Below are 134,678 nucleotides of genomic sequence, written 5' to 3' on the forward strand. Positions count from 1 at the left end.
GAGTCTGCACTTGGTGTTCATGCCAGAAACCCAGTGTCCAGGGCCGGACCCAAGCTGCTGTAGGGAGCTGGTGCTTTCTGAGCCGGCAGCTGGGGACCGGGGGTGGGGGGGCGGGGGGGGCGGCTGTGGCCCCTGCTGGGTCAGACCAGGGGATGAATCTGTAAACGGTTACTGGCAATAACTCGTCCTGGTTTGCCTCCAAACTGGGGCCGTTGACCAACCCCAAGTCCACTGTCAGCCTTGAAAATCAAAGTTAACATCGCCCAGCTGTTCCATTTCACATCCGATTCAGCCTGGTTTTGTTTCTCTGTGCTTTCTGCAGCCTTCCTGGGTTGGATGGAGAGTAAGAATAAGCTGCCAAAGGTCTCTGTCCACCAGCCACCGCCCTCCCCGAGCCCTCCCCCTGAAATCTCTGCCACCTTCCCAGGACCTCTGGCACCTCTGGGACCTGAGGCAGCTCCTCAGGAAGCACCTCCTGCTGTCCATCAGATTCCCAGGCCCGGCCCCCGGCCCACGTCGCCGGTGCTTTCTGTTGGCGGCGCTGACGATTGGCCCGATTGGCCCGCGCTGACCGTAGCAGTAGAACCCGAACCCCAGACCTCCGGCAGGGTGCACGCTTCCAAACCTTTTGATTTGCCTCTGACTTCTAATGATTGTATCGTATATTTTCCCACAGCCTTTTGGTGACCTAGTTTCCACTTTTCTGCTTGGTCATTAAAAAAAACAAAAAATTATTTGTACGCCACCGCAGGGACCTAAGTTAGGCTAACTGACGGCTCGAGCAGCGGCTCTGAGAGGGTTCTGTGGCACTCCACCGGGAGAGAAGCCTTGTCCGTGGGTTGGGGCCACCTCATTACCATGTACTGTTCCGTTTCCAGTGACTTGCTCTGGGGGGGGGGGCGGGCGCTCGACCAGCTGGTTCCCGTGTTGTACAGTAGATGGGTAGTTTTGTATATTAGTGTGTTTTAAGTTATTGATTTGTTTTATATAAAATAATTTATTTTTCAGGTACCATTTTTCATTTTAACTTTGTTTTTACATGGGTTTGTTTTCAATAAAGTCTGACACTGCTGTCCAAAAGTCAACAATAAAATGAATCCCATCGTGTTCTTTTGAGGATGCTTATGTAACTAGCTCTTTTTTATTATTTTCAGGGAAAAAAAAAAAAAAGCCCTTCTCAGTTTTCCGTCTCCCCATTTGCCTTTTTATCCTTGTGAATAAATGTTCTTTAGTGTCTTAGGAGGAAAAAAGCAAACCTAGATTTTGATAATCCAGAAGATTTCAGATTAATAAAGAAGCTTTGAAAGAAGACCATTTTTCAAAATTTTAGTGAAGTGTGAATATTTTTTGTCAATGGCTTTCTCAAAGAGAATGAAACTTTTGCACCATTTTCAGAGTTTTTATAGAGATGCCAAATTGATATATTTACATGTAATGGAAACATGAAAAAGTTTTATTAAACAATTGTTCATAGCTGTGTAGACATTTTAATTCAGTTTCCAAAGCTCTCAAAGCGTATTTTTGGAGTACGGAGTGATATCGGTTCGGGGTGTTACTTACGGTTCCAAATGACTCAATTGTCCAAATACTTAGATCTTTCCACAAGGATCAGGTTTGTGTTAAATGCTGTATGTTAACTCTGACTGGAATTGTGTGATATTTTGGTAATAAATGAAGTGGGCTCATCGAGATGTGGTGGTGTAGGGCTGATGGTGTGTGATTATAAGCAGCCCCGCTGAGCACAGCGCCGCCCACGGCCGCAGGTGACTCCCTCCTGGCTAGGTGAGCGACAGCTGCCTTCTGCCCGGCTGTCCCCTGTGTGCCCAGCCACAGAGTGCACTGGGACAGCCCAGTCCCGGGGTGTAGGGGGAAGGCCCCCTCCCACCCCGCCCACTGCCTCTGCCCAGATGTGCCCCTCATCTGGACGTCCACACAAGCCAGCCCCCTCCCCTGGGAGACCCAGAGGCCTCTCTTCTCCAGAGATTCTCTGAGAGGTTTGTGGGCTTCCTGCGTTGCCCCTGGGCCTTGCCTCTCCATCTGTTCCCCACACCAGAGCCCCGTGGCCGTGGCCATACTGAGTATCTTCTGATGCTAACCTCCTTTGGTGATGGGAGAGTGAGTTCTCATGTGGAGGCACAACAGAGCACAGGGGTCCGTAACACCCACCCATCTCCCTCGTTTCCAGATGTGGCTAAACGGTCCCATGGGTTCCCTGTAGAGAGGGTCAGTCTGGTGCCACCTGGGGAAGCAGGTTGGCATTCCAGCAAGAAGGGGCTCTGAGGGTGTCCCTCGGGTCCTCGGACCCAGGGCCAGCTTGGGGCCTCCAGCCGGGGCTCCTGGGGCCCCGGGACCCCTGGGCAGCCTCTCAGGTGCCGGTAGTCCTAGGCATCAAGGAGAAAAAGGATCTGGGTGTCAGTCCTTCTCCGTGTGTTAGACAGCAGGGCTTCCTGGACCAGAGCGCGGTCCACCTCCTCCAGGAGCCTCGTTTAGAAGCAGACTCGGTGTCGGCAGGTCCGGGGTGAACCAGAGTCTGCATGTCCAACCAGCGCCCCTGGTGAGGCCAGAAGTGTGCTTCAACGAAGCCTACCAGCCCCCTATCTCCACCTAATGGCTGCCGATTCCCCCTCACCCCAGAATGTGGAGGCCCGAGAGACAGCCCCGTGTGCAAGGTGGTTGGGGGCGGGGAGCTCTCTTCACCAGATGGTCTCCTGAGCTGCTTCCGTGTTTCCGTTCAAGGTTACGCTTTCGAGGACCTGCCTCCCTTTATCTCTGAATTTTGTTTTTTTGTTTAACCTCAGTAATATCTTAGCCCGATTTGAAAGGATTTCCAGGAGAGAAGGGAGAAAATCACAGGCACCATTGTCATCTGGGAAACTGGCTTGTGTTTAATAATAAGATCCAAGTGGTGACATGAGAGTGCGGGCCGTGGGGGCACCGTGAACTGACCCCTTATGCTCTGAGGCTCAAGAAAGATGGTGGTGGCCGAGGGCTTAGAGTCTCTGACCCCTGGCAGAGCCCTGGGCTTTCCACCCCCCAGCTCTGGGCAGCCCCACGGCCGTCCTGCACCACAGAGAAAGCTGGCTTGGGAGCACTTGTCCCAAGCGAACACCTGCTTTCCTCCACGTGCTGGGGCCTGGCAGTGGTCGGAAAGGACCAGCCTGAAGACCCCCAGCCCGTGCGGGCGAGCCGAGAGCCAGGTGGGTGCAGCCACGTGGGGCCGGCGGCACAGAGAAGAGTGGGCGGTGGCTGGAAGACAGGCAGGCGTGGCTGCTGTTGGTGACCAGTCGTGCCGTTTGCTTTGCCGAGTGCTTGGCAGCCCTTGACGGGCTCATCCCTGTGAGGGAGAGGTTAGTGCGAGCGCTGCGCAGGTGCCCATTTTACAGATGGTGCAAATAAAGCTCGGCCGGTCGGAGAGGAGACGGCATTCGGTGCTTTGCTTTTTGTTTTTTGTTTTTTTCCTTTTTAACCAGTCTGATGTAGAGCATTCCAGGTTTCACTTGCCTCTTAGTTTTGTGAGAGTGTCACAGACACGATCAGATACAGTCTGTGCTGGGCCAGGAGCTCCAGAGCCACCAGGGGCCGCACAGGAAAGATCCTGGAGTCCAGGGCGGGAGGACGTGCGGCCTCCGTGAAAGCCAGTTCTCTACAAGTGGATGCAAGCGTCCTTCGTCCTCGTAAATAAAATTGCCACGTCCCAGGGAAACCACCGTGTGGGTTGTCACCAGATGCGGACGGCGTGACGGGGACCGTCTGAGTGGACACACGGAACTCGTGGCAACTGGCAACTTCCCACAGGGGCCCCTCCGATGGCCGGGCTGCCGAACCCGGGGCCACAGGACTCCTGAGGAGGGTCACACGTGCTTGAACTGGAGGCTCAGGGGCAGACGCTCCGGTGGCAGGTGGAGGTGAGCGCGCTGCCTTTCCCCAGGGCGGGGCCAGCGTGGCGCGTGTGTCTCCGCAGGTTCACAGGTCTCCCCGGCAAGCTGGCGGCGGAGGCTTCCAGGGCTGAGGCCACCCCCGCGGTGTACCTCCGTCCCTCCGCTGCCTCCTCGCCACCAGTGTTGGGCCGGGACGAGGCAGGTCCACTGCGAGTCCCCACAGGGCATCCGCGGTGTGTGAGCTCACGGGGGACAGGAAAACAGCCCGCAGCACAGCGGTTCCAGGTGAAAAATGGAAGTGACCAAGTATAGGGACTCTTGGCCAGGGATGTGTGCAAGGCGGAGGTGTCGGAGTCCCGCACGGACCGCTGACGGCCGAGGGGGCCGTCCCGAGAGACCTGGCTGGTGGTGGAAGACGTCCGCCGTGGAGGCGTCTGGGGCCTGGACCCACAGAGGCACAGAAGCACGAGCCTTAAATGTGCTTCGGCAAAAGGCGTCCAGATTTATTATGATCTTTTCTGATCATGTTTAAAACATTCCACTCATCTGTTTTTGTGACCCAAGGAAAAAGATGTGTTTGGTAAGTTATTTTTAAACCTTTCAGCCACGTGAAGATGCCGTCTTAAATGTTTGAATTTAAAGAGGTTGTGCGTCAAGCACCCCGTGTTCTTCCCTCTCTTTCCCCCTTGTTCGGGTCCTTTTAATCCCCCCCTGCCCGACGCAGGTTATATCCCTGAAAAGGCCAGGAATCAGACTGGAAGGTGTGGCAGCTTGTCGGTGAGGACGGGGTCGGCAGGGGACAGAGGGAAGGAGGAGTCAGGGCCCTCCCAGCCACCCCTGGCGACATCCTGCAGGCTGGCGTGAGTCTTAGAGGCAGGGGGACATTCCTGGGCTTGTAGACATGTCACCCAGTCACACGGCCGTCTCCTGTCTCTGCGTGTCCGTCTGTCCAAACTGCCCCTTTCTATGACCTCAGTCCATTGGGTCAGGGCCCACCCTACTGATCTCAGCTTTCAACTTACCACCTCCTTGAAGACCCCGTCTCCAAATAAGGTCACATGCGGAGGTCCTCCGGGTTAGGACGCCAACACGTATTTTTCAGGCAACACAATTCAGCCCATACCTGGCCTTCTCCAAGGTTTGCCAGCAGGTCTTCTCCGAGCTCCCCCAAAGCAGTGCGGTGGGGGTCCACTGCGTGCCCCACACTGAGCTCCCCTCCGTGTGTTTCGGGAAGGAGACTGAGCGTGCTTCCCGCTGCCTGGAAGTGTTTCTCCTGCTGGATTCCACGTGACAGTGGCTGGCAGGACAGGCTACACGATTTGTGAGGCGCAGTGCAGAATGAAAACGGGCTTTGTTCAGAAATTTCAGACAAGGGGTGCCTGGCTGGCTCAGTCGGTGGAGCATACGACTCTTGATCTCAGGGTTGTGAGTTCCGGCCCCATGTTCTTAAAAAAGAAGAAAATATTTCAGATAAAATGTGGTCCATACGTTGGAATATATGCAGCCTTATAAAGGGAGGACATCCTGACCCCTGCCATGGTGTGGAGGGACCCCGAGGACACAGGGCTCAGCGAGAGCAGCCAGACCCAGAAGGACCCGTCCCGCAGGACCCCGCTCCCAGGAGGGCCCCAGGGGAGTCCCGTCCACACAGACAGGAGAGGAGAGGGTGGGAGCCGGGGCTGGGTCAGGGGCTGGGGAGTCCGTGCTTCGTGGGGACGGAGTCTCTGTTTGGGGAGATGGAAGGTTCTGGAAACAGAAGGTGGGGATGACGGCAGGACGGTGTGAGTGCGCCTCATGTCACTGAGCTGGATGCTTAATGGTTACGATGGCAAATCTCATGTCATACGAATTTTACCACGATTAAAAATAAAGTTTAAGGGGCGCCTGGGTGGCTCAGTGGTTGGGCCGCTGCCTTTGGCTCAGGTCATGATCTCAGGGTCCTGGGATCGAGCCCCACATCAGGCTCTCTGCTCAGCAGGAAGCCTGCTTCCTGCTCTCTCTCTGCCTGCCTCTCTGCCTGTTTGTCATCTCTCTCTGTCAAATAAATAAATAAAATCTAAAAAAATGAAAAAAATAAAGTTTAAAAAATGTACTGAGAATGTTAAAATGGCCACAGCAGAGCGCGACACGGAGCACGGGGCTGCGTGGGTCTGCAGAGGGTCACTCAGCCCCCCAAAGCCGCCCACCTGGCTGCGGCTCGCGCCACCTGCTGCATGAGCCTGCAGGCCTCCAGGTGTGGCCGAGTCTCCCTTGCCCTTGGTGCCCAGGTCAGCGGGGGAGGTACCCGCTCCCCTTGCTGGTGCTGACCGCAGCCCAACACACCCAGTCCCGGCCAGTCCCCGTGAGAATCCACACTGGGGTTGCTGGCGGAGAGTACTCAGCGCCAAAAGAAGCAAGGTGGGCAGTGACGGGGTGGCAGGGGCCTGGGTGTTTGGGGCGCGGCCCCTCCTGGGCTCCCGGCCCACCCCGAGGGCTTCTGCCTCCGCAGGCAGCCTGAGGTCGGGGAGCCCGTCAGCCCTGGCCCCGAGCCCCTGGGGGCCGGTAGCCCACAGAGGACAGCAGCCTGCTGTCCCCTGCCACCGGCCGCCGGTGCACTGTCCTCCGCACGTGCTCGCCCTGCCTTCCCTCCGTCACTGCCCACGTCCCTCCCCACCCACACTCCCCACGGGTTCCTGGTCCCGCCAGCCTGGGCCGCCGAGTCCCCTATGGCCTCTGTCCTTCCAGCCGTTCTGGCACTCTGTCTGCACGTAATCACGGGGTCAAACACTCGAGAGCGCGTGGTCCGTGGGTGAGCAAATCGTGGTCCATCCGTACAGCCGCGTAGGACTCAGCCGAAAGAAGGAGCAAAGCTCTGACAGGCTACCGTGTGGATGAACCTAGAAAACGTGCTGAGCCAAGGAAGCCAAGACACAAAAGGTCCCATATTGGGGCGCCCGGGTGGCTCAGTCGGTTCGGCGTCTGCCTTTGACTCAGGTCATGACCCTGGGGTCCTGGGATTAAGCCCCGCATCTGGCTTCCTGCATGGTGGGGAGTCCGCTTGTCCCTCTCCCGGCACCCCCAACTTGTGTTTTCTCTCTCTCCCTCTCAAATAAATAAAATCTTAGCCCCCCCCAAAAAAAGTCGCATATTCTTATTTCATTGCTAAGAAATGTCTAGAACAGGTAAATCCATAGAAAGTAAATCAGTCACTGCCTGGGGCTGAGGGAGGAGGGCTGGGAGCAGCTGCTTCGTGGGGACAGGGGTTCCCTTTTAGGGTGATGGAAATGTTCTAGAACTACAGACTGTGACGTTTGCACAACTTCTATGCGCTAAATGCCGCGGAATTGCTCACTTGAAGAGGGCGAATTTTCTGTTACATGTGTTTCACCTCAGTCAAAAGACAAAAATCATCATAGGTGTTCCAACTGCCAAGAATCCGATGCCAGTGAGTGCGACCAGCTGACTCACCCACGGGGGCTCGGCCCTGGCGGTGCCAACCTGGAAGGCTCCAAATGGGTCTGTTCCCACAGGAACAGGGAGTCGGGAGAGCTAGGTATCTGTTGGCAAGGGGGGCTTGAATAACAGAAGTGTATCGTGTCACAGTCCAGGAGGCCAGAAGTCAGAGATGCGGCTGAGGGCAGGCTGGTTTCTTCTGGGGGGGCAGGGGGAGCCCATTCCAGGCCTTCTCTGGCGTCAGGGGCCTGCTGGCCATCTCTGGCGTCCCCTGGCTTCTGGGAGCCTCACCACCATCTCTGCCTCCGTCTTCATACGGGTGTCCCTGTGTGCGTACCTGTGTCCAAATGTCGCTTTTATAGCGACGCAGTCCTGTCGGATTTGGGGCCCCCCGCCTCCAGGATGACATCATCATCTTCACTAACCGTCCCTGCAGTGAACCTGTCTCCCAATCAGGTCCCATCCGGCAGTGTCCTGAGGGTCAGGACTGCAACATACGAATTTGTGGGGAACAGCCTATTGCTTCACGACAGATTGGAAATTATAAAGATTTATTTATTTTATTTTATTTTATTTTTTTTTTTTTTTTTAAGATTTTATTTATTTATTTGACAGAGAGAAATCACAAGTAGATGGAGAGGCAGGCAGAGAGAGAGAGAGAGGGAAGCAGGCTCCCTGCTGAGCAGAGAGCCCGACGCGGGACTCGATCCCAGGACCCCGAGATCATGACCCGAGCCGAAGGCAGCGGCTTAACCCACTGAGCCACCCAGGCGCCCGATTTATTTATTTTAGATGGAGAGAGAGAACATGAGTGGGAGGAGCAGAGGCAGAGGGAGAGAGAATCCCAAGCCGGCTCTGCCCTGAGCACAGAGCCCGATGCGGGGCTCGATCTCACGACCGTGAGATCACAACCCGAGCCGGAACCAGGAGTTGGGTGCTCAACTGGCGGCACCACCCAGGTGCCCCCAGACTGGAAGTTTTAAGCCAAAGTCAAAACCGGAGCCTTCACTGCAGCTCGTTAGGGACTGTAGGCTGCCTGGGAAAGCGCCCTTCCACTAGACAACCACGCGCATGAGCCCTCCCAGGCCAGCCCGAGAGGCCAAGTCTGGATGGGGGTCGAGGAACTGGGGAGGTTTTGTGGAACCAGGAGGGGCCAGAGGAGGGAGGAGGAGGGAGAAGCCCCTGGCGGAACAGGACAGGGGGATTCTGAGAGCAGTGGGGCAGGGCTCCCGGGACAACTCCATCCGCAAATATGGCAGAATGTGCCAGAACCCAGGAGGGCAAGCCTGGGGAATACGGGGCCCCCAAAATGCTGGCACCATCAGCTTGGACCCTGATCTCTACCCTGGCAGTTCCCTCAACCCCCCACTCCGGAGAAGTCTCAACGGCAGAGGGCAGGGGAGGGTAGAAGAAGACGGGGCTTGATCCCAGGACCCAGCAGGGACGACCCCATCTTCCCACTTCATCCGGATGCTGGGATGTGACATTTCCCAGTGGGCCGGTGGCTCCCAGCCCCCAGTCCTGCGCCAGCTCTGCCCTTGACGCTGCTGCTCCCTCTTGCATCTTAGCCACCGTGGAGCCCTCTGTGAGGCTCGAACCCAAGACCTGAGCTGAGATCAAGAGTCAGGCGCTCGACAGGCTGACCCACCCCAGGCGCATTCCCCCCCCCTTTTTTTTTTCATTTCATGGTATTTATTGATACTTAGGTGACCATGTGAATGCCTTTTATAAGTCATTAAGTGCTGTACATACCCGAGGAGTTACTAGTGTACGAACTTCCCACACCACCTGTATCCGGTATGTCCTCCCCTCTGAGAACACGGGGGTCCACAGAGACGGGAAATTGGTCAGAGCTTGCTGGGGGAAGGGAGGAATAGGCACAGGTTTTCTCTTGGGAGGGGGCGATAAAAATATCCTAAAATTAGACATTGCGATAGTCGTACAACTCTGGGAATATACTAAAAACCGCTGAATTGTATACATTTTAAAAGGATGAGTTTCGGGGTGCCTGGGTGGCTCAGTGGGTTAAAGCCTCTGCCTCCAGCCCAGGTCATGATCCCAGGGTCCTGGGATCGAGCCCTGCATCGGGCTCTCTGCTCAGCAGGGAGCCTGTTTCCCTCCTCTCTCTCTCTCTGCCTGCCTCTCTGCCTACTTGTGATCTCTATAAAATAAATAAATAAAAACTTTAAAAAAAAAAGAAAAGGATGAGTTTTGTAGTATGTGAATCCTGCCTCAAAGCTGTTATTAATAACACGAATCCCTCCCACTGCACTCAGACGCTCGCCACCGGTCTCAGGGACTTCACAGACATTCCTCCTCATGTGCTAGATGCCCCCCCTCCCCGCTTGTCCCCAGGACACCAGGACACGTGATAAACTGTAGAATCTTTCCTAAACTTCTTTTTTAGATTTTTTTTTTTTTTTGACAGATCCCAAGTAGGCAGAGAGGCAGGCGGGGGCCGGGGAGCAGGCTCCCTGCTGAGCAGAGAGCCCTGATGTGGGACTCGATCCCAGGACCCTGGGATCATGACCTGAGCCGAAGGCAGAGGCTTTAACCCACTGAGCAACCCAGGCACCCCCACCAAACTTCTTTTTTAAATAGTATTTGAAACTGGGGGCTCCCAGCTGGCTCAGTCAGTAGGACGTGCAACTCTTGATCTCCGAGAGGTGAGTTCAAGCCCCGCGTGGGGTGTGGAGTCTATTTAAAATAAACAAACAAATGGTATTTGAAATTGATCTGGGGGAAGTAAAGTCAGAACAGTAACATATACCCACCTTCTTACAACTATTTTATTCATCATCTCAGGAAATACTAGGTATGAAAAAACCTGAAAATAAAAAAATGAGAGAGGAAAGTCCCTGGAATACAGATGTGGGTAGATTTCTTTTTTTACTCTCCATTTTGGTTGAATTGAAAAACAGATGACGATTTCTTTAAAATCACGAAAACTCTCAAGATACAAAGTGTATTTATTACTGTGTAGCCTCAGTTTCCCCAGATTGTGCTACAAAACTCTCCAGTGTGCCCAGAAGATCACTATAGTTCTTATACACTATGAGCAGGTCTCCTGGCACAAGGTCAAAGGCACCACTTGCTTCTGCCAACCAAGTCTACTGTGCCTTTTATCCCGGAGGGAGCGCAAGCATAGCTCCTTCACGTGTTCCCTCCGAGCGACTTTTGATGTGGAATGTGGCCAGTGGATGTGTTTCTAGCTGCCTAGAACTCAAAGGTCCGGAAGTAAAATTAATGTTGGCAGCTGTGCGTGTTTATTCCCACAGAATTTCAATACCGGCGACTCAAGACTTTCTCACCCTGTCCTTTTTAACGCCCTGAGCAAGGGGATATAGGAGGAATGGAGCTAATCTAGCCACTTCTCACCTCCCTGGAATCGAGTCCCGCATCAGGCTCCCTGCTGGGCAGGGAGCCTGCTTCTCTCTCTCTCTTTCAAATAAATCAATTAAATCTTTTAAGAAAAAATAAAGAAGTTTCTCTGGTGATTCTTATTTTTTAAAAAAGACTCTTTTTACATTAGAAGAAAGCAGGGGTATCGCCCTCCTTGCTCAGAGGAAAGAACGGATCCAGAACACATCTAAATGTGCTGGATAGAATGAAATCTTGGAAGAAACACAAGCCGTCGGTAGTGACAGATTAGAGCATGAGACTTGATAAGCGATGTGGCAGATTATGAATTTGATGATCCGGAAATGTTTTTATCTGTTTTGCCTTCTGCACACAACCGCTCTTCCTAGAAAGAGGCTTTCTGGATCTGACACCAGGAAGATCGTGAGGTCTAGAAAACTTAACAATTACAGCTGTAACAATTGTAGCCGTATTTGTGTAAGACGTTCTCCCGTCCTCAGATTTCTGTTATTTTGTCATAATGAGGAAAAACTCAAAGATGCCCAAATCTTTCATCTTTTGTTTAGGCGGGGAGGAGCAGAGGGCGACGGTTCGAGAGAGAGAGAGAGAGAGAGAGAGAGAGAGAGAGAGAGAGACTCCCAAGCAGGCCCCACGCTTCCCTTAGCACGTGTTTCCGGTCCATTCCTGTTGCAACAGTGCAGAGCGTTATCCCCTTTTTGGGCTGAGAACCGTTCCTGCGCGTGGATGCGCCGCGTGACGTTTTTATCATTCATCTGTCAGTAGATGCTGGGGTCACTTCCCCCCTCTGGCTGTTATGAGCAAGGCTGTGTGAATCTGGGCATGTGCAGGCCACTTCCATGCCAGCCGTTTTTCTGTTTTGTTTTTTGTTTTTTCTCTTCTCCCCTCCCCATCTTCCCTTTCTGGATTACGGTCACAGAAGCGGGGTTGATAATTGTACCAAGACTGCAAAGACAGACCCTAAGATGATAAGTCCCCCAAAATACACTCAAAGCACGCCCCACTGCGATTTGCCTGCGCCCCGGGTGCTTTGGCCTTCATGGGTCCCCCAGGCCATAAGGAAAAAATGCATATATATATTAAAAGTTAAAATTTGCAACTGGGGCGGGGGGCATAAAGATGGATATAATCCAGACTAGATTATAGGTGCTTTTCTTTCTGATTGTAAAAGAAACGGAAACATTTGCAAGGCTCCCCAGAGTACTGGGGGCCCTAGGCATTTACTAGATAAGTCAGCTCTGCTAACAGGTCCGACCCGGCTCTTGGGAGGGCCCGACTCACTGACTACCCCACCCACAACCTACCCAGGCTCTGATGAGCGCAAATGATTTCGACAAGAGAGATCAGCGCGGTGGTTACTAATGGCCTGCGTTGCCCACCTGATACCCGAACAGGCAGGTGTGGCCATTCCACCGTCACCGAGCCCCGTCCAGCCCGTCTCCTGGTTTCTCAGCAGAGCCCCCCCTGCCAGGCCCCCCGGTTTGGGACACTATGGTGGCTCCTAGTGACCTCCAGTGGCCTCCTCACTGCAACCAGAGGGATCTTTCTGCAAAACAGAAAGAACAGTTAGGGCTCGCAGGACACCCACCGCGTCCTTCTGCACCCGGGATATTTGCATAGGTCATCCCCTCCCAGGGCGTCCTGACCTCTCCCCTGCCTGCCATCCCTCCCCACAGCAGCCTTCGAGAATCGAGAATCGCTTTTGGCCCATCACAGACCTCCCCGCTCGCTGCCCTTTGCTTCTTGGCCTAGAAAATGGGGGGATGCTTGCTGTCAACTTCCCAGACTTGAAGGAGAAGTCAGTGTCTGCCTATGCATGGCTCTTGCTTCTTCGTCACCCTGCCCCCACCCTGCCCCGGGGCCAGGAGTGCCCCCTGCTCTGACCTGGGACGACAGCCCTGCCCTTTCTTTCCAAGGTCACATTCTCTCCGAGGCTCCCAGCGGCTGTGGGCAGCTTCCTTCCCCTGGGCAACTTTAGGCGCCCATCTGTACCCAAGAGCTTATGCTAGCATCCGCCTCAAAGGTGTGGGGGGGCCGCGGTGGGGGGGCTGCTAAAGGAGCCGGCACTTGGGGGGGGGGGCAGGCGGGCTGGAGCAGAGGAGGGAGCTCCAGTGCCAGTAGCTATTATGGTACCTGGAGGAGGCGAGAGCAGGAGATGGAGGAGAGAGCCAGCCGGTAGGGGAGGGAGCAGGGGCGGGAAGGAAGCCAGGCAGAAGGCAGACAGAACACGGAGGCCTCTGGGCAGCAGCAGCTGGGCGTGGGCAGGGGCTCTGGGCCCGAGGCAGGACTCCCAGAAGCTGTTGGAGGAGTTTGCAAGCGCGGCCCTAACAAAATACCACAGGCTGGGGGGAGGGGCTTACACGTCAGAGGGCTCCCCTGCCCCCACACCCCTCCTCACCCCTCCCCCCCCACCCCCCCACCCCACCCCCCGCAGGTGGCAGGGCCTCTGTCCTTGGCTGGCAGGTGGCCGTCTCTGCACCCATGTCCCGTGTCCCGTGTCCCGTGTCCGCCTCCTCTTCCTCTAAAGGCACCAGTCACACTGGACCGGGATCCATCCGAATGACCTCATTCAAACTTGCTTATTATCACTTTTAAGGCCTTATCTCCAAATCATCGCATTCTGCTGGGCTGGGTGGGGGGTAAGGAGGTTCACAGATGAACTTGGGGGGGAAGCGGGGATGATGGTCAGCCCAGAGCGGCCAGCGAGGGGCTTGGTGGAAGAGGGGCTTGTTGGACGACGGGACGCGGGAGGAGCCATCGGTTGCAAAGAGGCAGACTTCTCTTGCTAAGGATGTGTCTGGGGCCCCAGCCGGTCTCCCCGAAACCAGAGGGCTGTCCGGGGCGGCCCGCGGGGGAGCCTAGCTACGTGGTGAGATGCCGGACTCTCTCATTCGGGTTCTTCACGGCTACAAAGGGCCTGATGAAGCCAGTATGCGAAGCTCTTGGCACACTGCCTGGCCTCGAGAGCTTAATAAATCACAGCTATCATTCTTAATTAAGATGATTTGGCCGGCAATATTAATCTAGGAAAACCACCATTTGGGCCAAAAGGAAAAAAAAAAAAAAAGAGCCTGATTACATAATGATAAACATCACGAAAAGTTGGAGACATGGCATTATTAAAACTCTGTGCCACATAGAATATAATCACACCACATGGAAAAAATGTTCGAAATAGAATAAACTGCCAGAAACGTAACTGCAGTGAGAATTTAAGAGACTCCGTGGCAAAGCGAGGTATGAGAACAGAAATCCTCTATCCCACAGTCACACTCCTCGGTATTATCCAAACTTACAACCGCACCCCCAAACCGGCACGCACAGGTGTCTAAGGTTGATTGACTCATCAGCACCCAAACCCGGAAGCAGCCCAGACAGAGGCTTCAGCGGGGGCGAAGGGACAAACTGCGGGACATCCCGCCAAGGGGGTGATATCCAGGGTGAGAAAGAGATGAGCTCCCCAGCCCTGAAAAGACACAACAGGGGAACTTCAAATGCAGATGAGTAAGCAAGAGAAGCCAGTCTAAAAAGGCTACTTACCCGCTGTAGGAGTCCAGCCCCGTGACATTCTGGAAAAGGCAAAGGCACGCAGACCATGCAAGGATCAGTGGCTGTCAGGGGCGGGGGCGGGGGGGGGGCGGGGTCAGATGAAGGAGCCCAGCCCAGGGGAGTTTTAGGGCAGTGAAACACTCGGTATGTCACCCCAACGATGGGTGCATTCATTAGCCATTTGTCCCAACCCGTGGAGTGAACCCCAGTGTCAGCCCTGGCTCTGGTCGATAACGATGTCGGTGTGGGTTCACTGATGGTGACAAAGCCGCCCCTTTGGTGCCATGTTGACGGTCGGGGAGGCTGGGCATCCGGAAGGGCAGAGGTTTGTGATGTGAGGTCAATGGGAGCTTCCTTCACTTTCCACTCACTTTTTTTTTTTTTTTAAAGATTTATTTATTTATTTGACAGACTGAGATCACAAGTAGGCAGAGAGGCAGGCAGAGAGAGAGGAGGAAGTAGGCTCCCCGCCAAGCAGAGAGCCCAATGTGGGGCTCGATCCCAGGACCCCGGGATCATGACCTGAGTTGAAGGCAGAGGCTTTAACCCACTGAGCCACCCAGGTGCCCCACTTTCCACTCAATTTTGCTGTGAACCTAAAACTGCTCTAAAATGCAAGTTGTATTTTAATTTTTTAAAAGAGGCCCTTGTTTGTTTGTTTGTTTTTAAAGATTTTGTGTGTTTGTTAGAGAGAGAGCACAAGCAGGGGGCATGGCAGGCAGAGGGAGAGGGAGAAGTAGGCTCCCCGCCAAGCAGGGAGTCTGATGGGAGGCTCGATCCCAAGGGGCCCTTGTTTTTTACATTAATGCCTTTATTGAGAATACAGTACCCTTCAGGGAGATAAATATATTAAATGTATGCATTCATAAAAAGTAATGACACAGAGGGGTGCCTGGGTGGCTCAGTGGAGTAAGCACCAGCCTTCGGCTCAGGTCATGATCCCAGGGTCCTGGGATCGAGCCCCGCATCGGGCTCTCTGCTCAGCGGGAAGCTTGCTTTTCCCTCTTCCTCTATCTACGTATTCCTTCTCAAATAAATAAATAAAATATTTAATTTTTAAAAATATTTTATTTATTCGACAGAGAGATCACAAGTAGGCAGAGAGGCAGGTAGAGAGAGAGGAGGGGGGAAGCAGGCTCCCTGCTGAGCAGAGAGCCCGATGCGGGGCTCAATCCCAGGACCCTGAGATCATGACCTGACCCGAAGGCAGAGGCTTTAACCCACTGAGTCACCCAGGCGCCCCTGAAAAATTTTTTTTAAACTTTCTATTTTAGAAGATTTACAGAAAAATTCCAAAGATGGTACAGAGTTGGGGTGCCTTCGTGGCTCAATGGGTTTAAGCCTCTGCCTTTGCTCAGGTCATGATCTCAGGGTCCTGGGATCGAGCACCGCGTCGGGCTCTCTGCTCGACGGGGAGCCTGTCCCCCTCTCTCTGTCTCTGCCTCTCTGCCTACTTGTGATCTCTGCCTGTCAAATAAATAAATAAAATCTTTAAAAATAAAAAAAATTACAGTTCCCATGTACCTTACAATCTTTCCCCTAGTTTTAAGATCTTAGAATAAAGTCTTTGTTATGATTAATGAACTAACACTGACACATTATAATTAACTAAAGTCCATATTTTATTCAGATTTTTTCAACTTTTCCATGATGTCCTTTTCCCTAAAATCACCTAGCTGTCATGTCTCCTTAGCCTCCTCCTGGCTGGGCCAGCTTCTCAGACTTTCCTGGTTCGTTATGACCTTCCTTGACAATTCAGAGAGGAACCAATCAGGAATTTTATAGAATCTCCATCAGCTGGGACCTGTCTGATGCTTTTCTCACAGACAGACTGGGGTGGGGGGTTTTGGAGGAAAACCCCAGAAGGGAAGGCCCCCTCCCATCATATCACATCCTATCCAGACAGAGTACATGCTGTCCGCAGGACTAATCTCAGGTGTGTGTTCAAGGAACAGTAACAAAGACTGACAACATACATAGGCCAAGAAGAAAATCTCTAAGCACAAAAAGTAGACACTGCCCAGGCCTCAGGTTCTGTTACAGTACAACTACAGAAAATGCAGGGGGCGCTACCCCGGAGCCCTGAGTCTCAGCCTCTCCAGGCTGCACAATCAAAACACCCTAACACTGATGGCGGCGGGTGGGGGGCTCTAAACTGGCCCCCATGGTTCCCATCTCCTATATTCGTGCTCCTGTCTGATCCTCTCTCCTTGAGGACAGACAGGATCTAGCGAGTCCATTTCGACTAAAAGAATACGATCCCTGGGATCGGAGATTAGGTTACAGAAAACCGTGACTTCTGTCTTGCTGGCCCTCTCGTACACCCGTGCACGTCCGCTGGCTGTCGTGTTGGAAGCTGCGGGATGCCCACTTGGCAAACCCTGCAGAAGGCCGCCAGCCGGCGGTCCGTGAGAGACGGAGGCCCTCCGTCCGACAGCCGGCCAGGGACTGAATCCTGCCAACAGCCGCAGGAGTGATCCTGGAGCAGAACCTCCGCACCGTCAGGCCTTGAGAAGATGGCTCGCAGACCCGTGAGACGCTCTGAACCAGGGGACCAGCTGGGCCATGCCAAGATGCCCGACCCCCAGAAACGGTGAGAGCATCCAAACTGATCTTAAGCCATGACATGGTGGAAAGATAAAAACAGCTTAATTGGGGCACCTGGGAGGCTCAGTCGCTAGGCATCTGCCTTTGGCTCGGGTCATGATCCCAGGGTCCTGGGATCGAGCCCCGCATTGGGCTCCCTGCTCAGCGGGAAGCCTGCTTCTCCCTCTCCCACTCCCCCTGCTTTGTGTTCCTGCTGCTCTTGCTGTCTCTCTCTCTCCGTCAAGTAAATAAATAGAATCTTAAAAAAAATATAAATAGGGGCCTGGGTGGCTCATTGGGTTAAAGCCTCTGCCTTCGGCTCGGGTCATGATCTCAGAGTCCTGGGATCGAACCCTGCATCGGGGCTCTCCGCTCAGCGGGGAGCCTGCTTCCTCCTATCTCTCTGCCTGTCTCTCTGGCTGCTTGTGCTCTCTCTGTGTGTCAAATAAATAAATAAAATCTTTAGAAAATAATAAATAAAGTAAAATAAAAAAATAAAAATAAAAATAAATAAATAAATACAGCTTTATTGAGGTAAAACGGATATGCAAAATCTGCAAATCCTTAGCGGATATAATGTGACAAGTGTGAACCTACGCGCACACCGATGACACCATCGCCACAATCCGGTAACCTAACCCTCGCCTCCAAGGTTTTCTTGTATCCTTTGTTTTGGGGGTGTGGGGTGGAAGAACACCCAACATGAGTTTCTTAAAACTGAAAAGAATTTTTTAAAGATTTTATTTCTTGGGGCACCTGGGTGGCTCAGTGGGTGAAGCCTCTGCCTTCCGCTCAGGTCATGATCCCAGGGTCCTGGGATCGAACCCGGCATCGGGCTCTCTGCTCAGTGGGGAGCCTGCTTCCCCCCTCTCTCTCTGCCTGCCTCTCTGCCTACTTGTGATCTCTGTCAAATAAATAAAGAAATAATCTTTTTAAAAAATAAAGATTTTATTTCTTTATTTGATGATGGGGCGGGGGGGGGGGGCAGGAGAGCCCAAGCAGGGGGAGTGGGAGAGGGAGAAGCAGACTCCCCGCTGAGCAGGGAGCTGGATGCGGGGCTCGATCCCAGGACTCCAGGATCATGACCTGAGCCGAAGGGAGACACTTAACTGACTGAGCCACCCAGATGCCCCTAAAACTGAAAATTTTTAAAGTGCACAATATAGCATAGAGAACTGGAGGTCCTGTGTGCACAGCACAACTCTAACACTCACCTTGCTTAACTGAAACTTGCACGCACTGAGCAGCACCTGCCCATTCCCCCACCCCCTAGTCACCCGGAACCACCACTCTGCTGTCATTCTGTTTTGGAAGAATCTGTTCCATGGCCATGGTGAAATAATAGTGTTTCTGTGATAATCCCAGCCCCAAATCTTGACCTTCGTCGATGAACACTGCATGCACACACACTCCCAAGGACAGGCTTTCTGGATGCTTCTCCAGAGGGCAGCTCCCTGAGTGCCTTGGTCCTTGTCCTGCTCTTGGTCTTGCCATGGCCTTGCCCAGTGCACACTCAACCACACAGCGCTGGGAAGGTTGCCTGCATCCTGCCACCACACCAGGCATCCTGGAGCACACACACGGCTTGGTCTACTGATCAGGGGAAGGTCTTCTTCGTCAGCTGCACTGGGGGAGTGCGGGGCGCTAAACCACACACAATGATGTCTCACAGCCTGGAGTCTTAAAAGTCCAAGATCAAGGTGGTGGCAGAATTTGGTCGTTGGTGCAGGCTCTCTTCCTGACTTAGAGAGTGAGCGAGTGAGCGAGCGCGCGAGAGAGATCTTAACCAATTCTTTTTTTTTTTTTTAAAAAGATTTCATTTATTTATTTGACAGACAGAGATCACAAGTAGGCAGAGAGGCAGGCCGGGGGAGAGGTGGGGAGCAGGCTCCCTGCTGAGCCCCCCCCCATGCAAGGCTCCATCCCAGGACCCTGAGATCATGACCTGAGCCGAAGGCAGAGGCTTTAACCCACTGAGTCACCCAGGCGCCCCAGATCTTAACCAATTCTTGAGTGTACAGGACAGGATTGTCAACTACAGAGCCCACTATTGTAAAAATTTGGGGATGTTTCCCAAATCTGGGTGTCCCCCTGAGGCAGGGGCTGTGCTATCTCTGTGTTCCTCCAGGCTCCTTCCGATGTTGGTGTACACAGTGCCGCAGCGAGCGCCCAGCCAGACTGCTGCTTACAGAACTAGGAGCTAAGGAACGGGTGTGTTTTAAGCCACGAACTTGATGGTGAGTTGTGGTGCAGAAATGGAAAAATAACATCTCACCACATAAGGTCGTTGGAGAACTTAAACGAGACACAGCACGCACAGCACGTCCTACGGCGCGTCCGGGTCAGGAAATCAGCGACTATTGGTATCACTGACCACCCACTGCGTGCCCAGTACAAACCAGCTGGAGCACGTCGCTGGCCAGGAAACCTCAACTATTTCCCCATAGGGGACCAGGGTGATGAATGCAGAGCAAGGTTCTCTGCCCACACCTGCCGGGCTGGAATAATGCCTGGATGGATGGACACACCTACCATGTCCCCTGGGCCCAGCATGACATTTGCCAGCGGCTGCCCTCCCTTCCCCATCTCCTCCCCACCCTCCCTCAAGCTCTTGCAGCCCAGCAGCTCAGCATGTAAATACACTCCTCCCTCTCCCATCACAGACATCATAAAAGATGGAACCTTTGACCAAGCCAGCAAATGGAGTGTCCCCCGATTACATCATGAGCCTCCTGTTGGCGCGCAGTCGAAAACACGCATCACCTATGGGACCTCTTGACAACACAGGAACTAATCATGCTCAAATTAGTCACCTTCAGAATGTGGGGCATGTTTACAAGACAACAGCCCTTCCAAATGCTCGGTCATAAATGATCCCTCCCCGCCAAAACAAGGGGACTTGTATAGGTTTTTTTTTTTTTTTTTAAAGATTTTATTTATTTGTTTGACAGATAGAGATCTCAAGTAGGCAGAGAGGCAGGCAGAGAGAGAGGAGGAAGCAGGCTCCCTGATGAGCAGAGAGCCCAATGCAGGGCTCGATCCCAGGATGACCCGATCTGAAGGCAGAGGCTTTAGCCCCCTGAGCCACTCAGGCACCCCAGGGACTTGTTTAGATTAAAGAAAACTGAAGGAGGCATGACAACCAAAGTGACACTTGATGGAACCTTGGATTTTTCTTTTTTGAAAAGCTACAAAGCAGGACACCTGGGTGGCTCAGGGGGTTAAGCCTCTGCCTTTGGCTTGGGTCATGATCCCAGGGCCCTCGGATTGAGCCCAGCATCGCGTCGGGCTCTCTGCTCAGCCTACTTCCCCCTCTCTCTCTGCCTGCCTCTCTGCCTACTTATGATCTCTGCCAAATAAATAAATAAAATCTTAAAAAAAAAAAAAAGCTACGAAGAGAAAATTGGGGAAGGAATACTGGAGAGTTTTATTTGATTGATTTAATTGCCAATAATGACTGTCTCAGGTTGATAAGGGCATTGTGGTCTGGTAGAGAATGCCCTTATCAGAAATGTGCTTAGGTATTTTTTTGTTAAGATTTTTTATTTACTGGTGCACCTGGGTGGCTCAGTCATTCAGTGTCTGCCTTCAGGTCAGGTCATGGTCCCAGGGTCCTGGGATGGAGCCCCTACCGGGGGCTCCCCGATCAGCAGGAAGCCTGCTTCTCCCTCTCCCACTTTTCCTGTTTGTGTTCCCTCCCTTGCTGTGTCTTTCTCTGTCAAGTAAATAAAATATTTTTTTAAAAAGAGATTTTTTACTTATTTATTTGAAACAGAGAGAGAGAGAGAGGGAGCAATGCAGGGCTTGATCCCAGGACCTGGGGATCGAGACCTGAGCTAAAGGCAGACGCTAAACGACTGTGCCATCCAGGCGCCCCAAAAGAGGTATTGAAGGGGAAGTGTCCTGATGTCTGCAACTCTCTTTCAAAGGTTTAGCAAAACAAACAAATCTGCTTGTATACATTTGTGTCGATACATATAAGAGATGGCAAGGGTCAAAATGAATCTAGAGGAAGCGTCTATGAGTGTTCATTATACTGTTCTTGCAACTTTTTTGGTGGCTTTTAAATGTCTCAAAATGAAAAGGTGGAGAAACACAGCACCCTCAGGCCTCCCCATATGTTCCTCCAGCTGCCATCATTTCTCCCGCTACACACAGCAAAGATTCCTCAGCGGTGTCCATGCCTGCTCTACGGGCCGGCTGAGTGTTTACTAATGGGCCCTCTAAACGAGCCAAAGCTCAAGATCTGTAGTGTCTGCCAATTCCCGTGGTATAAATACTCCCACCGTGGCTGATTTTCAAGCCTTGGATGTAGCGTCACGGAACACGGAGTTGATAGAGGATGCAAAAGTGCACAGGACAGCATTCCCAGCATCCAGATGTGACTTACGTAAATACCTCCAGTAGCACAGCTAGCGACACGTGGAAAAATAACGAGAAAGCGCTGCGTTTTGAGTATTTATTACCTTTGCCTCAATACGATCCATGTGATGGGGAAGTTTACACATGAACTTTTCAACAACGGCTGTTTGACAACTAGCTCCCAGATTCCTAAAAACTTGACAATTAGCTCTCGCCGGCCAGTACAAGTTGACTCCGGCTTACCTCTGTTAAAAAAAAAAAAAAAGGAATCTCAACCCACTGAAATCTGGCTTCCACCATCACCGTTCGACCAGAATGCCCTTGCTTCTCACCAGGGACCTCCGTATTGCAAAGTGCCAAGAATGACGGATCCGGCCTGGCTATGCCTACCTTGCCCGAGTGCCCGAGTCCCCGGCAGCATCCGACACTCTGCGCGCCACCTGCCTTCTCTGAGGTCCTCCAGGTGCTCTCCCTACCTGTTGACCAGTCCTGCCCAGTCTCCTTCCAGGGCTCTTCTCTCCACTTTACCCTCGGCCTTAGAGATGCACATTTGACACACTCCCGGGTGCCCTGATCCGATCTCATGGTTTCAGCTACTATGAAGAAGCCCTGACCTTCTTCTCAGCAACAAACCTATATATCCCAACCACTTAACTAGTTGGCTCTTCTTGGAGTCAAGATATTTCAGACAAATCCAGAGTGGATCGCAGACTCCCACCTGGAGGTGGAGCTTCTGAGAGACAGAGAACTGTCCAGCCCTGAAGCTAGAGGGAGTGTGTGTTGCCTCCCTTTCAAGTCCCACAGACCTTATCACAGTTTAAAACCTCAACAGGCTACAAGAGGGCAAAGGCAACACGCGCGGACTTCCCCACCGTCCCCATCCCTCCCAGACTCAGACTGCGCGGCCACGTCAAGGTACCGCCACTTGGTGGCGGCATTCTCTAAATGGCAAATAGTGTCCAGGAGCTAAAAAGACAAAAGGCCTGATCTTCTTCAGGGCCAAGTGTGTCAAGTCACACGGAATCCGTGGAGGAGTGGCGTCCACCCGGCCTGGTCTCAGCTTCACCTTCCTGTTCTGGACTAAAACCAACAGGCGCTTTCTCAACGTTTTGCACAAAGTGGGCTCCTGGGCTCTCGCTTTGGAGCAACTCACTTGCCCTTCTGTCGGTCCCTCTAGGCCACTGTCAGTGAGACCCAGGGTCAGTCACTACAGGGCCGGCCCGCGGGCCCATCGGTCAGAATCCAACGGAATCCGTCCTTGCAGTCAGCCGCTGCCCTCGTCCTTCCAGCCGCGGCAACCCCGCGTGATCTGCCGGAGAGCTCACCGCTCGCGACGCAGCACCCCCTCACGACCCGCCCCTTCGCAGTCTTATCCAACCATAGGTCTCCGCTTCAAAAAAAGTGCCCGCCCCCCGGGTGACATCCAGTACCAGGCCCCGCCTTCCAAAATCCTGCCCTATCAGAGGCCTAGCTGTCTAGGAATTTCCCCCCTCATTACGCTCCGCCCTATGCCACACCGCTCTCCAAGGCTCCGCCCTCCCCGGGAATGCTGTCTAGTCATAGGCTGTTTCTTCTCCGAAACCCCGCCCCCAGAGCCGGCTTTTCCCAGGCCCACGCCGCGCCACATCGACGCGGCGGGTGACGCCATCGGGCCGCGTCGCAAGAAGGTCACACGGGATCCTGCAACATGGCGGCGGCGGCGCTGTGGGGAGGCTGGTGCGGCTGCCCGCGGGTAAGTGGACGTGCGGGGTTAGGGTGGAGATGGGGGGCGGGTCCAGGGAGCTCCAGGCCTGCGACCTCCAGGGCCTTTTTGTCCTCAGGCCTTTGGCCCCCTCCGCCCTCCCTTGGGCTCGGCGAGAACCTTGGGGTTGGGGCATTGGGTCGGCGGAGGCCGGGCCCGGGATCCCGGAGCGAAGCTCGTGGGCCGGGGCAGAGCGTGCCGGGTCGGAGGCCGCCATGGGCGGAGCCGGGCGGGGGGCGAATCGCCCCTCACTTCCCGATCAGACTCCACGTGCATCGGGGAGTGAATGGTGGCCTGGGCACCCAGTGGAGAAACAGCGAGAAGTCAGAACACCGTGACAGTCACGGCTCGCGTTTATATGCCAGGTCCTCTACCAAGAGCATTTCCTGCCTCGCTCCTCCTAACCCTCCGTGTGAAAGTGCGGCTGGTAGTTCTCGCCCTGGCTGAGAGCTTGGGTTCACAGGGGCGGTGGGAGTTGAGGTGTGTATAGCTCGCTCAGAAAACAGTAGTGCTTCATGTTGTTGGGACTGGGGGAGGAAACCGCGGCTCAAAAAGGTTAAGCAACCTGTAGCTGACCTGGCCAGCACCCTGGGTCAGACTGACGGACAGAGCTGGAATGCAGGGAGGAAATGTCTCATAGGGATCCTAGTGTGGGGAGAAAGAAGCTCTCTGATTCAACGCTGGTTTTTTTTGGGGGGGGGGGCTGCTTGTCTTTTGAGTCAGGGCTGAGAGATTGAATCTCTACATGTTTGGATTTGGGCACAAAAACTGGTGGGGAACCAACCTCAGGTTTGGGCATACTGTGGGATTTCTTTCCTAAGTTAGACAGACCATTTCAGACTGTTGCTGAAGTCAGTGGCTCCAGGATCAAAAATGTAGGCAGAGAAGAAGAACTTCCTTAAACTCTTGGGAGTTGCTCTCTCTCTCTCTCTTAAAGATTTTATTTTATTATCTGGCAGAGAGAGAGAGAACAAGCATGGGGAGCAGCAGGCAGAGGGATCGGGGAAAAAAGCAGGGAGCCTGATTCAAGGCTTGGTCCTAAGACCCTGGGATCATGACCTGAGCCAAAGACAGATGCTTACCGACAAAGCCATCCAGGCATCTCAGGAGTTACTGTTTTTAAAAAACAATTTTTTTGGTAAGTTTATTTATTTAAGTCATCCCTATCCCCAGCATGGGGTTCGAACTTACCACCCTAAGATCAAGAGTCTCAATCTGTTCCAACTGACCCAGCCAGGCATCTCAGGAATTACTCTTGAGCTATAGGAGATGGTGACATTTGAGATGTTGCTTAAAGTTCCTGGAGAATGGAGGAGTGACACAGAAAGGGCCAGAGAGTGGAAATGGAAGCGTGATTCTGCGGGGTCACTGACATCAGCATACCTGGCTTAGCTTTGAGTGCTAGGGTTCAACATTGAACAAGACCTGCACAGGCCCTTCTCTTATGGGGCTTAAGTTCTTCATTTGGCGGGAGCAGAAATGCCTTTTATATGACATTAAGAGTATCTTTGCTCAGGTGGGTCCCCTCAGTTGTCCCGCTGGCAGCCCAGCCCTGGACCAGGACATGGTAGGTTTGTCCCAGGGTTGTGCCTGGACCAAGAAGTTCTCCGTGTTTTACCTCTGAAAGCCCAGGTCTCTGCTCTTCCAGGGCTGGCAGAAAGGGGGTAGGCTGTGAGAGAAGACTGCTTACTGCCAGCGTCGAGGCTCTGGGTGCCCATTTCAGGCTCCGGGATCAAATCAGACTGGCATGATTCGCCTTCTTCCACTGTAGGTTGGCCTTTCCCAGGACTCCTCTGGTTTCCCCCAGGTTCAGAGGCAGGAAAGTAGACATGGACTCTGGAGGTGCAGATCCAGTGTCGTCTTTTCCGCAAGATTCCACTGGCTTCTCAGAATTTAGCAAGATTGCCGAGCGACTAGCATGCGGCACAGGCATGCGGTAAAAATTGGCAAATCAGTCTTGGGCGACCCCCCTGCTTTTTAGTGTGGCCTACCTGCTTCCCTGTCAGTCTCTTACCTGTATTGGGTCTTTTCTCTCTTCTCGCCCAATTAGAGATGCCTCGGCAGTGGGGTCCAGTTCCTGTCCAGCCACAGCCTGCTGCCGCTACGCCACCGTACCTCTCAGACGCACTGGCCCGGGAGAGAGCTGCCCGTGGTGAGTGACTCAGAATGCCGGCAAGCTGAGGGCAGGGGAACGTCTTCTGAAAGATTAGGTCTACGTGACAGGAGAGAGGGCCTCAAGTGTTGCTCACACTGCCCGGGGCCGCTGATAGGCTGACATTCCACAGCTAAGCCCTTCGAGGTTGCGGAGCCCAGTGTGCTGGTCCTCTCGGGAGGAGCTCCAGCCTGATGGAGGGGATGACGTGTCGGCTCTGATGGCTGGGAAGGCGTCCCTGGACTCTGCTGAAACCCACCTCCCTGCAACTCTTCCCTTTTCTCTGTGACAGCCCTCCAGGCATTGGAGCAGAGTCACCCACAACGGGAGCTTGGTTTCCTGTTTCTGTTGTTCCTCACGACCACATTTTCTAGAGCTTTTGCCCTTCCCTTCATACCTCTTCAACCGTGCTTCTTTCTGTGGGTGCCTCGCCGCTGTTGGGAGGAAAGCCCAGAAGCTGACCTACCTCCCCAGACCCACACGGAGTGGCGGGGGGCAGCCCACACCCTACCGTTCCCTCTGGGTTTCCTCTCAGCACTAGACTCTCTCACATAGACCGTGGTGCAGTCCCAGACAGTCTTAGAACCTGGACCACCCCCACCCCAACCACCACCAGAAAGCCTGGCCAGGCTGGCCCTGCGGCTTGATGGGGGCTCGGGAGTCGGTCACCCTGAAAGTGGGAAGGCGGGCCGTGTCCACGGCGGTGCACTGGCACACTGTGAAAGTGCCCATGGTCCCATGGCATGACTCCCTCGCGTCGCTGTTCAAGCATTCCCTTTTCGGAGCCTACTCTCATGCTTGCGGCAGAGCGGAGATCCGAACCTGGCCTAGTCTGACCTTGAAGCCTGTGTCTTGGGCAGTGGACTGACTCTTGTTCTTGGAGTGGGGCCTTGGCCTTTCTTGTGGCCTCCCTAGGCTCTGGCTTCTGGGTTTGTCGGGTTTTCCTACAAGAGAGACCCCTGAGCTTCAGTTCTTGGTGACAGTGATCCTGTGGGTCGATGAGGGAGGTTTGTGCCAAGCCCTGGGGTGACACGTGAGTCCCAACTTTGGACTTGAGAGTGACCCCCAAAGGAAGCAGTTGTTCCGGCCCCAGAAGCCCAGGGAGCAGGGTCCCATGCCAGCTTCTTTGGGATAAGGGGCCACGGAGTCCTTTGAACTCCAGTCCTAGGACAAGGGCCCCTTTGGCTGTTGACCTTCACCTGAGGTGAGCACATTTGAGTCCCTCTGAGGATTCTCACCTGTGCCTCTTTCTTGTCCAGGGTTTCCTCTGTTGGAGAAGGAGCCTGGTAGTTTGTTTTGTTTTAGAATAGACTTTATTCTTTTTTTTTGAGATCTTATTTATTGATTTGACAGACAGAGATCACAAGTAGGCAGGGAGGCAGGCAGAGAGAGAGGGGGAAGTAGGCTCCCCGCTGAGCAGAGAGCCCGATGTGGGGCTCCATCCCAGGACCCTGGGATCATGACCTGAGCCGAAGGCGGAGGCTTAACCCACTGAGCCACCCAGGCGCCCCAGAATAGACTTTATTTTTTTGTGCACTTTTAGATGTACAGAAAAGCTGAGCAGGAAGTACAGAGAGTTCCCATCAGCTCCCCCTCCCCCTCTCCTCCCACCTGGGCACAGTGTCCCTGTGAGGCGTCTCTCCATGAGGCGCGTTTGCGTTAGTGGAGCGCGGTAGCTACGGCTGATGAGCCAGTATTGATCTGTAATCATTACCTGACGTCCGCGGTTTACCTCAGGGTTCGCTCTGCACATTCCTGGGCTGAGAACAGACGTCTGCTGCGTGTCCACTGTCATCATGTCCCAGAGAGTAGTCTTGGTGCCCAGAAACTCCCGTGGGCTCTGCCCATTCATCTCCCCCGCCAACCCCCACCAACGGGCCCCTGATAACCACTGATCCTTTTACTGTCTGCATGGTTTCACCTTTTCCAGAAGGTCCTAGAGCGGGATCATACCGTTTGGAGTCTTTTCAGATCCGCTTCTCTTACTTGGCGGTATGCAGCCAAGGTTTCCCTGGGTCTTTTTTATTTTTTTTATTTTTTTAAAGATTTTATTTATTTATTTGACAGACAGAATCACAAGTAGGCGGAGAGGCAGGCAGAGAGAGGAGGAAGCAGGCTCCGTGCTGAGCAGAGAGCCCGATGCGGGACTCGATCCCAGGACCCTGGGATCATGACCTGAGCCGAAGGCCGAGGCTTTAACCCACTGAGCCACCCAGGCGCCCCTCCCTGGGTCTTTTTTAAATTGAGATGTCATTGAGATATGACGTTGTGGCAAGCCACTGCATCTTTTCATGGCTTGCTAACGCATTTCTTTTTATTATTGGATAATATTTTATTGTCCGGACATTTCACAACTTACCACCTGATGCTTTTTTATTTTTTTATATATATGTTTTCTAAAGATTTTATTTATTTAGGAGAGAGGGAGTGACAGAGTGTAAATGGGGTTGGGGGCAGAGGGGGAGGGAGAGGCAGACTCCCCACTGAGCGGGGAGCCCAACTTGGGGCTCCATCCCAAGACACAGGAATCATGACCTGAGTCAAAGACAGATGTTTAATTGAATGAGCCCCCCCCACAGGCACCCAACCCGATGCTTTTTTGATTTGACTTTTGTCACTCAGGAAAGAGGTAGCTGTTCATTGTGAAACCCGTATCGGTGCAGAGGAGAAAGTACAAACCCTTTGGTTTTTTTCCCATTTTTTTCTAGTCCAGATCTTATTCTTCTGGAAACAGGAAAGGCTTTCTCTCTGGCTTGTTGGATAACATCAAACAAGAATTAGCCAAAAACAAGGAAATGAAAGAAAGTATAAAGAAATTCCGAGATGAGGCCCGCAGGTTGGAAGAGTCGGACGCGCTCCAGGAAGCCAGGAGGAAATACGTGAGTCCCTCTGCTGCGCGTGTCCCCCGCTGGGACACTCGCTTCCCGCGCGGTGCCCGTGTGGCAGGGGCAGGCGAGGTCACTGTGCTGGCACTGGGGGGCGAGGGGACAGGAGTCCGCCACCAGCCCTCCGTTTCCGTGGTGAGACAGAGCGCGGCCTGTGCACACCGGCAGCGCCATCCTCTCCCGGGAGCTCGTGAGCAATGCTGGGTCTCGGAGCCCCCCAGCTGCAGGATCCGAGTGTGAATCCGCTGGGCGCCCCTGGTGACCGTGGGAGCAGTAGGCTTGAGACGCGCTCTCCTGAGAGGCGCTCGTGGCTCTCTGAGTGAAGTGGGTAGAAAGCGGGTCACCGCACTGCGGGTGTCGTCATTGATGAGCAGCTGCGAGACGCCTGCCACGGCGAGCGGGCTGCACCGCCTCTGCCACCCAAGGCCTGGGAGGTGGGGCAGCCCCCCACCCCGTCTCAGCAGTGGGCACCCGCTCTGGGTCTCTGGGCTGTTTGTTCTCTCGGCGCCCTCCCGAGCCATGCGCAAGGTCTGCTCCATCTGTGGCGGATCACCCTTCCTCTCCATTAAGGAAGGGAAGGGGGCTGAGGGGTGTTTTGGGAGCAGGGCCAGGTGGGACCGTGGCTGTGGGGGATCCGGCAGGGGCTGGCAGCTGCAGGGGTGCCGAGTGAGGCAGGACCATGTCAGTTAATGTCAGATATGGGGGAGGGGTGGGGGAGGGGATGGCTCTCCCTTGCACCTAGCGAGAGAGTGGAGGGTCTCCACGGGTCAGCCTTCCGGCTGCTGAGCCCGCTGGAGAGGCTGTGGGGCAGTGAGAGGCCCCCGGGGCGGGGGAAGGAGCCTCTGAGAAAACACTTCTTTGGACCCTCCCCTGTAAGAGAACTGTGGCGTCGTAACCAAAAGAAACACCATCCCTACCGTAGAGAACCATCGAATCGGAAACCATGCGGACGAGCGAGGTGATAAAGAAGAAGCTGGGGGAGATCTCGGGCACAGTGAAGGAGGTAATGGTCTCGGGGCCCCCACGCTCCGCTGGCCTCGCTCCGGGGCCATCTGCTGGCGCCTCTGGGAGGAGCGCGGAGCGGGAAGCCGCAGGGACTCGCCAGGGCGGGACTTGGCCCAGGCGATCAGTGGCCGTGGGCGGCGAGAAGGGAAGAGCGTGCCTGGTTGGCGGCTTCCGGAGTTCGGCTGCAGGGCGCCCCCGGGAAGGAGGGTGAAGTCAGACTAGCCCACGTGCCCCGCAGTTTACCACTTGGGTGAGAAGCTTGCTTGCCGCTGGCAAAGACCGAAGGCGAGAGGAGGATTTTTTTCTTCCTGTCGAAAAACTGGGAAGCGCTGCTTGGCCCCGCAGGCCAGGGTAGAGACGGGAGGGAGATGCTGCGGCCTTCCTTTCCGGGGCTTGTTTTGCTTTTCTCTGTTCTGGGCAGGAGAGAGGGTCAGGCCAGTGCCGTGCTGGACGCAGGCTCCTCCCCTGTGTTCCCAGGCTGCCACTCCTGCCCGTTCTGGGGGGAGCCCAGCAGACCTGGTGTCTAGCCCGGAGCCCAAGGGCCCAGCACCCTGGACATCATACACGGGGGACCTGAGTCTCGGGGCCCCGCGGGCCAGATGCTCACCTGTTCCTGCCCTTGGGAGGGCTAGACCGGCCTAAGTCTGGGGGAGCTCGTGCGGGCCCCAAGGGGCGCTATGCTGACATCCCCCTCCCTCTGTCTCAGTAGAGTCTTGACGAAGTCAGTAAAAGCGACCTTGGCCGAAAAATCAAGGAGAGCGTGGAAGAAGCAGCCAAGACTGCCAAGCAGTCCGCCGAGTCAGTGTCCAAGGGCGGGGAGAAGCTGGGGAAGACCGCCGCCTTCAGAGCCCTCTCGCAGGTGGGTCAGGCCTTGCGGCCGGGGTGCCCTTGCCTCCCTCGGCCTGCTCTGAATCCAGGAGCCAGAGCTCCCAACTCGGAGCGCCGCCCTGGAAGGGGGAGCCCCTGCCCGAGGCACCGGGTCTGTGCTCCACTCGAGGCCGGGCAGCCTTGGGCGAGCGAGATGCTCTGAGCTGCTGGCTGTCTTTGCTTATGGCCCTAAACCGGGGACCTGTTGCACTCCGGGTGACTGGAAGTCCTGAATTCGTTCCCCATCACCTGTCGAATCTTCCCTTGGCTGGGTCCTCTCTGGCCATGGGGGTCCCAAGATAGAAAGCCCATGTTTCTGCTCTCAAGGGGCCTGGGGGACCGGCAGGGATGAGCAGTTCCTGAGCGACAAGTGAGGGAGGACTATATAGGGAAGAGGCCACCGGTGGTGGGGGGGGCAGGCTCTCCAGAGGGGGCGCGCATAGCCCCCTGCACGCAGCCAGAGCCCCTGCCTGGGGCTTTGAGACGGAGGCCGAAGAAAAGCAGGTTCCATCTAGAACAGTCCTGCTGTCCATGCAGGGAAGTCAGGCAGGTTACTCTGGGCCACACGACCTCAAAATTGGGGGAGGCCAAGGCCCTGGGTTGCCATCAGGCCCTACACTGGGGTTCCCAGTGCACATGCACAGGCCCGCCGTGGTGGTCCGCAGTGTCGGGAAGGTCCTGGGTGCCCACTGCGTGGTGGGCTGCTTTCCTCCAGGGGGTGGAGTCCGTGAAGAAGGAGCTCGACCAGAGTGTGCTGGGGCAGACTGGGCCCTATCGGAGGCCAGAGCGGCTCAGGAAGAGGAAGGAGTTTGCGGGAGAGAAGTTCAAGGAAGAGAAGGTGTTCGAGCCCAACGAGTAGGTTTGGCGCCCCGGTCCCCTTCGAGCCCAACGAGTAGGTAGCAGACCTGTTGGCGCCCCGGTCCCCCCCGACCCCCCGCGCCGTTCGTTCCCCAACTGCTTTACTGCTCTGGAGTTCCTGCTCCCTAGTGCATCTGGGGGAGAGGGTGGGGAGGGGGGAGGCAGGAGGCTGAGAGCTGTCCGGCTCCACCCTCCCCTCCGGGCCGGGCGGGAGGGAGGGCGGGCTCGGGTGCTCCCCCGCTCACCGCTGGCCCCGTCTTCCCTAGAGAGGCCCTGGGAGTCGTGCTGCACAAGGACTCCAAGTGGTACCAGCAGTGGAAAGATTTCAGGGACAACAACGTGGTCTTTAATCGTGAGTGTTCACATCTCCAAGGCTCAGCTGACAGCGTGGCCGCGACAGCAGACGCTTCCTGAGTGTCCCCCTGGGCTGGGCACAAGCCAGATCCCCCCACTTTACAGAGGAGGAGACCAGGGTCCGAGGGGACCAGCCACTCCCACAGGCTCACCCAGCCAGTGAGCAGCAGAGCCCTGGCCGAGCACAGGCCAACAGTGGCCAGCCCCGCTCACGCGGGCAGCCCGGGACATCTTGGGCCGGTGGGCCAGGGACCCTGCCGTGGGGGCCGTCACCCGCCACTGTCATTGCCAGAGCTGTTGCCAGCAGCAGGGCGGCCAGGCACACCCGCCTCGCTGGGGCCACGGCTGTGGATTCCACCATGAGATACTCCCCGCTTGGGAGAGCGCTGGTGCGGCGCAGCTGGCCAGCTCGCGGGCCCGGCTTGCTCTGCTCTCCTCTGGGGTGGGGGGCCTCCCAGGGGCTGCACACCCTTGTCCCTTGTCCTGTGAGGCTTGCTAGAGGCCTGTTTCCTGTGGAGGGAGAGCGCCAGGCAGCGGGGCGGCCCCTCACTGTTCACATAGCCCCCTCGGCCCACTGCTGGGGACACAGGCTTGGAGAGGGCGCCCCATTTACCTTTTCTGCTCCGAGAGTGGATCTCACAGGGGCCCCAAAGAGCCCTCGGAAGTCGTGGAATAGAGGCATCATTTTGGAAGGGCCCCTGACCCTGGCCCACGTCCCCACAGGGTTCTTCGAGATGAAGATGAAGTATGATGAAAGCGACAACGCACTTATCCGGGCGTCCCGTGCGCTGACGGACAAGGTCACGGACTTGCTGGGTGAGTGGCTTGCCCGTCCTTGCCACTGGGGCCGGCCTCGGGAGGGCCGTGGGCCCTCGACCCACTCCTGGCTCGGCTGCCTCCAGGGGGCCTGTTCTCCAAGACCGAGATGTCGGAGGTGCTCACGGAGATCCTGCGAGTCGACCCTGCCTTTGACAAGGAGCGGTTCCTGCAGCAGTGTGAGAACGACATCATCCCCAACGTCCTGGAGGTGGGTCGCCCCTCAGTGGGCCCTCCCTGTTCTGCCCTGCTTCGGTCACCCAGGGCTACGCACAGCACACAGGCTGCGGCCTGATGGGGCACTGTGCCAGGGGCAGACGGCTGTCCCGGCTTCAGAGGTCTGAGTCCCCCACGCCTGGCCTTTGTTTGTCACGCACCTCTGGGAAGGCACCCGGGGCCGCCCGTGGGCCCTGCTGGTTCCCACGATGGCAGCTGCTCTCTGTCTTGCCTTGCCTGTGGGGTGCGTCTGCTCCCGGGACTGAGTTCCCCATCACGATGTCCGGCAGCAACTCCTACCTCCCTTGCAAGCTGGCCTGGAGCCTCCTGCCCGGCTCCGTCGTGCTCACTGCTGGAGGCGGTTCCCTCAAAGCTGCCTCGAGTGGCCGCCTGGGGCCTTTCAGGAGTTGGGGACACGGTGGCACGGGGGCCAAGCCACAAGGAGGACCCTGAGGGGGCTTCCCTCCGAGGTGTCCTCTCTGTGGGAATCCTGGTCCCATCTCCTAGCCCCTCTTTCTGGCTCAGAAGCGAGGAGAGAGCAGTTGGCTCAGGGTCCTGCCACAGTGCACCCTCCCCAAGGCCCGTGCCCGAGGTTGGTGGCCTTTTCCCTGCCATGTTGGTTCCTTTAGCCCCAACGATGTGGCCGGACCCGGGGAAGGTCCTGATGAGACCACAGAGGGGCCCTGCACTCCCTGATGGGTCCCTATCCCGCCGCCTTCCTCCTCCATCCCAGTGACCTTCCCAGGGTCCCCTCCCCCTCCGATTTCCCAGGTCCCTCAGGCCAGTCTGGGCGGGGCCGGGAGGCTGTCGACATGGAGCAATCCCCAAAAGCAGCGGTCCGAACACAGATGAAAGGTTTCTTCCACGGGAGCCTGCCTGTGTTTACCCTCGGGTCCTGGGCTCCGGGTCCTGGGCTCCTTCATCGCCTTCTGTGGGTGTGGCCCTGCCTGTCAGTTCCTGCCGAGGCCTCCCCCATGCCACCTGGAGGCCACGCCCGCGTCCCTGCCTCTGGGCCTGTGAGGACCCAGCGGGGCAGAGCTCCAGTGCGAGAAGGCGGCTGCTGTCCTCCTTGGCTTAGTTTCCCGGCCGGGGTGAGCCCGCCACGATGCCACCTTCCTCTGCCTCTTGCATGAGGCCTTTGGGACCACCCTGGGCTTCTGGGGGTCAACACACAAGGCCCTTGGTCCCTGGGGCCTGACGGGGCACCTGCTGCCACCGCCCAACCTGAGGGCCCCTTCTCCCCAGCTAGAGTCTTTAGTGGAGGGCCCCCCCACCTGGATCGTCCCTTCTGAGACTCAAGCTAACTTTTTTTGGTGTCCCCTTTTAGGCCATGATTTCTGGAGAGCTTGACATTCTCAAAGATTGGTGCTATGAAGCTGTGAGTACTTCTTTCTTTTTATTTTTTCTAGTTAGGCCTAAAAAGGATCACAGCCTGGAGATCTGCTTGGGCAGGACAGTCAGAGAAGGGCACGACAGGGTCTGGTGTCCTGATTGTGGGGAGACCCCGGGGGCCGGGGCTGGGCGGAGAGGGGCTGCGAATAGCCCTGGGTGTGTGTGACCTTCCTGTCCCTGGGCCAGAGTCCATCATCACGCGCATGTCACAGGCGTCATGAGGAAACAGCACGAACACAGATGCAGCATTTGCAGGACACGAAGCTCTGATGGGACTCATTAGCTGTTCTCACTTCAAGTTCCCGAAACACAGATCAAAACAGACGGTGATAGATTTCCCGCACGGGGAGGAGCCGCGTGTCCTGACAGGGCCTGATTAGGCTGCCTGGAGTCGGGGCTCCGGGTCCCGGGGCTGCACGGCGCCGGGCTGTGGACGGCGGGCCAGCCCTCCTCGGGAGCACACTGTGTCTGCCCCGGGCCTGGCAGCCTCTGCGTCCCCGCAGGGCTCTGGCCGGCCACCTCGGCTCACCCTGCTCACTCCCTGACCTGTGTCTTCATGGGGCTTTTTTTTTTCCCGAGCTTATTTGTATTAAGCAATCCAGAGCCTTTTTTGGCTGATTCTATTCTGCTTCCAGCTCACAAACAACTTGGAGAAAGCAGAGGAGAAGATGTCAGGTTTTTTTTTTTTTTTTTAAGTACTCCTCTGCATGGTGACTAATCCAGCAGACATTTCTGAGAGTGGGGGTGGCGGGTTTTTTTTTTTTTTTTTTTTTTTTAAATACTTTGGGTCCATTAGGATGTGGTTGATTATCTTTGCCAGAGAGCTGCTGGTGCCCCAGGAAATGCACTTGAAATTGCAGGTGCTCTTAGAGAGGGTGTTTTTTAAATGTCATTTTTTTTAAAGAATCACACCAGAAATGGGAGTGGCAGCGTTTTGGTTTTTTTCTTGGTAGATCATTTATTTCCATAAAAAGTAGGTATGATTGGAATGTCTTCCATCATAGTTGCTGAGTCCAGAGAAGGTTCCAGAGGAAAGCTGCAAGGCTGCCCATGTCCCGGGCCTGGGCGCAGGCTTGGGGAGAGGGCTGTTGGGGGGCGCCGCTAGCCCTGGGGAAGAACGGGCTGCCTGCAGCCAGCAGCTTCTCAGAGGAGCTGGTCAGCGAGGAGCAGGCCTCCCGGGCAGCCCATGTCAGAGTAGCCGCGGATTAGGGCAAATCCTAGAAAACGCGTTTGATTCCAGGCCAAGACTCAGGACTGTGAATATGGGCAAGTCCAGGATCAGCCAGAGAGGCCTCACCGGACGCCTGGGCCTGTGGTTTCAGATCCTGTAGCAGGAAAATTACCAACCCTTCGGGGCTACCACTTGTAGTTCATGGTTTTGATGCAGCGCTGCCTTTGCTGTGAGGGACGGGGCTGTGCTTCGGGCCAGCAAATGGGTGGCAGCAGCTGGCTGCTCGGAGCCAGGCTCTTGGCATCTGCCACTCCTGGCATGGCAAACCCAGGTGCCAGGAGCCGTTGCTGGACAGTGCCGGGGCCGAAAGCACGGAGCTCGGCTGGCGAGCCAGGGAGAGTCTCCCAGGCCTGTGCACCCGGCCCCGTGGGGCGCCGGCCCCGGGGCGTGCTGGGGACTACAGGTGTGCGGCTTCTCATTGCAGACCTACAGCCAGCTGGCCCACCCCATCCAGCAGGCCAGAGCGCTGGGCCTGCAGTTCCACTCCCGCATCCTGGACATCGACAACGTCGATGTGAGTGTGTCTCCCTGGGGGTGTGCCTGGAGGAGCTGTGGCACGGGCAGGTGCTTGGGTTAAGGGACCTCCAGGGTCCCTTTCAGTGGGAGCCTGTGGTGGGAGAATGCTTAGGCAGGTGGCAGACACACTGGATGCCTCTGCCCTGACCTCGGGGCCCCGGAAGGCAGTGTGTGTCCCTGCACCTTTACTGGGAAGGGTGGGCGCTTTGTCAGGACCGCTCAGGCCCCCACTGCCCCTATGGGGAGCTGAAGACACGCCAGCGCGTGCTTCCCTCTTCCCTGCCTGTGTGCAGAACTGGCACCTCTGGGAGGCCTTGATGTGTGCGCCCAGCCCACGAACTGGGGAGGCCACATGGGTTCTTAGCAGTTGGGACTTGGGCTCACCCTGGGAAGGACCTTGGAATCCCCCACCCAGAAACTGGCGACGCTCAGGCTCCTTCTGGGGCCTGGGCAACAAGGGGCACAAAGGGAGTGCTGGGGCTGCCCCTGCAAAAGGGAGGAGCAGGGAAGGGGTGTGGCCACTCTCTGAGCACCGGCCCCGCCCCCCTCGCCCAACAGCTGGCCATGGGCAAGATGATGGAGCAGGGGCCTGTGCTGATCGTCACCTTCCAGGCCCAGCTGGTGATGGTGATCAAGAACCCCAAAGGCGAGGTGGTCGAGGGCGACCCGGTGAGTGAGGGAGGAATTGGAGCAGGACGGGTGGGTGGCCGCCCTCAGCTCCCTGCGCTCTGGAGCCAGGAGGTTTTATGACTGCAGAAGCAGCAGGGCTGGGCCTCCAGAATTCGAGGGCCCTAGCTGGGCCTGGTGGAGGTCAGAGGGTGACAGAGCTGTCTGAGTTGCAGCCTCTGGAGCCCAGAGCCAGGCTTACCGCCCGCCGCCCCACTCCCTGGTCCCTTCCAGTGTCCCCTCTCTACAGTCCCTCATCCCCAGCCCTCACCTTCCCCACCTCGACAGGACAAGGTGCTGCGCATGCTGTACGTGTGGGCGCTCTGCCGAGACCAGGACGAGCTCAACCCCTACGCAGCCTGGCGGCTTCTGGACATCTCCGCCTCCAGTACGGAGCAGGTCCTCTGAGCGTGGTGGCCATGACTGGGGGCTCCTGGGCTGGATCAGCACACAGTGGACACCCGGAGGACTGGTGTCTGCCCACAGCAGTTAGACCTTTGGGGACAGGACTGTTGGTTCTCTACCAGGGTGACTGGAAGCAGCTGGATGGGGAAGGGCTGGCAGCCGCAGAGGGCTTCTCTCCACACTGCGGGCCCATGCTGCTCCTCTGCCCTGTGGGGCTGCTGGGCGAGGTCACTGCGGTGCACAGGCCAGATGGTGCCAAGGGGCCCCTGCCCAGGGATTCTCTGGGGGCAGGACGGCAGGGCTCAGGCCCCTGCCACTCAGAGTGGCCCACTGGCCACTTCAGCCAGGCCATTTTGGCTTTGTTTTTTAACAGTGCCCTTATTACCCTGTATATATGCCTGATATTTGGACATAATAAAAGACCAAAGTGCAGGAAAGCAGCTCGGGTCGTCTGATGTGTCTGTCACTTGGGGGGGCGGGGGGAGCTGGGACTGATGATGGGGTGGTGGGAGCTGGCCAGGAGGCCACAAGGAGGTGGGCAAGGTCACTGAAGGAACTGTGGCCCTGGAGGAGCAGCCTTGCCTGGTCAGGACCCTGCTTCCCCTGTGGTGGGATGGGGGGCCGTGACACAAGAGCTAGGGAGCTTTTCAGTAGGCCGGCTGGGATTTCGGAGGGTTGGGGTCCCCAGAGCTGGAGAAGCTGGAGTGCTTTTTGGAGGCACTGGGATCCGCCCCCGCAGGACGTCTGGTCCAGGGGTCCATCGCACAGAATTGCGGGGAAGGTGCGGAAGTCGGGCTGGGCTGCCTGGATGCTTCTGGGGTGGGGTGGGCGGGGTCCTGGGTGCTGAGGCTCCCCGCGGCGGAGGTCTCCCAGGCGCCTCGGGGTGGGAGCTCCGTTCTCGCCGAGTCCGGGGCGGGGTCGCGAGCCCGCGCACCGCTCCCTGCGCAGCCTCCGCCCCCCGCGGCGGCCCCGCCCCCCGTCGCCATGGGAACAGCCGCGGCGGCCCGGCTAGCGCGCGGCTCGCCTGCCTCGGTCTCCGGCGCTCCAGGGGCGGGTGGGGTGGGCTGAGCCCGGGGCGCCGCCGCCGCCACCGCCGCTGCCGCCGGGGAGAGGCCGAGAGCGGAGCCGGCTGGGTCCCGGAAGAGAGCGCAGCCACCGGGCGCACGGTCCCCGTCCCGGTCGAGACCAGGGTGAGGGGCGCGGCGGGGCGGGGGTGGTGGGGGAGGGGTCCCCGGGACGCCGAGAACAAAGGGAGAGGGGCGGGGGACAGGGCTTCGCCCCGCTGCGCCGCCGGGCTGCGCGTTCGCACCTGTTGTGCGCGGGCCAGCCGGGTCCGAGCTCCCTCTCCCCACTCTCAGCGCCCCCACCTGCGCGCACGGCTGGAGTTGGGTCCCCGCGTGCCTGTGGCGGCTTGCCCGGGAGCCGGGCTTGGGCGTAGCCAGGGGGACAGAGGCGCGGGCGGGGGCTGGGTCCGGACAAGGTCAGGGGGCGGTGGCGGGAGAGGCGGCGCAGGGGGCGGGAAGGCGCATCCTCATCCCAGCGCCCCCGGCCGGCTCCTCTTCCGCAGGGCGCGCGGCGATGTGAGCCATGAGCGCGACGTGGACGCTGTCCCCCGAGCCGCTGCCGCCGTCGACGGGGCCCCCGGTGGGCGCGGGCCTGGACGCGGAGCAGCGCACAGTGTTCGCCTTCGTGCTCTGCCTGCTCGTGGTCCTGGTGCTGCTGATGGTGCGCTGCGTGCGCATCCTGCTCGACCCCTACAGCCGCATGCCCGCCTCGTCCTGGACCGACCACAAGGAGGCGCTCGAGCGCGGGCAGTTCGACTACGCGCTGGTCTGAGCCGCGCGGGGCCGCTCCCCAAGGGCGGACCCGACGGGGGCGCAGCCTGGCAGGGGATCGCGCTCAGGACCCCGCCCCATCGCCTAGCCCGAGGTGGGAGGGCGTTAGAGGTCCAGCTCCTCCCCCTCAGACCCTTCCCATCTTTCCTCCCGGCCCGGCCGGAGCCCCACTTCGTGCCTTTATCCCGCCCCGTCCTCGCTCCGTAACTCGACAGCTCGGCTGGCCCCCGACTGGGAAGAGGCCCCCCATCCCCACCCCAAGGCGTATAGGTGGTTCTGCTATTGTCCTGTCGCCGAGCATGAGTGTCCCGTCCATTCCTGGATGCGGGGGACCCGCGTGTCCCCCCTCTCTCCCCTGTGGTCTGGCCACCCTCACTCCTCCGCCCCCAAACCCCCCTTAGTGTTGAGACGCTTCTGCGGGGCAGTCTGTCCTGCGCCCGCGTCGTGGAGGCTGCCATACCCACGCGCCCCGCGCGGCCTGCCCCGGAGTTCGGGATCCGAGAGCACCGATGGCTGCTGTGTGTCCAGGACGCCCGGCACCTTCGGTGGGAGGAGTGCGGGCAGGTTCTCCCCAGCACAGGTCAGCCCCCCCGGCCCTCCTTTCGCTTCCCGCGCTTCCCTCTGAGCCCTCCTCGCATCCCCCGGTGGCCTTCCCCAGCCCTTCTGCCCGCTCCCTGCCTCCGAGCGGATGGTGTCAATAAAAGCTATCGCTGAGCGCTTACTACCCGCCCAGCCGCGCGTGACCTGTTCCCTCTGCAGGACCCGCAGTGAGCCCTCTTAGCATCGCTGCCCCATGGCCGGGGGACCAAAGTCAGGCAGCCGCAGGGACTAGCCTGCACGGTGCTGAGTGGCAGGATTCCAGCCTGGCTGCAACGTGAAGCCGGGTCTGACTCGCACATGCTCTTCGTGGCTGCCCCACGCTGCCAAAACAGCCAGGCGGCGTTTGGGGGGGACTGGCCTGTGAACTAGCTCTGTTCAGCAACGTGCATCGCTGAGATCCACCCCCCCCTTTCTTTCCCTTGACTTGGGAAGAACCGGGGGAGGCTCCGTGGAAGTGGGGGGCCAGGGAGGCCCGCTGAGCCAAGAAGTGGCAGGCTCTCCTGGCACGGACCACAGCTGCACCCCAAACCTCTCTCAGCCTGGTTCCTCCTGCCCACCCTCCACGTGCGCTTTGGAAGCCGGGGGCCCGGCAGCAACCGAGTGGGCTGGCTGGGCTCCACACCCGCCGGGAGACGTGGTCTGTGCCCCAGGGAGCCGTGCGCAGCGTGCGGGGAGAAGCAAGCGCTTCTATAAAAGGCAGGCTGTGTGACTGCACGGGCTCTGCGAATGCCATTCACCCGTTCCCGGAGGACTAGTTGGGCTGCGGGGGGCGGTGCTGTGCTGTGGGAGGACACCCGGCTCCCGGCCGTGCGCTCCGCAGCCTCTCCCTGAATCTACACCCTCAGGCAGGCTGGGGAAGGGGGACCCCTTGCAGGGAGACACCGCCGCACTCCCGGGCATTTGGGACCTTTGGCAGGGGCGCAGCATTTCCTCCCCCAGCCCGGCTCCTCCCTCCCTGTCCCCAAGGCCCCTCCACCCCCAGCTCCGCCTCCCTCCCTCCCTCCTAGCACCTCCTCACTTTGCTAAGGCCACCTGGGGGGGGTTGCTCCCCTCTCTCCGAGCTCCTGCACAAGCAGCCGCCCGCCTAACCCTTGACCTCTACCTGGGGCCTGGCTCCCCCTCCTGGCTTCTCTTCACCGGCGTGAGGTGAGTCACCTGCCCCGAGAGCCTGTCAGGCTCAGAACTCATCCTCCACGCAATCAGCAATCACCGAGGGTCCCCTTCACGGCCAGACCAAGGTCACTCCCCGGGGCACAGAACCAGACCTGGCAGTGGCGGCCTCTACTGACGACTGGGCCTTCCTTCCGGCCTGCCCCCCCAGTTCAGCCTTGAGACTTAAGGCTCCCTCAGTCCTGTCTGACTTCTCCCTCTGGCACTTCGGGCCTCCACTCCCATCATTCACTCACAGGAAAAAGGGAGCAAGACAGACTGACAAGAACTTTACTCACAGGATGTAGGATGCAGATGTTGGACAGGACAGGAGCTCCCCCCCTCCCGCTTCCCCCACCTCAGTTCCGTGGCCAAACCCCTGTACAACCGTGCCTCTGTTTAGGAGACCCCTGCCGTGTTGGTCACCTTAGAGGCCAACCCCTGCTGCCCACCATGTCAGGGACCTTCCACCGTGACAGGATCCTCCTGATAACCCGGGGCCAGCCCAGGCAGCACTGAGGGCCGGGGGGCTCGCAGATGTCTGCTGTGTCCTCCGTCCGCTGGGCCTTCACCTAGCAGGGCCGGCTGCCTGGCCCAGAAGTTCCAGGGGCACCAGGAACGGGTTCAGGGGGCAGACCCCAGCTGCTTGCCAAACAGACCTTGGCTCCCTGGGCCTGGCGTTCTCGGGGGCCTGCAGCTCCGCCTGGCTGGCCTCCTCGTGCCCCTGGGCGCCTGTCCCGGCATCCTCAGCTCCGGGCGCCAGGCCCTCAAACGCTGGGTCGGGTTGGGGGGCTGTCAGGTGCGCGTACATATCCGACAGGTGTTTAACCAGGGCCTCGCAGGGGAGGCGGAGCAGCTCTTGCGGAAGTGCCAGGAGCAGGTCCAGGACCACTGCTGCCTCTGGTGATGGACACAGAGGGCTGGGGTGAGGGCAGGGCAGGTGTGCTACCTGGGGCTCCCTCCCTCACAGCCCCTGTCCGTTAGTCTCACCAGCTGCAGAAAGCTCAGGGCCATGACACCTGCGGGAAACAGACGACAGGTACTTGTAGATCTTCTCGAAGTCCACGGAGAAGTCTGCTTCTGCCGGCGCCGCCGCCGCCGCCGAGGGGTCAGACAGGGATGCAGCTGCGGCCTCCGAGGCGGGGCCATTCGTCTTCGGGGCGGGGCCAGGAGTGTCCGGGCTGGGGTCCTCCCGCCCGCCAGGGGCGCTGAGCAGCAGTAGCTTTCCCCGCGCCTGTGTGGACTTGGGGGGCTTGGAGTGCAGGAGGCTGACGGGCTCCGTGGCGGCGATGGTGAGTACCTGGCAGGAAGGGAGATCGGGGAGGGGAAAAGGGGGGAGGTCCTCCTACAGGCCTCTCTCCTGCCCTGCACCCCGCGGAGCCGTCCACCTCCACCCGCTCACCAAATGCCCCCTGTTGGACGTAACATGGAGGGGCTGTCGCAAGCAGGGTCACTGAGGCTCCGTGTGTTCAGTGACTGGCCAGCGTCACAGGGCGGGCAAGAGGAAAGGCCCGGCAGCCCAGTCCCCCTTAGCCTTGCGCGCGCACCACCCTCACCCGGCCTGCGGGATGGCTGTACCTGTGAGAAAGCCACAGTCAGGGCCTCCTCCAGCGGGCCTGTTATCTTCTCTGCCAGATCCATCCATACCTGGAGGGGGCGACAGAAAGGCCCACGGTGGGCCTGGGGACCCACCCTCGGGCGTCTCCAAGCCCTGCCCCTCCTGGGGACCCCCTGAGGTTATTTCACTCAATACCCACATCATGCCACAGAGGCCGGCCTCGGAGGGCCTTGTCCTGCCTCACCTCGATGGGGGCCGGTGTCTGTGTTTCCCGGCGCCTCCGTCCCTGCGGGCCACCGGGCTGCACCATCTGGATGGCCTCCCGGACCACGCGGCTCTTGAGCTGCCGCAGGAAGTCCCGGATCTGGAGAAGAGAGGAGGCGGCCGAATGGGCCTTCTGGGCGCCCAGGGCTGGAGAGAGAGGCCAAAGCCTACCGCCTGCTGCGGGACCGGCACTGCTCCCCAGCCTCCCGCTACCCCGGTGTGACCGGTCTCGGGGACTCTGCCCCGGGGTTCGGGGCCAGGCCCCAGGTGTGACCAGCCACAGGTGTAAGGCCCAGGACAGCTCCGCTCCCTCCCCGCAGCCACGGCCCACCCTTTGCTAAGTACTACCTCGCTTCACCCACTCGGCCCCGTTTCCTAGCTCTCACTTCAGCCTCACTGCCCCGGGGTCCCGCGACTCTTTCCGCCCTGACCCGGCCTCCATCCACTCGGTCTAATCGAAGTTCGACCCTCAGCCTCTCGCACGCGCTGCCTCTACCTCGCCCCGCCCCTCAGCCTCCTGCATGCCCCGCCCACGCCCAGCCGCTCCTCCAAGCTCGCCCCGCCCCTCAGCCCCGGCCTCCCCGTCCCGCCCCTCGGCCTCACGTACGCCCCCCCCCCGCCCCGCTCACACCCCGCCTCCTTTCCAAGTCCCCTCGCCCCCATCCTCGCGCTCGCCCCGCCCCTCCGCCGCCCGTATGCCCCGCCCACGTCCTAGCCCAGTCTCCAGCCCCGCTCCCTTCCCGGGACCGCTCACCTCCGCCTCGCTGCGGCCGGGCAGCTCCCGGGCCAGCTCGGCGGCATCTGGCTCCGGCTGGCCCTGCCGCGCCTGCAGTAGTCGTAGCAGCTGTCGCTTCTCGCGGGCGCTCCAGGCCGCGGGGCCGGTCACCTCGCCCAGGTAGCGCGCCGGGGCCGCTCGCCGCCGCTGTGGAGGCTTCATGCCGGCAAGGGCGGTGTCTCCGCTCCGGCCCGTTTCCCTGGTAGGCGGGGCTACGGAGGCCGCTGGGGTCAGAAAGCGCGGCGCGGAGGCGGAAACAGATGGGGGCGTGGCTCCGCGTTGGTGGCCCAGGAGAGCGGCGTAGATGGGAGATGGAGAGACTGGCCCGCGAACTGAGGTGGGGGCACATGAGACACCCCCCCGTCCGCATTTTATCTTATCCGTGAACTGGAGCCGAAACCATAGATCTCCTGCCGTCCCTCCATTACGGGACTAAGTCTTGTAAAACTCCTACTGTGTGCTTTGCTTCTCCAAAAGGGGTGGACCCTGGCAGGAGGGCAGCTGTTCAGTGGTAGCCAAGAACCTGGGTTGTGAGGTTGGCCTGCCCGGAGGATCTAGAGCAAATGGTTTGGCCGAACCGAGCCTCAATTTCCTCATTGTAAAATGGAGCTAGCAGTCCTGCTCCGGAGAATGGAGGAACTGGGACGGCAGACATTCTAAGAGCTCTAAACTGGACGGAGTGGAGACTGAAGCAGAGGCCAGAGGTCGAGGCCTTAGCGAGGGCAGGGTCCAGGGTGGGGGTGGAGAGCGGAGAAAACCTGGCTTTGGAGGAGGCGGCAGGTGGGCAGGTGCAGGGGTTGAGGAAGGAGGCGGACCTTTTTTTTTTTTTTTAATTTGACAGAGAGAGAGATCACAAGTAGGCAGAGAGGCACACAGAGAAGGGGAGGCAGGCTCCCCACTGAGCAGAGTGCCCGACCTGGGGCTCGATCCCAGGACCCTGAGACCAGGGCCTGAGCGGAGGGCAGAGGCTTAACCGACTGAGTCACCCAGGTGCCCCGAAGGTGGACCTTATTAAAACTTAAGCAGATGGGATTGGGTGTCCCTTTCTGTTTGGGAAAAACTCCCTTGGGTCTCCCTTGGCCCCCATCTGCACACGTATATATGAGTGTGTGGGCCAAGCCCCCAAGTCCTGGTCCAAGGCCTCTGCTTCCTGCCTCCTATAACCGCGCCAAGTGCACACGCAGACTTCAGAACTCAGTAGGTCAGACCGGGTGTTTATTTTGAGCCCAAGTGCGAAAAAGAGGAGGAGCGGTCAGGGGCAGGAGGGTTCAGGAGGCAGAGACAGTGGTCCCACTGGGTCTGAGGTCCACCGGGGCCGGTCCAGTCCTGGCGGGCCTGGTTCAAGGCCGTGGCTGTTGTGTCTCCGGACCGTGCTGGGGGTGTGCCATCCCTGGGGAGGGGCTACCCAGACTGAGCGAAGCAGAGGGACACCATGCAGGCCGCCCCCTTCCCAGCGGATCATTGGCCGCCTCCATCAGTCTGTGTGCAGGAGTGAGGGTGAGCGGTAGGTCTGAGTCGCGAATTCTCCTTGCCTAGTACTTGTTCAGGTCTGAGGAGCCCTCTTGTGACACAGAGCCTGAAGCTGGGTGCAGGTGACCCCATGCCCGAGTCTGAACTCCATCAAATTTTGTGACCTTTGACAAGTTACTTCAGAGAGTGCCTCATGTTTTTCATTTCTAATATGGGGATTATAATAATATCTACCTGAAAGTTGTTATGAGGATTACATTAATTAATAGGCATGAAACCTTGAGAACACTTCCTGACACAGGAAAAGCCTATGAAGTCATTATCATTACCTCCCTCTTCCAGCTGTCCTCCCGGCCCCCCGTTACAACCCCCCCGCCCGTTTACCTGCCTTATTGGGGCCTCCTGGGCTGGGGGCCGCTGGGCGAGTCTCTCGGGGCGGGACCGGGGTTCGGGGGTGCTGGAAAGGAGAGGCAGGCTGCGGAGCAGTCGGGGTTGCTGCGCACTGAGCCGGGGCAAGTGCGCCCCCTGGCGGCTGCTGTGGGCGTAGCGCAGGCAGGTCTGGGGATGGTCGTGCCCCACCGGCTGGGTGGCGGCGACGCGGGGTTCCGACCCGCGGGAATAGGCTGGGGGCCGTGCGGACGTCCCGGCGGGCCGAGGTTGGTACCTGAATGCGCACAGACGAGGCCGAGTCCGGCGGCCAGCGCAGCGCCCAGCACGAAGGCAGCCAACACCAGCGCTACCACGGGCGCGGGCTCCAGGGCCGCGGGGGCCGGGGCGGGAGGCTCAGGACGCACGGCTTTGCTGGGGATGCCCTTGGGTGGCCCTGTGGGAAGTACATCACAGGGACTGGGCCCCGGCCCCAGGTTCCTCCTCACCCCCCTTCCCGGGACCCTGCGGAGAACTGCGCGCTCACCGGGGGGTGGCCGCGGCACTGTGACCACGATGGGCTGCGTCAGCGTGTGCAGGTGGGGACCGTCGGCACCCAGACTCTCGCCACTGCCGCTGCCGGCGCCCGTGCACGCCTCATCCTGAGGCAGACACTGGGGAGGAGGAGGCAAGAGATGGGGACGTCAGGCCCCAGGATTCAGGGACCTGTCCCCAGCGCTCCCCAGAGATCTAGGTGTCCAGCTCTCTATTGCAACCAGGAGTCGCACCAGTAAACTGGAAATCCGACCCCGTGAGAGGTCCCCGAGCCCAGCCCCTAAGATATACAAGCATCCAGCCGCCTAGCCTGTAAGGACTCCAAATCTCAGGCCCTCAAGGTCACACGATCCAGTTCTTTGAGAATATTAGACACCCAGAAGTTTGGCTGCTCCGCCGCCTCTGCACCTGGAGGGAGCTCAGAGTTCCACCCAAGGTGTCCCAGAGCAAGCCCAGTGTTCATTCCCTGTCCCCTGGGGAGCCCCTAGGGAGAGCGCCACAGCCCTCCCCCTCCCCACCCATCCACACTTCCCTGAAGCCCAGCCACCAGCCTGAGAGAGACCCAGTGACTCTCCCCAGCTCCAAGGGTCTCCAGGCTCCAAAGCGTATGAACCCTAGATCCCCAAGCTCCAAGGGACTCTTCCTTCAGAGGCCAGAGGGCCTGTGCCCAGCCCCCGACTGGCCCAGGCGGCCATTCCCCGCCCCGCGCACCAGCGATGGCGGCGGCAGCGTCAGAGGCGCAGGTGTCCGGCGGGCTCCCCGGAGGCGGCGGCAGCGGCTCAGCTGGCAGTGCAAAAACTGCACCGAGGCGTTGAAGACCGGGCGCAGACGGAAGCTGAAGCGCACGGGAGCGGCAGCACCCGGGCGCGCCGGCGGTGGCGGGAGGACGACGGAGGAGTCGGCGGGGCAGCCCCCGCGCAGCAGTGCCAGGGCGGGCCCCGGGGCCGGGCGCGAGGACGGCGTCATCGAGCAGCGGTGCAGGACCAGGCCCCAGCGCGGAGAGGGACGGGCCAGGGCCGCCTAGGGTGCGGGGGCGGGATAAGCACCAGCCCCGGCCGCCCCCATCCGGCCTGACCCGGCCCCGCGCGCCCCGCGTCCACACCTGCACGAACACGCGGCTGTCGGCCGGGACCTCGAGCGGCCCCGCGCGGCGCGGGAAGGCGTCCTCGGCGTCCGACAGCTCCAGACTGAAAAGGGGTTGGCGCAGCCAGGGCCCAGGCGCCGCGGGGAATGGAGGCGCTGGCGGGAAGAAAGGGTGACACGACAGAGGTCGCGCAGCCCCTCAGCCCCTCCAGGCCAGTGCAGCGACCTCCCCGCCTCCTTTGGGAAATGGGTGCTGTTGCAGTAAGGATTCACCCGCGCTCGGCTCCGCGCCGGGTTCACTGCTGGCAGAATAGGTGTGGTGTGTCCCCCTGAACGTCCCGGTACCCTCACAGCCCCGCCGCAGAAGCTGGGAGTAAAGCTACGCACCTCTGGGGAGGAGCCCCCACTTCTCGGACCTGGACTTCTCCACCCAGCGCAGACCAGGGGATCCCTGGCTGGGCCAGTCCAGTCGCAGGGTGCCCGATGGGGGCGAGGCAGTCAGGCTGGGGGAGGGCAGCTCCCCAAGGGCCCCAGGGCTGCTCTGTGGGGGCAGCAGGGCCAGCTCCGGGCAGAGGGTGCCATCCCCCACTTTCCTTTCAAAGCATGCTGTGACCAGCGGGGAAGGGAAGAAGGGGGGTGCTGTCTCTCTTCCCCTCTGACACAGCAGGAGCCCATCCAGGCCTCCAGGGTCTCCGGTTTCCTCACTCCCGGACTGAGGGCAGCTGCAGCCCCAGGCAGGGACACACGTGCACCCACACCCTCTCTGCCGGAGGGACCCTTGTCAAATTATGTTCTCATTTAGGACGGCCCCCACACACAGTTCCTAAAATCACTGGCACACTGCTCTCCCGCGCTCATGGGCCTCATAGCTGCTGGGGCCTCTGAGGAAGGTGGGGGGTCCAGGAGAGGAACCTGGAAAGGGGAGACAGAGGCAGGGCCCACCTCCCCGGCCCCCGTGTCCCCCACCCCCTGCAGACCCCCCTACCCCCAGCAGGGCAGGTGAGCAGTGAAACTGAGAAAGGGCAACACGGGGGCGGCAGCGTGACGGGCCATGTCCCCAGCATCTACGTACCAAGCGGCCCGCTGGGAGAGGTGGCGACCCCAGGGAGCAGGACCAGCAGCAGGAGCGTGGCACCCGGCATGCTGGACCGGCGCTGGAGTGTGCACTCCCGCCTCGGAGGCAGCCTCCGGGCAGCACCAAGGCCCTGCAGGTAGGCAGGCAGCCGTGGCCTTGGCTGAGCGGCCACCCAGGAAGGCAGGGCGCGGGGGCGGCAGGCTGAGGGGTGCACATCAGAGCCGGGCGCCCAAGGTCTGCCAGGGATTAAGGGCTCCTCTCTGACCAACCTGTGGCTGTTGGGGCGTGGGGGGAGGAGGTCCCGCACACTGCTCGCTTGATACCAGGCCACTCAGTACAAACACCACCCTACCGGCCCCCGCTGGGCTTCAGTCTCCCCTCCGTGCAGACCCCCCCCCCCCCCCCCCCCCCGGCCAAGGTCAGAGCTCACAGCCCCTTCCCACCTCTTGCTGCCTGGGCCTGCCGGGCTGAAGACAAACCACAGACTCAGTGGAAGAGGGACGGTTTATTCTCAAGCGGCTAAGGGCTTACAAACAAGGGCATTTCGTTTTTTAAAAAGGGTGGTGGGGGGGGAATACTGGCGACCGGAGAAGGAGGGGTCGAGGGCCGGCAGCCCGGGCCAGGCCACCCCAGGCCCCTGCCTGCCCGCTCCGCCCTCTGCCTGGTCAAGAAGGATGGCTGGTGACTGGCGACGGAGGGAGGACAGGAAAGAGGCAGAGGGAAGAAGAGGTTCCCCCAGAACCCCCACTTCGCGCGGAAGGGGGGCAGGGACGGGCAGACACACTCACAAAACAGAAAATAGTTAAATAAAAATAAATCCAGGTGGCTGGCCCAGGGCCTCCGCTGGCCCTGGGCCCAGCCACGGAACCTTCCAGCTACCCACAAAGGCCTCCCCCGCTCCTTGGCTGGGCCAGGTGAGGGAGGGAGGGGGACCAGACCTGTGGGCCCCCCACCCTGCCCCCATCCCCTCACAAAGGGGACGGGGCAAGAGAAGGCGGCCGTCCCCCTCCGGGGCAGGGGGCAGAGAGCAGAGAACTCTGTACTTTTGAACACGCGGCGTTTCGGGAGTTAAGGAGCGGGAGTGAGAGTGGACAGGACCCACGGGATACAGTGACGCCTCGGCCCAGACTGCGTCCGTGGCCGGCCAAGCTCCTCACCTTTGCTGTTGGTTGGTTTTGTGGTTCTGTGGGTTTCTGTTTGTGTTTTTTGTTTTGTTTTGCTGTCCACTTGATTTGCATGCATCACCAACAAAAAGGAAACACACCCCCTTCCCACTGGGGCTGCTGCGGAGGGCGCAGGGCGCACTGGCCAGCTCTGGGGGAGTCGAGGGGTGCTCAGGGGCACTCCAAGGGCGCCCCTGCCTGCACACGCCCCGCCCTCAGCCAGCCCCACCTCTGTCCTGTCTCACGTCCTCGAACCCCCACACCCGCCCCCTGTACCCTCTCTCCTGCCTCCCCGGGGCCCCAGGGCCCCCGGGCCTCCTCTCCTGCCACTGAGCCCCTCTACCACGTCCCTGCCGCAGCAGCGCCCGCCGCCCTCACCGGGCCCTGCGCCCGCCTTCCCTGAAGGCCACCCTGTGTGGCCGCCGCCCCTTGGGCTCCCTCCACGCCCCCTGAGGTCCTCAACTCCCCCCACCCCAGCTGTGGCCAGTCTCCAGCCGCAAGGGCTGGCCCCAAGGGAGGAGGAGCCCCCCAGAGCCCACCTTTGGGGCTCGCCAACCCCCCAACCCCTGCCCCCGACGCCTATACCCACAGGCGGTTGGGGGGCTCCACCACAAGCAGCTAAACATGACTTTGGTAAAAGTTTCTGAAGGTACCGACAAACCCCATGAGAACAAGCTCTTTGTCCCCCCACCCCAAACACCCCACCAAGTACAATAAAATACAATAAACTCCAAAAAGGACCCCCTGAGATCAAAGAGAGAGAGAGAGAGAGAGAGAGAGAGACCAGCCCAGGCCCAGCTGCAGTCGTAAGGCCCAGCCTGCCTTCCTGGGGCGAGGGCGCCAGCTGACGGATTAGCCACCGCCGGAGACCTAAGCGGACCCAGGAGTCCCGCTGAGGGGCGTGGGCAGAGCCCAGGCGTGGGCAGGAGAGACGCAGAGGCAGGGAGCGAGGTGGGGAAAGCCAGAGAGGTACAAGGGAGGAGAGGGGGAGGCGGCGGCAGGGAGCAGGTCTGCGGAGGGAGGCGGCGGCGGCGGAGGGGCCGGCACACGGCAGGGGGGCGGGAGGGCGGGGCGAATGCGCGGGGAGGGGCGGGACGGGCGGCTCTCTCCCGGGCCCTGGGGGCCGCCCCAGCCCAGAGGTTACGACTGAATAAATAGCGAGTCTGCTCGTGGCCTGCTGTCTTCCGTTCACAGTGTCTGTCAGGGGGACGCGCACGGCCGGCTGACCCGGGGAGGCCGGCTGACCCCGGGGACGGGAGGGGCTGGGGCCTGGCGAGCCCATCTGTCCACGGCTGGTGGGCAGGGGGTCGGGGCTGGGTCGGCGCCCCCCCTACTTTCTGTCCTCGGCCCTCAGCAGCTGTCCAGGTCCCAGGTCTCCCCTGGCGGGCAGCTGGGTGGCCAGATGGGGAAGGGGGGGCCTGTGGCCATGCCCCTGGCCCCCAGTGGGGCTGGCCGCCACCACGTGGCTACCTGAAGAAGGGCAGGTGGTGCTGGCTCAGGACTCCACTCGTCCTCGGTGACTCGGTCTTCGCCATGACGTCCTTGAACCAGGACGCCACGTCCACCTCCAGCATCTCGTAGCGCTTGATGAAGCTGTGTTCCTGCGGGGCCGAGGGGCGGGGCTGAGGACGGGGGGAGGAGCCCAGCGGCAGCTCCGCCCCTGGGGGAGGGGGCGTCCGGAGGAGAGGGGAGGGGAAGGGAGGGGCCCCAGGTACTCACAAGTAGCTTATTATACTTTGGTCTCTTCCTGTGATCCTTAGTAAGGCTGGAGGAGGAGCAGGAAAGAGGAGTAAGAGCCGGGGAAGGAGGGGCAGCCGGGCGCTCGGTGTCCCCGCTTGGAGGGGTGGGCACCCGTGACCTGGGGCTGCTTGCTGAAGCCTGAGGCCCCGGAGCCCTGCACTTAGGAATCCGGCCTGCGACGGAAGCCCAACCTGGGCTGTGAAGGGCTTGTGGGACAGGTGAGTGGGGCTCCCGTGGGACGAGCAAATGCGGCCCCTGTGCAGGCAGAATTCGGCTCGCAGGGGCTGGACACACAGCCCCCCCCACCCCACCCCGCGAAGGGCCAGCTTCTACCCGCACCCCTGCTGGGAGGGCCTGCCTTCTGGTGGGGGTGGGGGGCTGCTCCGTGGTCGCCCCCCAGCCCCAACATCCCTAGCTGGCGACTCTAAGCACCTGCGTCCCTGACCCCTCGCCCCGCCTCCCGGGGGGGGGGGGAGGCAGGGGCTCCTCACCAGTCTTTGACAAAGGACTGGAAGTCCCCTGAGAAGCCCATGTGCCCGGGCAAGAGCGGGGGCTCTTCCTGGAGGACTTTGGTAAGGACCTCAAAGTCTGTCTTGCAGTTCTTGTAGGGAAACTGTCCCGTCGCTAGCTCCACCTAGAAGAGACGGCGGGCGGGGCCGGTGGGGCTGGGGACGGGTTCCTCCTCTCCCTTCCCGCCTCCCTCTGGATCCTCAAACGGCGGGGGGCCCCCCACTCACCAAGGATATGCCCAGGCTCCATACGTCGGCCCGGATGTCATAGTCCGGCTTGGTGGGGTCCGGAGGGTCTATGCGCTCCGGCTGCCGGGGAGCAGAAGGGGAGGATGTACCCCCGGGTCCGGTGCGTCACCCGGATCCCCCAGGCCCACCCACCCAAGCGCTGCGCGTGGGGGGCCCCACTCACCGCCATGTACGCGGCACAGCCGGCGCTGCGCGTCTTGGCCTTGGAATCGACCAGACGTCCGCTGATGCCAAAGTCACAGAGCTTGATCTGGCCCCGCTCATCCAGCAGGATGTTCGAGGGCTTGACGTCTCGGTGGATCACGCCGTGCTTCTCCTTCAGGTAGTACAGCGCCTTCACGATCTGCAGCAGGGACAGCGGGACAGCACCGGTGACAGGAGGACAGAGCAGGTGGGTGGGTGGGGGAATGGTGGTGGAAGCACCCGGCCAGCCGCACCCCTGCCCGGTCCACTTACCGCCACCGTCATCTTGCCCAGGATCCGCTCGGGGATGGGGCCCTGCACCCGCTTCTTGAGCTTCTCGGCACACGTGCCCATGAGCTCCATGGCGATGAAGACGTCCGTCTGCAGGCGCAGCACAGGGAGGCTTGGGCGCGGTTGCACCCCCCAACTCCCGCCCACCCCACGTGGACTCCGCCCAGGAAGGAGACCAGCAGAGCCCCGGGGGACAGGGGAGCATCCGCGGCCGCCTGCCAGCGCTCACGTTGGTGATAAACGTGCCGAAGCACTGCACGATGTAGGGGCAGTCGTGGCTCTTGAGCACCACGTCCAGGTCCATGAGGATCCGCTTGTTCTCCTCCTTGTTCCCCGAGCGCCGCATTTGCTGCACGAGGACCAGGGGAGCCTCAGCCCGCAGGTGGGGAGGAGTGGGGGTCGGTTCTCGGGGCGGGGCTCACGTGGGGCGGGGCTCACCTTGACGGCGATGACGTGGCCCGTCTTCCGGAAGCGCATCTTCCACACCTGGCCGCAAGTGCCGCTGCCCATCTCCCCCAGGTTCTCCAGATCGTTGATTTCGGCCTGGTAGCGCTGGCCAGGACAGCCAGAGCTGGAGGATGGGCCGGGCCTCGGCACCGCCCCCACCCCAAGACCTAGCCCTGTGGTGCCTCTGCCCACCCCCCAGGGGGCCAGGGCCAGGGTGGTACCTGGCCCCCGATGGTCAGGTAGCCGGTCTGCTTCATGATCTCCTGTAGCTTCTGGTCAATCTCAATGCTGGGGGACAGGACGGAGGTCTTAGTGGGGGACGGTCCCAACCAAACCGAGGCCACCCTGGTTCCTGACCCACAGGGATTCCCACAGATTTAACCACCCTCCTCCCTAGGACAGGTGAAGTGGCCCTCCCCACATCCTCTCCTGACCCCCTCCCCGCACTGGCCAGCCGCCCCCGTTCCAACAGCTCACCTCTCCATGCTGCGGGGCATGAACAAGGTTGATGGAAGCCCCAGCATGTTGCGGGGCCGGGCAGGGGGTGTGGGGTGCTGTGGGGAGCTCTCGGAGCACGGTGAGCGGCTGCCCCCATCATTGGCCAGCGGGAGCTGGAGGGCTGGGTGGGGGGTGAGAACCAGGAGTGAGAGGGGGTTAGCCACCACCTGGCACTCTGGGGCCTTGGGACTCTGGTCTCCCCCTTCCTGGCATCAGGTAGGCCAGCACAGACCCCCACCCCCCACCCCACTGGGCTGGAGGAGCTAGGGTCTCCCTGACCACTCTGAGTGCCTTCTCCCGCCCCCCTGACCTAGAAGAAGATGGCATGGGCTGGCAGGGAGGGGTGGTTTCCAGAGGCTAAGGGGTTGTCCCCAAGTCTGTGCTGACACGGGATCGCGGCCCAGGGACTGATGACATCCTTCAGCCAGGCGGCCTGCCCGATGTGCCCCTTTCCTCCCCTCCTCTGCCCAGGAAGCTGGCCCAGGGCCACAGCGCCCACACTCCGGACCATGCGAGGAGGGAATGCCCGCTAGGATCAGCCTGGGTTCTGGCCCTGATGGCAGCACTGAACTCGGCTGCCCATTAAGAATCAGGCAAGACCATCCCAGGGAGCCAGTGGGCGAGGGCCCCATGCTTCCTTCCGGCTGCCTGGCCCCACGTTCTGTTCCAGGGTCAGGGAGGGCCACCCTCTAGCCAGTAGGCTCATCTCTGAGCCTTCCAGTTTGGCCTGCAAAGCTGGGGCCAATGGATGGGGGCAGGACCCCAGGCTGGGCCTGTGTCCTTGGGGTGAGGGGATTCCGGTGGCACAGCCCCCGCCAAGGGCCGGCGGGCTGGGGCTGGGGGTGGGGAGTGGGCCAGCGGGGGGTCTTCTCAGCAGCCTGCATGCGGACAGCTCGGGCATGCTCCACGCAGGCGGGCAGGCAGCGGGCAGGCAGCGGGCACCCCAGGACGGGCAGGCGGCATTCGGGGATCAGGAGGGCAGGAGACAGACAGACAGATGGGAGCCAAGACTCGGGGCCCAGCTGCCCAGAGGAGGCACTGCAGAGACAGGCCAGACAGGGGCCCGGGATAGGACAGTAGGTTCCCGGAGGGGCTGGGATCCTCCCTGGATGGGCTGCCAGGAGGGTGGGAGCAGAGATCCGTGTGGCCCCTGGAGAAGACAGATGATCCTCCACTGAACCCTTGTAGCCCAGATGCCCAGATGCTCTAAAAGGGGGTCCCTAACCGTGGAGGGCACTGGCTGCAAGTGTCTCTAAGTGGGGCCAAAAGAGAACCTTCCTATGGAGAACGGCCGGGAGGCCTGGGGCCACCGTCCCACGACCCTCAACTGATGCCCCCTTCTCTGCCTACACCTCCTGCCGCGGTCCACGCTCTCCTCCCACAGTTCTGCAAGCGCCTTGTGACGCGGGCCCGTGGACAGTGACCCGTGGACACAGACGAATATGCTTGAATTGCTGCCGTCTGGGTACTTTCTCCGCCCCGTTACCCCGGGCCCAGACCACGTCCAGAGTGAGGGAGCAGGTCCGTGATCCTAGCCTGCAGCCGCAGAAGGGACACGGGTCTTGGTGGGGTCTGCTCAGAGCAAAAGAAGAGCTCTGGGGACCCCAGGGAGCCTCCTGTGCTCCCTCCCTGTCGCTCTAGGCCCTGGCTTTGTCACGCCCTTGCTGCACTCCTCTGTCATGGCCAGAGTCCTGATCCCTCTGTCTCTGGCTCAGCAACCTCAGGGGCACCTGAGGGGCCCCCGTGCTCCCCTGTGCCTGGACTCTCTGGCGACACTGCCAGGCTCTCGCCCCCTGAGAGATATCTGGGCCCCTTTTCTGCCCTGCATGGTCACCTCCTCTCTGGGGTGAGAACCACACCCCGACCCTCTGCACGCTTCTGGGGGTGGGGGGGAGACACTTCCAGTGGCCCTACAACTGAAACACGGTGGGGACCTGAGGGGGGCTAAGGTGGGCGAAGGGAGGAGGTACACAAAGGCTCTGAGAATGGAGGTTACAGAGGTGGTGACAGGCCACGTGGCAGGTCAGGAGGGCACAGTGAGAGCGAGAGGCTGAATAAGAGAAAGAGAGAGAGAGAGAATAAGAAAGCGCATGGGAACACAGGACCAACAGGAGCCACAGACATACCGGGCTGTCAGTCCAACATACATGCACGCGCGCGCACACACACACACACACACACACACGGGATGGCACAACCAGCCCCCACGCACACACATACAGACAATATGCCGAGAGCCCTGAACAGAACCAGCCCCACGCTGTCTTACACACACACACACACACACACACACACACACCCCATCTAGTTCCACCTACACAAGGGCCAACAGGGCCAGACACCCCCAGATGTGTGTCTGTCTCTCCAGCTCTCTCTCTCTCTCTCACACACACACACACACACACACACACACCCTGCACACACCTGCTCCGCACCCACAAGCAACTGCACTCAGGACCCCGCCGGCTGCTTCCTCTACCTTCGTTCACGGGCTCCCTGCCTCCCACGAGCCTGGGCTCGTATCCCAGCTTCTCCAGAGGCCTCCCTGACCAACCACCCCCTGCAGACCTGGCCTTTTCTACAAGGCATCGCTGCTTTCTCCGCTTCTCCCACACTGGGAAAGTGCTCACTGTCTGTGACTGTCAGCCACGCGACAAGGGGCCCTTGGTCCATTCCGTCCACCGCTGTGTCCCCAGAGTGGAGCGACATGTGTTTGCTGTGTTGTTGAAACAAATCAACAGGAACAGCCCGACGGCCTGACTCAACCTCCTCTTTCTCCCTTACACACGCATGCACACACGTGACCTCTCACAGGCGGCGGACTCCCGGTGGGTAAAGGAGCTCACTTCCTCCTCCAGGAGTCCAAAACTGAGCCCACCAGGAAGGGAGGAGTGGAAGGTGAGTGCACAGAGAAGAGGCCAAGTGGGCCGAACACTGTTGATCACTGATGGTGTGCAAGGAGAGAAAGTAAGAGTGACAGGAGCGCGCGCACACACAGCATGGGGGGTAGGGGAGGGTATTCTGCAGCGGGGGCAGCGGTTAGGTCAATGGTGCAGACGTCCAAGCGACGATGATAAAAAGGCTGGTACCTGCTCGTTGGGACGGGGCAGGAGCAGGGCTTAGAGTGATCACAATAACTGGATGGGGAAAAGGAAGAAAAAAAAAAAAAAACACCACGATAAATCACAACAGAAACAACTGATTTGTTCAAAAGAAAAGAAATCAAATCATAATGAGGAAGAGGGGGGAGGCGCGAGGCTCCAAACTGCAGAGACGGGTAGAAACCGACAGAAATGGCAGGACCGGGAGGATGGGTGGAGCTGACACAGACACACATGCCTGGAGGGGGCTCCTCAGGGACCTGCCCGCCGTGGGCCTCACCGTGCCTCACTGTGCACCTGGGACAGCCACCCCATAAGGGACCCCTGGCCCCATACCCAGCCCTGTCTCGACCGTGCTGGGGCTAGCGGAGGCAGCACTGCAGAGCCCAGTAGGGAACCTCCAGTCCTGGGAGGGCTTTCTGCCCCAGGGAGGAGCCCACACTACTACCCCAAGTCAGAAGAGGGAAGGACAAGGAAAGGACCGCACACAGGGGTCGGGGATGGTCGGGCTGGGTGAGCAGAGAATGACTGCAATGCCCTGATTGGGGAGGGAGGGGTGCCCCCTCCTACCCGGACGACCCCTTAGGAGCTATATAAGCTACAAGGATCATATCAGGAGAAGCACCAAAGAGGCCAATTTGCCAGCTCGAGAGACACAAAGTGTGTGGTGGGGTACCATTCGTCAGGTGTGTGGGGAGGGTGAAGATCTGATGCCCTCTAGCTGGGGGATTTGGGGGGGGGGGCGTCCTGTGGGACCTAACAAAGAAAGCAGACTGGCTGGGGTAATCCCAGGCCAGGTGCATCCCAGGCAAGGTGCGAGTGTTGGGGGAAGGAGCAGCAGCTTTTGAATTCAGGTGGTTAGATACCAGGGAGGTGGTCACAGAGAGAGCGGGATCGGAGACAAGCGGTACGTGGTCTGGGAGGCCGAGTTATCACACACTCGTCTCGGGTATCCTTAGGCTAGGTGAGTGTGGGTGTGCAGGGAAGAGGGAGTTCCTGGAGTCCAGGTGATGAAACGTTGCCAGGCTGGGGGTTGGGTGTGTAATTTTGGAGAAGCTAGAACAGTCCCCAAGACAGTGGCAATGAAACCAGTCAGAAGAGTCTGAGGGTGCCTGGTGTATGTGGGTAGGGTGTGCACGGGACAGGGCCTGCTAGGCCCAATGACAAGGGCCCAGCCTGGGAAAAAGGGATTCCCAGGCACAGCCACGGGGAAGGAGTTCGGAGGAATAGGGAGTTATATGTGGTCCTATGACCTCAGGGGTCACCCGGGCCGGGTGTGCGTGTGTGTGGGTGTGAGTGGATCGTCCACGGAACCATATGACAAGGACCCAGGTGCAGAAGAGGAAAAGGGGCCTCCTGCCGGGCACTGAGATGGCAGCAGCGAAATCATCTGGTCGGCAGAGGTGTCCGCGTTTGCCGGGAATCTGCATGTGGTCACGGTCGCGTGAATTAGGGGGAGCCGCGGCTCCGGGTAGGTGACGGGGACACAGGCTCCGAGAATCACGGTGAGGGGGCGGGTCATCAGGTGGTGGGGGGCCTTGCCCCGGGGCCGGGTACCTGGGCTCGTAGTCCCCGTAAGGGGAAACCCCTACGTTGGGGGAGGGCAGCCCGGGAGCCCGCGGCCCCACGCCCCCCAGGTCACCGTGACCCTCTCCCTGCGAACAGACAGCAGGGGGTGTGGGGCGGAGAGGAGGAGGAGCAAGAGCGCCCCGGAAGCGGGGGCGGGGCCTGACGGCGGGGGCGGGGCTTACCGCGGCGCGCGCCCCGCCCCGCCCACCCCCTCCCCCACGCCGCCTTGCTTACTGGGCCTGGGCCGCTGGGGGCTGATATCCAGGTTGAGGTCGATCCTCCGCCGGGCCTCGCGGTTCTCCTGCTTCAGCTTTGCTTCCAGGCGGGACAGCTTCTGCTCCAGGGAGGACGCCGCCATCTTCCCCGCCGCCGCCGCGCACCGCCCGGCCGCCCGTCAGTCCGGCAGACAAACACCGCACTGCGCCTGCGCCCGGATGACCCCGCCGAGCCGCCGTCTCTCCCTGCATGGCGCATGCCCGCGGCGCGCGCTCGCCCATCCCTCGTACCTAACCTCTGAGCATGCGTGCTTCTTCCCAGCCGGAGAGCTGACGCCACCTAGAGCTCGCGTCTGGCAACGTGCAACGCCTCTCACCGTGAAGCGCACGCGCTGATTCCGAGCGCACTCTCGGGAGGCGCTGTGTGGAAATCCATTCACACTGTTTTGCAGAGAAAGGCGGGGGCGGGGGTGGGGGGGGTCGGTGCGCCTGCGTACGGAGGGGTAGACGCGATCCCGCGCGTGGCCTTTTTTTACGCATGCGCAAGCTTGGCCCGCTCTTTTGCCGCTGTTCCCGGGAGTAGCTTACTGCTGTGTGTCCTCCCCAGCGTTGTTTTCGCTCTTCCCCGCCCGGCCAGTTCTCTGGCACCCACGCTCCCTCACAACTGCCTTTCTCGTCTGGGACAGTGCTTCATTAGGATCCCTGTTAGGCTTAATTGCTGCCTTCTCACCATAATTAGGCGCCCGTGGGGAGCCCTTTCTATTTCAGCAAGCTCGGGGTTGGGCAAGGACTGGCGGGAGGGGCGGGGTAGGGCTCGGTCACTGTTGGGTCTCTAGGACCAGCGGCATGACCCCTGATCTTGACGACACGGCCAGGGTCATGGCCAGAGTTCCAGGTCAGACCCAAATGGGGTATTTCAAGACTTTCCCTCTTCTTCCAGCCCCAGAATGTGAGCCCTGCTCCTGGGCAATGCAGAAAATGGGCTTTGGTGTTAATGCGCCTCAGCCTGTCTTCCCCGAGGCTTAGCTAGTGTGATGAGTGCCTCGGAAAATGTCCCCAGCTGGAATCCTGGTTTTCGGAAAGCAGTTTGCCTCTGCTCTCAGTTGCCAGGAAGAGGCTCACATTTTGGAGACACCTCGTGGTGTCCAGTCGCAGGAGGTCAGGGTCAGGCGGCCTGTCCCATATGCCCCCACATACTCCTGGTCCAGCACAGGAACACTGGTGGGCGATGAAGGCTTGTGGGAACTTATGTGGTGACAACTGACGGGTGAAACAGGTACAAGAGAGTGGGGTCTGGAGAACTAACAGATAATGTAGAGGAAAAGGGGTTCTCCAGAAAAAAGGTAGGCAGAGGATGCCACGTAATTTCTCCTGGCAAGTCAAGATCGCTCTCCCTCTGCTTCCAGGACAGAAAAACTCATACCCTTGATGCTGGCAGGTGAGTATCACTGCTTGCCTATAACCGACCGGTCTGGTGAAATGGAAGGCTTAGACAACAGAAATGGATACCAGAGATCAGAAGTTTAGTTTTCATAATTCGTATTATTTATTGAGCATCCTCTGATAGATGCTCCCTCATACAGGGAGTATTTGAAAGACAAGTTCCTGCCTGTGCTCAGAAGAATGTAACCTCCGTCGCAGGCGTTCTGAACCCTGGAGTCTGCCATCCTTCGGATGTCCATGAATGGCCCTCTGGGACGTCTGGGGGAATCTGCTGCCTGCCCGAAGTCGCTTGCGGAACTTTGCATGTATGTGTACCTGAGCATTTTCCTGGGAAAGGAGGTGCCCAGCTTTTATCAGATGTTTAAAAAAGTCTAGGACTTAAAAAGGGTTCCGAATCCCTGCACTGGACATCCAGATTCTGGAGGTCCACAATTCCCAACATACAGACCTAGGACCACCTTCATTAGAATTACCTGGGATGCTTACTGACAGTCAGGTTCCTGGTCTCCAGCCAGACCTGAGTCAGTCTTTCAGGGGTGGGGCCCAAGATGTTTTGTTTTGGGGATGTTGATTTTGATGCGTAGCCAAATGTGAGAACCATTTTTCTGAGTGCACGTGTATGTAGCAAACAACTTATAAATAAGGGGTTGGCATCAAAGCTGGGGGTGAGGGTCGCCGGTCTCCTGTGTCTGTGTCCCCTCCTTGGGAGAGGACCCCAGATAGAAGCTGTTTTGGCCCAGGGTGGGGGGAGGGTTGAAATCCCATTGGGATGTGCCGCACCCCCTTATATGGCACTAATTGAGCTAGAATGTCCACGGGCGGGGCAGGCCAGCCAGCCAGCCAAAGACACAGGTGTGGTTTTAGCCTGAGAATCCAAGGACTGAGTTAATCCCTCTCTGACGTTCCACCCCAAATCCACGGCCTCCCGTCTCTTCTCAGACCAGCCCCAGGATCTTGCCTGGACCCCACGAGGCTGATGTGTCTGCTCCTCCTCTCTTGGCCTGGGCCGTCTTGGCCACCTCTCTTGAAGACAGCAGCAGAGACTCTGGCGTGGAAGCATCCAGAAGGCCTCTACCCCAACCTTCCCCACCTTCGCTTCATTCCTCCTCCAGTTTCTCCCGCACCTCTGCTGGCAGGCCCTCGTAAAGGGCATCCTCTACCACGAGCCCCACTTTCCTGAGCCCCACGCAGTTGCCAAGCTCTTCTGGCAGCACCTCCAAGCGGTTGCCCCTGAGCTCCAGGCGCCCGAGGGCTCTGAGGGCCCCCACCTGGGGCGAGAGCTGGCTCAGGTGGTTGTAGCCCAGGAGCAGCGTCCGCAGCTTGCGGCAGAAGAAGAGCTCGTCGGGCAGGGCCTCCAGGGCATTGTAGGACAGAGCGAGGTGCTGCAGGTTCTGGAGGAGGCCCAGCTCAGGGGGCAGGGAGCGCAGCCCATTGTGGGAGATGTCCAGCAGGCGGAGGCTGCAGCACATGCCCAGCTGGCTGGGCAGGGTCTCCAGCTTGTTGTGGCTGAGGTAGAGCTGCTCGAGCCCCCGGAGCTTCCGCACGTGCTCGGGGACATAGGCGATCTGGTTGTGCCACAGCCTGAGCGTGACCAGCTTGCGACAGTGCTGGAAGCTGAGGATCTCCTCGATGGACCGCAGGTGGTTGTCCTTGAGGTCCAGTTCCTGCAGCGCGCCCAGGCTGAAGATGGCGTGGGGGATGCGCTCCAGCCCGCAGGCCACCAGCTCCAGCTCCCGCAGCGCCGCCAGCTTCTTGAGGCTGTTAAGGGCCAGCAGGCGGGCCCCATCGTTGTGCAGGCTGAGCCGCTGCAGATGGCCGGCCACGTCCGTCACGCTGGCGGGCACCTTGCCGGCGTTGCTCCGCAGAGATAGCACCTTGAGCTGCTTTAGCTCCCGGAGGCTCTCAAGGGTCGCCGCCCGAGCCAGCTCCGGGGGGAAGAGCCCCTCGAGGTGCAGCTCCTCCAGGCCCCGCAGCCCAAACACCCACAGGGGCACCTCGCGGAGCTCCTCGCACTTGACGCGGATGACCTTGAGGCGGTCCCGCAGGAAGACTTGCAACGAGAAGGGCAGCCTGGCGGGCGAGTGCAGCAGGCTGAGCTCCTGCAGGCCCACCAGCTGCGAGAGGCCCGGGGGGAACGTGATGTCGCAGATGGCCTCCAGCCGCAGCGCCTCCAGCTCGCTGAGCTCGAAGACGGTGTCGGGCAGCCCCGGGAGCATGCAGAGGGCCAGCTCGAGCCGGCCGCGGGCGTTGCGCTGCAGCTTCTGCCGAAGCTTCTCGGGCGTCCACTCGTGGTTCAGGTTGAGTTGCTTCAGGCGGCTCTCGCTGACCTCGGAGAGGAAGACGGCGAAGCGCTTGGAGTAGAGCGAGTCATACTGGTCGATGAGGTGGAGCATGAAAGCGAAGTCATTCTTGACGTCCGGTATGTCCCCCATGCCGGTCTCCTCCCGCACCGAGCGGAAGGAGTACTCCTTGAGGGGCCGGTGGAAAAGCCAGTAGAGGGTGTAGAGACAGGTCAGCCCGTAGACGCACACGAAAGAGATGTAGCAGAACGCCAGCTTGGAGAAGAGGTGGGCTTTGGTGTGGTTGCAGCAGAAGCTGGCGTAGCCTGTCACCTCCGAGGTCTCGACCCTGCAGGCCACCAGGAAACTGATCTTCTCCACATAGACCAGGTTGTAGACCAGGATGGCGAAGAACTTGCAGACCTTGAGCACCGTCTGCCGGATGTACATGGTGTACAAGATGTCGCCCTCCTCCACGTGCACGCGGAACTTCTTGACCTTCTCAAACAACGCCTTGGCCTGTTCGCCCTCCTTCTTGTCCAGCAGGGTGACGGCCGGTGGCTCCGTCACCACCTTCTCAGGCTCCATCAGCACCTTTTCCTTCTCACCCTCACTTGCCTTTCCTGGCCCCGCGGACGCCTCCACGGTCGCCGTCGCCCGTCCCGCAGCGGGGCCCTTGTGGTTGTCCCCAGAGACCTCGGACAGGGCCCGCGTGGTCCACGGCGAGTCGAAACACTTGCCCAGAATGGAGATGAAGTGCTCGATCTTGGAACTCGTGCCAGGGAACTTGAACCAGAAGCTGGTGCAGACCATGAAGATGAGTGTGTGGATGACGACCAGGTAGGGGAAGTACTTGGCGTACCAGTGGAGGGCGGTCTCGTAGCACAGCTGGTTGATGAAGCTGTACTGCTGGAGGTCCAAGTTGTTCTTGAGGCCGCTGACCTCCCGGAGGCCCCCCATCTGCTCAGAGACGCCCCGGGGCAGCAGCTGCTGGCATGGGGCTTCGGATAGATTCTCTCGGAGTTCGTGACTGGGCAGACAGATGATCTTGTCCTGTGTCACCTGGGAATGAGGCGAGGGAAGAGGATCAAGGAGCTGGGTCGGCCTGGATAGCTGGCGGGGGTGGGGGGGCGGCAGGTGGGCTGAAGGTGGGAGGAGTCCCCAGGCCCTGCTGACTGTCCCCAGCTGGCTGTGATTTTGGAAGAGTCGCTAAGCCTCTGAAAGCACCTCAGTCTTTGAAAAAAGGAGTTTGGTTGAATGTGATGCTTGGTCTCTCCCCCTCTTAGCCCCGGCAAAAGATCCTGAAGTCCTAACCCTTAATACCTGTGACTAGATCGTCTTTGCGGAGCACACGTGATCAAGTTAAGGTGAGGTCATTAAGGTGGGTCTTACGTCCTTTGGACAAAGACACATGCACATGGAAGAGGAGCGACCGGCATCTGTACACCAAGGACTGCCGGAGGCCACGGGAGAGCCAGGAAGGAGAGAGGCAGGGAACGCAGGCTCCCTCTGCCTCACAGCCCGCGGAAGGAAACAACCCCGTCAACGCTTTGATGTCCCCCTTCCAGGCTCCAGAACGGAGGCACCCCCGCAGGAAACAACCCCGTCAACGCTTTGATGTCCCCCTTCCAGGCTCCAGAACGGAGGCACCCCCGCAGGAAGACTTCCGGAATCCCCAGGCCCCGCCTCGCCCCGGCGGAGTGCCTTACCTGCAGAGTGCAGCCGAAGACCCCGATCATGAGCATAGCCACCGTGAGGTACTCGGCCAGCACGTCCCACCAGGGCTTGAGCACCTTGAAGGCGGGCTGCTGCTCCGTGAACTGCTTGAACTCGGCCACCGGAATCATCTTTCCTGCGGGGGAGGGGCAGGCAGGGGTTGCAGAGACCCTCAAGAGGGGGCGCCTGGTCGTGGGCCCCCAGCGAGCCGGACACCTGCCTCTGCTCCCAATTTGCCTTCTCGCCTGCCCCAGCCTGGCAGAGCGCACGAGCTGTGTGCCCCCTTCCCCTCTGCCCCAGACCTCACCTTCCTGGAGCCGAGCTCCTACTGTTCTTCCCACTTCTGCTCCCCGGGATCCTCGCTCCCATCTGACGCTGCTGGCCCTTTCCGAGGTCAGGACCCGCAGTCCACAGGGCCGCTGTCCCCCAGCTGGCCCGTGTGGCTCTCTCCCAGAACGCAGCCGCCGCCCACCCTCGGTGCAGAGCCCGAAGCGCTCGCTCTCCGGCTCTGACTCCAGACACCCAGCCCCAGCTCTCTCTGCCACTGGGCCAGAGCGCGTCTGAGGCAGGCTCAGGACTTCCGGGGTGTGGGCCCCCCACCCCCTTCAGGGGCGCTCTGGGCACCACCTCCAACCTCCAACCGGAAAAGCCGGCTGGAGCCTGGCTCTGGTTACAGGGCCCGAGGGGCAGGGAGTGGCAAAACCGAAGGCTGGTCAGTTAGGGGGAGGGAGCACTAGGACACCTGGGTTTCTACAGGGGTTGGTGCCCAGAATCTGAGGCAGAAAACAGAAGCCTGGGTAGGGGGTGCCAGGATGCCTGGAGGGCAGAGGATCAGGAAATGGAAAACACAGGGAGAAGCCAGAGTGACACCTACAGCCCGGACTGGGGCTGGGCGGCCGGCCCACTCTGTCTGTCCCTGGGTTTCATTTTAGACCAAGGTATCATTATTTCAGATACGGACGGCCAGGAGCAAGTCACATGGGGGCGTGGGCCACAGGCTGGGACATCACCCTCCCAAGCAGGGAGCGGGGGAGCCTGCCTCCCACAGGGAGCCTCCCTACCCAGCGCCCTGAGGCTGGACGGAAGGAAAGTGAGGCAGCAAGACCTGCACTGCTTCCCAGGGGGCTCCGCGGCTGGACCGCCCCTCCCAGCATCCGTGCTCCTCTACCCTGCCAGTTTTCCCATATGGGGTTCCCGGAGACTGGGCAAGGGAGGGAGGCATCCAGGCCATCAACGGGTCCCCCAGCCTCTCACCCATTTCCTAGGGGAGGGGAACCTGGCCTTGGCCCACACCTCAGTCAGTTACTCGACACTTCCCTCCGACCCTCCTTTTTGTTGGTCCCCAGGTCAGTGAGGCCTTGGGTTGGCTCCTGGGTGGGGATGGGGTGGAGGTGGGCAAGGATACAGGATGCGGGTTCTGCCCACCAGGCTGACGGCTGAGGGCGGGGCAGTCCGCCACACCTTCTAATCCCATCAGAGGCCCTCACTTTGGGATGGCAGGGGCAGGGCCCCTTGACTCAGGCCCTGACTCACCCCAACTGGGCACGCAGACAGGGGGTGCTCAGACAGAACCGAGGCTCCCTCCCACAGTGCCCAATCCTTCACTCACTGTGACACCCGGTCCTAATAGGAAAACTGTGTGTATCAGTCCAGTCCCTGGGGAATCTTAAACACGTGGGGCTCATGCCCGGGGGCGGCCCAATGTACACGGCAGCCATCCAAGGGGACACCTGGGGGCATTCTGGAGTGTGCGCCTGGATGTACACGCTGGGCTGAGGGGAGAGCCGGGAGCCAGCTGCTGGGGACCTGTCCCTGTGAGGGACCCCACTCCGCTGTTCAACCTAAGGAGAGCACTTCTGGGGACTGTGGCAAAAACACATGGGCAGGGACCAACGTTCTGCCTGCGTCCATCTCGCCTGGCCAGGAGCTCTAGCGCCCACCATACCAGGACTGCAATCAAAGGCAACAAGGCAGAGACACCCGGGTCCCCAGTGGAAGGCCCTGTGGCTCTCACGGAACAAGGTATACATACACAACACCATCGGAGGCAGACATGGGGGTTATCATTATCTGTCTCCATGACTCAAACTGGATGGCCCGAACCTGCCATTAAGCTTCCACAGACACAAGATGGGCCCCTCCCCACTTTGTCTGAGCTGGGCCCCAGGGCGGAGGGCTTGAGGGAAGAGGAGTCCGGAGGAAAACAGCCACTGGGCCACACGCTCCTTATGGCCACCAGATGCTTCCAGGACCTCCTTTCATCCCAACTCTCGGAGGGAGGGTGTTGCAACCCTCATTTTCCAGACTCTGAAGGAGGGAAATAATCAGCTGGAGGTTTCACAGCTACCAGTGGTATTTAAGGCGTAACCCCCAAGTCTCATCTGCCTGGTAGCACCCCCCCCCCCACCGCCTTGTACGCTCGTGGGTGAGAACCTCTGCTGAGATGCCACCGTGTCTTCTCCAGGAGACCCTCAGAGGGGAGCTCCGGCAGAGCAGATGGGCGGTCGGCAGCTGCTCGGATGGCCAGGCTGGAGGGTCCTGGTCCACCTAACCACCAGGCCCAGCCCGAGCTCCACCCATCCGTACCTCACCCCTGCTTCTGCTCTCTCAGGCCCTCCCCGGAGCTCCCAGGTGGCCTCCCAAAACAGGGCACTGGTGGGTGCTCCTGGTCCCGGCCCCCCCTCAACCCACAGCCCATGCTCATGGGCAGGGAAAACACAGTGATAGTTGTCAGCCCTGAAACAGGCTTTGGAACACACGGGTCCAATCTTGGACTTTTACACAAGAGAGAAACTGAGGGGGAAAGAAAGTGCGAGAAACTGAGGGGGGGTGGGGGGATCTTAGTAGCAGATCTTGGGCCAGGCCCCGGCTTGGGGACTCCCAACCTAGTATGTTTCCAAGCCGCACTGCCAGGACTGGGGAGCGGAGGGAGTCTTGAGGTTTAAGAGTTCTGGATGGGACAACCTGGAGAGGACCCCAAGGGGTAAGGTTCTGGGGGCGCTGAGGGGTTCGCAGAGGTGAGTTGTCGCTGTCTCTTTCCCCCAGCAGGCAAGGAGAGGGGAACAGGATCAAGACCCCGGGGATGGGGGGGGTCCTCCATCCTGCTGACCTTCGTTCCGTCCTAGCCCAGACCCCCCACCCCCACCCCGCTCCCTGACAGGCGCCCTCGGGCTGCCGACGGCCGAGTCTCTCGCCGCCCCCACCCCCTCCGCAGTTCATTATGCGCCCCAGCGGGCCGCGGGCTCGGGCGCCAGTGTCAGCGGTACCTGGGGCGGTCCTCATGCGGGCCAGACCCGCGCCCCGCCGCCCCGTCCCCGGGGACAGGCAGCCATCTACTCACCGCTCCGGCTGGGACGCTGGGCCCAACTCCTGGGTCCCTGGGAGCGGAGCGGCCGGGACTCCCGCAGAGTTCCCGGGCCAGCCTGGGTGAGTCAGGGCGGGCGGGCGGGACAGGAGCCCGGGAGCCGCCCCGCCTGCCCGCCCCGTGGACGGCCCGGCCCCGCCTCCCTCTGGGCCCTCTCAGGTCGCCCCCAACTCCCGGCGCGGAGGGGTTGTGGGAGGAGGGCAGTCGTGGCCCCCCTCCCCGCGGTGGGTGAGGGGCGGGCCGGAGGAGCGGGGGTCTTAGACCTTTGGCTCAGGCTGCAGTCGGGGAAACGGAGGGGCCCGGAGGGACTGCGCTCCCAGAACCAGCCTCGGGGCTTCCTTCCAGGATCCAGGCTGCATAGACCCTGTCTGGAACAGGTGAGGAGCCTCCCCACCCCCGCCCCTCCCCCAGGTGTAGCCACCTTCAGGCATAGCCAAGGGACCAGTGAACAGAGTCGGGGGAACCAAAGGGGGTTTCCCTTTTCCTGCTATGAGCACCAGGCCAAGGGAAGCTGAGCAGAGTTGGGGGCGCTTCTTGGTCTGACCCTGCCCAGCCTTGAGATCTGCTCTGGACTTCCCTGGGAGGGGTAGGAGCAAGCTGCCCTCAGGTCTGGGGTAGGGTGGGGGGTGCGGAGCCAGGAAGCACAGGGGCCAGAGGGCTCTGAGATCCCAGGCTTGAGGGCAGCCTGGGAGGCCAGCTTCTAGAAAGGATGACTGCCTCCCCACCCCCACTCATTCCTCCCCCGCCGAGGAGGCCTACGCTGAGTCTTAGAATCAGAAAGCACCCGCTTCAGCCTGAAGGCCTTTGATGAACCTTGATCGCTTCTATCTGTAAACCTCAAGGGATAGGGGACCTTGACGAAAGGGGAGAATGAGATCCCTCCCCTGCGGGAATAAGGAGCCCATGAGTCCGCTAGACCCGAGACAGCCAGACGCTCCAAACCTTGAGCACGGGGACCACCCCCTCTCCGCTTAGGTTCCTCTGTGAAGCCTTGCGATTGGCACGACCCTGGGAGGCACAACTTCTCCCTTTGGAGTCTGTGAGCTCCCCCATGGGCAGCCCCAATGTAGACCTTCATTGTGAGGCTGAGATAAGCCAGGCCCCGTTCTCTCTCAGAGCTTCTGCCCGAGCAGGGGCAGCCAACACGGAGGTAAGCAGGCAGACAGGCCAGGGAATGAGATCTCGGTCTGGGAAAGTGCTGTGCATGTCACTACGCAGGGTGAGGTGGGTGAAAAAGGCCAAGCGCCACTTTGGGGCATTTGAGATGGAGTCATTTCTCCCTCTTCTTCACCCCTTCCTGCCCAGGAGTAGCTCCTTAGATCCATGTCCTGGGGGTGGGGGTGGTGTTTAAAGCTTTATGTTGAAGTGAGCATCCTTTTTTTTTTTTTTTTAAAGATTTTATTTATTTATTTGACAGAGAGAGAGAGAGAGACCACAAGTAGGCAGAGAGGCAGGCAGAGAGAGAGAGGGAAGCAGGCTCCCTGCTGAGCAGAGAGCCCAATGTGGGGCTCGAGTCCAAGGACCCTGAGATCATGACCTGAGCCGAAGGCAGAGGCTTTAACCCACTGAGCCACCCAGGTGCCCCTGGAGTGAGCGTCCTTTAAAAAAAAACAAAAAAAACAAAAAACAACTTCATTTATTTATTTGAGAGAGAGCGTTTGCAAATGTACATAAGAGCATGGGGAGCAGCACAGGGAAAGGGAGAAGCAGACTCCCTGCTGAGCAGGGAGCCCAACACAGGGCTCCATCCCCAGACCTTGGGATCATGACCTGAGCTGAAGGCAGACCCTTGATGGACAGAGCCCCCCACACGCCCCCGGAGTGAGCATCCTGAGACACCTTACTTTACACCCTTGTACGAATCTCTGAGGTCACTGGGATAGAAGCCCTAGGACCCTAGCACATGAGCTTCCTGCTCCCCGCTGGGTCCCCAACACTTGGCACGGTGCCTGCCACCCCGTGGGGCTTCAGTAAATGATGGGCGCGTGGAGGATTGAGGTGTTGTCTCAGTTCAGACGCCTCTAGGTGCAGACCCTGAGACAAGGAATCGGACTCCAGTGGTCTCCCTGGAAAGTGATCTCAGGAAGCACTGAAGTGGGGCGAAGATGGGGAGGGGAGACCCGCAAAGCAAGGAGGTCAGTAAGTATTAGCAGTGGCACACGAATGAGGGCAAATGAACAGGTGCGCAGGCCACTAGGGTTCTCTTCTGCTGGGGAGCTCTGGGAGATGGTGCGGGACCTACCTCCACGGGGTCCCACCCAAGAGCTGAAGTGTTGACGCACCAGCTCCTGTCAGACTAAGAGCTGCTCTGGGGAAGGGGGATAGAGAGGGTATTAACTCCCTGGCACTTTGGACTTTCTGCCCACGTGGGGGCTGTGGGTGCTCAGATGATACAGAGGAGTTTAGTTGCCGGAGTGGAATGGCTATGTCACGGGACACGCATACTCACTCTGCTTTCACACAGTCTCTCACTAAGACTGCAGACTTTACATTCCCATGGGTCCTGCGTGAGTTTTTCCACATTGATAATAACCAGTCTTTAAAAAAAAAAAAAAAATCAAGGTAAAACACTGTAACACAGAACCCACCTTGGTAACCATTGTTAAGTACATTCCCCTTGTCCTGAAACCATCACCACCGTCCGTCTCCGGAGCACTTTCCATTTTGCAAAAACTGAGACTCTGTCCCCATGAAACATTAACTCCTCATCCCTCACCCCAGCCCCTGGCTTCCACCATCTACTGTGTCTTTATGAATCTGATTCTTCTAGAGATCTCATATAATTGGAATCATACAGTATGCGTCCTTTTGTGACTGGCTTACATCACTGAGTACAATGTCCTCAAGGTCGATCTGCATTGTAGCAGGTGTCAGGATGTCCTTCTTTTTTGAATGCTGAGAAATAGCTCATTGTGTGGATGTACCACGTTCTGTTCATCCACTCATCCATGAAGGGGTACCTCGCCATTGTGGTTCATGTTACCATGAACATAGTTGAGTTTGGATCTATTTCTTTTTTTCTTTTCTTTTCTTTCCTTTTCTCTCCCTCTCTCTCTCTCTCTCTTTCTTCTTTCAATTCTTTTGGGTGGGATTGCTGGATCATATGATACTTCTTTAATTGTTTCTTTTTGTGAGGAATCGCCATACTGTTTTCCACCGCGGTTCCCCCATTTTGTACTCCCACCAACGGTGCACGAGCCTTCCTATTTCTTCACATCCTCACCAACGCTTGGTATGGAATATCCAACTTTTTAGGTTTTGTGAACATGAGGTCGTTTTCTATACCCCCCGCCCCCGCCCCATCCTAGCAGCTTAAAACCACTTGCATTTATTGTCCCACAGGATTTCGGAGGCTCAGGAGTCTGAGACTGGCTACAGTGGGCCGTTCAACAGTCTCCCTCCCCCACCAGCACCGGCTACCAGTGCTTTGCTTTCTGTCACTGTAGATTAGCTTGCCTTTTCTGGAGTGTTATATAAATGGAATCAGGCAGTGCATGGTGTGTGTGTATGTGTGTGTGTGTGGGGGGGCTCTTTTGTTCGGGAGAATGTTTTTGAGATGTGTCCCTGTTTTGAGTGTCTTGGTAGTCTGTTGTTTTTTTTTCTTGCTGAGGACCATTCCACCGTAAGGCATACTTTGTTTTGTATAATCTGTCCCCGTTGATGGACGTTTGGAGTGTTCTTAAAAGAGGGCAGAGTCCAGATCCCAGTGGAAGGCAGGATGGATTCAGAGTAGCCTTGGAGGGATCTTGCCCTGTACAAGGTAGGAGGCAGATATCTGGGTGGGTGGCTGTGACTCACTCAGAAGGGCACTGCTGGTGAGGGGGCAGGTGGGCTGGCGGAGACACCAGGCTGCTGTCGTGCCAGAAGGGGCTCACACAGGTGACGCTCGGGAAGACTTGGGGGCAGGAGGCAGGGTCTAGAATGATCTGATCGAGAGGGCAGTGCCCCGAGGAATGGTGAGAGGACACTCCCGCAGTCTGGAGGAAGGTTTTCCTTGAAAGAAGAGCTACTGCAGAGTTCCGACCTTGTTCTCTTCCATTCCCTGACCCTCAGTGGTGAGCACAACTCCTAAAGTGCAAAAACCCAAAGCCCTACTTCCAGCCCCACCTCATTTAAGTCTGTCCCCCCACCCCCTCCCTCCAGGACAGCTTCAGCCAGGAGACAAATGACTCCTCTTCTTGTCCTGTGCATGGAAGTCCCCCAGTTCCAGACAAGGAATGAACAGCCCATGTGTGGACGGACATGCAGACATGCGATGGAGAACGGGTTGGGGCCGAGAGCGCTGATGCTTTGGGATGGGGTAGGGGGTGGCTAAGTCCGGAGAGAGGAAGCATCCTAGGCAGAAAGAACTATGTGTGTGTAGGGTGGTGGGGATGGGGAGGGTTTGCGGGGGTAGCTTGTGTAGCAATAGGTAGGGGTGCAGGAGGGCGCTTGGCATCAGTGGGCCAGTGCGGAACAGCTGAGGATGGCCATCTCCTTCTTCACGCTTCTGCCTCCTCCATGCCACTGTCCCTGGTCAGGGCCCTCCACTGAGACCCCTGCAGGAATTGTTTAAAGTCCCCAAAATGACACCTCCAGCACCGCCCCCGCCCCGGCTGTGCTGGGCAGCCTCGGCCAGGATGGGCTCTGCTCCTTCATGCACCAGTTTTGACCCCTTCCACCCCATTCCCAATCTTGTATCTGCCCGCTGCCCCAGCCCCCCAAAGCTCGGCTCTGGAGCCGACTTGACTTCGCTTTTTCATATGACAGAGGAGGGCGTGGAGGGGGTGGTGCTCTGCCCTGCCAAAGGCTGGATCACCTCTCACAGTCCTGTCTCCTCCTCCCCATCGTTCCTTTCTTCTTGTGTTCCCCCAAACCCGAATCTACCCCTAAACTTCCAGGGCTGCATTCTCTCCGTAGTCTCCCCCGCCACCAATTAGGGTTTTTCTGGGGTCTGGGAAAAGTCTTGGATATGAGAGGGACGGAGGCCCCCGAGGATCCTGGGGGGCCGGGCCTCCGCGGTCGCGCGGTTGCGAAGGCGAGGACTGGGACAAGGACCCCGAGGGCCGGATTGGTTGAATGGGCACGAGGCACGATGCTCCCGCCCCCTGGTTGTCAGGGCCCAGCCTATCCGCGTCCAGGCGGGCCTCGGTCGCCAGGTGGTTGGGGTCGGGGGGGCCGGGGCAGGTGTGTGTGTCGGGAGGAAGGGGCTAGGCCCTCCCGGGACTCCCAAGGGATTCCGCCGAAGCCCCTGCGGCTGGGAATCGGGGGCCCTCCGGCTCGGGAGCGGAGAAGCCGCGCCTCGCTCCACAGCGCCTCTCCCCGCCGCCCCCGGCGCGCTCCCGCCCACCGCCTCCCGGGTCTGGAACGAGCGCGCGCGCCCCCGTCTCCCATCGGCGGCGGAGGGGCGGGCCCGGCTCCCGGCGCCACCGCCCGCAGCCCCCTCCCCTCGCCCGCCCGCCGCACGCTGCAGCCCCGGAGCTCCCGCCCGGCCCCACCCCAGACGACCCAGCGTGGAGAGGCGGGCGGCCGGAGCCCGAGGTGAGCGCGGCGCGAGCAGGTGGAGCGGGCGGCGCGGACCAGGGCCCGGCTGGGGGAGGGGGACGCGCTCCGGACGCGGCTCTTTGTCTCCCCGAGCCCCATCGCGGGCCGCTGGGGCCGCTCCTCCTCCTGGCAGGTGCCCGCATCCTCGGGGAAAGGTCTGGGGGGCTGGCGAGGGGACCCGGGCGTGCGCTGCCGTCCCCCTTAGCTGGAGCCTATAGCAGCCCCCCGTCCCCGAGGCTGGTGGTCCGGGTCCTGAAGGGGCGAGGGGTGGGGGCGTGGGTCTCGTCCTGAAAGGGAGCAGAGGCGGGCGGGCTGGGGCTTTAGCTTTGGAGGAAGGCGGTGGGGTTGGGACTAGGGGACAATCCTGAGCAGTTGGGCGGGTGGGTGGGTGAGTGGGTGTGTGCGTGGGAAGGAAGTGGATGGAGGCCGGGTTTCGGGCGCCCATGGGTGACAACGCTGGGGAAGGGGCAGCGAGGGACCAGGACCAGGGTCCCTGCAGGCAGCATAGCAGTGCAGGAGATGCTGATCCATCCGTCTGTCTCCTCATCAGGTGCGGGATGGACAAGAGGGACAAGGGCAGGTCAGGGGCCGCCACGCGGACGCCGGCTTCTCGCCCTCCGGGCCTTCCTACCCCCAGGCCCCCAGGGTCTCCCAGACCTCCTCCTCCAGTAACCAGCGCGGCTCTCCGCGTCCTGGGAGCCGCGGGAGCTGCGGGGCGAGGGCCCCTGGCTGAGCGATCCGGGGGTATCCGGGCAGCCGCTCTCCCGGAGGCTGGTCCCCGGGTGGGACCAACACAGAGCGCTGGGACAGGCCCCCGGAGTCCAGGTACCGCACCATCTTTCCCCCATTCAGATCCTATCTTCCTGCCCCCCTTTCCTTCTAAGGCTCCAGTCTCCCCTTCCTTCCTGGGGCACCAACTTGACTTGGCCTTCTCCCCACAGCCTCCAGGCCCCCAGCTGCTGGGAGAGGGGAGCGGGCCCCTGCCAAGACCTCAGGCCCAGGCTCTATCTCCAGCCCAGGACGTGCCAGCGGGACCACCAGGTAAAATGCCTTCCCAGTCCCTTTGGTAAGGGTTAGTGTCACTATCTGGAAACTTAATTTTACATGTGAATTGGGGAGTGGGAGCATTTGCAGGTCACTGGGTGCAAGTTGAATGAAAGCCATTATTGGTCCGCAGAGAGGGTATAAATGAGAAAATGTAGACTTGGGAGAAAACCAGGAGCTCTGTACTGAGGGCGGCCACTCCTGTCCCTAGGCTAGGCTCTCTTGCACAGAAGGGGCTTCGTCCCCCAGCTGAGGAACCCGTGACCAGAGGAAAAGCCCCAGAAACCCCCAGAAGGAGCGCGCTGAGCGCCGGGGCACGGAGAGGTACGTGACCTGGGGAGGATGGGGGTTCCTGGGCAGTGAAGGGGAGGAGCCCTGAAGTATCTCTGACCCTCCCGCCTTCTGCTTTGTCCCCAGACTCTTCTGGGCCCTCCCCAGGCGCCCCTTCCCCAGCCATCTCCCGTCGGTCTCGGGCTGCAGGCGCTGAAGTCGGTCTCCCTCGGGCAGCTCCCAGTGCCCGGCCGCGGCCTCCAACCGAGGCTCCCAGGAAATCAGTGAGCAGTGCCCCGCAGCATGGTACCGCAGAGCCGAGCCCCGCCGCCAGGAGGCGACCCGGCGCCGGCGGAGGCCTCCAGAAGCCAGCCTCGCGCCCCTTGGGCTCCAGCGCCACTCCTCTGTCCTCTCCCGCCCGCCCTGGGGCCTCGCCGGGTGGAACACCTCGGGCTCTGGGGCATCCCTCGCCGCCCAAGACGAAAGGGGTGCAGGTTCTGCGCCCCCGCCAGTCCACACCCCCAAGGAAGGGCGCAACCCCTGCGCAGGGTCTTCCTCCTCCTTTAGCCACACCCTCTCCGCCGGGTTCGAGGGCACAACTGGCACCGCCTCCGCCTATCACAGGCACTCCCCTGCCTGCCACGCTCCCTCCCTCTCCACCGACCACGCCCCCTTCTCAATCCGCAAATGGTCCTTTGGCCACGCCTCTTTCTCTAGCCCCTCCTCCCTCCGCTCCACTCCCTCCTCAGACCCTCCCCTCTCCGCCGGCCACACCTCCTTTGCAAGACCCACCCACACACCTGGGTACCTCCTTTTTGGAGGCGTCCGCCTCTCCCACGAACACTTTTCTGGCTTCATTCTCTCCATCATCGTCAACCCCTCTGCAGAGTATGCCCCCAACCCAGGCTTCTCCAGCTTTGCCACCTCTTCTGACTCCCCCCTCTTCCTTGGCCACATCTCCTTTGTTGGCTCCAGGACCACCAAGCAAGGCCCCACTCCAAGCCCCTCTTACTCAAGCAACATCTCTGCTAAACCCGCCCTCTCCCCAAGCCACGCCCCCTCTGCAGGGCCTTTCCACTTTGACTACTACCCCTCCACTGGCCAGTCCTTCCCTATCTCCTCCCTCTCTTGAGGCCACACCCTATACAGCGACCACGCCTCCCACACAGGACACCTCTCCGGCCACATACCCTCTGCAAGCCTCTCCCTGTCCTCTGACCACCCTCTCTTCACAGGGTCCTCCTCCTCCTCTGTGCTCCCCGTATCCCTTGGCCTCACTATCTCTGCAGGCTGCACCATCTGCCCTGGCCGTGCCCACTCCACAGACCCCACCTCCTCTGGCCACACCCCATCTACAGGCCACTCCCTCTTCGGCTCCGCTCCCTACACAGGCCCCACCTTCTCTGGCCTCACCTCCTCCGCAGGCCCCACCCTCTTCCCTAACCACTGCTCCTCAACAAACTGCGGTGTCTCTGGCCACACCCCCTCTGCAGGCTAGTCCATCCCCGAGCGTGCTCCCAGTTCAGGCCCCACTCTCTCCGGTATCACCCCCTTTGCATGACCCTTCCTCTCCCTTGGCCGTACCCCCTCCCCAGGCTCCACCTTCCCTGGCTTTGCCTCCTCTTCAGGCTCCTCCTTCTCCCCCTGCCTCACCCTCTCCGCGGGCCCCTCCCTCTCCTGTGACCCCGCCCCCCCCGCGGGCCCCACCCTCCCCTGTGGCCATACCCTCTCCGCGGACCCCTTCCTCTCCCCTGGCCACACCGTCTCCGCAGGCTCCACCTTCCCTGGCCTTACCTCCTCTGCAGACCCCGACTCTCCCTTTGCAGGCCACGCCCTCTCCCCTGGCCACGCCTCCTCAGGCTCCACCTTCTCTGGCCTTGCCTCCTCTACAGGCCTCTCCACGCCCTTTGCAGGCTCCTCCCTCCGTGGCCACGCCCCCTCCTCAGACTCCACCTTCCCTGGCTCTGCCCCCTCTGCAAGTCCCTCCCTCTCCCCCGGACTCACCCCCTCTGCAGGCCCCTCGCCGCCCCCCGACCCCAGGTCCGGATGCCCCGATCCCGGGCCCACGGCTGACCCTGGCGCTGGCCCCGGCTCCGCCGCCACCGCCCTCGCGCAGCCCGTCCAGCACGCTGAGTGGCCCGGATCTGGCGGGCCACAGCAGCAGCGCCACCAGCACGCCGGAAGAGCTGCGCGGCTACGACAGTGGGCCCGAGGGCGGCGCCGCGGCCTCCCCGCCCGCCGACGCGGAGCTCGCCGCCTGCCACCCGGCCTCCTGGAGCCGAGGTCCCGCTCCGCCGCTGGCCGTCCGCAGCACCCCAGGTAAGCGGCCCCTGGATCCCGCCGGGCTGTGGGAGGGACAAGGTGGGAGGGGGGCGGGGTGGGAGGCCAGGGGGTGTTCAGCTCGCGGACAGGTCACTTGGGTCTGGGGCGGGACGGAGGCGAGGGGCGGGGCCTTGTGGCGGGAGCCGCGCTTTCCGCCCCATAGGCCCAGCCCGGCATCTCTCCTCGCAGGAGCGCCCCTGCCTTGGCCTCCCGCTGCCGGCTCGGGCACCGCTGACGGCCTGTGCACTATCTACGAGGCTGAGGGACCCGAATCGGCGCCCCCCGCCCCAGGGGCGCTGGATGCGGGGCCCGGTGCCGGCGCGGGTAGCGGGAAGGTGGTAGCTGGAGCCGGCGCGGCGGCGGCCTCGCGTGGCGCGAAGCCGGCGCGCCTGGGCGAGCTGCCGCTGGGGGCGCTGCAGGCCAGCGTCGTGCAGCACCTGCTGAGCCGGACGCTGCTGCTAGCTGCGGCGGAGGGTGCTGCTGGCGGCGGCGGCCCAGGAGGCGCGGGAGCTGGTGGCGTCGCGGGGGGCGCCCGGACTGCGCTCAGCGACGCCGAACTGGGCCGCTGGGCTGAACTGTTGTCTCCCCTGGACGAGTCCCGCGCCAGCATCACCTCGGTCACCAGCTTCTCCCCGGACGACGTGGCATCCCCGCAGGGTGACTGGACGGTGGTGGAGGTGGAGACCTTCCACTGAGCCAGACCCTTAGCCCCGCCTACGACACCCCTTCTCTCTGGTTATGCCTCTCTTGTCTTGGGCTGCCCGGCTGCCCTCTTTCGGGAGTCTGGCTCCCGGTGGATTGGACATAGCCCCTGGAGGCCTAGATTTGGGGCCAGGCTCGCGTTCCACCCACGCCTCTGGCCAAGGTCTTCCCCCTGGAGCCCGGCCGGGTGTCCTGGACTCCCTCCGGCTCCCCTCGAGCCCCGCCCTCTCCCTGGTCTAGGCCCCACCCCATGTCCTGAGTATTGTCTACTACGTGCTCCCCGAGTTTGCAATAAAGGCGGGACCCTGCAGCCTGCGCTCTTCGCGGTCGCCGAGGGGGGGTGGTCCACCGCGGGGCGGCGGGAGGGGCAGGGCACGAGCGGGTCGTAGCTCTGGCTGAAGGTCTCTCGCACACAACGCAGCGGTGCCTTTTCTCTGTTAAGGCGCGGGCTCGAGAGGCAGGGCTGCGATGGGACCTGGTGCGGCTGAGTCCCCGCGGTCCAGCGCGGCGCCCCCACGCACGTGCGTGGGCCTGGGTTTTTTTCCTGGGAGATTTGCGGTGGCAACATTAGGCGCAGGAGCGGCCCATTGATACTGCGAGATCGAGTGCAGGATGATGCGTGCCCGGCGTGGCTGAGCTACCGAAACTCTTCCTACACTCCCCTAAGGGAGCCGGCATCTCTTGCCGAGAGGAGAAAGACATGTGGGAATGGCTCTTCCAGGTCTGGGACGAGGGCAAGGCGTCCCTTCCTGAGGCCTCCTTCTCACAGTGCGCACCTTGGGAGTGCCCGAGGGAGGGAGGGGAGGGGTCGCTGAAGACCTGAGGGCGACCTTGGCTCTCCTGAGCTCTCCCAGCCCAACCCAATCCAGGGCGCACCACGCTCTGTCACTGAGGAGGCTCCAACGCAGAAGGTAGGTCTGCAGGTGGGCCCTGGGCCCCTTAAGAAGGCCTGGTGTAGACTACAGGGTCTTCGTGGGTCAGGAGGCACCGAGGATTCCTTGCCCCTGCGAGCCCGCTGTGCAGAGAGGGTTCTGCGGGGAAGGAGCAGCCTCTCCCCAAGGCTGGGTGGGAGACCGAGAAGCCTTCCCGTTGCCTCTTGCTCCCCAGGTGCTCCCACCAGGCCCCTTTGTGCCTCCCAACGCATGGGCCTCCCCTTTCCGTCCATCTCAGGATGCCCTCCTCAAGCCCCTCCAGCCAGGCGTCCTCGCCTGTGCCTACAGCAAGGGTTCTCAACAAAGTCAGTCTGTTTTCACCTGTCTCCCTATCAGAATTTCTTGTCCTTCCTCTGGCAGCTGAATCACCCTGACCCTGGACGACTCTAGCTCCACCCAGGCCCTTCTTCCCAAATAATGGGGCCAAAAATTCGGCCCCCGGGCCTTTTTTCCCTGAGGGTCTCCTGTGTTACAGCAAGTATGATGCAGGCCTGGTGGGGACCACAAACGGGCCTGGTAAAAGGACAGAGCAGGACCGTGTTGGACCCTTAGCCCGGTCTCTGCCCCCAGACCCGGTCCCTGTAGTCCTGTCAGGCACAGATCACCGAGTCCTGCCTGTCCTCACCCCCGATGTCAGCCTGGAGTCCTGGTACAAAATCTATCTTCTCCCAGTGGGACGGTGCACCTCCGCCCCTGGGGGCCAATGTACATGGCGGGGGGCAGGCTGCTCCCTCACGCAAGATTGGAGTTCAGTGGCAAACCAGAGGGCCCTGCAAGGACCCAGGTGTCCTTCTTTCCAGATGCTAGGGGCTGAATCCTGACGTGCTGGGCAGCCAGGGCATCAAGACCAGCCCCTGAGATGGAGCAGGGCAGAACCTCAGACATTGCCCCCTGGGGCCCTGCCCCTTCCTGGGGAGCCAGCTAGGGTAGAATTACCCGTGGGAGCAGAAGAGACAGCAACTGTTGGGGCTCTCAGTGTTCAATCTGTATGATGGGAATGGTGTGGGGACACACACTGGCTGGGCAATGGGTCAGTGCGTGGGACTTGGCTGTCCTAGTGCAGAAGCAGCTTCATGCCCTGCTGCTGGCAGGTGTCAGGCCACTGCGGGTGGGGGCACTTCGGGTGCAGAGGGCAGGGCCCGGCTGGCATGTGCCGGAACCCAACTAAGATTCTCCTCCTGGGAAGCCTTCCTTTGCCATCCCTGGCTCTCCCGCTACTCATCCCCCCAACCCTGCCTCAGCTCCATGGGGAACCCCACAAAGGGCTCTGCCTCTTTGGGCCTTGTTCCCTCCGGGGGGCCCCTACTCACTTGTCCCTACTGCCCAGCTGTTGGGGTTCCGTCCTGACCTCCTGACCCCCAACACTGTGGTCCATCTGATGGTGCCCCCTCTCCCACCTAAGCTCTCCATGGCTCCCCAGTGCCCTCAGTTCAGAGCACAAATTCTGGTTCCCAAACCGATTCTCAGTCTGGCCCTGCCCACTTCCTTCTTCGATGGCATCCTGCGCCTCCTGCTGACCTGCCAAGTCTCGCTCTCTGCTTTTGTCTTTGGAGAGGACTCCACCTCCCACCCCCACCTTCCAGGAAACCTTCCTTGATTCTTTTGGGCAGTTACCCCACTAGTCAGCAGGCTTAGCCCAAAGCCCCACGCCGCTGTCTGTTTCTACTACACTGGGGACTCCTCAGCCCGGTGCAGGGCAGAGGACCCCGAAGGTCTCTGGAAGTGTGAGCAGAATGAACACCGATCAGATCCCGCATCTTCCTGAAGCCTTGTGCCCCCACAATACTCCAGGTCTCTTAGGGGAGGCACAGGCTAACTTGCCTGGGTGAAAAATCATGCCTCCCACCCAATACCTCCTCACTCCCACCATCTCCAGAGCCGCCCTTTCGAAAATGGGCATGCCATAATGGTCCATGTGTCAGCCTGACATCTGAAGACCTTTGTGACTTGTCCCCCCATCAGATCCCCCCCAACCCTCAACCTTCTGTTCACACGGAACCAGCGCCTGCCCTTTTCTCTCCCATGCTGCCCCCCCACCCCAGCTGGGCCCCCTACCTCTGATTCCCTTAGACCGTGGGAGGCTCCCATAGGCAAGGACCGTCTGGTCCCCTTGGCACCGCTTTTCGGGACAAGGAGCTGGGGACTCACAGCTGCTCGCCGTTCTCCCAGGCGTGCTGTGCCCTTGTCTGTGACTGTGTAAATACACTTTATTTTCCATCTTTCCCGCCTGGGCGACATGTGGAGTGTGAACAGGCAGTGTGCAAAATGGTGGTGGGCAGTGTGGGGGGCACATGGGAGAGCCCCTCGGATGCCCACCCTGGTCCCCGGGCTTTGTTAACACTGAAGAGCGGGCGACCGGAAAGGGGTAACTGGGCATGGATCCCCACCCCAGGAAGCGCCAGGGAGATTGCTTTTGACGCTGCTCCAGGCTCCAGGAGCACCGACAGGGTCAGGCCTGAAGGTCACAAGGCCCTGGGGGCAAGGGGCTGGGGGTATCGTTGGACTTTGGCACCGTTCTCGGCTCTGACTCTGCAGAGACCACGGGACCACCATGAGCAGCCGAGGGGAGGTAACGCCACTGGAAAGGCTCCTGCCCCTGGGGCATGGCCTTGGCCAGAGGGTGAGGCCGGGGACACGGGAAAGGAAGAAGGGATGGGGAGGCTGGGGACCACTTGGAGAGCAGGCTAGCTTGGGTGGGGGAGCCCCTCCATCATTGGCCAAGACAAGGTGATGGGAGTGTCCCAAAAGGGAGATGTGGGGTGCTGGGGAAAGGGGGTCTCTTCCTTGCAGCTGCTCTGGCCCCCGAGAAGCAGGGACAGACACTGCCCAGGTCTGGGCTGGTTCCTGCTGTCCACTCTCACCCCGGCTGGCCCTGCGTACAGTAGGGGGGACTTTGGTTTCTGCTGCAGGGGCCATGATGCCGCACCAGGCAGGAAAGCCTAGCCTGGCCATCTGTGCCCAGCCGCCAACGGTCCCCAGGGGCATCACGGGGTGGTGATGTCCAGCCCAGAGCGGACCCTTCTTCCTTAGGCCTTCTTTAGCTCCGGGGCCCTTCCCAGCAGGGCCACCCTTGTCCCAGAAGAGAGACCGCTGGGAGGAGGGAGCTTCCTGCTCATCCAGTCCTGGGACCTCTGGGTCATTCCCTGCCCTGGCTGTTAAGAGGGGCAGACCCTCCAGGGAGCCGGGCTGGAGGAGTACAGACCAAGATGGGTAAACACTGCTGGGGAGAGTAGGCCTGCTGGGGGGACCCTGAGGATCCTCAGACCACGGCCGTAGCCTCTGCGCCGCGCTGCTCTGGGCCGAGCCCTCCGGTGGGCGGGACCACGGAGGGCGTGGAGTTCATCAGGTGGGGGCTCCCCTGGCTCCAGCACGCAGGGCACGGAAGGCCTCAGTTGTCCAGGCCCTGGCTATAGGGCGCGGCCAGCTCATCTGCGTCGCTGTCTGAGCTGCCCTCGCTGTCCTTGGCCGGCCGCTCCAGTCGACGAAAGAAGCGCGCGTCGCGCGGGGACAGCGGGTAGAGCGCGTCCTGCAGCGCTGCGCCCACGCCCACGCCCACCCCGAGCAGCTCCTCGTCCGACGACGGCAGCGAGTCCTCATCCAGGTGCCGCGCCAGGCCCAGCCCGTCGAAGGCCAGCGGGTCCTCGAAGGGCGGCGGACCCTTCAGCAGCCGCACCTGGGGCGGGGAACCCGAGCGCTGAAGGCCCGCCCCGCCGCGCCCCCGCGGACAGAACCCGGCCGCCCCGCCGCTCCTCCCGCCGTTCCGCCGCCCTCCCCGCCGGCACCGACCGCCCCTGCCCCGCGGGGGCACACGCAGGGCTTCCGCCCCTCCCGCGGCCGGCCTGCGCTCACCTCCGCCTTCAGCTCCTCGATCTGGTCCTTGAGCTCGCGGATGTACTGCGACGAGTCCGAGTGGTTCAGTTGGCCCTGGATGCGGCCCTCCTCCCTCTGCGGGGCGGGCCAGGTCACCGCGGGTCAGCGCAGGGCGCGCCCCGGGGTCCGCCCCCCCGGCCCGGCACCCCCGGCTCACCTGGATCTCCAGCTCCGCGATGCGCTGGCGCATCTCGGCCACTGCCGCCATGCTGTCCGCCTCCCGCAGGCGCACGGCCATCACCTCCTCCTTGCTCTGGGGGCAGAGGGGGCGAGGGCGGGTCAAGGGGCGCGGCGCGCCGGGGGCCGGGCCGGGGCGGCGGGCGGGGGCGCACCTTGCACTCGGCCTCGGCCTGCTTGCGGCGGCTCTCGCTGAGCTGCGTCTGCAGCCCCTTGTTCTGGGCCGCCAGGTACTGCAGCTTCTCCTGCAGCGCCGCGCGCTCCGCCTCCACGCGGTTCAGCAGGTTGCGGTGGATGTTGTCCTGGGGGCGGACGGGCGGGCGTCACGGCCTGGTCCCGCCGCCGGCCTCCCGCCCCGCCCCGCCACACCCCCTGCGAGGGGCGCGGGCCACCTGCGTCTCGAGTTCCACCACGCGCTGTCGCAGCTCGCGACCCTCGGCCAGGGCCTGGGCCTCGCGCAGACGCACGCTCATCAGCTCGTCCTGCAGCTCGCCCAGGACCAGCTTCCGGGGGGACTCCTTCCAGCGGCCGCCGCGGGACAGGTGGGCCTGGGGGGAGAGGGGGCCGGTCCGTCTGCAGCCGCGAGGGCCGCGCGGGCCGCTGCGTGCGCGTCGGGCGGGGGCCCTCACCTGCCAGGTGTCCGAGAGCTCCTGCAGCTGCAGCTTCAGCTCCCGCGCCGAGGCCACGGCCTCGCCCTCCCGCACCTTGACCGCCTTCAGCTCCTCCTGCAGCCGCGCCACGTTGTTCTCGTCGGGCAGCGAGCTGTTCCTCTGCAGGGCGAAAGGGGGTCAGAGCCAGGGCAGCTGCGGCCAGGCGGCCCCGGCAGAGACTCCACCGTCAGGTCTCCTCTGAGCCCCACCTTGAGCACCCCGCGGGGAGACTGTGCCCCCGGCACCCCAGGAGACACCAGGCGAGGGGCCCCAGGCCTCTGCAGAGCAGACCTCACCCATGTGGCCCCAGGGAGAGATCTCAGAAGTTCAGGGGTGTGGAGAGCGCCAGCTCTCACTGGACTGTCTCAGGGTGACCCCCTGACGCCGGCATTCTGCGTAAAGGTTACTGCTGATAACACCGGGCAGGCTGGGCAAGGGCGGGTGCCTCCCCATCCTGGGAACCTGAGATCAGCAGGTTCCAGCAGCAGCTGAGACCATGGGTGGCCCCTCCCTGTCGCTGCTCCTTACCCCGCCAGACCCCAGGCTAGGCAGCCCCTTCCTCGGGAACAGGCTGAGGGCCAGCTTAGACCCGGGGTCCAGCGTTCCAAGGGCTCAGTGATGAGGGACTTGTGCTCCAGCCAGATGGGAATCTGGCTTGCTGCTGGGGGTCCTCACTGACTCCTGTTTGAGTGTGGGCGTTGCTTGGGGGTGGTGTTGGCGGCAGGATCTCCTGGGGCTTATTTCCCTTTAATGTGGAGGCAGGTGGGAGGGAAGCCCAGCTCTGGGCCGGCTGATGGGGACAGAGAAGCCCATGGATAGGGCAGAGACACCCCACCTGGGAGGGCACCCCAAATATCACTGGCTTGAGAGGAGTGAGGCCTGGTTCCTGCCGTGTGTGAGTGGGTCCTGCTGCCCCCTGCTGGCCGGGGCACCTCTCTTCCAGCGTCTTTGCAGGAGCTGAGTCAATAGGGAGTCAGGGACAGCCCTTGAGCTCCGCCCAGGAGGTCTGGGGCCCCCTTCAGGGTAGCAGGCTCCAGAAGAGGGTGATCCCAGTCCAACCCCTGGGTGGTATCTCCCTGGGGGTGGGGAAGGGGAGAGCAACCCTGATGGGCCTTGGCCTTCCCTCCCAACTCCATCCCCGAGCCCAGGGAGGGAGACACACACACACACAGGTGGGGCTGTCTGCCCAGGGAGCCCATGGAAGCCACCACACCGCTGGCCTGGGGCACGAGGGCAGGTGTGCCCCTTGAGGAGTCATTCCGTTTTCTGTGTGCCCTGACATGTGTGTGCATCTCTGGGGCTTGGCAGGGTCTGTGGTGAGGGGCCCAACTCCCCAGAGGCCCAGAACCTTGCCGGTGAGCATGGGGGAGCAAGCAGGGCACCAGAGGGGCAGGGAGGCTCTCTAGGAAGCCACAGGGCAGGGGCCGGTCTGAGGCGCCCTGCTGGTCTGCCTGGTCACCCCTTCCTGACCAAGGCCTGGCCACATGCCTCCCACAGTGCAGCTGGCACCTCCGCTTCCCCTTGCCCGTCGTTCCCTGGACAGCCACCCACATGCCCACCCAGTCGCACCTTCTCCATGTCCAGAACCTTGTCCTGCATCTCTCGCAGAGCCCCCAGCGTCTCGGTCTCCCGCAGCCTCGACTGCTCCAGCTCGGTCTCCAGGTGGGCCACGAAGTCCTCAGTGAGGCGTGGGTTGTCCTGGGGGGCAGGCAGAAGGCTGTGCTGGGCCCCAGGCTGCCGCTGAAGGATAAGCAGGCCTTCCTGCTGCCTGGCTGTGGGCCCGGGCCTTGCCCCCGCCCCCCAAAGCCCCTGGGCTGCCAGAGGGGCTCAGGCTGCAGGTAGACACAGCTGGAAAGTGAGGAGAAGCCGTGGATCCCCTTCCTGTGCCTTCTGACCTTGTGGGGAGAGAGCCCAAGCCCATCATGGGGGTTCTGATGCTCTGTGCCTAAGAGTGTCCTGGCTTAGCCTCTTTCCGGAGGAAGCCACAATGAAGGGACCTTCTGAAGGGGTCTTTGCAGGGTCTCAGGCTGCCCCTGGAGGGATGCCAGTGGCTGGTCCCAGGATTGGGCACCCTTCTCCCTCGGTGGTCGCTGTCAAACCAGACAGTGGGGGTGGGAGCGGGGTCGGGCTCTGGGCTGTGGCACTCCTTCCGCCCCTTTCTCCACCTCCCTGCTCTCATTGGACCCCCATTTCAAAACAGGAAGGGAAACAGGAAAGTCTGCTGGGATCCCTTTCTTGCTCAGTGCCCAGAAGGTACCCCATACGGGGGCCCGGGGAGGGGGGTGCGTGCGGCCCGAGCTCAACAGTGAAGACCTGGCTGGTGGGTGAGGGAGGCCCCTTAAAGGCTGGAGCTCGGGGGGCGGCAGGGGAGGGTCTCCCTGGCCTGGAAGTGGGCATCGCGCCAAGGTCGGGATGAGCCCGGCCTTGGTTTCCCCGTGGGCCATGCCGCTGGCGGGTCATCAAATAAGGAATGTGGCCTGGGTGCAGCTGAAGGAAAATCCCGAATCCACATCCTGGAGAAGTGGGTTCTTCACAGTGTTCTGGCCCGAGGGCCCGCCTCCCAGGATGCAGAGGTCCTGACTCCACAGCACAACCCGGGCCGCCCCCACACCCCCACACGGCCAGCTCAGAGTGATGGGCACAGACCAGACCCTCTTCTGGGGGCAAAGTGCTGGGCTCTGGAGTGGGAGCCCCCCCCCCCCCCGTCTCTCATGCTAGCTCCCACTCTGCATGGCTGGCCCCTGGGGAAGTCTGACAGCCCTGGGGACACTCCAGGGCTCCCCTAAGGAATCACAACCACATCAGTTGCGTGTACAGTCCCAGGATGCCTCACGGACGGGGGGCGGGGGAGATAGAAACCCCAGGATTCCCCAACCTGGGGGTGGGGCCGCTTCCTTGGAGGGGGACAGAATCTGCACTCCCTCTGGGTTTCTCCTCCCCTCCCCTGCCCCTCCCAGGGTGTAGGGGGCTGATCCAGAAAGCAGGAGCGGTGGTGTGGGGTGCAGCACCCCCCTCCCCCCACCGCCTGGTACCTGCTGCTCCTGGAGCTGCCGGATGGTGCTCTGGGCCTTCTGCAGGTCCTCGGCTGCCGAGCTGCACTGCTGCCGCACCACCGCCAGCTCCCGCTTGATGACGTAGTTCTCCTCGGCCTCCTGCGCCCGAGTCACCTGCCCCTGAGCACAGGGAGGACAGGACACCGTGACCCTCTGCTCACACTCCAGGCCCTCCCTCTGGCCCGCCTCTTGGGAGGCCCCGAGAGGGCGGACGTGGGGTGGGACAAGGGCAAGGCCTCCTGCACTCAGAGCCTGGGATGGGGCGCCCCACCGGGTCTGGGCCTGTGGGGTTGAGGGGGGCACAGGCAGGAACAGGACACAGGGAGGAACCTTAGGGCACACACCCACCCCAGGCCCAGGCTCTGTGGGGCTGAAATGGAGAATGGGGACCCCAGGCTGGGGCCGAGGCCAGCTCTTTCCCCTGCTGGCTCCCGGCTCTCAGCCTCCGTCCCAGGTGAGGAGAAACCATCCTTATTTAGGACTGAGGCACAGCAGAGGCCGGGCTCCCCTGGCAAAGGTGGGGGTCTGGAGGCAGTGGAGGGCCCAGGGACTCAGGACCAACCCCTTAGGGCAGGGTTGGGAGGTGGAGCACAGCTCTTCCGGAACCTTCTCCAGTCCTGAATCCTGGGGCCTCCATCTACCTGGGGCTAAGACCTCCCCCTACCTCATCCCCTCAACCCACCCAATCCGGGTCCCCCCATTCCAGGCTCGGAGCCACCAGGTGGCGGGCAGAAGCTTCCAGATAAAGCCATTCAAGATGAGGCAGCAGCAGAAGCAGGTGAGAGAAGATGGCAGGCCTTGCAGGTAGGAGCAGTGAAGGGCCAGAGTGGGGTGTGTGTGTGTGTGTGTGTGTGTGTGTGTGTGTCTCAGTGCAGCGCACACATCAGGGCCTGTGGCTGACAGAGCCTTGGGGTCCGCACCCGTGTCACCTGGAGGGAGGGCTTTCTGTCCCCGTGCGTGGACAGTCACAGACTCACACTTACCCACACCATGCTTTCACACGCACACCCCTCCTTCCCCCTCGGGAAAGCTCTGTCTCCCCCGAGAAGCAGTCTCCAGCCACCCCCATGCATGGTGCCAAGCCTGCCCCCTTCTGCCCGCCCCTGCCCCGGGCTGGCAGCGGCCAGGGAAGAGGCGGGTCCTGGCTGTGGTGTGCGGGGACCAGGAGGGACATGGGGGGGGGGCGGGAGGGACAAAGAGCTACAGTACCTGGATTAACCTATCAGCCAGAGCAGCGCTCTCCTACCCGGCGGAGGGGGTTCCGAGCGACAGGGGGAGGAGGCAGAGCGGAAGGCGCAGGGACAGGAGAGGGGGAGAGACAGACAAGAACCACTTGTCACTAACACGCAGTGGACTATCTCTAGAAGCAGGGGAGAGAGGAGTGAGACCAGAGAACCAAAGAACCAGCAGGAGAGGACCCAGAGGAAGAGCAAAGCCAGAGCTGGCTCCGTCCTGGAGAGGGACGTGTGTGTCTGGGCAGGTGGGGCTGCTGTCCCGGGGGGCTGCGGGATGGGGTGGTGGCAGGGATGGGCGGGGAGCGGAATATTTTAACATGGAATAAGAATCGAGGCCCCCCTGTGGTCAGCGGGGGCTCCGAGTGGGAGTTGGAGAGGAGAGGCAAGTGGGGCGCCCCTCCCCGCCTTTACTCCCATCTTTAAAAACATTATGGGGGCCAGGATCAAGGTTGTGGCATCCCCCCACCCCCACCCCACGGCGCCAGTGTAAGGCCGCCCCTCCTCTACCTCCCTTCTTTCCAGGGTGAGGCCTCCAAATTACAGGGTTGGGAGCCTGTGGCCTAATTCGGGGCACCCCGGTCAAAGCAGCAGTCTGCCTCCTTCCCCTACACAGGCAGCCCAGGAGGGACCCGTGCTTACAGTTAACTGGGTTGTAATTTCACACCCAATCCCAAGCACAGCTGCCCTATGCCTCTGGTTCTGCGGCAGCCCAGATCTCAGTGGGGCTCTTGGTAGGGGGGCCACTGGTTCAGGGTGGGGTCCGGGCAGGGGGCTGGCTGGCCCTCTGGCTGCTGGGTCCCGCTTGGGGCCTGCAGAAGTTGGTGCCCCAGGCTGGTGGCCGCACTCCTCACCTTTTCCAGGGTCTCGATCCGTTGTTTCAGGAGCCGGTTCTCCGTCCGAAGCCTCTATGTAGGGAGAGGGGGAAAGTGTGTCAGAACCCACTCCCACTCCCATACAGACAGAAGTCTGTCCCCTTAAGGGCCAGGCTGCCTCCAGGCAAGATAGAGCCATCATCAAATGCTCTGGGGAAGGCATCCTAGAAAACAGGGCCAAGTCCCGTCCAGCATGGCCCGTTCGATTTTTTTTTTAAACAAACTTTGGTTCATTTAAAGTGATCGCTTTCATGGATATGCACTTGTGTGTCAGGGGTCAGCCATCAGCACCCTTGCCTTCCTGGGAAGTCTCCGGGGAGCCCATGCTGGGGCCTGTCCAAGGCCAATGTGATGCTTCCTACAAGGGCAGGCCTTCCTCTGGGCCTATCTGTTCCCACCCCTCACTGCTTTGCTTCCAGCGCCAGAATGAACTGTCCTCAGAGTCAGGATCCCGGGGAGGGGGTCCTGTTGAATCCACGGGCCTCCTTGAGCTGGACGGCTATGTTTCTATGACCCACCAAAAGTCAGGGGACTCAGAAGCCGTCACTTCCCTCCAGCGGCGGTTCTACAGGCCTCTTGCTTTGCTTTTCACCTTCTCCCCTGGACTGATGGGTCTGGGTTAGATATTTGTGGTTTTAAGTTCCCCATGGCCTTTGGGAAGCAAAGTGAGGTTTATATATGCCTCGCATCTTAGTCTCTACTTATGTTCCCTTTAAGGCGCGGGTGTGGATGGTTGGATCTTAAGTGTGTTCTGAACGAAAACCAACCAGACCCTCCATCTTCCTGAAGCCCCAAGACCCTGCATTCATCCATTATTAATGAGGGAGCTGCCTCTCTGTGGGCCACACAGAACATTTTCCGGATTCTTCCGGGAAGAAGAAGGTGATGGAAACACCCAGAACACTCCCGGGAAGCATCTGCAGTCAGAGAATCACAGACGTGATTCACAGTCATTCACCGATGTCATGCATGGGGAAACTGAGTCAGAGGGGGGCAGTGTCTTGTCTGAGCCCCCCAGCTTGCCTGGGTTAGAGGTGTTTCAGGCACAAGTCTCTGCCCCACATCTGGAATCAGGAGTCCAGATCTCTTGGAGGGCTCTTGCCCCATCTCTGGGCTTGACCCACCACTCCGTAAGCACAGAGATCCTCGAGAAGTTCGATGTGGCCAAGTAACAACTCCCCTCTCCCGCTTACTCCAAAGAGAAAACGACACAAGGAGTGAGCCGGAACTGTGGGGTCTAGGTATACATCAGGCTTTTTTTTTTCTTCTGTATTTTTGATGCTCTGACATCTAGCCACGCCCGGGACTGGCTGATTCCTAGACACAGCAAACCAGTAGTAGTGTGCCTTTCAGATACAAACCAGCCAACCCAGTGCCTACACCCACCTACTACATCTCACTCATGCCATCCTGCCCAATGTTTTCTCTGCCTTAAATTGCCCCCAAGACAACGAGGGACCCCCTGTAGACTGCAGCTCCCTGAAACTGTTCAAAGGAACCCACCCTTAACTCAAACTCGACGACCCAGCCCTGATCATTCTTTTCTGTGGAGACCACAATAAAGGCTCTGGCCCAGCTTTGCCCCCCCACCCTCTGCCTCCGGACCCACTCTGATGCTTCCCCATGTTGCCAAGCATGGTGGGGCATGCCCCCTCCCTTTGGGAACTGTGAATAATAAACTCTTCTTTCAAAGGCAGTCTCTGTGTTGGCTCCATGTCTGTCACTTTGCCACACCTGATTAAAGCAAATTCCAGGTACATTTTGAAATAGGCTGTAAGGGAAAGAGCAAAGAGCATGGCCATGGGACAAGGCATCTGCCTGGATCCTTTAAGCCTGTGGGCTCTCAGGCTCCTCTCAGGAGAAGTTTCCAGGTGGGGCATGTAGTCTGAGTATCTGCTGTGTCCCTACCTACTGCTGGGTCCTCTGTCACCAGATGGGGGCAGGCCCATGACTGCATGAGCAGGACAGGCACACAAGTTTGGACTGGTGCATCAGTCAAGCCACCATTTCTGAGAAAGGGGAACACCTGCAAACTTGGGACACAAAACTACTTCTGGAAAACGTACAAACGGGGCCAGGACACAGACGGTCTCTTTCCCTTCAGGTATGGGTGGCAGGTGACCTGGATTCTAATCTAGATTCTGCCTCTCCCTTTCTAGAAACTTTTTTTTTTTTAAGATTTTATTTACTTATGAGGAAGAGAGAGAGCAAGAGCAGGGGGAGTGCCAAGCAGAGGGAGAAGCAGGCTTCCCACTGAGCAGGAAGCCCGATATGGGACTCGATCCCAGGCCCCTGGGATCATGACCTGAGCTGAAGGCAGATGTGTAACTGACTGAGCCCCTAGGTGCTCCTCCCTCTCTAAAGGAGGTGGAGATGTTGATAGTGGTGGTGGTAAGAAAAATAGAAATAAATAATAATAATTTGAACAGCAGAGCAAATCTTATCCCCATTTTGTAGAAGGGGACGCTGGACTCAAAGAGGTGAATCTTCCTGGGTCACATGGCTGGTCCATGGTAGAGCTGGGATTTGAATCCTGGTCTGTGGGACTCTAGTCCCAGCCGCTGTGGGGCTCTGTCCCTGAAGAGGACAAAGCCAGGGGTTATGTATTTGTGTCTGTTCCTCTCACTGGACCAGGGGGGTGGGGCCTTAGTCTCCTATGACTCTGGTACACCGTAGGTGCTTAATAAATGCTTGTTGCATGAATAAGTACAATTACGTGTGGAAGGTGAAAGCAGAAAGGAGAGGGAGGAGAGTCTGGAGGGTCGGAGGGTCACAGTGGGTGGGGAGCCCTGTGGCACCTGGCTCCTGCCTGCCCCGGACCCCAGGGCTCCGCCCACCGAGGCCGCCTTCCTGACATTCCTCGACTCCATCAGGCCTGCTGCAACCTGGCCTTTTGCACGGACTCTGTGGGCCTGGAGCGATCGTCCCTGGGGTCAGCTCCACCTCTCTGCTGCATGTTTTTACCCAGAGTACTTTCTGGAGTCCAGACTCTGTACCTATGGGTTCCCCAACCATCTCCCCATTGTAACTGGGGGGTCTCATGAGGGCAGGGACCTATCCACCTTCTCTGCCCCCCCAGCCCTGGGACGGGTCTCCAGCAGCAGGGTGGGCCCTGCTGCTGGATGAGGGGACAGGTGGGTGGAGGGAGGACGCCTCAGATTCTGAGGACAGGCTGGCTCGTGGCCTGGGCAAGGCTGCGTCCCAAGGGCATCGTGTCGCTGTGCCCCACCTCCCTGGGGACTCACTTTGATCTCGATCTGCTCCTCCATCTCCTTGCTCTTCATGGCCGCGTACTCCTTCTCCAGCCTGCAGACAGGAGGGCCGCTGTGGTCACCATCCCACTCTCGGGGACCCCGTTCTGCCAGCACCCTGGCCTCCCGGTACTGACCTCTTCATCTTCTTGGGGTTGTACTTGACCTGGTAAGCCTTGAGGACCAGCTTGTCCGGGCAGCTGTCGAACTGGTGGGGGATCACCCTCTGGAAGTACTGTCGGGGGTGGGCACAGGCCATCCTTGACACACAGGCCCTGACTTGTGGGGGGGGGGCGGGGGGCAGAGCCCTGCTGTACCCTGTTTCCCTGAAGAGGAGCCGGTCTGCCAGGGACATCAAGTCCCAGCTCAGGGCCCAGCCTGCAGTGGGCGCTCTGTCAGCGCGTGTGGAGCAAGTGAGTGCGCGGGGTGTTGGGGGGGAGCAAGTGCCTGCAGTCGGGACTGCCTTCTGCCCCGGAAAGGAAAGCAGGGCTTCAGCAGCTCCTGCAGCCGGCTGGAGGCCGGGTGGCGGTAGGCCTTTTGCAGAGGAAGGGGGTCCTATCGCTGTCCCAGGGCAGGGAGAGGAGGAATCGGGGCCATGGGAGCAAGGCGGAGGGAAGACCCCTTGGTGGCCGGCCTGCCTGCCTGGGCCCAGGGAGCCCGGGCGAAGGGTTAAGCACTGGCACCGGTGGAGGACACAGCTTGCTGCGGTTCAGGGTCAGGCTGGCTCCCGCCACCCAGCCCAGCTGGCCCCCTCTGGCAGCTGCACACAATGGATGCCCGTGTTCACAGACACAGCCATGGCCTTTGTGCATTCTTCCCTGAAGCACCAGCTGGAAGATGCTGGGAGGGGAAGGGGCCTGCCTGATGGGGATATGGCGGCAAAGCAGGCTGGCCTCCCCTCCAGCGGGCAGGGCGGGCATGAAGCTGCCCCAGGCTCCTCACTCCCGCCCGTTGCTCTCACCTGGCCCAGCTGCCGGGGCTGAAACCACACCCAAGGCCTTGCAATCTGGCTACTATCACTATTTGCCCCATTAGACTCTGGAGGACCCAGAGCTGGGAGCAGGAAGTGGGTGGTGGGACCTCCTGGGCCTTGGCCCAAGTTTGGGCCTTCCACCATTTCCTCTTGACCCCCAAGTAGCCAGGTTGCTGCTCAGAGCCCACCTCGTCCTCCAGGAAGGCCTCCGGGAAGCACGGGACAGGGCAGATGTTCAGGAACGCCTTCCGCCCGTGAGGCCAGGCCCTTCCCCATCTCTCAGGAGGACTTCACCTGCCCGGGTGCCCCTGGTGTAAGGGAATCCCACCCTACCCGGCCCTCCTGGCCCACCTGGGACATCCCCTCCATGTCCAGCTGCATCAGCTCTGTCTGGTTCACCTGCAGAAGCGCGAGGCCCACCCGGAACACAATCTCCAGGCCCTGCAAAGGGGGTGATGGCAGCGAGTTTGTCGTCCTGCTCCCCAGGGCGGGCAGCTGGGAGGAGCTCTGATCCCCCCCCCCCGGCCCCCGCCTCCCCCAAGCCCTGGCCCTTTCTTAGCCTGGGCCTGGCTGGGATTTGTTTCCCATGGCAGGTATCTGGGAGAGGAAGCGGTGTTTGGGGTCCTCACCTCGTACATGAAGATGTCAAAGACACGGGTGGCAACGGGGAGCGGGAAGGTAGTCAGGAAGAGTGTGAGAAACCAGGACGAGGCGTACATGGACGTGTGGAAGCTCTGGGAGCGGAAGTGGGTGTTCAGATCCGGGAGCTGCTCCTGGGGCGAGGGGGTGGGAGGAGGAGGCCAGGCACCGTGAGGAGGCTGAGGGCACAGTGGGCCCCCTCCCCCCGCTAGTGCGGGGGCTCAGTGCCCCCGCCTCCAGGGAGACTTCCTGGCCCGCCCCGGGCAGCCTGTGGCTCCCTTCCTCTGTGCGCTCTTGGCACTGTGTTTGGGTGAGGCTGAAGCACCCGAGAGCTCTGCGTGGCAGGCGGTGGGGAAACAGGCAGGGGTGGCAGTAGCGGCAGCAGCCGGTGGGGAGGGGGCTGAGTACACACGGGGAGCCTGTGCTGGCACAGTTACTTATGGGATCCCCACCACTGCCTCAAGAGGGAGCTTCTAAGGCTTGGGATGGGGGAGGAGGATGGTTATGTGGTCAGGTCACTCCCCCAGCTCACCCAGACAGCGAGAGTGGGGTGCGGTGTGAGCCCAGTGCAGCTCACCCCGTATTGTGTGACCCGCCATCACTGTGCCCACCCACAGCCCCCCCCATCACACTTGTGCCCAGCAGTGCCCAGGGGATGCAGGTCTGATGGGCTTGAACTTCAGACTGCTGAAAAGGGACAGAAATTGGGGAAACTAAGGCTGGACAAGGTGTCAGGAGCCCCTGGATGTCCTTCGCCAAGAGAGATCAGACTCTGGGGCTGTCCCCCCCCCCCCCCCCCCGCCCTGGGGCTTCGTCCCACAGCCCGGGGTTCTCTGGGCCTGTCCCCCTACTCCACTGTGGATGGCCTTGCCTACCCAACCCAGGGCAGGTGGCTTCTTCTCTGTGGCCCAGACCACCGGCTTGCCAATACTACCAGGTTCCCTCCAGCGACAGTACCTTGCTACCCAGAGCTATGCAGAACTACACAGCCCCACAGGCAACCAGCTTCTAAAGCGGGTCCTGTGCGCGCGCACGCGTGTGCGTACATGCACGCACACACGCACGCGCGCCCGCCCAGTCTCTGTCTGCCAGCCAGGGGCGGGGCCTGCGGGGGCTGCTATTTATAAACAGAGAAGGCTGCGCTCCAGTATCAGCAAAGGCAGGCAGACAACACTTTCCCTCCTTCCGCCACACTGGGGAGCAGACAGGGAGGGGGCCGGGGGTGCATCCGACCAGAGCCAGGCTGACCCCTCTTGCCCTAGCGGCTCCGGGAGCCCCGCGCTTTCAGGAGCCCCCACTACCCATGGCTGGCCCTCGTCCAGTCCCCGGAAGCCCCCTTCGGGCCTGTACCCCACAGCCTCGCTGGCACAGGACCCCTTTCTGAACTGGAACATGCAGGCGACTTCGTGGCCCTGGGGTTGTCAGTCGACGAGATGGAAGTGGGGCTGCCCTAGTTTAGCACCTGTGGGTGCGGCCGACAGGGGTGGGAGGGTGCAGACCAGCCCCGACCGGCGCCCACCTGGAGCATGCACTCGAACTGGTATATGCAGAGCCCCAGCTCCGCCATGCTGGGCTTGAAGAGCTCCCGCAGGCGGTACTCCTGCATCAGCCGCACGAACACACAGAAGGCTTCTTCCTCGGGCATCTGGGGGAACAGGCAGGGTTGGGAGGGGTGCTCGCCACTCTTTTTACGGCCCTGGGGTGCAGGGCTTCGCCTGCTTCTGTTCCATTTAGATTTACAGAACAGGGACTGCGGGGGCGGCCCAGACCCTCCTAAGAGGCCTCTGGTCAGTATGGCCACCTGGGTTTGACTGATGGGAACCCTCCTGAGGCCAGGGTCACCTGCCACAGGCCGCCCGGTAGGAAACTGTGGCGCTGGGACTTGAAGCCCAGGTCTGCCCACCTCCAGAGCCCAAACTGAGACACCCTCTGGTCCCCCTCCACCCCCAACTGCCTCCATTCTCACCTCCTGAGTCTGCTGGGGTCTCTGGAGGAAACCCTCAGCCCACCCAAGACCACACAGGCTGACCTAAGTCCCCTGCCTGAGGTTCAGCCCCTGGATGGTGCCGGTGGCCAGCCTCTCTGCACCCACCCACTGGTGGCTTGGCTTGGAGACTGGCAGAAGTCACAGACGCATGGAGAGGGAAGCTCTGACTCTAGAAAGACCCTGGGTGGAGGGAACACTGCTCCTGCCACAAGCCTGGCCCCAGCCACCTACCTGCATGAGGAGCAGGCCCACGATGAAGGCGCTGCCCTGGCAGTAGCCCACCTCCCTGTCCACCAGGGAGTACGCCTGCAAGGGAACACACGCGTCAGGGCCCACCCCAGCAGGCCAACACCAACGGGGTGGGAGTGGGGGAGGTGGGGGGGTGAGGACCGACCGAGGGTTCCAGGCCTCACCTTCATGACGTTGAAGAGGACCTCCTGGCCCAGGCTGTCCTGGCCCTTGAAGAACTCATGCTCTGGGTAGGTGCGGGCAATGTCCCTGCGGATCAGCTTCTCGCACGGCGAGGACATCTTGAGCAGCTCCGAGTACTGGTTCTTGACCGGCATGTCTGTGGCGCTGCACAGGAGCTGCCACACGATGGCCCGGAAGTGGTGCGGGATGCCCTTGCGGATCAGCTCCTGCCAGCGGGGCGGGGCGGGGGCGGCAGGCTGGGCTGGACCCTGTCCTGGGGCAGCCTCCCCACGGCCCCCCGGACCAGCCCTCGCCCGCGGCCCAGAGCTGGGGGAGCCACTGTGCCCCAGAGTCCACACCACTTAATGTGCTGTCCCCAGCCGGGCACCGGACACAGCAGGGCAGGAGACAGCCGGGTACCTGAGACGCCAGCGTGACAGCCGCTTGTCTCGCCATTCCCACCCCGTGCCTCGTCCCGCCCGTATCCTGGCAAGGCTCATCTCCACCGCTGCCCTCTGCCCTCGAACCCCGGAAGACCCCCCCCCCAACCCCCGACCCGGGGCGGCTACGGGGGGCCAAGGGGCTCAGCTGGCCCCGCCCCGCCTCACAGGCTCCGCCCACCTTCAGCAGCTTCTCTTTCCTGCGTCGCCACTCCTCCCACTCGTTGGCGATCCGGCCCCACAAGATCCAAGTGTCCTCCTCCAGGTGGCTCAGGTTGGAGGAGGCCGAGGAGCTGGACACCAGCGAGGAGCCGCTGTTCCGCCGCGAGCCGTTCATGGAGCGCATGGACTTGGAGTCGGCTTCCAGGAGCCTGGCCAGGGAGGGCTGGTGGAGGCGGGCCCAGGCTTCGGGCACCTCCCGCCGCAGCCCCGGGCCTCTAGTGACGCCGTGGGGCGCCCCGCCCCTCCTCCCGGGAGCCCCAGAGGCTGCCAGGCATTGGGTCTAAATTGTTCTTGCCCAGTGACCTTGGCCGGTGCCCTAAACTCTCTAAGCCGCACCCCTATTCCGGGGCCCCTGGAGAGGCTGCCTTCCGGGTGTCCCATTCCGTGTCTAGCACTGGGCTGAGAAGCATGTGCATGAGCTGACAGTCTTATCAGCCTAGCAGGGCAGGTGTTGTTAAGATCTGGGCTTTACAGATCGGGGTAGAGAGGGCGAGCCACTGGCGGGGCAGCCTGCTGCGAGTGTTCCCGCAGCTCCGACATCTGGGGCCTCCCAGCCGGTGGAGGGACCGCCCACGCAGGCCTAGCAGATTCCTAGAGATAGTTAAGGACTTGCCTGCCAGTGCACCTTTCCTATGCAGACCAGCCAGTCTAGAAGCCACAAACCGACGGCCTCTCCTGTTCTGATGCCCCCAGGCGGGGTGGGGGGGGGCAGACAACTAGGGCTAGCCCCCACCCCAGAGACCGGTAAGATTATTTAAACCAGCCAGTGTTCTACCTGCTCACACAGCCTTGCTGTTCCTTCTTGCAGAAGCCACAGCACATTTTCCCTCACCCCCTCTGCCCCCCACCCCCCACTGATCCTGGTACTTTCCTGTTTAGCCCCACTTGGTAAGGCGATCCCCCACTCCCAAACCCCCTTAGGGACCATGAGTAACAAACTCTTGACTGTGGTCCTCGTCATATCTGAATAATAATAACAACAACACCCACATTTTAAAACGGGGAGGAGCCGAGGAGAAAGGTGGGAAGGCCTGGCTTTGCTCTTCCATCCAACAAGGGCTCAGTCAGCAAAGTCCGGGTTCACACGGCCTCTTGCAACCTTGGTCTCATCTGATTGGGGACACTGTTCCTCCAGGGGTGAGAGAACCACACACAGGACCCCTGTCGAGCCTTTGCCCAGGGCCAGGCCCAGTTCTGAGCGTGAGGGGCCACCAGGAACTTCTAACTTTTGTTTGGGGTCCCAGCTGCACCCCCGAGGCTGCGCGGTGTGCCCCAGGCCCGCACTCACCGGTTCTGCTCCTCCAGCTTGGCCAGCAGCTCCAGCTCATCGGGGCTGAGGTTTTCAGAGTCTGAAGTGGGGGAGCAGGTGGGGGCCGACAGGGCCTCTTGGGATGAGGAGTCGGGGCTCAGAGTGGGGCTCGCCATGGTGGACAGGCTCATCGGCTGTGAGCAGGGCCAGGTCACAGCTCTGTCTGGGGACCAGAGACACACGTAGTCAGCACTGGGTGGGATGCCTACCCTGTCCGGCCGGCTCGGCTCTGGGCCCGCTGAGCCTGCTGCTCACCTGGGTGCGTTTCCCCGCCCAGGGCTTCCCATCGCTGGTCTGTCCACTGGCGCGCCCCTCATCCCCATGCACTCCAGCCCAGCGCATGGCCGAGCTGGCTCCTTCCACTCCAGACGCTACCTACCAGAAGCCCTGCCTGTGTCTAGCTGTATGGACGGAAACAGAAGCTGTCCTACTGTCCCTGGGCATGAAGGCCAAGTCTCAGCTTGACCCCTCTGAGTCTTCAGCAGGGCCACGGGCCAAGAGTCCCTGTCACTCAGACTTTGGGGGTGCAGAAGCCACTGCTTCAGTGGCCCTTCTGATAGCCTCGGTCCCTGTCTCTGGCTGTGGCCGATCCCGGGAGCCCGGCATCGGCATCTGACCTTCCCCATCTCATCAACTGAAGTGGGCTGTTGGCACAGCCAGAAGCAATTATTCTCTACTGTTAATTGTCCGTTGCTGCCAACAGCCGGAAGAGCCGACTCCCCTTGGGCTGGGCAGCCAGGGATGGGCGCATCAAAGTGCTGGGAAGCTGCCCCAGTGGCTGCAGAGAGAGAGCCACAGGCTCTCATCAGTACCCTGACGGCGGTCTGCTGTGTGCCGGGTGGGTGCCAGGCCCATTTGTCTTGTTCTTCTTGGGGATGGTCTGGCCTCACCCTCCTGGGGGGTTCTAGAACACTGGCCTCTTGCTTCCTGCCAGCTTCAGGACAGGCAGTTCAGCACCAGGCCGAAAGCCAAGCTCTGGACTCCAGCGAACTTGGGTCTGAACCGTGGCTCCCCCTCAACCAGCTGTGCGGCCTTGGGCCGGCCATTTGGCTCCTCTGAGTCTCCAAAGACAGAGGATCATGCGGACTGACTTCAGAGTAACAAGGGAGAACAGTGATATTTAATGACTGCTCTCTCCCTCCTTGCTGGCCATTTTTATCCATACCAGGGCCAGGGCCAAGGCCAAGGTCTAGCTGGACTCCAGGGTTCTGCTATGCCTGGTGTGAGGACTGTGGGCAGGAGCTGGCGTCACCCCGGTGGGAGGGTTTAGGGGTTGGGAATGGCTAGAAGAGCGGAGGCAGGGGCCAGGGTGGTGTTCCTTCTACTTGGTCATGCTTCTGGTAAGCCCAGGCTAGCATCAAGGGTGTAAGAAGATGGGGTCTCCAGGGCCCTGGAGGCAGGAAGAAAATGCTGCTCCCCTGCCTGTCGCTTTGGAGGGCTCCTTCACACCCACCTACTGCCCCGCATAGTCTGAGCCAGGAATGCACTCCTGCCCTTGGACCCCACCTGACCTGGCTCTGACAGCTCAGCCCACAGAGGGGCCCTCTGACCCCAACCAACACCTGAGGTCCCCCACAGGTTGGCTGGCCTTGACCTTGGCCATGCACTTCATTCCAGCTTCCTTCCCTGTGCTTCACTGTCATGGGTGCAGGGGAGGTGGGCATCCTTTTCCCACCTTGTAGGGTACCCAGAAATCCTCCCTTCCCTGGTCTCTGTGGCTCCTTGGGGCCACTGGTCCTGCCTCTGGGTCCCAAAGGCTCTCCAGTTCTGTTGGGTGCCAAGGACTCTGGCTTTGGTGAGTGGTCCAAACCAAGTGGCCCATGCCGGTGCACCTGGAAGACTTTTCCTTCTCATTGCCTAGCTGGCCGGGGATGACTGGCCCAAAGACCAAGCCACTGTGCACCGTCTAGCCAGGAGTTAGTTAATCTCTCCTGAGAGGTGGACAGTGGGGGCCACTCTGGGGCCCTCTGCAGGGTCAAAGTCTGTGACCAGCCAGGGCAGAGTTGGGCTGTGGACAAGAAGTGCTGACCTAGAAAGATCTCTCTGGGCAGGGAGGGGCTGGGAAGGCAGTGTGGGTTTCCCGACGTCGGATTTGGGAGGTGGGGAAGAGGGGGTGGAGGTGAGGACTGGAGCCTCCTAAGCACAGCTGGCTTGGGGGAGGGGGGCTCTAGGGAAAGAGACCACATGTGGCCAGGGTAGTGGTCTGGGCCCACCATGTCCTTGCAGAGCCCGGGAGATCCAAGCCTTGGAGTGCATTGGCACTCCCACTGCTGCCCCCAAAGGGCCCAAGAGAATGGTTCAGCTCTGGGTTTCTGATTTAAAAACACAACCAGGGGCCAGCCACTAGCGGGATTTGTTCAGCTGCTTATCACATATTCATGTGAACTTCATACAGGAAATAAAACTGATTCAATACATAAGGCTGAAATTTGCAGTCTGAGAGGCAGAATCTTCTGATCCCTCAGGAACTTTCTCTTGACTCATCGCCAGACTAAACACAGCCTGGCTTTGGAAGCCATCCTCCTGATGCACACATGTACACACACACACACACACACACACACCCCTTGTGCACACTCACACACTCATAATTCACACTCACACGCCCACACATACTTACCTACATTCACACACTATTTCACACCCCATGTGCTCACACTCATGCACTCTTGTACCACTTTCTGGCATGTGTGTACACACACGGACACATACAATCTCGCACCCATGCACATGGATACACATGCAGACACACACTCAGATACATGCACACTCATACACATCTACACCATCTCACACCCACATTGTCGCATGCACACACACACACATACACGCATGCACACTTCCTGCACTGACCAGATCTTGTCACCCTCGGGACTCAGTAGATTGGGATGGACCCTGGTTTTCTGCCCTCCTAGCTCTGTGGGTGGCCCGTTCCCTCCCTGATGCTCGCTGAGGGCCATCTGAGGCCCAGGCACTGTTCTAGGCCCAGGGATACAGAGCAGAAAGAGGCAGATGAGACACCAACTCCACAGCCCTCCTGCCCTTACTGGGTGGGTACAGAGACACAGAGACAAGGCAGGCACCCTCGAGGGCTAGGGGGCCACAGGCCTTTGAGATGCACACACAGGCCCACTAGGCCTGAGGTCCCGGCCTCTCGGCATCCTCAACTTCAATCCCCTTTGCCTCTGTTCCACCTCAGCCACTTAAAGGGGGCGCTGGACCCTGCAGAATGGGCAGTGGGCCACCTACCCCTGTGCCCACTGGCATTACCACCCTCCACACCCCTGTAGCATGGCCCATGGCTTACAAGGCTGAGTCAACCCAGAGGGACACCAGTGAGCTGGGGCCGGGGCAGGGGGGCAGAAAGGTCCAGCTGCTGGATGTTTCCTACCTCCCTTTCCCTTTCCTTCTCAGGGCTGTTTGGACACAGCCACTCACACTTCCTCCTTCTTGAAGTCCTCTTCCAGCTAGCTCAGAGAGACTAGGCTGCTAGCTGCTCTCAAGTCTTCAGTGACCACATATGTGCCTCCTTTCCGTATATAGATGTGTATGAGTGTGAATGTATTTGTCCTCTCTCCTGAGCACCGTCTAAGATTGCCAGCCAGCCCCCGAACATCTCCCTCGGATCCCCTGCCAGAGCAAGAACTGCCCCTGTCTGGGTCCCCACTTCTGTGGTGCCCCACACGGAGCCTACAACATAGCACTCAAGAAACATCTGAGGAACAGCAGCCACCTGCCCGGGCACCAATGTTTGCTGAATGCCTGTCAGATGCCGGGCACCACACTGAGCAAAGACGGATGGAGCTGCCGCCCCCCACCCCCCGCCCTGAGCGCTCGGGGTGTCGAGAGTAAGAAACTATCATCCAAGCTTTCTCTTACAGATTGAGAGACATGCTTCAAAGAACAGATAGAGTGGCACACCATCTGGCAGCTCCCTAAGCAGTTAAATATGGAGTTCCCATGTGACCCAGCAATTCTGCTCCTAGTATCTGCCCAGAAGAATGGGAAACATACATCTCCGTGGAGACTTGCACGTGACCCTTCACGGCAGTGTCATTCGTGCTGAACAGTGCAAACAATCCAATGTCCCCTGAAACGGATGAGTGGATAAGCCCAGTGTGGTCCATCCATGCACTGGAATATGATTCAAACATAAAAAAGGAAGGAAGCTCTGACACATGTTGCCGTGTCGAGGAGCCTCAAAGACCTGAGCCTCAAAGACCTGTGCTCTGTGAATGAAGCCAGACACAGACGATCACAAGTGACATGATTGCTTGAGTAAGAAATGTCCAGAATAGGTAGATCCATAGGGACAGGAAGTTGGCTAGAGGTTGCCAGGGGTGGGGGGGTGGCATAGGGAGACCTGCGCCCGGGATTTCTTTTTTGGAGTGATGAAATGTTCTGGAACTAGACTGTGATGAAGTTGTACCACGTTGTGGATATACTGAAACCCACTGACCTGTTCACTTTAAAAGGGTGAATTTTATGTTATGTGAACAATAGCTGAGAGAAAAAGATGATAAGGGCTGGGCTGGGCTGGCAAAGGAAGGGCGGTGCCGAAGCAGGAGGGAGGCATGCCACTTCAGGAAAGACTAGAGAGTTCTGCAGGGGCCAGACTCCCACAGGGCCCTGCAGGCTCAGGCAGGAGCCTGACTGGGCTTGAATTTTAGGAAGACCCTCCTGGTCCCTGGTGTAGAGATGCTCGTCCAAATCATTACTCCCCTGACTAAAGCCAGCGCCTGCTCCTGCTGCACACGGAACTAGCTGGGCCCATGGTCCTGCTTAGGCCAAGCCTGGCGCTACTCTCCTGCTGCCTGCCCAAACCCTTCAGCCACTCCCTACTTGGTGATGGAGCCCAGATGTTTTCACCTGGTGCACCCAGTCCTGCCACCCTTGCCTCCTCCTTCATCCTGGCCCTATGTGCTCAGCCCTCCAGGACCCCCTGCTTCTTCCTGTCTGTATCTTCGCACATGCTGTGCCCTCTTGCCGGAAAAGCATCCTCCAACACGTGGTTTGAATTTTTTTCAGTGACATCATTCCCGTCAAACCCCACCTCCAGCATGACGGCTCACTTCTCTCTCTCTCTCACTCTGAAAATACTTGCCCTCTACACTTCAGCCCTAGGCACAGTCCATGGCAATTCCTTCTATACGGGCCTGTCTGCCCTGCTGGGTCATGAGCATTCTGAGTGCAAGGACCTATCTTCTTAATTTTCTACTCCAAGCTCCTAACCCATCTGGAATTTAGTAGGTGCTCAATTAACATTTGCTGAGTGAACGGAGATAAAAATTTCTGTGCTGCTCAGCCAAGTGACCAAGGTCAGCATCAACAGCGATAAGTCATATTGAGAGCCTGGGCCCATGATGAGCTGAGAAAGGCATGTCACCTCTGCATCTTTCTCCCCAGAACACATCATCCCGGTTTAACTACAAGAAGAACATGTGACAAATCCAGATCAGGGGACATTCTAGAAAATGTCTGACCAGTCCTCCTTAAATCTGTCAAGGTCATCAGAAATAGGAAAGTCCAAGAAACCGTCCCAGCCATGAGAGCCTAAGAAATATTGGTGACAAAATGTCATGCAGGATTCCAGATACGATCCTGGAAGAGGAAAAGGAAATTAGGGCAAAACTAAGGAAAGCTGAGTAAGTGTGGACTGTAGTTAATGTATCAGCGTTGGTCTGTTAATTATAACGAATGTACCAGACCACCTGAAGATGGTGCTAATTGGGGAAACTGGGTGTGAGGTCTGCAGGAACCCTCTACTGTCTTCTCAATTTTTCTGCAAATCTGAAACTGTTCTAAAAAATAAACTCGATTTTAAGAATAATTTAAAACAAAGACGCTGTGTCAGTGTAGACAGAAAAGTAAAGGCCAGCTGTAACTCATGCGAGGTCCCATGGTGAGTGGGACACTCACAGGACCCCTTGACTAGGCCACAGGGAGGAAGGCTTTGCATTTGGATTTCTGACTCCAGAGTCTCTGCCCTAAGTAGATCCTCTGTGCTGCTGCTCTCTCTGCATTCTTTTACTTTAGAAACAATATACATAAAGCATGAGAGCCCAATTTACCGGGCGCTCAGTAAAGCACAGTCATTACTTTGCAACAGGGAGAGGGAGTGAGGGTGTGCGCATGCGCCATTTTGCAGAACTTGGCATTTTCAGAGACAGGAATAAAGACCCCAAGTTTCCTTTCAGTTTGGCTCCCTACCTCCCCTTCCCCTGGCTTCTGATCCTCTACTTCTAATGATTATGGGGGACACAGACTCATTTCTGAACCAGATGTCTTTGGAGATGCCACGTGACCCCATATGCCCAGTCTGCCAGGACTGACGGTGTAGGCCAACTACCGTGGTCCTGGCTGTTCCAAGTCCTGGGGAAATGGCCTGGGATTTGGGTCCTTTTCCTTGCGAAGGGGGGAGCAGCTGATGGGTAAGCTTGGATAACGAGGACAGCAACTGGAATTCAGGGCTGTCTGCCCCCCTCTTTTCCCCAGTCCTACCTACTCTTCTATGCTCTGGATATTTCCATATCTGTGTCCCTTCTTTGCCTGGCTGTGTGTGTGCATGTGTGCGTGTGTGCATGTGTGTGTGTTTGTGTGTGTGTGTTTGTGTGTAGACCCACTCCTAGATCCCTTGGCCTCCTGTGAGAACTCCAGAGCCAGTAACCTGGGTTCAATCCCTCCTCCACCACTGTATACCTTTGCGATACACTTGACCTCAGTTTCTTCATCTGAAAACAGGGCTAATGATAGTACCTGCCTCACAGGTTTTGTTGGGAGGAATACCTGAGCTAAACTTGTCACGTTCTTAGGACAGGAGCTGGTCCGTGGTATTCGTTCCCTGCTGGATGGAACATTCCATGTAAGCAGGGGCTGTCTAGCCACCACTGGATGCCCAGACTCCAGCACTCCACCAGGCATCCAATATTTGTGGAACGAATAAACAAACCTCTTCCGCAGCAGGCCCTCCCGCAGTGGGGTGGCCCCCTTTAAAGGTTAAGGGTGGTAAAACTATAATTATCATTATTGGAAATAGTAGTAGCAGCAACTACCTTCAGACTAAAATCTGGGAGGTGGACCATTATGATTTATGGAATCCCTTCTGGCCTAAAAGAAAAAAAAATGCTTACTGCCCTGTGAAACCACCAACTTCCTTTCTACTGCTGGGAACAGGCTCCTTCCTGGCAAATCCTTCATTTCTCTATACTCTAGATCCCTGAGAATGACCAGGGAGAAAACTGAAAGCCCTTATAAGCCTTCCAGGGACAGGTGAATAAGAGAAGGGGCATCCTGCACAGGCTCCTGGCTCTTTAAAGCCAGAATGGTGTCTTTCCTGCTGCCTGTGTCAGTGGATAAGTCTTGCTGGGCCGGGCGACGGGAGGTTGGGGTGAGGTGAGTATGCCCTGCCTTCGGGAGCTTTCCGAGGCGGATGGGTCAGCCTCTTTCTGTGGAAGAGATCCAGGCCATCTTTTGTAGGTGGGTGGGTAGGGAGGACTGTCAGATCCTAAAATGAAGCAAGTATTTACTAAGCACCTGTTGTGTGCCCTCCACTTGCCTGAGCCTCAGCCTCGAACAAACAGAGGCTCCCTGCCCCTGTGGGACTTGTGGGCTGGTGGTGTGGGAGGCGCACCTCAATGAAACCATTTCACAACCCACCCCAGCGCACTGAGCCAGGCAAGACCAGGGCAGGTGAGTTGCGCTGAGGGGGTCTTCCGAGAGAGATCTCTCCCCTGGCTCCGGTGAGCCTGTTCTCACTCCCTTCACCCGCGCTGTTTGACTCCAGGAACATGTGTGCTACACACTCCCCTGGGCAGGGTAGGACTTGCTGCCTCTCTTGAGTTCCTGCAACTACAGGTCCCTTTTCCCAGGGAGGGGCGCACAGTGTGTGCCCCATGGATCACATCGGGGCCACAGGGCCTATGGGACGAGGCCCACCAAACAAGGCATGACTCCCTGGATGCACCAGGCTTGCTCCAGCTTTGTGAGCCTCTGTCCAAATACTCTGCCTGCCATGCCCGCCCCGTGAGCTCCTCTCTGGGCCTATCCATCATCCCTGTTCCGCCTTCCCTGATGGCCCCGGGGCCGCACCGGACCCTTTCCTGCGCTCCTGTGGCATGCTGGGTATAATTCTGTCCCGTGCTCCCACCCGGCAAGCAGCAGGCCGTGATGGTGAGGGTGCAGGCTGGAATCTGGGTTCCTCCAGTGGTTTGGAGGATTAAATGAGATAATACGTAAATGGTGCTTGGCCCTGGGCCTGACATACGGGACCCATCCCAATCAGACCCAAGAGGGTCTTTAGAAGCAGGACAGAGACCATGTGTGACCTGCCTTCAGACCCCAGCACCTGACTCCGTTCCCGGCACCAGGTGGGGCTTTCCCTGGACAAACCAGCATCAGTATTCTGCCAGAAGAAACTGAGATCACTCTCCGCCTCGCCCCCGCTGCCCCCTTCAAAGCACGCAGACAAAGACAGAGGCCTGTACCCCCAGCCTCGGGTAAAAGTGCACTGATCCTTCGCACAGGCTCTCCCCAAGTGCTTTCTTGGGTTTTCCTAAGGAGTTCATTGTCTATTCTGAAGAGCCTTCTGGGCCTCACTACATCGGCACAAGGGCCCACCCTGGGGAGGCTGTGGAGACTGTTTCCTGTGCGTCTCGTGACCTTCAGGAAGGAGTCTTCAACCACTCCTCCCTTCAGCCAACTGGGCAGAATGAGCCTCTCCCTACCCGGGTCTGTGCGTCAGAGGTGTGCATGAGGCAAGGGCATTGCCAGCAAGTAGGCCCCTCCAACCTTCTGTCCCCATGGGAGGCTTCTGTGTGGCCACAAACCCTACAACAGCCCATCTCTCAGCCCCCAACTGGGCCGGCTTCCTGAGATGCAGCTTGGCTGCAGAAAGAAGGCCATTATCCAGTGAGGTGTCAACGAATGACAACCAGGGGACCAGGACGGCCAAGGATTCTGCCAGCACCCATAGACGGCTGACTGCCCTGCTGGACCCCATGGACCCCTCCCCCACGGTGCCCAAGGGACATTGGGGACCACATCCTAACCTCATGGGCTCCCCTGCAGTACAAAGCAAGGTTCTAAGGATTTATCCCCCCATTTTCCAGATGGAGAAGTTGAGGCCCTGAGCCAACAGGAGCTTCTTCCCGGGGCCATCCAGAGCCCACTGCAGAATATCCACAAAGAAGCCTGGGCTTGTGTTTCTGGGGCTTTCCAGGCTTGCTTGTGTGGCTCGAAGGATCCCAGACAGGCAGTGCTGGGGGCTGGACTGGTCTGGATTCTGCACAGCTGGGACCCAGGCTCCTCCTCACTCCCTGCAGTCCTGGCCACACCATCTCGCCAGTTCCGTGATCTGCTATCCTCATGCCTGTGCCAGGGCCAAGCCACCTGCAGCTGCTTCCAAACCACCCGCGGCCGACCACAAAAGCCCAGGGGAACCCACAGGTTGCACCCGAGGGGCGGCAGGACGGGCGGGGAGGACCAACACAACCAGGAAAGATGGGTGGACATGGGTCCTCCGGCTTGGTCAAAGCCCGGCCAAGGGAAAAACCAAGCTGACTCCTCGCTCGTGTCCTACCCGAGCCTCTTCAGCACATTCTTCCCCTCTGAAAATATTCCTTAACAAAGAGCTGTCTGCTTCTGGCAAGCCCCAACCCAGCCCCACCGGGTCCCAAATGCCAGGAGAGAAGGAAGCTGTTTCATTTAGGCATGACACACTGGTCGTGGGTGAAGGAACTCACACGGGCTACCCAGGGCTGCCCCCGGCAATGGTGCAGGCCCTGCCACTTGAGGCCAGCGGGCGAGACAGGGTCAGGATGCTGGTCCTACCAGTCCGGTCGGACTTCGGGAGCAGCCTGAACTCCCCCTCCCCACCAGGGGGTGGCATCAATCAGAGGGCCGCCTGTGCTTCCCTTTGGGAGACTTCGGTGTAGGAGGGAGAGTGAGTGCCCTTCCCTTTGAAGAAGGGCAAAGCAGGGAGAGACGGATGAAGGGGAAGAGGCCCGGGGCAGGTGTCCACAGGGGTGCTGGGAGATTCTGGGTCACCCTGCCACCCTTCCGGGCCCCGATGGGGATACGAGGTCAGGGAGGCTGGTGCGGCCGGGCAAGCTGGCTGCCTGGGGCAGGGCGGGTAGCTCGTGTCTCCGAGTGGGCCTGAGCTGGGAGCTCTGGGCACCACAGGAGGACCTGGGCAGGTGGGATCCTCGGAGGTGTGTGAAAGTGCAAGGGTCCTGTGTGTGAGAGAGCGTGTGTTTGTGTGTGGGGGGAGGGAGGGCCCAACTGTCTGGGTCTGGGTTGGAAGTCTGAGTTCCTGTGTGTGTGCTGGGGATCCAAGTGTAGCTGTGTGTGTGTGTGTGTGTGTGTGTGTGCGTGCACGTGTGCCCACGGCCGATCGGGGGCTCCTGGATGTCTGTGCGTCTGAGTTGTCCAGGGTTCACAGCCATCTCTCTCTCTGAGAACTGTTGGCTTCCAGATGTGAGTGTGTGTGTGGGGGCACACAGGTGTGAGCGTGCGGCTCTCAGAAGATGCGTGCCTCTGCACCTGAGGAGGGTTCCGAATATCTGTTGGGAGGTCCTGAGCAGGAGGTGGGTTTTTGGGACGCGTCAGACTCAGGGGTGTGTGTGGGGCTGCTGGAGCGTACTGGGAGGAGCCTGAGGAGTGACCCCCCCCGCCCCCGCCCGTGCCCTTGGGCATGGGGTTGCCGGGGGTGAGAGATGGGCCAGCAGGCTGAGGGGAGGCTTGCGGGGAGGAATCCTGATTTACAGAGGCCGGGGAAGGGTCCTGCGGGGCTGGAAGGGAGGGGTAGGGTTCTGAGGCTCTTAGCCTTGGGGCTGGGGGCAGGTCTGGGCCCAGAGAAGGGATGAGAAGTGAGGGGAGGGATGGGGTGGCAAGGGGTCTGCAGATGGGAGCGGTCCTGAGGGATCCGGACTGGGGGGGGGTCCTCGGCCTGCGGGGGGGGGCGCCTTGGGGGGCGGGTCTGCGGGGTGGGGGCTGGGCGAGCCCTGAACGGTCTGGGAGGAGTCCTGAGGGTCTATGGAAAGGGTGGGCGGGGGTCACGGCCGCGGGCCGGGTGACGACCCTGGAGAAGGGGTGGGATGGGGGAGGGGGCGGCCGGAAGGGCCAGGGGAGGGGCCCCGAGGGGTCCGGAGGCATCCGGAACGAGGGTGGGCGGGGGCCTGGGCCTAAGACTGACGGCCAGGATCTGTGCCGGGAGTGCCGAGGGCTCCCAGCCCGGGTTCCGTGTCTAGGCAGCCCGAGTCCCGGTCTTGTCGGGCCCCCGCGGGCCGCAGCGCGGAGCCGCCGGCCTGAGAAGGGGCCCGGGAGGCCCGGCCCGCGCCGCCTGCCTACCTGCGCCGAGCACGCCGCCATCGCCGTGCCGAGCTTCACTGTCCCGGGCCGCGCCGCTGGATCCCCGCCGTGCTGCTTGCCCCGCAGCCCCGGCCCGGCCCCCTCAGCCGCCCCCCGGGACCGCGGCCGCCGCCGGTTCTGCCGCTGCCATTTCACCCGCTGACAGGAGCGGCTGCCCCGCCCCCGAGGTCCAGTCAGCCAATTCACCGCCCCCAGACACCCTGGCTCCGCCCACTATTCAGGAGTGACGGGGTGCCGGGCCAATCCGTAGCCATTCCGTGAGGAGGGCCCTGGCTACGGCCAGAAGGTTGCCGCCTCTAAGGGGAGAAGCAAATTGAAATTAGGAAAGCAGTGAAGGACGGGTGGTTTTGCCTATCGAAATGTGGAATGCTGTTGAGCAACACTTGGCGTCACCAATAACAAGGAGTGAGGGGTGTGTCTCTGAGGGAAGGCTGCGGCCCTGAAGAACCCCAGACTGAGGCAGCCAAGCGTTTGGCTCTAAGCCCCGCCCAGAGCCGGGCTTTCTGCCCAATAACTAGCCGTCCTGAGCCGTCCATTATTATCTGCCCCTCAAATCTCGGCCATGGCAACTGTTGGGGCTCTATAAAGAAGATTGACACCTAGGGACCCAATAACACTGAAGGAAGGCGGTGCAGTAACACCGCTTGGCCAATGGGATCATGAGATTGGTTTTAGGTTGGCCTCCCGGGCGGTGGGGCTTGAGGCCGGATTGAATGAAATAGGGGAGGGGCTGAGGGGGGCGTGACCTAGACCAACAATGGGGCGGGGCCAGTAAGGGAGAGGCTAATGGGTTGGGTCTGAGAAGGGGCGTTGGCAGGCTGAGGGGGCGGTGATGCGACCGCATTTTTGAGTCCTGCTGGGTGCCGGGGGCGGGGCTGTGGGGGGTGGGGTCACGTCCAGGCTCAGGCCCGTCCCCTAACGTAGTCTAGGCCTGCTTGAGTGTCTTCTCTGGGGCTCACAGTGCCTTATGATCCCCCGTCAAAACTCTGATCAGGCTGTGTCATCACTGCTTACCCGGCCCTCCCATCCTCCCGCTGGGGGGTGGGGCGCGGGTGGGGGTGATGCAGGGCCTAGGTCGGGTCTCCCTGGGGTCCCCAGCGTTGCTGAGGAGGGGCCTGGCTGGTGGGAACTAAGTATAAATGCTTGATGAATGAATGAGTAAATGAATGGTGGGCCCGAGACTCTCAACAGGGAAGAAAAGGGCGGGGGAGTGTCACTCAGGCTGGAGAGGATCATGTAGGGACAGTCGCGGACAGCACGGCAGACTTAGCAAAAAGGACAGGATTCCACCCCAAGGGGTGGGCCCTGGAGTGGGTGGGGCAGGGAAGGACCCAGTCACAGAAGAGAGGGTAACACTGTAAGTTCAGGTCGGGGCCTGAAAATGAGGAGGCAGAAATGGGTGTGGGAGGGCTGGGATGGAGCCGGGGGCGTGTCCCGGACTTGTAAAGTCTGAGACCTCAACCTTCTAAGTACTAGGGGCTTCTATCTGGGTGGGGGAGCAATGGCTGACATCTGTTCGCAGCCTGTCCCTGGCCATCTCTCTTTGCCTCTGTCTACACTTTGTTCCCATCTGCATTTTGCTTCTGTCTGTATCCTCTCCGCCACTGTGTATCCTCTCTGCCTCTGCCTCACTCTCTGAATCTATCTCTTACTATCTACATTGCATCTATTAAAATTCTGGAACTGTAAGAAAAGCCCCAAAACATATTTCTAAAAACTCCAGTGGTAAAAATAAATGTAATGCATTCCTTTTCCCCACATGCCCGTATCCCCTCTCCCTTTTTTTTTCTTTTTTCTTTTTTTTCTAAAGAACAGATCTTTACCTCCCTTTTTTAAAAGTCAGCTTTTCGGCTGGGCATTTCATAGTCCTGACAAAGTTATAAGGTGACTTTGGATTTGCAGAGTATGAAGCTGAAATGATTCTCATCGACATCGTCCCCTGATTTTTGGGTGGGCTTGGGGGTTGCCGTAGACCTGCATGGGGGTGGTTTGAAATGCAAGCCAAGGTGGGCCTTAAGTCCGAAGGGTAAGAATAATGGCAAGACATGGTAGGGATCCCGTGACCAGCAAGGGACAACCTTTATGTTGGCTGCCCATGGTCCCTTAGTGTGGGGAACTGAGGAGCCATCATAAGGGCCAAAGTCTTGGGGTTTACCTGGGTTTCTAGAGGTTTTCCCCATAAGAAAAAACAGTTTGGTGTGACCACACCTTCCCAGGAACAGAAAAACCGACTGGTAGCAGGGATGTGAGAGACAAAGGGGTCTATAGAGTCACATGTCTGGGTGGGGTCCAGGGTGCCCCAGAAAGGGGTCACCACCAGTTCATTTCTGGGGCCTTGCCTGGGAGATTAGCAGCATCTGGTGTCTGGAGAATAAAATCAAACCTAAGAAAGATGCACCGCACATTTGACCCTCTTGTCCTCACATTGCCATTTTCACACAAAGGAGGATTTTATTCTGGGGACACTTTGATTCCATTTTTATAAGCACAGTGGAAAAAAAAAATCCAACACATTTCTGTTGGAAAATACTTTTGAATCACAAACTGCATTTAGCCAATTAGATTCCTGGATCACTTTTCTGTTTAGTGCAGCTAAACTGTTCTCAATTTTTTTTTTCTATGCTCATTTTTACTTGATTGAAATCATCTTTATCAGGAACATTTTTTTTCCCATGTGATTTTTTTGAAACATTCGATTCATTAATCAGGCTCATTTTGTCCAATTTTTACCAACTGTTAAATCTACTGCTGTGATTTTTTTTTTTTTTTTTTTTTTGGTGTGTGGTTGTCATTTCTCCAGAGCCAAATTTTGCACATTTGAGTTTATTAAAAGACTCTTCTCTCAGTGTTTCACTGATAACAAATTTTAGCATGATCAAAATTTTTTTCTGGGTTAAATTTTGGACTCAAAAGTCATTTGCTATGAACATTGACTAGTGTCAGCCTAGACCTCATTTGTCTCATAGAGAGAGAGGTTAAAAAAAAAGCCACAATATCAGTGGCTCCTTTTATGAGGAAGTAGAATCTGTTTTCTTGTCACTTGAATCTGTGCTGGCTTGTCACCTGTTCTTACGAACTAGCCCAGCATTTATGATGCTGGGCTAGTTTTATTTATTTATTTATAAAGATTTTATTTATTTATATGACAGAGATCACGAGTAGGCAGAGAGGCAGGCAGAGAGAGAGAGAAGGAAGCAGGCTCCCCGCTGAGCCGAGAGCCCTACAAGGGACTTGATCCCAGGACCCCAGGATCATGACCCCAGACAAAAGCAGAGGCTTTAACCCACTGAGCCACCCAGGCGCCCCAATGCTGGGCTAGTTCTAAGCTTAGACCTTAGGAGGCACTGTGACTTTCTTTTTTGAAAAAAAATTTAAAAAAACACATTTTTTTTAAAAAAGTAGGCTCCATGCTCAACATGGGGCTCAAATTCGTGACTCTGAGATTGAGAGTTGCATGTTCTACTGACTGAGCCAGCCAGGGGCCCCTCTTTTTGGAAAATTTTTAATTGTGATGAAATACATATAACATAATGCTTGGCTACAAACCAGTGGCATTACGTGTATTCAGAGTGTTGTGCATCAACACTACTATCTATTTCCCAAAAGTTTCCATCATCCCCAAGGAGAAACTTGTTCCCCATTAAACACTAATTCCCCATTCCCCCTGTCCCCAGCCCTTGGCTACTTCTATTCTACTTCCTGTCTCTATGAATCTGCCTCTTCCAGGGACCTCATATAAGTGGAATCATACAATATTGGTCCTTTCATGTTTGGCTTTGTTTACTCAGCATGAAGTTCACAAGGTTCACCTGTGTTGTAGAATGTATCAGAACTATATTCCTTTTTCATGGCTGAATAATATGCCATTGTATGTGCGAACCATGTGTTGTTTATTCATTCCTCTGTTGATGGACATTCAGTCATCTTCCAGTTTTGGGGGATAATGTTGCTGCCAACATGGATGTGCCAATATCTAGCTGACTTCCTGCTTTCAGTTCTTTTGCTTGCTACCTAGGAATAGAACTGCCGGATCGTAGAGTAATTCTGTGTTTGGCTCTTTGAGTTTTCCAAAACAGAAGAGCTTTCCATGGTGGCTGCATCAGTTTCCGTTCCCGCCCGCAATGCTTAAGGGTTCCTAGTTCTCCGCCTCCTTGATAGTACTTGATATTTTTCACTTAAAAGAATTATAGCTGTTTTATTTTTTAAAGATTGTATTTATTTATTTATTTAAGAGAGAGAGAAAGAGAGAGCATGTGTGCATACTCATGAGTGGGGGAGGGGTAGAGAGAGAGAGAGAATCCCAAACAGACTCCACATTGAGTGCACAGCCTGACTTGGGGCTTGATCCCAGGACCTGAGATCATGACCTGAGCCAAAATCAAGCGTTAGGCACATGAACAACTGAGCCACCCAGGCGCCCCATGAAGATCTTAACTATTTTTTTAAAAGATTTTATTTATTTGTCAGTGAGAGAGAGAGAGAGATCACAAGCAGGGGAAGCAGCAGGCAGAGGGAGAAGCAGGCTCCCGCTGAGCAGAGAGCCCAGTGTGGGACTCGATCCCAGGATCCCAGGATCATGACCTGAGCTGAAGGCAGATGCTTAGCCGACTGAGCCTCCCAGGCGTCCAGAAGATTCTAACTTTTGATGAAGATCCAGTTAATCTATCTTTCTTTTGTTGGGTGTGCTTTTGATGTCCTATCTTAGAATCTATTGCCAAAGCCAGTGTCATAAAGATTGAACCCCACGTTTTCTAAGAGGTGTATGTCTTTAGCTCTTATATTTAGTTTTTTTTTTTTTTATCAATTTCCAGTTAACTTCTGTGCCTGGTGTGAAGTAGGGGTCCACCTTCATTCTTTTGCATGTGGAGAACCAGTTGTCCCACACCATTTGTTGAGGACACCATTTTTTCCCATCGAATAGACTTGGTACCACTATAAAAAATCAACCGGCTGGGGCACCTGGGTGGCTCAGTTGTCAAACGTGTGCCTTCAGCTCAGGTCAGGATCCCAGGGTCCTGGGATGGAGTCCCGCATTGGGCTCCCTCCTCGGCGGGGAGCCTGCTTCTCCCTCTCCCACTCCCCCTGCTTGTGTTCCCTCCCTCATTGTGTCTTTCTCTGTCAAATAAATAAAATCTTTAAAAAAAATCAACTGGCTGTAGATATATGGGTTGATTTCTGGACTCTCAGTTCTACTCTACCGGTGATATGTCTATCCTTATGTCAGGACCACAGTGTTTTGCTGACTGTAGCTTTGTATTAAGTTTGAAATCTCAAAGTGTGAGTCCTCTGACTTTGATTTCATTTTCAATTTTTTTTTGGCTTTTTGGGGCCCCATTGCAATTTCATAGAACTTTGAGGACTGGCATCTTCACATCTGCTAAAAAGACTGTTGGAGGGGCACCTGGGTGGCCCAGTGGGTTAAAGCCTCTGCCTTCGGCTCAGGTCATGATCTCAGGGTCCTGGGATTGAGCCCCGCATTGGACTCTCTGTTCAGTGGGGAGCCTGCTTCCCTTCCTCTCTCTCTGCCTGCCTCTCTGCCTACTTGTGATCTCTCTCTCTCTCTCTGTCGAAAAAGTAAATAAAATCTTAAAAAAAAAAAAGAAAAAAAAGACTGTTGGGATTTTGTCAGGGATTGTATTGAATCTGTAGATAGTTTCAGGAGTAGTGACATCTTAAGAACATTAAGTTCGCCTCTCTGTGAACACAGGGTATCTTTCCACCTATTATGTATTCTTTAATTTCTTTCAGCAATATTTTGTAGTTTTCAATATACAAACTTTCCACCTCCATGGTTAAATTATTTCCAGGTATTTTACTCTTTTTGATACTACTATAAATAGAATTGCTTTACTTACCTTTTTCTGATTGCTTGTTGCAGGTGTATACAAACGTGGCTGATTTTGTTTTGATTTTTTATACTGAAATTTTGCTGAATTAGTTATTAGTTTTACTGGCTTTTTTGTGGATTTTTAAGGATTTTCTAGATAAAGGATTATGTCACCCACTGGTGAACAGAGGTAGTTTTACTTTTTCCTTTCCACTTTGGATGCCATTTATTTCTTTTTCTTGTCTAATTGCTCTGGTTAGAACTTCCAGTAAAATGTTAAATAGCCGTGACAAAAGTGGGCACTTTTCCTTTTTCTTGATCTTAGGGGGAAAGCTTTCTGTCTCTCACTGTTGAGTATTGTCTTAGTCCATTTGGGCTTTTGTAGCAAAATGCCATAGAATGGCTGGCTTATAAACAACGGAAATTTATCTCTCTTTTGTTCTGGAGGCTGGAAAGTCCAAGATCAAGGAGCTGGTAGATTATGTCCCTAGTAACTTCTTTTAGCATTTCTTACAGAGCAGGTCTAGGGCCATGAGCTCCCTCAGCTTTTGTCCGAGAATCCTTTCATTTCTTCCTTATCTTTTTTTAATTTTTTAAGATTTTATTTATTTGACAGAGATCACAAGTAGGCAGAGGGAGGCAGGCAGAGAGAGAGGAAGGGAAGCAGGCTCCCAATGAGCAGAGACCCCGATTTGGGGCTCAATCCCAGGACTCTGGGATCGTGACCTGAGCTGAAGGCAGAGGCTTTAACCCACTGAGCCACCCAGGTGCCCCTCTTCCTTATCTTTGGAGGACAATTTTGCCAGATACAGAATTCTTGGTGTATAGTTTTTTGTTTTTTTGTTTTTTTCTTTCAGATGTTAAATATGTCACCACAGTCTCTTCTGGCCTCCATGGTTTTTTGTTTGTTTGTTTGTTTGTTTTGTTTTAAGATTTTATTTATTTATTTGACAGAGAGAGATCACAAGAAGTAGGCAGAGGCAGGCAGAGAGAGAGAGGAGGAAGCAGGCTCCCCACTGAGCAGAAAGCCCAATGCAGAGCTCGATCCCAGGACCCTGGGATCATGACCTGGGCCGAAGGCAGAGGCTTCAACCCACTGAGCCACCCAGGCGCCCCAAGGCCTCCATAGTTTTTGATGAGAAGTCAGCTCTCAACATTATTGAGGCTTCCTTGGAAATGATGAATCACTTCTTCTGTAGCTCTCAAGATTTTCACTTTGTCTTTTGACGGTTTGATAATAGTGTGTTTCAGTCTCTGGGTTTATCTTATTTGGAGCCCATTGAATTTCTTGGATTTGTAGATTCATGTATTTCACCAGATATGGGGTGTTTTTCTACCACTCTCTCTTCTCCTCCTGGGAATCCCATAATGTGTATATTGGTCTACTTGATTGTATCCAAAGATGCCTTAGGCTCTGTTTATTTTTCTTCATTCTTTTTTCTTTCTGTTCCTTGAGTTCAATAATCTCAATTATCCTATCTTCAAGCTCTCTCATTCTTTCTTTCGCCTGCTCAAATATGCTATTGAACACTGCTAGTGACTTCTGAATTTCAGTTTTGTACTTGTCAATTCAATTATTTCTATTTGGTTCTTTTTTAATAATTCCTATCTCTTTATTGATGTCATTTCAGTCACACATTGTTTTTCTAATTTCTTTTCAGTCTTTGTCTTTATTTTCTTTTAGCTTGTTGAATATATTTAAGACAGTTTTTTCTAGTAAGTCTAATGGTTGGACTTCTTCAGGGATAGTTTCTGTCGATTTGCTTTTTCCTTTAAACAGGCCATACTTTCACACTTCTTTGTATGTCTTTGATTTTTCTTGTTGAAAACTGGACATTTGCATATTCATAATGTGGTAACTTTGGATATCAGATTCTCCCCTTGCTCCAGAGTTTGATGTTACTGTTTTTGGTTTTTGATTGTTAAAAGCTCTGGTAGCACATTTGATTAGTGACTTTCTCAAGCAATTCTTGCAAATGCTATATTCCTTCATGTGTGTGGTTACTGAAGTCTCTGTTCCTTAGTTTGTGGATCAGTTGGTGTTTTTACAGAGATTTTCTTGATCATCAAGAGATTATAAAGCAAACAAGTAAAATAAAACAAAAATCCCACCTTTCTGTCTTCACAAATCACTTCTGTGCCAGAGCACCCCTTCAGCACTTAGCCAGGCTTGCACTGAGCCTAGAATTAGCCTAAAGTCTTCTCAGGTCTTTTTGGAGCATGTGTTTTGCTTTGGGCATGCACCAGATTTTCTACATTGCCACTGATACACAGGGGTTTCTGAATGTCTTAATTTTCCAAAAACACTCTCCCCAGCTTTTGAGCCTCAGGCAATGTATTGCATGTTTTGACCATAGTCTTTGCCCCGGATGTCTATGAATGGTTAAGTCAGCTTGCAGGGTGTCCAAGCAGCACCCAAGCCTTCTCTAGTTTGAATGCCAAGTAAGAAAAACAGAGACATGTACTTTGTGTTAGTCTTTTAGGTATTTTCCAGACAGGTTAGAGCAGACATACATTATAACTTCTGAATAAAGTCTGCTGTGCTCCCTTCAGGACCAGGGACCAGGGTCTCACACTGAGAACATGGACTTCCCTTTTTAAGACACTGCCACACCAGGAAGAGGGTGGGACAGGGCAAATAAAAATGCCACAGAGCCTTTTACCATTCTGAAGTTGCCTTTTTATTAACCAGTGTTTACTTGGTTGCTATAAACCCTTGACTCTTCCAGAGTTCTGAAAACTTGGTTGTGGCAGTTTCTGCTTGGTTTTTTGTTTTTTTTTTTTAATGTTTCTGCTGGGGGTTGATGAAAGCTGCATACTCTGATTTAGTCCAAGCTGGTCCAGGTTATGAGAATTATATGATTTCATCGCCTCTATGGCCTCAACCGCCTTCCAATCAGCCTCCAGCTATGAGTGAGGTCATCTATTCCAACTTCTTACTGCTGTGCGACAAGCCACCCCAGGACTCAGTGGCCTAAAACAGTGGCCATTTTCAAATATGTTTCTGTATTTGTGGACAAGACACAGAGGAGAAAGTTTGTTTTGCTCCATAGCTTCTAGTTCTTAAGCTGGGAAGACTCAAAGGGCTGGGGTGCCTAGTGGTTGGAGGCTGGAATTATCTGGGATAATTACTCATGTATCTGGCTCCTGGATGGGGATTGCTCAAATGGCTGGGGACTCGTTGTGGGGGGGTCTCTCTCTCAATGCTCTTGGGACTTTCTTTTTTCTTTTTTCTTTTTTCTTTTTTAAAGATTCCATTTATTTATTTGACAGAGAGAGATCACAAGTAGGCAGAGAGGCAGGCAGAGAGAGAGGAGGAAGCAGGCACCCCGCTGAGCAGAGAGCCCGATGTGGGACTCGATCCCAGGACCCTGAGACCATGACCTGAGCCGAAGGCAGCGGCTTAACCCACTGAGCCACCAAGGCGCCCCAACTCTTAGGACTTTCCATGTGGTCCCCCACATGACATCCGCAGCATGGCAACCCCAGGGTAGCTGGACTTCTTACATGATATCTCAAGACTCTGGGAGTGAGTCTTCTGTTAAACAACATGGATGCTTGCATGGTCTTTAATGCTATAATATTGGAGGTCATGCAATATTTTTGCTGTACTCTATTGGTTGAAGCAGCCACACTGAGATTCAATCTCTTGATTGTTTGAGTATTTTCACTGTCAAAGTATTTTCAGTTAGGGGTGCTGGGATGGCACAGTCAGTTAAGCCTCCAACTCTTGGTTTTGGCTCAGGTTTGTGATCACAGGGACTTGAGATTGAGCCCGGTGTTGGGCTATGCACTCAGTGTGGAGTCTGCTTCAGATTCTCTGTCCTTCTGCCCTTCTGACTTGTGCTCTTTCTTTGTCTCTCCCTAAGATAAATAAATAATTAAAAAACCCCACTATTTTCTATTATGTTTTAAAACTGTGCTGGCTAAGTAACCAAACTTAGCTAATCTACCCACTGACCACAGATGTAGAAATAAGCCCAGCTGTCCTCAGCAGAACTTTCCATCTGAGCCTGACCCAAATTTCTGAATCACATAATTATAAACGAAATAGATTTTATTTTGAACCATTAATTTGGAGGGGGCAGTTTGTTATGCAGCAAAAACTAACTGATGTATCTTGGCAGATATATGACACTCACCAAGCATGGTATCACCTGATCACTTCCTGGAGCCTTACAAGGTGATGCGAGTGAGCAGACCTTGACTTCTATGGTCCGGTGACTCCTCCCTGCCTGTGCTCACTCTACGGTCCTCCACCCTTGGTTCTACCTGCTGTGACAATTCCACCCATCCCACTGGTCCTTGATTAGTTTCAACAACCTGTGAATAGAACATAATAAAAGAAATGTCAAATTGAACCATCCCTAGCTCTTCTATTCTTAGACCATACACCTTACTTTGTTCAGTCTTTCATTTTACAAGTGTTGATTGAGCACATGCTGGATGCCATTCGGTCTTCAAAACACTGGACGAGTGAGAGTTAACATGAACAAGCATGTTCCTGCTGTAACAAAATTTATATTCTGGTGGGATATGGTAAGACATTTCTAAAATCATTCGTACTGGTCCCCACTTCCTGGTATTCATGGCCTTGTGTAATCTTCTTCCAAGGAGTAATTTGCTTCTAACGGACATAATGCCTCATCATTGAAGAAATGTCGTTTGTGTAATCAGGTTACAAAAGAGTCTGACTTCCAATTCTCTGGCACACTTTCTCCCTTGCTGGCTTTGATGAAGCAAGTTGCGGTGTTGGAATAATTCATGTGGCAAAAACCTGAAGACATCCTTTGACCAGCAGCCAGCCAGGAACTGAGGCCCTTAGTCCAACAGGAACCAAATGCAACCAAAAACCATGTGAGCGAGCTTGGAAATAAATCATTCCCCAGTTGAGCCTTCAGATAAAAACCCAATCCTGACCATCCCCTTGACTACAGCCTCATGAAACACTGTAGGCAAAGGATCTACTAAGTCATGTCTAGATTCCTGACCCACAAATCTGGGATAATAAATCTGTGTTTCGGGGCACCTGGGTGGCTCAGTTGGTTAAAGCCTCTGCCTTCGGCTCAGGTCTTGATCTCAAGGTTCTGGGATTGAGTCCCGCATCGGAATCTCTGCTCGGCAGGGAGCCTGCTCCCCTCACCTCTCTCTGCCTGCGTCTCTGCCTGCTTGTGATCTCTGTCTGTCAATTAAATACATAAAAATAAATAAATAAATGTGTGTTTCTTCAGTTCACTTGGTTGGTAGCCATCTGTTATGCAGTAATGGGAGAGCTTCCCTGTGAGGGGAGTTGGAATGAACAAATAATTCAGAAATAAATCACAGAGTGATACAAGCTATCCAAAGGACCCAAGACATTGGAAACATGAACGGACTAAGTATCACAGGAAACGCTGGAAAGGAAAGTAATTAAAGATCTAGTTGAACGGACTAAGTATCACAGGAAACGCTGGAAAGGAAAGTAATTAAAGATCTAGTACACCACCAGGCCAAGATGATTCTACAGCTTCACTCTGGTGTCCCCATACCCTAACCTGACCATTTGGTTCCTATGGCCAGTTTGGGTTTTCAGGTTTGGCTTCTTGGATCTTGGATGGTCTCCTCCTTCAGTTCTGGCCTTGGCGCCTCCTTCTGACTTTGCTGCCCCTGCAGCCCCACGTAGGCTCCAGTCCTGGAGAAACTGGGTGAGCAGTCTGTCCCTGGCTGCCTTTCGTCCTCAGCCCCCCAACAGTGGAAGCGGATTCGGATAGCAAACTTCATGAGTGATAGGCGCATTTCAAGGTCAGGCAGAAGAGGAGCCTATGAAGGGGATGGAGAAGCAGCTGGAGAGACAGAGGAGAACCCAGAGATGACACCATCAGGGAGGGAAGTCTTAGGAGAGTGGGATTTCCAGCAGAAAAGGGAGTAGTCACCTTTCTGTGGGTGCAACCAAGACAAAATGGGTCTGTTGATTTTCTCAAGGGGAAGGGTAGACTGTCATTGGTCATTTTCATGGAGTGGTAGGAGGTAGCAGTGAGGAAAACCCTTTTCCAAGAAGTTTGGTGACACCTAGAGGACTGAGGAGTTGTTTGTTTGTTTGTTTTTTCTTCCGAAGAGGGGAGGGGCATGCCTCTGTTTCTGGAAGTCTTCCTGTTCCAAGACGTGAGGTAAGGATCATCCACATCCCCAGAAACGGAGCTTCCAGGACTGAAGCAGAGCAGACCCAGGAGTTGACTTCGCGGCAGGGCAGAAGTGTGTGGTGGGGCTGCCCTTCTTCCTGGAGCAGCAGTGTCCAGGGAGTGCGAACGCTCAAGGAGAGGAAAATGAGCAAACCCTGGGGGGAATTGTGAGGTCACTCTCAAGAACATGCAAAATGTTGGAGAGATGGAGGAAGGCTGTGGCACGCTAGGCAGACGTCCCAGCCAGTGCAAAGGCAAGGAGGCAGGAACAGGTGGCATCTGTTCCGTAAAGCAGCGTTGAAGCCGCCCTGAGCGCTGGGTGGCGCTGTCCAGCCTGGCAAGAAAGCCAACACGCTGTTTCCTGATTCCTGACCACAGCCGGGGGGTGGTCTCCTCCTGGTCTGTGGACGTTAGCTGAGGTTCTGGAATTCTGTTGCCAGCAAGTTTCTGAGATGCCAGCCGAGCCTGGCCAACATTTCAAAGAAGAGGGAGAATGCCACTTCTAAAGCCGCAGGTGTCACCTGTTGGAGCCATGGGAAGTAAGTGGGTTTTGACCTCCTATCAGGGGAAACTTCCTATCAGCTCAAAGCTTACAGGGTGTGGCAGAGTCTGTGAGCCCAGTTAGTTTGGGAATGGGCTACAAGTGGGTAGAGAAGGAAGACTTCTTGGAAGAGGTGGTATGAAAAGGTGATGAGGTTTGTCATGGGGAGAGAGATGGGAATATGAGTGGGGATGTAGGACTGGGTGGTCATATGTGTCTATGCGTGATGTTGACGTCGAACTGGGTAATGGAGTAAACCAACATTTGCTCATTCCATGTGTTCCCTAGACATTTCCTGAACATCACTTTTGAGCTGGTTTCTGTATGTGGAACTTGGTTTATAGTGGGGACACTGATCTGAAAGACAGATCCAGGAGGAGCCTGGAGGAAGCACCAGACCCAGCTCGGTGGGGAGATCTAGGAAGGCTTCTCTGATATCATAGGGAATAGATCTGGTGTTTGTGCCAAAGGTTCCAAGACCCTTGCAATTTTCTGAGTGATAAGAGTGTCATTTGTTACTTAGAAGGGTCTCTTTGGAGCATACCTGAGTTTGAGATGACTTAGCATAGGGCCCCTTCCTCAGCCTCAGGAGGATCTGGTCACCAAGAAGTCCAAACGATTAGAAGGTTGCAACTTCTGGGGGCTTAATCTTTCTTAGAGGTTAATCTCTTAGAAAATTCTTGAACAACAAGACTTGGTTAGCTTCCCGGTTGGTGAGGTGTCCCTATGTGGGGGTCCTGTGCAGCCCAGTTTTGTGGGGACGGAGTCACCAGCCTGCTGGACCTTCTGGCTCATTCTGTGCACCTCTTCATTTGGTTGCTTACCCGTATCCTTTATAACAAACCAGGAAATGGACGTCAGTGTTCCCCCTAAGTTGGATAAATAGTTCTCACAAATGATCTGAAGAGATCTGAGGAGGTGGTCGTGGGAACCCCTGATTTATAGTGGGTCAGTCAGAGGTAGGGGTGGCCTGGACTTGCAGTTGGTGTTTGAAGTTGGGGACGGTCCTATGGGACTGAGCCCTTAATCTGTGGGATGTGTTAAAAACAAGGCAACAGGCCCCAAACACGCTAACCCCACCGTCACGACACCGAAGTTTAACTCAATCACAGCTTGGCTCTCTCAGAAGTGGAATCTTAACCAGCCAGTCAGGAATCACCTGATCAGCCCTAGTTAGGTGACCTGCCTCATGGACCCCTGCCCTCCCCCATGGGCGAGGAAGCTTGCAGTAATGGAACCTCGCTTTTTTGGCCCAGCACAATTTCCTTGTTCTTGTTCCCTTCTCGCCTCGTCCAGCTCCTCCAAACTTTCTATCGGGCTAGATTGGAAGCTGCTCGATTCATGCATAATGGAATAAAGGTAGGAAGAGCTTTAAAACTTACTCAGTGGAACTTTTTTTTTTTTTTAAACAGATCTGGTGTTATCTCCAGCTTGATAATGTCAGCGCTGAGTTAAATTTGTGGGACATCCTGTTGGTGTTGGCTGGGGATTGGAAAACAGTTTGGTGATGCTGGAAAATACTCCGAGAGCTTCCAGAAGGGAATTACACTCTGGGGGAAAGGTTACATTCTGAAGGACAAATTGTTTGAGCAGAGGTGGAGTTGGGTGCTGAGAGAAGGAGTGTCACCTTCTGGAGCGATTCGCACACGCAGAGATTGGGAAGTCAGACAGAATGTGACCTCCCAGAGGAGCTGAAAGTATTTCAGCAGGACTCCCAGCCCCAGGAGGGAAAACTGGATGGCTGGTCTCGGATCGCTCAGGAGGTGCTCAACCCCAGATGAAATGGTTAATAACGAAGGTGGTAGGAATAGTCCATCCGAGAGAGAATATCTTGCTTGAGGTTCTGAGGGGTTGACATTTCATCTCTGCTGATGTGTCTGCAGATGGGAAAGCCACCACCTCCCCAGGAGACCCAGCTGGGCACAGAGAGGATGCCAAATGGGCCAGACTTGACCTTGGACCCCAGGTCTGCCTTGTGCTGTGCAGCCATGGGCAGGTCTCCTCAATTCTCTGTGCCTCCGTTGTCCTCATAGGTGAAATGAGTGTCACCACTTCTCCACACCAGCGATGATAATTCATTTAGTCATACCTTCAGCAAACACTGATGGAGCGCCATTTCTGGACACTGGGGGTACAGCAGTGAAGGAAACAGACTTAGTCTCCTCCCTCTGCACAGCCAGTCCCCCTCTATTTGCTGACATACTGTCTGTGGTGCCTTCATGTTACCGTGGCAGAGTTGAGTCATTGTGACAGAGACTGTATGACTTACAAAGCCAAAAAATATTTGCTGTGTGCCCCCCCCCCCTTTTTTAAATGTTTGCCAACTCTTGGTCTAGAAAGTTACATTCTGGGGGAGACAGAGAGTGGACAGAGAAACAGATTTTGAGCCTGAATCTGGCTCCCCTCCTCTCTCTCGTGGACTCCCTAAATCTGAGAGGCTGTATTATCAATCCCCCCTCCCGTTTTTTTGGAGTTTGAGGCACAGACAAGAAAGAAGATGGTGTGCTTTCTTGCTCTGTCCCCCAGCTCCAGCACCCATGGGCGGTGGACATAATTTCTGAACTTTTTTTGCTCTTAGGTGAAATGAAATAATAGTAATGAAATGAAATAATAGTAGCTGTGTTATGGGAATTAGCTGAGATCGTGTGCAAAAAGCACTTAGCAGAAAAATCAGCACTCAAGGAAATGCTGGTTGGATCTTTCCTTTCGGTTAAAATGTAGAAGAACCCAAAAGACCCTCACTTTCCTTGTGACGACTAGGAAAACCCAGAGAAAAACCCATTTTTTTTTCAATAGAGCTAGTTAAGGGTGGTGATCGCAAGGGAGTTGTGATGATCTGGTTTTCAGGGATAAAATGAGCCCTTCGTAGGTGAGCCAAGAGCAGTGGCACCTTCCATACCAGGGGGCAGGCAGACACCAGCTCTGGGTATGGGAGGGCTTGCAGGGATAGAGAGATGTTTAGGAGACAGAGCAAACCATCCCGTTCTTAGATGAAAAGAGTAAATGTTCCGAGTGATGGCCACTAGAGTGCTGGAGTCCAAACCTGGTAAAGAGGGCATTCATGCAGAGGGGTAAACTGGTATGGGGTGTTGGGGACTAAGTGAGGTAAGAAGGATGACACGACAGTCTGTTTGCCCCATGCAAGGAGTCAGGGTCCAAGCACAGTAAAGAAGACATCCATACAGAATTGTGGTGGTGGAAAAGAGAGATTGATATATGGGGGAATGGATTAAACAAAGAAACAAATAATAAAATTCAGGATAATGGGAACCAGATTTCCCAACATCAGAGAAGGGTGTTATAAAGTTGAATGGAAAGAAAACTCGAATGAACCCTATTGCATTTAATTGGAGGTGTTGGTGTGAAATCATGGTTTTCAAATATTTGGAGGTGTGTGTGTGTGTGTGTGTGGGTGTGTGGTGTGTGGTGTGTTCCCATTTGTCTACCAAAAGGTCCTGGGACCAGTGATACCTCAATAACAATGAGCACATCCAGGTCTTGGTTTCTGAATGCCATTCTCCATTTAAAAGCAACTAGGTGCAAAAATAATGAATACTGTTATGCTGAAAATAAATAAAAAATAAATTTAAAACACACACACACACACACACACAAAGCAACTAGGGCTCTTTGGGAAAATGGCTGGTTCCAGAATTGGGACAGAGGAAGCCTGAAACATCTAGTTAGACCAGAAAGGAAGTGTTGGAGAAGGTCTTCAGTTGGAGAAGGTCACTCGTTGAACTGTGAGCTAGACCTGAACACCTCAGACGCTCCCCACTCCCTCCCCAATCCTTGGAATGTGGGTGTCACTTGCCTTCCCCATGCCTAGAGGCTGCTGCAAGGACATAGCCTTTGTGAGAGTGATGTGGTGTTATGGCCATCTGGATAATATATATGAATGAATTCTGTTAAGGCCTCTGTATAAACTTTTAAGATTCTGGTAGGCAGGTGTGGAGATCTACTCGTCTTGTAAACACCCAAGACAAACCTCATATGTAATTCCTTTGCTTATTAGAACTGCCACCTAGCAATCTGGAGTGGACTTTTTCTTTTTCACCCTGCCCTATGTGTATGGGGACCGGTTTCAGATTTCACCCGGAGAAATTCCTGAGGTTGCAAATCAACAGGAAGGAAAACTGATTAGCAAAAAATGGATAGGCAGATATCAAAAGGACATAGAATCAAATCAAAGACAATTTAAGCATCAAAAATATGGGGGGGTGTTGTTGGGAGGAAAATAACATCAGCAAGAATGGCAGAGTAAATTTTGTCCCTCTATAAAAACAAGGGACTAAACTACAAAATTTGTCAGAATCAGCATTTTTAGGACTTTGGAAATCAACCAAAATCTTGCAACAATTCAGGGAGTATTTAGTGGAGAAAAACAGCTGAATCTCAGTAAAGAACAGTGAGCTCAGTGGAATTTTAACTTACTCTAGTTCCATTCCCCACTATCCAACTCAGAAGTATCCTTTATTTTTTTAAAGATTTTTAAAATTTATTTGACAGACAGAGACCACAAGTAGGCTGAGAGGGAGGCAGACAGAGAGAGGGGAAGCAGGCTCCTTGCTAAGCAGAGGGCCCGATGTGGAGCTTGATCCCAGGACCCTGAGATCATGACCTGAGCCAACAGCAGAGGCTTAACCCACTGAGCCATCCACGTGCCCCCAGAAATATCCTTGAAAAATAACAGCCCTTGGGACACCTGGGTGGCTCAATGGGTTAAGCGACTGCCTTCAGCTCAGGTCATGATCTTGGAGTCCTGGGACTGAGTCCTGCATTGGGCTCCCTGCTTGACAGGGAGTCTGCTTCTCCCTCTGACCCTCTCCCCTCTCATAGTCTCTCTCTCTCACTCAAGTGAATAAATAAAATCTTAAAAAAAGAAAGAAAGAAAAAGAAAAGCCCATATTGCTGGTACTGGAGGGAGAAGAACACAGCTGGAGCTCTTGAAAATCCTCATTTCTGAACAAAAGTCATTATTTCATCTGCCTATTGGTTCCCTGGAAGACCTCACTTGAAAGGCTAGTCTTTAGTTGACTTTGTTTGAACTTGTCCAAAGCTAAAAGCCTCTCCCCAGTGAACACTTGTCAAATATTTTAAAATGACAGCTGTGTGAGATGATGGGACAAATAATAACCTAATCACAAGTCTCAAAAGGAAAATTTAAGGAACGAGATGCCCTTAGGGGCTTTGAAGGCTCTGTGAAAGCAGGAAATGAAGGCTAAGGCAGAGTTTCAAAGTTTCTGGCTGCACCTTGAAGTTGTGTCTGAACATACAAAGACCCTCAGCAGAGACTGGAAGACTTGTAGAGGCATCCAGGGAAATGTCTGTCCAACCATCACCTAACTTCTAAGCTAACTGACTAGAGATTTTAGTGGGCATACATGGCAGAAAATATAGAGTTTGCAGAACTAGTGCAGAAAAGTAATTAAATAAACAAAAACCAGCAACAAACAGCAGCAACAGCAAACCTTTAGGAGGACGGAAAATCTGTCGATTTCCATAGTTGTTATATTATTTGAAGTGTCCCTTTCCAACAAAAATATTATGGGACATACAAAGAAACAAGGAAGTATTACCCATACACAGGGGAAAAAACAGTGAGTAAAAACTGTTCCTGAGAGAGCACACATGTTGGAGTTACTAGACAAATATTCTAAGTCACTGTTTTATTTTATTTTATTTTATTTATTTATTTTTTTAAGATTTTATTTATTTACTTGAGAGAGAGACAGGGAGAGAGAGCATGAGCGAAGAGAAGGTCAGAGAGAGAAGCAGACTCCCCATGGAGCTGGGAGTCCGATGCGGGACTCGATCCCGGGACTCCAGGATCATGACCTGAGCCGAAGGCAGTCGTCCAACCAACTGAGCCACCCAGGCATCCCAGTCACTGTTTTATTTTAAAAAATAAAATAAAATCTTTAAAAAAACCAAAAGTATGAGAACAATATGTCACTAACTAGAGAATACCAATAAAGAGAAATTCTAAAAAGAAACCATATAGAAATGCTGAAGTTGAAAAGTACAATACCTGAAATGAGATTTTCACTAGTAGGTTCAATAGCAGATTTGAACAGGCAGAAGAAAGAATCAGCAGCGACTGAAGATAAGTCCATTGAGATTATCCAGTCTGAGCAATGGGGGGGAAAAAGGATGAATAAAAATCTACCTTGAGCCAGGGTGCCTGGGTGGCTAAGTCTGTTAAGTGTCTGTCTTTGGCACATGATCATGATCCCAGGGTCTTGGGATCTCCCTGTGCCGGGCTCCCTGCTTAGTGGGGGAGCCTGCTTCTCCCTCTTCTCCACACTTGTGCTTTCTGCCACTATCTCAGTCTCTCTCTCTCTCTCTCTCAAATAAATAAATAAATAAATAAATAAAATCTTTAAAAAAAATTTAACAGAGCCTCAGAGACTTGAGGGACACCATCAAACATACCAACATATGCCTAATGGGAGTGTCAAAAGGAGAGGGAAGATGGAAAGGGGCAGGAAATATTTTTTTTTAAAGATTTTATTTATTTATTTGACAGACAGAGATCACAAGTAGGCAGAGAGGCAGGCAGAGAGAGAGGAAGGGAAGCAGGCTCCCCGCCGAGCAGAGAGCCTGATGCGGGGCTCGATCCCAGGACCCTGGGACCGTGATCTGAGCTGAAGGGAGAGGCTTTAACCCACTGAGCCACCCAGGCGCCCCAGGGGCAGGAAATATTTGAAGAAATGGCTGAAAGCTTCCAAAATTTGATGAAAGTTTGGGCTACACCTTAAGAAGTTCAACAGACTCCAAATAGGCCAAAGAGATCCACACTTACACACAAAATAATCAAACTGTTTAAAAACAGACTAGAAAGCATCTTGAAAGCAACAAGAGATAAATGTCTCATAATGTATAAGTGGTCCTTAGTAAGATTAATAGCTTATTTCTAATCAGAGACTATGGGGGTCAGAAGGCAGTGGAAAGACATATTCTAAACATTAGAAGGGGAAAAAAACCCCTACCAACCAAGAATTATATATCTAACAAAACTACGTCATTCAGCCATAGAGTAAAAGTACCAATACATGCTTCAACATAGAGGGACCTTGAAAATATTATGCTAAGTGAAAGAAACCAGACACAAAATGTACATTTCGTATGATTCCATTTATACAAAATATGCATCATAGGTAAATCCATAGAGACAGAAATGGATTAGTGGTTTGGGGGTGTGTGTGAGGGAAGTGGGAATGGGAGTGACTACTTGGTGAGTATGGGGTTTCATTTTGGGGTGAAGAAAATATTCTGGAATTATAAAATGGTGATGGTTGGGGCATCTGGTGGTTCAGTGGGTTAAAGCCTCTGCCTTCGTCTTGGGTCATGGTCCCAGGGTCCTGGGATTGAGCCCTGTGTCAGGCTCTCTGCTCAGCGGGGAGCCTGCTTCCCCCTCTCTATCTGCCTACTTGTGATCTCTGTCTGTCAAATAAATAAATAAAATCTTTTTAAAAATGGTGATGGTTGCACTACATCCACAACACTGCAAATGTACTAAATGCTACTGAATTGTACAGTTTAAATGGTAAATTTCATGTTATGAGTATTTCACTGCAATCAAAGAAATAAAAGGAATCTTCTAAGATGCAGTGATAGAACATTAGGTAGTTTCTCAAACACACATGAAGAAATAAAGATCGCCCATACAGGTAACTACATAGGTAAATGTAAAGACAGTACAAATGTAATTTTTTCTTGTAACTTCTTTTTCCCCATCTGATTTGAAAGACAACTGTAAAATGCAGCGATTGAAAGTCTAAGTTGATTGGCACACATGTATGGAGAGGTAATTTGTGATAATAGCTGCATAAAGGGAGAGAAAATGGAACTATACAGGAGCAAAGTTTTGTATACCATTAAAACTAAATTGATATTAATCCGACCTAGATTGTTATACATTAAGATGTTAATAGTAATCCCCAAGGCAGCCACTGAGAAAATACTTTGAAAGTATATAGTAAAAGAAACATGAGAATTAAAATGATACATTAGACAATATCTATTAAACATGAAAAGATAGGGGAAGAACTGAGGACCAAAAAAACATAGGACATACAAAAAATAAATATCAAAATGGGAGATATAAGCCCTACCTTATCAGTAATTACATTAAATATAAATGAACTAAACTCTCCAATTAAAAGGGAGGGATTGACTGTGGTCTCAGCTGCAACTTCTTGCTAGACACGTTTCTAAAGACAAGAGAAACAAAGGCAAAAATGAACTATGGGGACTTCATCAAGATAAAAAGATTCGCACAGCAAAGGAAACAGTCAACAAAACCAAAAGACAACCAACAGAATGGGAAAAGATATTTAAAAATGACATATCAGATAAAGGGCTCATATCAAAAATCTATAAAGAACTTATCAGACTCAATGCCCAAAGAACAAATAATCCAATCGAGAAATGGGCAGAAGACATGAACAGACATTTTTCCAAAGAAGACATCCAAATGGCCAATAGACACATGAAAAAATGCTCAACATCACTAGGCACCAGGGAAATACAAATCAAAACCACAATGAGATACCACCTCACATCAGTCAGAATGGCTAAAATTAACAAGTCAGGAAATGATGGATGTTGGCAAAGATACATAGAAAGGGGAACCCTCCTACATTGTTGGTGGGAATGCAAGCTGGTGTAGCAACTCTGGAAAACAATATGGAGGTTCCTCAAAGAGTTGAAAATAGAGCTACACTATGACCCAGCAATCACACTACTGGGTATTTACCCCAAAGATACAAATGTACTGATCTAAGGGATACCTGGACCCCAATGTTTATAGCAGCAATGTCCACAACAGCCAAACTATGGAAAGAGCCCTCATGTCCATCAGCAGATTAATGGATAAAGAAAATGTAGTATGTGTATACAATGGAATACTACTCAGCCCTCAAAAAAATCTTGCCATTTCCAATGATGTGGATGGAACTAGAAGGTATTATGTTAAGTGAAATGAGTCAATCAGAGAAAGATAATTATCATATGCTCTCATATGCAGAATTTAAGAAACAAAACAGAGGATCACAGTGGAAGAGAGGAAAAAATAAAGCAAAATTAGAGAGGGAGAAAATCATAAGAAACTCTTAACCAAAGGAAAGAAACTGAGGGTTACTGTGGGGGAGGGGGTGTGGGATGGGGTAACTGGGTGCTGGACATTAAGGAGGATGCGATGATGAATCACCGACTTCAACCTCCGAAACTAATAACAGATTATATGTTAATCAATTGAATTTAAATTTAAAAAATTAGAAATTAAATAAATAGTGATTGATCAATAGGAAAAAAATCTACCTCATTCTCTGAAGCAAAAAATATAGCCTTAGATAAAAAAAAATATAAAAATTTCTTGAGACTAGAATTGGTTGTTCACAGAAAAAGAATATCACATGGTCACAAGCACATTAAAATATGCTCAACATCATTAGTCATGAAGGAAATATATATTCAGATCATAATAAATATTACTTTATATTCATTAGAAAGGCTAAAATGAAAATTAAGAACAATACCAAGAAATATATATCTATTATATATTATCTAATACATATCTAATTCTATATATAATAAGAATTAGAACAACCACTTAGGACAATATTTTGGCAGTATTTACTAAAGTAGAATACACATGCATACACTGTAATCCCAAAATTCCACTCCTCAACATATAGCCAACAGATATATATATATGCACCAAATAACATATTAAAAAACCTTCATAGTACGCTTGGCGTGAAGTCTGTTTGGGATTCCTTCCCCTTCTCTCTCTCAAATAAATAAAAACTTTTTTAAAAAAGAAGGTAGATATTGACAGAATGGATAAAAAGATGATCCAATTATATATTGTCTGCAGGAAACTCACTTTAGATAAAAAGAGAGAGAAAGAGAGAAACATACAAGCAATTGAAGCGGGTAGGAAACCAGGAGTCCATAAATACATAAATTGAGAGTTTGATACACACAGTTTCAAAGTGACTCTCTACAAACTACTTAGTAATTACAAAGCAGGAAAAGAGTAATTGCTTAATGTGGTGATTAAGCAGGGACTCAGAGGTCTACCTGCCAGGGTCCAACTCTGAGCCCCACCACTTCCAAGCTGTGTGACCTCAGGCAAGTTGCTTCCCCTCTCTGTTTCTCACTTTCTTCATCTGTCAAGCACGATCCTCACTGTCTCTTTCTCCTAGGGGTCTTGCGAGAATTGTCAAAGACAACCGGGAACACACCTGCGATCCAACAAATTCAGATTTATTACTTGTTTCTACAAGGGAACCAAGAGGCACAGGTAAGGGCTGTTGCGACCCCATGACCAGCCCACAGTATTAAACCTCAGAAGAAGTGAGGTTTGATACCCAGCGTGAGGCAGGGTAATCGTCCCATTTCACAGGCGAGGAAACCGAGACCCTGACAAGGCAAGGCCAATGGTCACAGGACTACAACGGGGTGGGAACAGCGCCTCCGGACAGCAGAGTTGACCACTCAGCTCTTGTCCCCACCCTCACGTGCCCTGCACTCCTTGAGTCAGCAGTTCCTTCTTCCACCCGCTGTTCTGGGGGGGGCAGTGTCCTGTTTCTTGTTCTTCTTCCTGAACCGGGGAGGAGCGGTCCCGAGGACGGGCTGCGAGGGCAGCCCGTGGGGTTATAAAAACCATCCTCGGGAGAGGAGCCGGAGAGAACAGGAGAATGGCAGAAAGGTGTGACTCCAAGGACCTGGGGGACCCCGGTGAGGCTGGGCCCCCACTCGGGGGTGATGGGAGGGAGGGCGGGACTCCAGGGTCCCCGGGGTGAGTCGGGGCTGCCCCCCAGCTCACAGCACGGCTTGGCAGGCTTCAAGAGCTCAGCTGACTGTGTTCTGTCCCGTTCAGAGGAGGAGATGTTTGGGCACAGGAGAGTAACGAAGAAATACACTGGTCTCCTCAGGGGCTCAAAGATCTTGCCAGGTACCGAGGGGGGCGGTTCCAGGGCAGGCATCTGGGGAAGGAGCAGCTGGGGGTCCGCGTCCAGCATGGGTGGCGGGGCAAGGTCTGTCCCTGAGAACCTCGGCTCTGCCCATTTGCTGGTCCTGCAGGGTGTCTGACGCGGGCCCAGCTGCCTCTTCTTCTTCTTCTCGCCTCCGTGGGCTTCTTCCTGCTCCTGGTGGCCACCCTGGTTCAAGGTGAGTCAGGGGCCAGTCTTGGGGCCCGTTCGGCGTTTGTCCTATTTCACAGTCCCCAGACCCACGAAGGCTTGAGCCTTTGAGCTCCACGCCACCTGCTGTGTGACTGTGGGTTGGTTACTACCCCTCTCTGGGCCTGTGTCATCATCTGTGAGATGCAGCCCATCTCGCTCCACAGGGAATTTAGGCTCCCAGAAACCTTGAAACCAGATTCAACACGGGGTCAGGCCTACAACTGATGCTGATAAAGAGAACTTCTCGGGGCACCTGGGTGGCTTAGTGGGCTGGGCCTCTGCCTTCAGCTCAGGTCATGAATTCAGGTTCCTGGGATGGAGTCCCACATCGGGCTTTCTGCTCAGCAGGGCGCCTGTTTCCCCCTCCCCCCTCCCTGCCTCTCTGCCTACTTGTGAACTCTCTATGAAATAAATAAATAAAATCTTAAAAAAAAAAAAAAAAAAGAGAACTTCTCTGCTCTCTTGTAGTCTCTAGCGTTCGCCAGTCACTGCAGAAAGAGAAGTGCGACCATCAGCAGAGCCCCAGCCAAGGTGAAGGGCTGAATTCAGGGTTTGGGGCCAGGGAGGGCTCAGAGGCTGTGAGACTTTGGATGAGCCACCGCCTGCCTCCTCCATCCCATCACCCTCCCCTCCCCCACCCTTCTGCCCCTCTGCCCCACTGTGACCCTGACCCCAGAGGGTTGAAGTTGGGGAGGAGACTGGATCTGTGGAGGAGACCCTGGGGGCAATGTCGGCAAGTCATTCTCCGAGTCTCTGTTTTTTATTTGCGTAATGGACTCTTGGGGTCACTGTGCAATCTATAGATCGGCTCTCAGGGGCTGCTGTCTGCACTAAGCACACACTAGGTGCTTCCTAATAGAAGTCTCCTTCTCCCAGTGGGTGTGTCTCAGAAGCCCCCACGATCAGACCTGGATGAGATCCTCCAGCAGCTGACTTGGATGAATGCCACCCTGGGTAAGTGTCAGACACCAAAGCCGGGAGGGAGTTCAGGAACCACAGGTGGGGCTGGAACTCACTTTCTATGGTTCCCGCCCCAGGAGGGCCGGGCAGGGCAGAGTAGGGCAGGGATCTGTCCCTGGAACTGAGCTGACAGCTGAACAGAGGGTTCTCCAGAGCTGACAGTGGTGCTGGGGGCCTGTCCGCCCTGCCCCCACTCTCCTCCCCAGCTGGCCTGTGCCGCCCCTGTCCCTGGAAATGGGAACTCTTCCAGGGAACCTGCTACTTCTTCTCCCAGACCCAGAACGTCTGGAAAGATGCCATCTCGGCGTGTCAGAACTTGAGGGCCCAGCTGGTGATCATCAACAGCACTGCGGAGCAGGTGGGCCGGGCAGGTTTCCCGTCGGGGGCGGGGCCGTGGGAGTGTCAGCCAAAAAGCCTTCTGTCCTTCCTCTGTGCTCCAAGAGATGGAGGCCCTGCAGAGCTGGGGAGGGGGAGCTGGGCAGGGAAGGCTTCCTGGAGGAGGCCCCAAGGTGGGCTTGGGAGGGTCGTGTGAGAGAACCTGCGTGGCAGAAGCCCACTGTGGACAGAGGGGGAACTCAGCGCGCTCCCGAGACCATACGCGATGTCTCCCCAGACGCAAGTGAACACAGTTCCACATGTGTGCGCACATGAACACACGGCCACGCACACACGCGCGTGGGAACACGTGCAGCTTGAGTCAGGGCTACAGGCTGGACCACAGGAGATCTTTCACGGGGCGGGGGACAACCGTGGGGATGCGGGCAGGCAGGGCCGGTGACATCTTGCTGCCCCCCCCCCCCCCCCCCCCCCCCCGCCACCGCCCCAGAAATTTCTGAAGTCTTGGAATACGAAAAATAACCAGCGCACCTGGATCGGCCTCAGTGACCACCACAATGAGGGGTCCTGGAAGTGGCTGGACAACTCCCCCGTACAGCTCAGGTGACCGGCTAGAGGACATAGCCCTGGGGGTGGGGGTGGGGCGTGGGCAGGGAAATCCAAGCCAGGGGCCCTCAGACGCTTGATTGGAAAACATCACCTGATGAGCCTGGTGGAGAGGCAGAGTCCTGGTTCCATCTCAGCGGGGAGAGCCCGACTCTATCATTCTAGGCATGGGCCCAGGAGTCTGCATTTTTTGCTTTGCCAGAGCTGATTCCATGGAAGGGGTGTTTGAACCCTCATTTTTGAAAGCAGCACCTCTGAGTCCTTACCCCTCTCTGGCTGGTGCTTGGACTTCTAGTGCTCAAAGCCAGGGACCTGCTCTTGGCGGGGGGTGGGGGGTGGGTGGGGGTGGGGGGGTGGGGGGGGTGGGGCGGGCAGGGTTGGGCTCCGGGTGGAGTAGGGGGGCTGATAGCTTCGACGGTGTTCACAGCTTCTGGAAAGAAGGGGAACCCAACAACCACGGAGACGAGGACTGTGTAGAATTATACAGCGAAGGCTGGAACGACAACCGATGTAGCGTGGAAAACTTCTGGACGTGTGAGAAGCCCTCGTCCCCCTGCCCTGGCTCCTGAGGGTCCATGCGCCCCGCTCTCCACCTGCCTCTAGAGATCAGGCAGCCTGGGCATGCGTTCTGCTCGTTTCTCTGGCCCTTTCTTTCTGCTTCTCCCTCTGGTGATTTGCCATCCTCCTCCTGCATGGAGGTCTTCGTGATTCCGAGGGAGAGTCTGAGACCCCTTCTCCTCTAAGACCTGTCCCTCCATAGGGTAGAGACCTCTCCCTTCTGTTGACGGACTCGACCCTCCCCAGCCCCCCATGACATCCCCTTAATAAAGTTGTACATGGCATTATGTGCCCCATGGAACTTATGTCTATTTTTATTTTATTTTATTTTTTTTTTAAGATTTTATTTATTTATTTGACAGAGAGAGATTACAAGTAGGCAGAGAGGCAGAGAGAGAGAGGAGGAAGCAGGCTCCCTGCTGAGCAGAGAGCCCGATGCGGGACTCGATCCCAGGACCCTGAGATCATGACCTGAGCCGAAGGCAGCGGCTTAACCCACTGAGCCACCCAGGCGCCCTTATGTCTATTTTTAAAACGTTTTTATTTATTTATTTATTTGAAAGAAAGAGAAATGAGAGCGAGAGCGAGAGAGAGAGAGCACAAGCAGGGGGAGAGGGAGAAGCAGGCTCGAGCCCGATGCGGGACTCGATTCCAGGACCCCAGGATCACGACCTGAGCTGAAAGCAGACGTTTGACTGACTGAGCCACCCAGGTGTCCCTTATGTCTATTTTTTGAAACTGTTTAAGTGACTATAGTTTTATACTATATACTATACTTCATATTTCATACTATAATTTTATATATTATGTTTGATAGTAACTGAGACATTGTTGTCTTTCAACACGTTTCTCTCTACTACTGTGTATTTTCTTTCTTTTTTTTTTTTTAAGATTTTGTTTATTTATTTGAGAGAGAGAGAGATAACAAGAGCAGGAGATAGAGGGAGAAGTAGGCTCCCTGCTGAGCAAGGAGCCTGATGCAGGGCTCGATCCCAAGACCCTGGGATCATGACCTGAGCCGAAGGCAGACACTTAACTGACTGAGCCACCCAGGATCCCCTTGGGTATCTTATTTCTCAGATACAGTTTTGAATTAATTTGTAATTTTGGTTGGGAATGTACATGTATACATATAGATATGTACATGTCTGTCTGTCTGTCAATCTATGTGTTCATTCATTCCTGAACACATCATCTCATTACAAGGTACCTTTCTTTTCTTTTTCTTTTTTAAAGATTTATCTATTTGTTTATTTGTTTATTTATTTATTTATTTATTTATTTGACAGACAGAGGTCACAAGTAGGCAGAGAGGCAGGCAGAGAGAGAGGGGGAAGCAGGCTCCCTACCGAGCAGAGAGCCTGATGCGGGGCTCGATCCCAGGACCCTGAGATCAGGATCTGAGCCAAAGGCAGAGGCTTTAACCCACTGAGCCACTCAGGCACCCCGATTCAAGGTACCT

General features: G+C 57.2%; 9 protein-coding genes across 23 annotated transcripts; 4 read left to right on the forward strand and 5 right to left on the reverse strand.

Annotated features, from left to right (window-relative positions):
* The first annotated feature begins 22,809 nt into the window (after positions 1-22,809).
* On the forward strand, positions 22,810-36,729 carry TIMM44 (translocase of inner mitochondrial membrane 44). The gene is made up of 13 exons (XM_032309310.1): positions 22,810-22,917; positions 24,977-25,078; positions 27,787-27,957; positions 28,886-28,966; positions 29,678-29,827; positions 30,551-30,690; positions 30,960-31,045; positions 31,771-31,863; positions 31,950-32,074; positions 33,407-33,457; positions 35,127-35,216; positions 35,777-35,887; positions 36,173-36,729. The coding sequence occupies exons 1-13, from the start codon at positions 22,873-22,875 to the stop codon at positions 36,290-36,292; spliced, it is 1,365 nt and encodes a 454-aa protein (XP_032165201.1). The 5' UTR covers positions 22,810-22,872; the 3' UTR covers positions 36,293-36,729.
* Positions 36,730-37,259: 530 nt separating this feature from the next.
* CTXN1 (cortexin 1) lies at positions 37,260-38,856 on the forward strand. The gene is made up of 2 exons (XM_032309356.1): positions 37,260-37,479; positions 37,857-38,856. The coding sequence occupies exon 2, from the start codon at positions 37,877-37,879 to the stop codon at positions 38,123-38,125; it is 249 nt and encodes an 82-aa protein (XP_032165247.1). The 5' UTR covers positions 37,260-37,479; positions 37,857-37,876; the 3' UTR covers positions 38,126-38,856.
* Positions 38,857-40,147: 1,291 nt separating this feature from the next.
* SNAPC2 (small nuclear RNA activating complex polypeptide 2) lies at positions 40,148-42,699 on the reverse strand. Of its 2 annotated transcripts, none has more exons than XM_032309346.1 (5): positions 42,450-42,695; positions 41,676-41,795; positions 41,452-41,520; positions 40,864-41,173; positions 40,148-40,773 (listed from the first exon to the last, which is right to left on the reverse strand). In XM_032309346.1, the coding sequence occupies exons 1-5, from the start codon at positions 42,630-42,632 to the stop codon at positions 40,442-40,444; spliced, it is 1,014 nt and encodes a 337-aa protein (XP_032165237.1). In that variant the 5' UTR covers positions 42,633-42,695; the 3' UTR covers positions 40,148-40,441. The 2 variants fall into 2 exon arrangements, with proteins under 2 accessions (XP_032165237.1, XP_032165244.1); XM_032309353.1 differs by lacking the exon at positions 41,452-41,520 and adding an exon at positions 41,276-41,451 and having other exon boundaries at positions 40,658-40,773; positions 42,450-42,699.
* Positions 42,700-43,424: 725 nt separating this feature from the next.
* Positions 43,425-47,086, reverse strand: TGFBR3L (transforming growth factor beta receptor 3 like). The gene is given in 9 exon segments (XM_032303303.1): positions 43,425-43,949; positions 44,329-44,397; positions 44,605-44,763; positions 44,854-44,980; positions 45,573-45,881; positions 45,964-46,138; positions 46,140-46,203; positions 46,332-46,550; positions 47,017-47,086. Coding segments are annotated over 8 exon segments (1,191 nt in total). The 3' UTR covers positions 43,425-43,949; position 44,329.
* A 2,562-nt stretch (positions 47,087-49,648) lies between these two features.
* On the reverse strand, positions 49,649-57,127 carry MAP2K7 (mitogen-activated protein kinase kinase 7). 2 transcript variants are annotated; one of them, XM_032309323.1, is made up of 12 exons: positions 57,004-57,127; positions 55,189-55,236; positions 52,079-52,220; positions 51,823-51,889; positions 51,593-51,706; positions 51,384-51,503; positions 51,137-51,244; positions 50,844-51,023; positions 50,660-50,740; positions 50,414-50,556; positions 49,902-49,947; positions 49,649-49,783 (listed from the first exon to the last, which is right to left on the reverse strand). In XM_032309323.1, the coding sequence occupies exons 1-12, from the start codon at positions 57,125-57,127 to the stop codon at positions 49,649-49,651; spliced, it is 1,308 nt and encodes a 435-aa protein (XP_032165214.1). The 2 variants fall into 2 exon arrangements, with proteins under 2 accessions (XP_032165214.1, XP_032165224.1); XM_032309333.1 differs by lacking the exon at positions 55,189-55,236.
* A 1,302-nt stretch (positions 57,128-58,429) lies between these two features.
* Positions 58,430-65,849, reverse strand: LRRC8E (leucine rich repeat containing 8 VRAC subunit E). 2 transcript variants are annotated; one of them, XM_032309295.1, is made up of 3 exons: positions 65,763-65,849; positions 62,416-62,558; positions 58,430-61,768 (listed from the first exon to the last, which is right to left on the reverse strand). In XM_032309295.1, exons 2-3 carry the CDS (start codon positions 62,551-62,553, stop codon positions 59,525-59,527), a joined length of 2,382 nt encoding a protein of 793 aa, XP_032165186.1. In that variant the 5' UTR covers positions 62,554-62,558; positions 65,763-65,849; the 3' UTR covers positions 58,430-59,524. The 2 variants fall into 2 exon arrangements, with proteins under 2 accessions (XP_032165186.1, XP_032165176.1); XM_032309285.1 differs by lacking the exon at positions 65,763-65,849 and adding an exon at positions 62,729-64,028 and having other exon boundaries at positions 62,416-62,560.
* A 4,996-nt stretch (positions 65,850-70,845) lies between these two features.
* PRR36 (proline rich 36) lies at positions 70,846-87,734 on the forward strand. 6 transcript variants are annotated; one of them, XM_032309188.1, is made up of 8 exons: positions 70,846-71,306; positions 71,860-72,134; positions 72,251-72,350; positions 72,565-72,677; positions 72,771-74,942; positions 85,036-85,107; positions 85,694-85,809; positions 87,154-87,734. In XM_032309188.1, exons 1-8 carry the CDS (start codon positions 70,861-70,863, stop codon positions 87,178-87,180), a joined length of 3,321 nt encoding a protein of 1,106 aa, XP_032165079.1. In that variant the 5' UTR covers positions 70,846-70,860; the 3' UTR covers positions 87,181-87,734. The 6 variants fall into 6 exon arrangements, with proteins under 6 accessions (XP_032165079.1, XP_032165071.1, XP_032165086.1 ...); XM_032309180.1 differs by having other exon boundaries at positions 85,694-87,734; XM_032309195.1 differs by lacking the exon at positions 87,154-87,734 and having other exon boundaries at positions 85,036-85,133; positions 85,694-85,796.
* On the reverse strand, positions 78,769-107,270 carry EVI5L (ecotropic viral integration site 5 like). Of its 6 annotated transcripts, none has more exons than XM_032309271.1 (20): positions 107,015-107,270; positions 95,648-95,831; positions 94,319-94,522; positions 93,700-93,924; positions 93,518-93,592; positions 92,819-92,944; positions 91,290-91,433; positions 91,012-91,101; positions 89,825-89,922; positions 89,682-89,742; positions 86,416-86,469; positions 85,539-85,571; positions 84,309-84,449; positions 82,846-83,016; positions 81,256-81,396; positions 81,019-81,174; positions 80,782-80,928; positions 80,607-80,702; positions 80,429-80,524; positions 78,769-80,252 (listed from the first exon to the last, which is right to left on the reverse strand). In XM_032309271.1, the coding sequence occupies exons 3-20, from the start codon at positions 94,481-94,483 to the stop codon at positions 79,968-79,970; spliced, it is 2,304 nt and encodes a 767-aa protein (XP_032165162.1). In that variant the 5' UTR covers positions 94,484-94,522; positions 95,648-95,831; positions 107,015-107,270; the 3' UTR covers positions 78,769-79,967. The 6 variants fall into 6 exon arrangements, with proteins under 6 accessions (XP_032165162.1, XP_032165125.1, XP_032165114.1 ...); XM_032309234.1 differs by having other exon boundaries at positions 94,319-94,508; positions 95,648-95,827; positions 107,015-107,269; XM_032309223.1 differs by having other exon boundaries at positions 94,319-94,508; positions 107,015-107,268.
* A 22,866-nt stretch (positions 107,271-130,136) lies between these two features.
* On the forward strand, positions 130,137-133,518 carry CD209 (CD209 molecule). 2 transcript variants are annotated; one of them, XM_032309364.1, is made up of 8 exons: positions 130,137-130,310; positions 130,414-130,527; positions 130,656-130,742; positions 131,225-131,287; positions 131,633-131,710; positions 131,923-132,074; positions 132,543-132,655; positions 133,086-133,518. In XM_032309364.1, exons 1-8 carry the CDS (start codon positions 130,271-130,273, stop codon positions 133,225-133,227), a joined length of 789 nt encoding a protein of 262 aa, XP_032165255.1. In that variant the 5' UTR covers positions 130,137-130,270; the 3' UTR covers positions 133,228-133,518. The 2 variants fall into 2 exon arrangements, with proteins under 2 accessions (XP_032165255.1, XP_032165262.1); XM_032309371.1 differs by having other exon boundaries at positions 130,138-130,310; positions 130,453-130,527.
* The last annotated feature ends 1,160 nt before the right edge of the window (positions 133,519-134,678 follow it).

This window comes from Mustela erminea, chromosome 1 (genome assembly GCF_009829155.1).
Source record: "Mustela erminea isolate mMusErm1 chromosome 1, mMusErm1.Pri, whole genome shotgun sequence".
Classification (NCBI taxonomy): domain Eukaryota; kingdom Metazoa; phylum Chordata; class Mammalia; order Carnivora; family Mustelidae; genus Mustela; species Mustela erminea.

Bases quoted from the DNA above. Each gene is read 5' to 3' on its own strand.
- TIMM44 (XM_032309310.1), top strand. From the start codon at position 22,873: ATGGCGGCGGCGGCGCTGTGGGGAGGCTGGTGCGGCTGCCCGCGG. The intron at 22,918-24,976 runs GTAAGTGGACGT...TCGCCCAATTAG, and splicing joins GCTGGTGCGGCTGCCCGCGG to AGATGCCTCGGCAGTGGGGT. The intron at 28,967-29,677 runs GTAATGGTCTCG...CTGTCTCAGTAG, and splicing joins TCTCGGGCACAGTGAAGGAG to AGTCTTGACGAAGTCAGTAA.
- CTXN1 (XM_032309356.1), top strand. From the start codon at position 37,877: ATGAGCGCGACGTGGACGCTGTCCCCCGAGCCGCTGCCGCCGTCGACG.
- SNAPC2 (XM_032309346.1), bottom strand. From the start codon at position 42,632: ATGAAGCCTCCACAGCGGCGGCGAGCGGCCCCGGCGCGCTACCTGGGC. The intron at 41,174-41,451 runs GTACAGCCATCC...CCTTCCTGCCAG, and splicing joins TGACTGTGGCTTTCTCACAG to GTACTCACCATCGCCGCCAC. The intron at 40,774-40,863 runs GTGAGACTAACG...GTCCATCACCAG, and splicing joins CCCTGAGCTTTCTGCAGCTG to AGGCAGCAGTGGTCCTGGAC.
- MAP2K7 (XM_032309323.1), bottom strand. From the start codon at position 57,127: ATGGCGGCGTCCTCCCTGGAGCAGAAGCTGTCCCGCCTGGAAGCAAAG. The intron at 51,890-52,078 runs GTGAGCTGTTGG...CCTGTCCCCCAG, and splicing joins ATGCCCCGCAGCATGGAGAG to CATTGAGATTGACCAGAAGC. The intron at 49,784-49,901 runs GTGAGTACCTGG...TCGGCCCCGCAG, and splicing joins CAAAGTATAATAAGCTACTT to GAACACAGCTTCATCAAGCG.
- LRRC8E (XM_032309295.1), bottom strand. From the start codon at position 62,553: ATGATTCCGGTGGCCGAGTTCAAGCAGTTCACGGAGCAGCAGCCCGCC. The intron at 61,769-62,415 runs GTAAGGCACTCC...CCTCATTCCCAG, and splicing joins TCTTCGGCTGCACTCTGCAG to GTGACACAGGACAAGATCAT.
- PRR36 (XM_032309173.1), top strand. From the start codon at position 70,861: ATGCTCCCGCCCCCTGGTTGTCAGGGCCCAGCCTATCCGCGTCCAGGC. The intron at 72,351-72,564 runs GTAAAATGCCTT...TCCTGTCCCTAG, and splicing joins CGTGCCAGCGGGACCACCAG to GCTAGGCTCTCTTGCACAGA. The intron at 74,943-75,134 runs GTAAGCGGCCCC...CTCTCCTCGCAG, and splicing joins GGCCGTCCGCAGCACCCCAG to GAGCGCCCCTGCCTTGGCCT.
- EVI5L (XM_032309234.1), bottom strand. From the start codon at position 95,799: ATGAGCCTGTCCACCATGGCGAGCCCCACTCTGAGCCCCGACTCCTCA. The intron at 89,923-91,011 runs GTGGGCCAGGAG...CACCCCCGACAG, and splicing joins ACATGGAGGGGATGTCCCAG to TACTTCCAGAGGGTGATCCC. The intron at 80,525-80,606 runs GTGAGCCGGGGG...CCCGCCCCGCAG, and splicing joins TCGCGGAGCTGGAGATCCAG to AGGGAGGAGGGCCGCATCCA.
- CD209 (XM_032309364.1), top strand. From the start codon at position 130,271: ATGGCAGAAAGGTGTGACTCCAAGGACCTGGGGGACCCCG. The intron at 130,528-130,655 runs GTACCGAGGGGG...CTGGTCCTGCAG, and splicing joins GGGCTCAAAGATCTTGCCAG to GGTGTCTGACGCGGGCCCAG. The intron at 131,711-131,922 runs GTAAGTGTCAGA...TCTCCTCCCCAG, and splicing joins TTGGATGAATGCCACCCTGG to CTGGCCTGTGCCGCCCCTGT.